Here is a 135,063-nt window from a genome sequence, read left to right as displayed (position 1 = left end):
TTAACAGGGCTTATTGAAAACCATGCCTGAACTCCAATTCATGAACTCCAATTAATAGGGACTCCTACTAGATCACTATAGTTCCAGTGAACTTGTCCAAAACACTTATGCCAACAGTACCATTTTAACAGTTTTTCAGTAACAGCTGTGTAAATTAAATATTGACAAAATGCTAATGGCCGATATTTAAATGTAGCCCAAACTACTGCAGATATTCAGTTGAGACATATTTTCTCTCCAATCAGGAAATAGTTCTCAACACCACTACAAAAAGCATGGCTGAGACCACCTCTCTCACCTTTCAGCACTGGTTGAAAGCATTTTTGTCCTATCTATGCAAGCAGTTAAAAGTGTTTTCAACACCAACTGAAGGAAGACTGAGGAGGGAAGAGGATATCAATTGCTGAAAACCATTATCAGGAATTGGTCATTTCCCTAATGTGGATGGCACCTATGAGTTTAAAACCACACTAGCTAACAAAAAATAACATGATAAACCTCAAAAAAAAAGAATTCTTGTTACTCAGTTCTTTAAAAATATACTTTAAGTTTTTTGGGGGGAAGGACCACGGATGGCTCTTCTATGACAGACTGTGTGTGGGTGGGATTATCCAACTCATGGGTCAATAGAGGAAGACCCAGTCATGACTTGAAGGTGAGTTCACCTGCACAGAAACACTTGCAGAATCAAAGACTGTAATTGGATAGCACTTACCATATTGCAGCTATGATCCTGCACAGAGCATACAGGTGTTACCATTATAACAAATATATTTCATAAGTGCATTGTTAATTCTCTGGAAACTACACTGAATTTATATTAAGCAAAATCCTCCTATTACAGACTGTCCTAATCTTTGCACTGGGTGGCCAGTGCGTTTCCCCCCTTTTCAAAAGCCCTGAACATACAAGGGATACAGCACCTTCCTTCTAATGATCTGTCTGTTTTCCGCTGGCTCTAATCTCCAACAGCCCATCACTATATGTTCCCCATCCCATCATCTGATGTGAGCTTCCGTGACAGAAGAGACAACAGTTGCATTTAATCATTTAATTCAATGAGTTATCTACCCAGCATGAGAGAGGTGTTAGAAAATAACATTTTATGAACAAACTATTACTTTAATGGTGCATGTGCACACACACAAACAGAATGAGGGCAGCACAGTCTAGTGGCTGAAGCACGGGCCTAGGAGTCAGGACGTCTATCCACAGCTCCAGCAGTAACTCACGCTGTGACCTAGGGCAAGTCACTTGAGCTGTGTCTACATTAGCACTTTTGTCAGAAAATCTTTTGTAGGTCAAGGGTGTGAAAAATAAACCTCCCTGACCAACATAAGTTTCACCGACAGAAGCACCAGTGTGGACCGAGCTGTCGGTGGGAGACACTCTCCCACAATCATAGTTATCGCCACCCGCTAGGGGTGGTTTAATTATCACAGCGGGATAGCTCTCTCCAGTCAGCACAGAACAGCTACAGGGTAGACCTTACAGCTGCAGGAGTACAGCTGTGCCACTGTAAGGTGCATAATGTAGACATAGCCTTAGGGTCTCAGTTTTCTTGTCTTTAAATTGAGGACAACAATAATTATTTACCTACTTAACACGGATGTTGAGTGAATGAACTAGTTAGGCTGTGAGAACTAGACCTAAATAGTTCTCGAGAAAGAGAGAGCATTATTATTAAAGGGGATCAATGAAGGAAAGAAAAATACAAGATCTAAGGAGAGGAGCAGACAGTAGTTTACATGGAGAGAAAAGCTCTGCGGACAGGTGGGAAAGAGAAAAATATGGTGAGAGGGTGAAATCTTGGGTAGACAAGTAGGAGCAGAATAGAAGATGTTGTGGGGGCAAGTGGAGGAACTAAGTGGGGGGAAGAGAAGAGACAGAAGTGGGGGCAGAAAGGAAAACATTGAGGGCACAAAGGAGTGAAGGGGGAAGAGGGTAAAAAGAAGAAAGTATGAGCAGGCAGAGAGGAAGGAGGAAGACAGCGAGGAAGGTACAGATTGGGGCACTGAATATAGAAAGGAAGATAGAGGGAGGCAGTGGTTAGGGTACAGAGGGGATAGTGGGTACAGAGAGGAAGGTGGGGGGCAGAGGGGAAGGTATGGAGGACAGTGGGTATAAAGAGGAGGATAGGGAAACAGAGAAGGGGGGCAGAGGGTCCAGATTAGGGAAGCAGTTACAGCAGGCAAGCTATTCGCGGGGGGAGTGATTACAGAGGGGAGGGTGGGGAGCAGAGTGCACACGTAGGGGCAGTGGATCGAGGGGAAGGTAGGGGCAGCAGCTACAAAGGGGAAGGTGGTGGGGGGCAGCGGGTCCAGGTGGGGGGGGCAGCGGGTCCAAAGGGGAAGGTGGGGGGGACGACGACACAGAGGGATCAGACAGCAGGAGACAACAGTGGGGAAGGGCGCGGAGGTGAAGGGCCCCGGCCCAAGCGCCTCGCGGCGCCCCCGCCGCCCACTCACCCGCTGGTAAAGAACCTGAGCTCCAGGCCGCCCCACTGCCCGCTCCGCCCGGCACCGACACGGACCCTCAGCGGCCTCGGCCCCCGCCCCGCCCCGCTCCTTCCGGGCCCAGCCGGCCGTGTCACACTCAGCGCGCTCCGCCCGGCGCCGGCTCCCTGAGCTCGGGGGCCGCCCCAGGACTGCGGCTCACTCGCTCCCCTTTCCTGGGAGCCGCGCGTACTGCGCGCTGCCTGCCCCCTCACTCCCCATCCCCAGGGCTAAGCGCTCCTGCCCTCAAGCGGGCTGCCTCCTTCCACTACAGGGAACTTATCCTACCCCACCCCGCCGCTTCTCCGGGCTGCCCCCAACTTGGATTCAGTGCAGGGGCTGCTTCCCAGCCAGCCCCCCGGGTTCCAACAGGCGGCCCCCCCAAAACAAATCCCCTAATACGGGGGCCGCACCCCCACACGTCACCCTCATCCCCCCTTTTCTGGGTTTGCCCCTCAGATCACCCCAGTCCAGTACAGAGGCAACCCACCCACCTCTCAGAGCGCAGGAGGGCATCCCACACCCCCAGCCACCAGCCCTGGAATTAGGGTTGCCAACACTGTCTTTCAAAAATAAGGGACTGTTTTCTTAGCCTCTCCGCCCCACCTCTCTTCCCCATATTATTATTTATTTAGTAATAAGCAAGACTCACCTACATTCACCAGGGGTATCTCTTGCTGCTTTTTGCAAGACTCAGCAACTCCCAAACCTGTACAGAGATGAAAAAATAAGGGACGGTTGGCAACCGTACCTGGGGCTGCCCCCCAAATCATCAAACCAAGTCTGGGTGCTAGCTTCAGAATCACTCCCTGCCCAGAACAGGGGGGTTTCCTAACTCACTCTCCCGCCTTTAGCACAGGGGGTAGTGTCCCAAATTCAGCCTCCTGCCTTTCTTCCTCCTCACCAGTTGGATCCCCAGTGCAAGAGCTGCAGCCAGGCCTTAAATCCACCCTCTGTTTTCTTTGCCATGGTTCCTTGTTGAAGAGGTGCTTAGAATTGCATTTTTTTATTTTTAAATTCTTTGCTTACAATACAAAGAAATAATGGCAGTGGGCTGCTTTCTTGATGTAAAGGCAATAAATACAAATTTCACAAGAAATGTAGCATTTATAGCACAAAAGAGGCTCTTGTGTTTAAAACACAAGGTTTGGAGTCTTGAGATATAGGTTATGCTCCTGACCCTGACATACACTCAGTGTGTAACTGTAGGCAAGTCACTTAAATTCTCTGTACCTTAATTTTACCATCTGTAAAACTGGAAAAACACATTCTTACCTCAGAGGGGTGGTGTGAAATTCATCTATTAATATTTTAAAGCACCCAGTTGTAAATACAAACTACTTTGGTAGTGCTCCAGGTGGGCTTAAGCTTGCAGGATCAAAGTCTATTGTGGTGGCCCACCTTGATTATCACTTCAAAAGGTTTTCTCTCCCTCCACCCGACTCTCCTGCTGGTAATAGCTCATCTGAGGAAGTGAGCTGTAGCTCACGAAAGCTTATGCTCTAATAAATTGGTTAGTCTCTAAGGTGCCACAAGTCCTCCTTTTCTTTTTGCGAATACAGACTAACACGGCTGCTACTCTGAAACCTGTCATCTTAAGTGATCACTCTCCTTACAATGTGTATGATAAACACCCATTTTTTCATGGTCTGTGGGTATAAAATCTCCTCACTGTATTTTCCACTTTATGCATCCGATGAAGTGAGCTGTAGCTCACAAAAGCTTATGCTCAAATAAATTGGTTAGTCTCTAAGGTGCCACAAGTACTCCTTTTCTTTTTGCAAATACAGACTAACGCGGCTGCTACTCTGAAAAAAGTGGCTAGTAATTTTATGTGTCTCGTTCCAAGTTGCTCAAGTTGAATCACTTTAAAGAGGTCTGATTTTCAGATGGTAAGTGCTCAGTACATCAAGGTGTATCAAAATGGGCTCCCAAAAATTGAGATCCCAAAATCACAAGTAACGTGATAAAGTCTTAATATAATTTATCAAAGTGTGAACTACGACCAAACCAAAAGCAATTGGCTTTAAAGCCCCAGCACGGTACATGATTCTGCTCAGCTTGCCTATATGTAGCCTCCATATATAGTGACATTGCACTTTATACCTGCTTCTGAGAGAAGTTTGAGTAAATTATCCTTGAAGTAGAGTCATGAGCCAAAAAAAATCACCTGCAACAGCATTCATTGAAACTACAACAACTTTTAAGTTTCATTCTTCCTTTTTGCACGTACATTGTGTCTCATTTAAAAACAAAGAAATGCTGAACAACCCAGAAATACTGTACTTCTTTCTAGCCTTCCACCGGTCCATAAATACCTTACAGTAAGAACTCTCAGGAATATGCAAGAAGCCATCAAATTAATGTACATAAGCAATACCAGAGTTTAAATGATTTCTCCCCTAAATTCTACAAACCTTCCCATCACAGTTATTGCAGAACAGTAAATAAAATTGCATATAAAGAGCAACTCCAACAACTATGCCCCACAAAAGATAAACAGGACTTAATCTATAACGGCTGCCAGGAGATAGCCTTACTGAAACATTGACTTCATTGCGTCCTCTGTAAGACCATATGGTACCTAAGGGTTAAATAAGCCCACATATATTCACAGCCCCACTGACCAAATCCATTTGATGAAAGACAGATTGGCATCATACAATATATGCAAAGTCCTGCTCCAGCTACACTTAGCAAAACTGTCTCACCACAATGCTTATATTCTGTTACTAGATGGCAAGGAAACTTTGAATTACTATACCTGTTATAAATACCCTTAAATAATCTGATTTGGGGAAGGATCTATAAATGAGATTTCCACCATATTCAACCAGCCTCTGCCAGTACAGAAGCTAGGAACTCAGTATGGTATCACACTATTGTCTCTGCTTTTTAACCTGGCACTAGGATGTCTGGCAGCCAAAATGAGGCCACACAAGAAAATTGCTAATGGTCATTTCAGATATAAAATATCCTCATACATAGAATACATTCTTTAACTCATGATAGATCCACATCATAAAATCTCCCCAAATATGTTGAGTTACAAAGTCAGTCATGTTACATCCACGGTGATGGCTGGATGAAAATAATGGAGTTTCACTATACTTCAGGCTTTCAGCCATAAAATCAATTACTGTCTTTTAACATGCACTGTTATGGTACTGGAAGGACCTTAATCCACCCACACTAATGGAATTGAGAAAGAAAGTATCCAAAAGGACCTAGCCAACATCCTAGTGATGGAACAGATGCTACAGAAGACAACATAAAAGCTGGCTATCTCACTTAGCAACCATTGCAAAATATCCTTGACAATTAAACAAACAATAAGGGTAATCCTCAGAAGCCTGGCTAATAACTGATAAAGGCACAGATCTTTTTCCAAATTCATAAAAATATATCCTTCATCTGAATAACTCTCTCGCTGTCTCTTCCTCTCCCATCACTGCTGCTAGGGCCTAACTAGCTACAATCACACCTTGCTGCACAATGAAAAAAATCTAATACAAGAAAATCCAGTGTGAATTGCTACATCTTTAGAGCCTGATCTGATTCCAATGTAATCAATGAAAAGACTCCCATTGATCTAAATTAGAAATGAATTGGACCCTTATACCACTATTTGGAGAATACCATCCCCTCGGTTATACAAAACATGTTGTTAACAATGAACAACCAATAAAAAAATTCTCAGTGCTGTTTTTTAGATTATACAGAAACTTTTTTTTCTGTTCAAATGAGGAATTTTTGAAATTCCACCTTTACTGTGTGAGGATTTGTTGGTGAAGGCACTTTAGTGATTTAAGCATTTGTATGGCTTTTTTGTTTTTAATGGCATAATCCAATAAGTAATGTGATGTGCATATTGTATAATCACATACTTGTCTTGCTTATATATGACTCTTTATAAATGTTAATCTCAGGTTTCCTATTAAAAAGTGAACTACTTGTTGGCTGCAATAAGAATACTGAAATCCTAAACTCCCTTCTTATTCAAGTTGGATAACTGATAGAGATGTGCGCCAAAGTATTCTGGTTGGGAGGAGTAGACTTTTAAGAGCCAGCATTACAGCATTTGAAGGCTGTTCAGTGACCTGTATGAAATGAGCTGCCAGTAAACAAACGTCTATCCCACAGAACAACCAACACAGTTCACCCTAGCCTCATGAGAGAGACTCAGTTAAGGCCTGAATCAGCCACAAAGACTATACCATATTCATTTACTAATTTCCATTCAGTCCTTTCAAACATTTATAAATTTATCACTGGAATATACTCCATTATGCAAATCTGAAAAGGAACAAGTTAGTAATTTGGTCATCTGAAGAGTAATTAGATGGTAGTAGAAAATACTAAAAATAAAAAGTATCTTTGTTTTGTAACTTGAGGCAGGATTGAAACAATAAGATAAGACAATCATATAAGAGGAAATTGATAAATTTGAATGAATTTGGACACCTTTTTTTAGAAAACGTGGTTGGAATAGAAGTAGCTCAAGCATTAAAAATATCATGAGTTAATAGTTTATCTTATATTTAAAATTGGATGAATATGAAATATTAAGCCAAATTCAGCCCTGGGGTACATGGGATTCTTTTGTTCATTTTTTTTGGTCCTTTGTTCATCTCTTTTTACATGTTGTTGCTTTAATCTTCTCCATTTGATGTTTTAATTTTTACTTTATTAATAAAGATTTTTGAAATATTGTCTAATTATCTTTTCAAATATTTAATTTTTTTAGTAATAAAGATTTGCATCAGAGTCCCATTGAAATTAACAGAGACTTGCAAGGAAGCATGGGGCCACCTGAATAAATCGTATTGCAAGAACAGGACCAGAGATACTTCTTTGAACTTTGACTATACAAACTTTTATTTTACATTGCTAATTTTGAATGTTATTGTTGGAGGTATGCAGTGTAATTGTAGCCCTATTGGTCCCAGGATATTAGAGAGACAAGGTGGGAGAGGTAATATCTTTTACTGGACCAACTTCTGTTGTTGAGAGAGACAAGGGGTATGTCTACACTACGGAATAAGGTCGAATTTATAGAAGTCGGTTTTTTAGAAATCGGTTTTATATATTCGAGTGTGTGTGTCCCCACAGAAAATGCTCTAAGTGCATTAAGTGCGTTAACTCGGCGGAGTGCTTCCACAGTACCGAGGCTAGAGTCGACTTCCGGAGCATTGCACTGTGGATAGCTATCCCACAGTTCCCGCAGTCTCCGCTGCCCATTGGAATTCTGGGTTGAAATCCCAATGCCTGATGGGGCTAAAACATTGTCGCGGGTGGTTCTGGGTACATATCGTCAGGCCCCCGTTCCCTCCCTCCCTCCGTGAAAGCAAGGGCAGACAATTGTTTCGCACCTTTTTTCCTGAGTTACCTGTGCAGACGCCATACCACGGCAAGCATGGAGCCCGCTCAGGTAACCGTCACCCTATGTCTCCTGGGTGCTGGCAGACGTGGTACGGCATTGCTACACAGTAGCAGCAACCCCTTGCCTTCTGGCAGCAGACGGTACAGTACGACTGGTAGCCGTCATCGTCATGTCCGAGGTGCTCCTGGTCACGTCGGCTGGGAGCGCCTGGACAGACATGGGCGCAGGGACTAAATTTGGAGTGACTTGACCAGGTCATTCTCTTTAGTCCTGCAGTCAGTCCTATTGAACCGTCTTATGGTGAGCAGGCAGGCGATACGGATTGCTAGCAGTCGTACTGTACCATCTTCTGCCGGGCAGGCAAGAGATGAGGATGGCTAGCAGTCGTACTGTACCATCTTCTGCCGAGCAGCCATGAGATGTGGATGGCATGCAGTCCTTCTGCACCGTCTGCTGCCAGCCAAAGATGTAAAAGATAGATGGAGTGGATCAAAACAAGAAATAGACCAGATTTGTTTTGTACTCATTTGCCTCCTCCCCTGTCTAGGGGACTCATTCCTCTAGGTCACACTGCAGTCACTCACAGAGAAGGTGCAGCGAGGTAAATCTAGCCATGTATCAATCAGAGGCCAGGCTAACCTCCTTGTTCCAATAAGAACAATAACTTAGGTGCACCATTTCTTATTGGAACCCTCCGTGAAGTCCTGCCTGAAATACTCCTTGATGTAAAGACACCCCCTTTGTTGATTTTAGCTCCCTGAAGCCAACCCTGTAAGCCGTGTCGTCAGTCGCCCCTCCCTCCATCAGAGCAACGGCAGACAATCATTCCGCGCCTTTTTTCTGTGCGGACGCCATACCAAGGCAAGCATGGAGGCCGCTCAGCTCACTTTGGCAATTAGGAGCACATTAAACACCACACGCATTATCCAGCAGTATATGCAGCACCAGAACCTGGCAAAGCGATACCGGGCGAGGAGGCGACGTCAGCGCGGTCACGTGAGTGATCAGGACATGGACACAAATTTCTCTAAAAGCATGGGCCCTGTCAATGCATGCATCATGGTGCTAATGGGGCAGGTTCATGCTGTGGAACGCCGATTCTGGGCTCGGGAAACAAGCACAGACTGGTGGGACCACATAGTGTTGCAGGTCTGGGATGATTCCCAGTGGCTGCGAAACTTTCGCATGCGTAAGGGCACTTTCATGGAACTTTGTAACTTGCTTTCCCCTGCCCTGAGGCACGTGAATACCAAGATGAGAGCAGCCCTCACAGTTGAGAAGCAAGTGGCGATAGCCCTGTGGAAGCTTGCAACGCCAGACAGCTACCGGTCAGTTGGGAATCAATTTGGAGTGGGCAAATCTACCGTGGGGGCTGCTGTGATGCAGGTAGCCCACGCAATCAAAGATCTGCTGATATCAAGGGTAGTGACCCTGGGAAATGTGCAGGTCATAGTGGATGGCTTTGCTGCAATGGGATTCCCTAACTGTGGTGGGGCCATAGACGGAACCCATATCCCTATCTTGGCACCGGAGCACCAAGCCGGCGAGTACATAAACCGCAAGGGGTACTTTTCAATAGTGCTGCAAGCTCTGGTGGATCACAAGAGACGTTTCACCAACATCAGCGTGGGATGGCCGGGAAAGGTACATGACGCTCGCATCTTCAGGAACTCTGGTCTGTTTCAAAAGCTGCAGGAAGGGACTTTATTCCCAGACCAGAAAATAACTGTTGGGGATGTTGAAATGCCTATATGTATCCTTGGGGACCCAGCCTACCCCTTAATGCCATGGCTCATGAAGCCGTACACAGGCAGCCTGGACAGTAGTCAGGAGCTGTTCAACTACAGGCTGAGCAAGTGCAGAATGGTGGTAGAATGTGCATTTAGATGTTTAAAGGTGAGCTGGCGCAGTTTACTGACTCGCTTAGACCTCAGCGAAACCAATATTCCCACTGTTATTACTGCTTGCTGTGTGCTCCACAATATCTGTGAGAGTAAGGGGGAGACGTTTATTGCAGGGTGGGAGGTTGAGGCAAATCGCCTGGCTGCTGGTTATGCGCAGCGAGACACCAAGGCGGTTAGAAGAGCACAGGAGGGCGCGGTACGCATCAGAGAAGCTTTGAAAACCAGTTTCATGACTGGCCAGGCTACGGTGTGAAAGTTCTGTTTGTTTCTCCTTGATGAAACCCCCCGCCCCTTGGTTCACTCTACTTCCCTGTAAGCTAACCACCCGCCCCTCCTCCCTTCAATCACCGCTTGCAGAGGCAATAAAGTCATTGTTGCTTCACATTCATGCATTCTTTATTCATTCATCACACAAATAGGGAGATGACTACCAAGGTAGCCCAGGAGGGGTGGTGGAGGAGGGAAGGAAAATGCCACACAGCACTTTAAGCACAGCACTTTAAAAGTTTACAACTTTAAAATTTATTGAATGACAGCCTTCTTTTTTTTGGGCAATCCTCTGTGGTGGAGTGGCTGGTTGGCCGGAGGCCCCCCCACCGCATTCTTGGGCGTCTGGGTGTGGAGGCTATGGAACTTGGGGAGGAGGGCGGTTGGTTACACAGGGGCTGTAGTGGCAGTCTGTGCTCCAGCTGCCTTTGCTGCAGCTCAACCATACACTGGAGCATACTGGTTTGGTCCTCCAGCAGCCTCAGCATTGAATCCTGCCTCCTCTCATCACACTGCCGCCACATTTGAGCTTCAGCCCTGTCTTCAGCCCGCCACTTACTCTCTTCAGCCCGCCACCTCTCCTCCTGGTCATTTTGTGCTTTCCTGCACTCTGACATTATTTGCCTCCACGCATTCGTCTGTGCTCTGTCAGTGTGGAAGGACAGCATGAGCTCGGAGAACATGTCATCGCGAGTGTGTTTTTTTTTCTTTCTAAGCTTCACTAGCCTCTGGGAAGGAGAAGATCCTGTGACCATTGAAACACATGCAGCTGGTGGAGAAAAAAAAAGGGACAGCGGTATTTAAAAAGACACATTTTGTAAAACAGTCGCTACACTCTTTCAGGGTAAACCTTGCTGTTAACATTACATACATAGCACATGTGCTTTCGTTACAAGGTCGCATTTTGCTTCCCCCCACCGCGTGGCTACCCCCTCAACCTTCCCCCCTCCCTGTGGCTAACAGCGGGGAACATTTCTGTTTAGCCACAGGCAAACAGCCCAGCAGGAACGGGCTCCTCTGAGTGTCCTCTGAAGAAAAGCACTCTATTTCAACCAGGTGACCATGAATTATATCTCACTCTCCTGAGGATAACACAGAGAGATAAAGAACGGATGTTGTTTGAATGCCAGCAAACATACACTGCAATGCTTTGTTCTACAATGATTCCCGAGTACGTGTTACTGGCCTGGAGTGGTAAAGTGTCCTACCATGAAGGACGCAATAAGGCTGCCCTCCCCAGAAACCTTTTGCAAAGGCTTTGGGAGTACATCTAGGAGAACCGCGAATGCCAGGGCAAAGTAATCCTTTCACATGCTTGCTTTTAAACCATGAATAGTATTTTAAAAGGTACACTCACCAGAGGTCCCTTCTCTGCCTGCTGGGTCCAGGAGGCAGCCTTGGGTGGGTTCGGGGGGTATTGGCTCCAGGTCCAGGGTGAGAAACAGTTCCTGGCTGTCGGGAAAACCGGTTTCTCCGCTTGCTTGCTGTGAGCTATCTACAACCTCATCATCATCATCATCTTCTTCGTCCCCAAAACCTGCTTCCGTATTGCCTTCATCTCCATTGAAGGAGTCAAACAACACGGCTGGGGTAGTGGTGGCTGAACCCCCTAAAATGGCATGCAGCTCATCATAGAAGCGGCATGTTTGGGGCTCTGACCCGGAGCGGCCGTTTGCCTCTCTGGTTTTCTGGTAGGCTTGCCTCAGCTCCTTCAGTTTCACGCGGCACTGCTTCGGGTCCCTGTTATGGCCTCTGTCCTTCATGCCCTGGGAGATTTTGACAAAGGTTTTGGCATTTCGAAAACTGGAACGGAGTTCTGATAGCATGGATTCCTCTCCCCAAATAGCGATCAGATCCCGTACCTCCCGTTCAGTCCATGCTGGAGCTCTTTTGCGATTCTGGGACTCCATCATGGTCACCTCTGTTGATGAGCTCTGCATGGTCACCTGCAGCTTGCCACGCTGGCCAAACAGGAAATGAGATTCAAAAGTTCGTGGTTCTTTTCCTGTCTACCTGGCCAGTGCATCTGAGTTGAGAGTGCTGTCCAGAGCGGTCACAATGGAGCACTCTGGGATAGCTCCCGGAGGCCAATACCGTCGAATTGTGTCCACAGTACTCCAAATTCAAGCCGGCAAGGCCGATTTAAGCGCTAATCCACTTGTCGGGGTGGAGTAAGGAAATCGATTTTAAGAGCCCTTTAAGTCGAAATAAAGGGCTTCATCGTGTGGACGGCTGCAGGTTTACATCGATTTAATGCTGCTAAATTCGACCTAAAGTCCTAGTGTAGACCAGGGCAAGCTTTCAAACCACACAGAATTCTTCTTCAGGTCTGTGAAAGGTACTCCAAGTGTCACAGCTAAATGCAAGGTGGAACAGATTGTTTAGCATAAGACATTAACACTGTTGGAGGTAAAATAAAGCACAAACAGTTATCTTAAGTTTGTATTTTAAATATATTTATATTTAAATATAGCACAACCTCATGCTATGCACAAAAGTGATGGAAAACACAGTGCTGGGAAGTGCTTAGGTACTACAGTGACTGAAATCACCCTAAGAAAGATAGATTTTGCATTTTTTGTATATTCCCAACCCAGATGATGCATTGGTCTGAAAGGAGTGAAAGATGAGGCACCAAGGTCCAGAGTAAATGGAAATGAAAGTTAAGCATGTGTGTAAATGCTTGCACGATCAGGACCTAAACTGGTATGCTGGATTTCTACAATCATCATTTCATCCTTTCACAGGTGCTTTAAAGAGTTGCTAATCTTTTAAGGAATTTTTTAAAAATATTCTCTTTATAACAATACTGTCAGTATTATTTCATATTTCCTTTTTTCACTATTTGTATTATTAGTAGGAAGAACATTTGGCTGAAAAGCTAGTATTTAGTGTTTCTAAAGTCCTCTGCTCCTGTTGCTTATTCCCACTGGGTTAATGACATTTCAGAGATTGTTCCCCTCCAGGCTAAAATTCTAAATTGTTTACTTTTATGTCAGGATGTTATGCCCATGCCCTAAACCCCAATCCGGCAAGGAACTCCATGCAGTTGGACCCCTGCTCCTGTTTGGAGACCTCTTGAGATCCACTTGCATGTTGCTCCTTGCAGGATCGGGACTCTGCTTTCTCAATAATCTTGCTCTCTCCCCCCACCCAGGATTCTAATAGGTAGGTGGTGGTGCTCTTCCTTCTGAGTTAGAATTGCTGCCATAGGTGTTGGAACTAGAGGTGCAGGGGGTGCTGCAGCGCCCCCTGGCTTGAAGGGGTTTCCATTATATACAAGGGTTTACAAGGGATAGCTCAGTGGTTTGAGCATTGGCCTGCTAAACCCAGGGTTGTGAGTTCAATCCTTGAGGGGGCCATTTAGGGATCTGGGGCAAAAATTAGAGATTGGTCCTGCTTTGAGCAGGGGGTTGGGCTAGATGACCTCCTGAGGTCCCTTCCAACCCTGAGATTCTATGATTCTATGATTGGTTCAATGGCTCTCAGCATCCCGACTATAAAAACTGTTCCAGCACCCCTGATTGCTGCACCAAAATTTATGACATTTATGTTGTGGGAATTTAAGTGGAATCTTTTTGCATGTAAAGCAGAAGTGGTCTTGTGATTCTTATAAACCCTGGGCCACTTTCCAAAAGAGAAGAAGTTCCTTTTGATGTCACTGGGAGTTTTGCCACTGACTTCAACCTGAACAGGATCACGCCCAAGGGAATTCTGCTGTCACGTTAGAGTCATTACATTCTGCATCCCTAATATTCCTTCCTCTTTCCCTCCATTCCCAGCCCCATTTCAGCTGGATGGATGCCCTCTTTTTCTCGCCTAAATTATTGTGCAGTAGGTCGTTTGCCTGGCTCCTGTGTTTGGGGATTTTCCCAGAAAAAATGATACTGTGTTGGTGCTCAAACAGGGGTGGACAGATATCATTATATTAATAAAAATAATGAGTCCTCGTTATTTTTGCTGATACAGACTAACCACTCTGAAACCTGTCATTATATTCATGTAAGCTATTGTTATTATGACATGAAATATATTGGTTTAGAAATGAAAAGCTACAATTAACTACTCAGTGGGAGACAAAATAAACCCAAACTCTAATACCAGGCTGGACCACTCCATGCCTTATTGGGATCCAGGAATCGCGCTACAGCTGTCCAAAGAACGACCAAGTCCCGCCAGACCGAACTCCCGCTTTGAAACCCCAACAACTCCAGACTCCGCCCCGTCGATGCTCTGGCCCCGCCCACTGCTGCAGAACGCTTGGTCCCGGAAATGCCACGTGTACGGAGTGCGCCTGCGCGGTGTAGCTGTCGGTCCCTTCCGGTGGGTGGTTCCCTCCCTCCGTCCTTCCCCCCCCGCCCCCAGGCTCGGCGCTGGGGCCGGGCGAACACAGGCAGAGTTGTGTCCGCTCCCGCCATGGCCCAGCCCGGGAGACCCCCCGCCGCCTCCGGACACAGCAGCCAGAACGGGGCCGGAGAGGAACGCTACAGCAACGGTGAGGCCAAGCCGCCGGGGACCGAGGGTCCGGCCGCTCCCTGCCTCGAGGCTGAGGGGAAGCTCGGCCGCTCCCAGGGGGAGGGCGAGGAGAAACCGTGCAATTCCCCGGGCCAGGGCAGGCCGGAGACCCGGGCCGGGGCTGGCGGCGCCTTGCGGGGAGCCCGGTCCTTAGCGGAGCCTCCGTGCCCGGCCCTTTGTCCGGGGATGCCCCAGCGAGCAGGCCCCCGGGCGGTGGGTGGGCGCCTGAGGCCCGGCGGGGCCAGTCACTGATCCTCCCCAGCTGCCTTCTCACCGGGCCACGGAGGGGTCGAGCAGCCGTGCTGGGGGGGATGGTCGGCCACAGGGGTCTCCAGTGGGCGAGGCCTGCGTTTTCCCGGGATAAAGTTTGCCCCTGAGGCCTCCGCGCTCCCCCACACTGGTCCCGTGGCGGGGCCGAGCGCGCTCAGCTCCCCTGTGCGGGCAGTCAGAGGGCCGGGGCTCGTGGGACGTCCGCTTGTGCTCAGTTTCAGGTCTGAGTGGCCGTGTGCGTGCCACGTAGGATGCGGGTCATCCTTTTGGATCCTTTATGATGTGCTCATCACTGCAGTATCGGAACACCCTTCCCAAACTGGGTGGGTGGGGAAGGGCACGAGCTGTGCCCCGCAGATACACCCAGTGACAGCTTTCGGTGGTTTCAGAGCTGCTACCGTGTTCGTCTGTATCCGCAAAAAGAAAAGGAGGACTTGTGGCACCTTAGAGACTAACCAATTTATTTGAGCATAAGCTTTTGTGAGCTACAGCTCACTTCATCGGATGCATGCTTTCTGTGGGAGACTAGTGCAAACCGGTTAAAAACAACAACAAACAAACCTATGGGGAAGGAACCTTCCTGTCTGTGAGGTTGTATGTGTGTGGATGGGCATTACTGAGAAAACATTTTCCAAGCACCTTCCCTTCTTGTGGAATTTTGAGCAAATCACATTCAAATTGGCTACTAGTTTCATCACTAGAATACACACGGGACGTTTGTTAACCTATTTTGCTTTATTCTAACAAGATTTAGCAACAAGCCATAAAAAGTGGCCAGATCTTGAGTTAAAAGATGTTTGGTAGCTACATTAAAGATTTCAGTATCTGATCGCAAACAGCTTTGCACATACCGTTTTTCTTTATGTCCATCAGTAAAGTTATAGAGGAAAATTTGTTGGACTTTTAAGAAGGGACTGGATTATTTTTAACACTAGTATCATGAAAGGACATAACCTGATCCCTATGCAGGGGATGGAGTTCTTACTCTCACAAACCCCAGTGCACATACAGTAGGTGGTCATGAGGCTTTGTTCTCGGGAAACATCAGGTAAAATGGCACAGATTGGGTACTACATGAGATGATGAGCAAATGATTTGAATTTGCCGTAATAGAATAGTATTTATATGAAAATCAGTCTGTGTTAGCCCATTATTTGGTAAATAAGTTGTTATCCTCTGCTCACATTATAATGAGAGAGAAGTTTTAATAACATGAATATGGTCCTCAGACTGCTACAGTATGCACATTGTTTTCCTTTTTTAGGAAAAAAGCCCTAATTTGTAAAATAAAGTTTTTGAGTGAGAGAGAGATTTATTTTATAGTATATCTGACCAATTATAGATTGCATTCAACTTTCTAAATTCAGAACTCATTCATAATCTGAGTGCCTGTGACCTTTTGTAATGTAGTGTACATGTGGCACTGTGGTTATCGCTTGAAGTGGGAGAATCCTGTAACTTTAGAGTAAAGCACATAATGTAATTTTTACTTTGCAGTTTATGCAAAAACAGTGTTATCCCATTCAATAAATTGTATTATCTGGGAGCTCTTTGGTTTTAATTTTTTGTAACCACTGATTTAGTTAATATTGTCTGGAGTAGGAATGGGCTGAAGTTATCAGAGATGTTTTAAGGAGAGAGTTGAAGGAGGATGCATGGCAGGCTAGTTGGGAGTGTCTGGCATAGGGAAAAGGAAATGAAAAGGAGAATTATGCAAGTTTTTTGTTTTTGTTGATGATGTCATCTTCAGATATGTCATGTTAAATGTAACACTTTGATCACTAGTCTTTTAAATGCAGGAAATCTGTTAAATTGTTGTGTAAGCACTGACAGTGTTCTCAGCACTCTTAAAAACATGCATGGAGAAGTAGTCCTGCCCCCAAAGACCTTGCATGTTGTGATGCATTAAAAATCAAGTGCAGACTGAGCAATAATATATCTTTTTTTAACATGTGGCTGTGTGACAATTTTTATAATGGCCAGAGTAGCTCCTAGATTTACAGTGGTAGTTGTATGTCGGAAGTAAGCCTTGTTTATGTTCATATAGGCTATTCCAGCTTTTCACTGCAACTTTTTGCTCATCACGTATTTAGCAGGTTACCTCCTGAGCATACATGTTCATATACAACCTTAAATTGTTACTAGCAGCACTGTGTTGTTCATCTGTCTAAGTTGCTGAGTGTTGTATATTGGGTTGCTTCAGTAATCATCCCCTCCAATACTTCAACAGCTGTAGCACTGAGCATTTGTTGACAGTAAAATGAAGTAGGCTCATAAAAGATGAAAACTCATCTGCTTTTGGTGATAAGCATATTAATAGTCCTGCATTTTAAATAAACAGACTAACTTGAGTATTTGTAATGTAAATACATGTGTTTGATTTCTTTAAATATCTTCTGCTAGAATCATATGATCTCATGCTATAATGTCATGATGTTTCAGAAACTTTTAAGTTTTGATCAGGGCTGCAGGAGCTCTGTGGTGAGGTGGTGAAATTCAGCTGCACCAATCCCTATGTCCATTTTAGATATTTGACTTTCATTACTATAGTAGCTAAGTGGAAGTACTGTTGTTCCTGTTTTTACAGATGGGAAACTGAGGCACAGAGTAAGTCACTTGCACAAAGTCACACAGGAAGTCTGGGAATTGAATTTGAGTCCCTCAAGTTCCAGACTAGCACCCTAACCACTGGAACAACCTGCATCACCTTAAATGCCTTGGCAACACTAATTTATTTTCCTGCTATGAAATACCCTTTATTCCCATCCTTTGTTAGATGTGTGTACTTTTTGTAGGTTATGTTTCATAATAGAGAATACTAATTGACATAACATTTGCTAATTTTCAACAATAATTACTCTTTTGGATGAATTTTATGCTGTTTTCTCTAGGTGCCTGCCTCTACTCCCTGGGCCTTGTTTTCTGTGACACTGGGGAGATGAGCCACCGACACCAAGGAAGGGAGAAGTTTTTAGCCAGTGTTAATGGCTTATCTCCCCAGCTCTCTTTTCCTTGACTGTGGTGCTCTTCAGGCATTGTAGCTCATCAGTCTGTGCTTCTGGTTGCAAGCTGGACTCCCATGGAAATAAGCAGAACATAAGCAGTGTAATCCAATTAGGTTTTTCTGGTGAAGAAAGCTGGAGAGGAAAAGGCAGATCCCGCCAGGGCAAAGAGATGAAAACTAAAATAAGTATCTGGCTGCAGCAAAATGGCAAATTCTGAGGCATCTTGTAAACAGGCCATGTTCCACAGCTATAGAATGGAGTCTGTAGGGCTCTGATCATGATGAATGGGGGCAGTTCATATCCCTTAAAGCTCTTATTTCAGATTTTCTACACACATGGGCAGAGTTTACTGTATTGGTTTACACTGGATGTGGGTGAACTTTTTCAGACAAATAGCATATTTGACCAAAAATGCAGTTTCAGTATTCATGAATTTGTGTCGAGTTCAGCAAATAGTTTTGAGCAAACTGAAAAAGTCAAAACTAAGTATTTTGACCTGAAATTTTTTGTTTAACTTTCAGGCATTTTGATGAAAGCTAAAGAAAGGAGGAGTAAAGTCACAAAATGACTGGAGGAGGTGGTGAATTTGTCTCCCTTATAGGCTTTAGCCCAGTGGTCTGGGTACTCAGCTGGTATGTGGGAGACCTGGGTTCAGTTCCCCCCTCTGTCTGCCTGCTATGGAGAAGGGTTTTGAACCGGAGTCTACTACATTGCAGAACAGTACATTGAAGAACTGTACCCTAGCCACGGGGATATTCTGGTGTGAAGTGCTTTCTCAGTCTTTTCCCTTGGTGCTGTTCCACTTTTATAAATAGTGATTGGATCAGGGACTGCAATTTGGGTCTCTCATCTCCCAGGTGAGTGCCCTAATTCCATGTTGGTAGAGTCACTCGTTCCCTGGCCCAATGATTATTTACAAATGAGAGAATCTCTTTTGTGCTTGCAAGTAAAGTTACTATATAAATATTTAAATTTTTAATATTGTTCATAAAACCTTACATTTGCTATATTTACAATATGTCAATATCTTTGGAGCCAGTCAGTTCAATGACAAAACAAGAATGTACGAAGCACAATCCAACTATGTATATTAAACACGTATCTCTTTGTAAGCAACTCTACTTTGATTGGTTAATTTAAAATAGCACACTGGCATTTACTTTTTTTCAGTGCAGAAGTATTGTTAAAACAGTCTCCAGAGATAAAATGTCTTTACATTTGTTTGTAGATGACAGTGAAAAATATCATCTTGAGGATTGTATTGCGAATTGGACTGGCAAAAGTAATATTGAGTTGTATTCTTCTGACACTATAATTTCCTTTTCATGGATTTTTAACCTCATCTTCATCTTCATCTCCTCTCCGCCCCCCCCCCATCCATTGACAAACTTCTCAACAGATTTATTTTTTATTTATTTTTTTCAAGCTGTTATCCTAATTATAATTTTCTCTTAAAATACAGTAGTACATTAAACAAAAAGAGTTCACTGTCATGTTTCTGGCTACTGTAGTATCAACAGAGTTAAGAAGATTTGGTGACAGCCGATTCTTGTCAGGGAATCTGAATACTGTATTTTTGTTTGAAAAGCAGGTGTTCAGTGATCCAGGAATGATTCTCATGCATCTGTTTTATATATATTATGTATTGTAAATGTTGATCTTATCACTGAAGTCATGGGAGAACTGAGGATATTTTAGTTACCTGTGTAGAATGAAGGGAAAGAAATTAGAGGTTCTCCTTCAGAGACAGAAGTGAGGACGCATTGAGCGAAATAATCGATATATTCCCTTCTTAAGATCTGTCTTGAAGACTGAAACAGTGAGATTTCAGTTAATGCAATTTGACCTAAACCGCTTGAAACATCTTTTTTGCAAACTTCAGAGATAACCAACATGACTGTTTCCTTATTTTTAATACAGTAGAACAGTTAAAATACTGTGTTAACTTTAAGGTTGCTACTGTGTATGCACATCAAGGAATGCTTGCTTAAAAACCTAAGCATTTAAAGCAAAGACCTCTTTTATAATCACTTAAATGGGCATGCAAAAATCGCATAACATTTTTAAAAACTTGAGGTGATGGAATGGGAAGTCATTCAGAAAGACACAGCTTCACTACGAATAGCCAAAAACAGTTCAAGAGAGAAGTTGTGACAGAAAAATAGTTGTAATGTCAACTGAGATACAATAGGCAGCATATTTAGATCACCCAAAAACGTTTCACTTAGAGATATATACCGCCTCCCTTCAGGGTGGGAATGTGTGTCCAGTGGATAACATACGATGTGTATAACTTACAACTGTGGTCTTCAATTCTAAGATCTTGAAAAAAAATTATTTTGATTCGGAATGAAAACTTGAAATTTCCTGTGGAAAGCAAATTCTGAAAGATTTAATTTCACAAAAATCAAACATTTATCAGCTGTCTGCCACTTGCAGCTTGGGGATCCTAGAAAGCCCTGGATTGAGTCCCAAGGCTACTTGAGCTTCCAGGTTCATCATTCCATGTCAGGGAGCCTGCAAACCTTGAGGTCCTTAGTTCTGGGACAGTCTGATGGTGGGGCTGTCCTGGAACAGTGAATCCTGGATGCCCAAGGCTCCTCAGCAGCGCGCCAGGCAAGCTGGCAGGAAACAAGGAGGGTTTACGGTGTGAACTTGCCTGTGTTTTTTGTGAAAGATTTGGTTTCTGTGAAACATTTTGCTTTTGACAAAATAGTATTTTCCAATAAAAACCTATTTTGTTAAAAAATTCTCCACCAGCTGTAGTCCCAACATTGTGAATATAAATAATGTAGTACTATTTTCCCTTATTGTATCTAGTTGTCATCTTTAAAATATGGAAAACTAATGGTGTCCTAAGAATGTAAATCATTCTCAAAATGGCTAATGGTTTCAAAAACTGCTTGCTTCTGAATATCTTCTCCAAATGAATTCAGTTTAGTTCAGCTATACCAGCCAGCAAAAATCTAAAAAGCAGATTAAATGCATAGGCTACTTTTTTTTTACTTCACTGAGCAAAATTTCTGAGAATTATTTGGTGGCAGAATTGACCTCTGTCCCATGATCCTGACAGAGATGCTTTTTAAAAAGTATTGAGAAAAATGTAGCTGCTAATTAAGTGTAAACAGCAGCTTTTAAAAAGCATTTTCACTCTTGGTAACTTCAGCATGTATACTCTGTTCACCAGCCTTCATGTGTGCACAACAGTTACTTGGGGAATCAATGCAAACGCATGCAGCCATGTTAGTATGATCAAACCAATATATGATACAATATATGATTTTCCCCTCAGACACATTTGGCTTAGCTGATTGTCACTTGGCTTTAAATGGGCAATAGAAAATAACTTTTTTATTAACTGGCTTCCAGAACTTGCATTTTCCAAAGTAAGTGCTACTGAGTAATGAGTAATATGGGGATGAGTTTTTCCTTTTTTCTAAAACTGACCACTAGAAGTTTTCATTGTCAAGCTTGTGGGAAATAGCAGTCATGGTTTATTACCTTAAGAACTATGCTGATATGTCCACTAACTTAACAGTAGGGTCAATCATCATGTTAAAAGGATCAGAGGGGTAGCCATGTTAGTCTGGATCTGTAAAAGCGGCAAAGAGTCCTGTGGCACCTTATAGACTAACAGACGTATGGGAGCATAAGCTTTCGTGGGATGCATCCGACGAAGTGGGTATTCACCCACGAAAGCTTATGTTCCAATACGTCTGTTAGTCTATAAGGTGCCACAGGACTCTTTGCCACATATTAAAAGGAATATTACTAAATTGTTTCAAACTCCAAGCATATTTTTTTCCCTATCTGCCATCTACATTTAATTGCCTCATTCTGGTTCACCAGGCAGTTGCATGCAAGAGCATCGCAGTTATGTTTGATTCGCTTTTATTGGACGTCTGGCTTCCGTATGTTCACATGCAAACATCATCCAGGGATAATGGCCCTTGTTCAAACCTGAAACTTTTAGAGAATATCAGGATTCTACTAGGTTTCAGAGTAGCAGCTGTGTTAGTCTGTATTCGCAAAAAGAAAAGGAGTACTTGTGGCACCTTAGAGACTAACAAATTTGGAAATACTAACAAATTTGTTAGTCTCTAAGGTGCCAAAAGTACTCCTTTTCTTTTTGAGGAGGTGCCACAAGTACTCCTTTTCTTTTTGAGGATTCTACTAGGTTGTCATAAAAATAATTAAAGGATTAGTGTATTAAGAGCACTTAATTATGAAGTTCATGTGTCTTATACTGCTCTCCTTATACCTGGCTTGTTACTAAAAGCACTTCATTACTAAGGGACTAGTGGTAAATTCCCAGGGGCCATAAATAAGTGATATATTGTTGGGAAGCTGGAAATTTCTTCTTGGGTGCACAGTATGCAACACTGACTCTTTGAAGGCTTTTTTTCTTGCAGGTCCTGTGGAAAACTCACTGATGCATTCATCACAAATGTTAGATGGCCAAGGATTCAGCTCTGCAGTTCCAGGATTATACTCGCATCAGATACCAACAAAGGTTCCTCTGCATCCATCTTCTGGACAATATAACTTTGGTTCTCAGAATGTTTCTCCATTAAGTAATCAGGGATCTGGGCAGACTCTTAGTAGACCACCTGTGGGACCTACTTCTATGGCACCTTTGCAACATACAAGTTCTGTTCCCCAAATGCTCCCTCCGTCACAAAACTCTGCTGCTATACCATCATCTTCTAATAGCTTCATTCCTGGAGCTCATCCCCCAGCACTTTCAAACTGGCAGTATAGTCAGACTCCTATGAGTCAGCCAACTGGGTCTCAAACAAACCATTTTGCTCATGTAGCAGGAACAGTATCAACCCAGCCATTATCATCAGGGAGCACAAATCCTGCAACAAGCTATCAGTATACTGTTTCCCCTGGAGGTCCTCCACTTCAAAACAGCTACATGAAACCAGGTAAGTGAGATAAGGTAAACATAAGGACTCTTGTATAATTCAGTCCAAACATATGCCACTCTACATCTGGTTGAAAAAATTGATTCTCACTTCAGCTGTTGTAGCTAAAAATAAAGATCTGATTCTGCAGTGACTCATAATGGTTGTGGAACTGCATTGTTGAACTAGATGCTCTGATGAAATGCAGTTTTGAGCTACTTAGAGAACTTCCATTCACTTCAAAGAAAGTTCCATGTAGGGGGCAGACTCTTAATTTTGTGTTTTGGAGAATGCTGCAACAGGCATTTGCTGGGAGTTGGCCTTTCTCACTCATTGTCATGTTTAAATTTATGTTTAATACTGCTTATGTAGGTCAAATGTTTACATGTCTTAATGCTTTCTAGGGGTTCCTTCTCACAGCTCTGAACCTAGCACTACTTCGTACCTCTCTGTGGTAGCTACCTGCCTTTTTAAAAAAGGAAGAGAAGGACTAGAAATATAGAGAACTGAGGGTTGGCAAAAATATATTATATTTGTGTGTGTGTGTGTAAACACATACACAGTACAGAGGTTGGGTGAGCATATATGGTACCTGTATGCCCTTTCATGCTCTTCTGAATGATGCCTATCTGAACATTTGTACACTTGGATCAAATCTTGGACTCTTGCGATTTTCTGTCAGTGGTGGGGGTGTGAGTGTGTGCAAGTTGAAGGTTTTTTAGGTTTTCTGTTAGTCATTTAATGCTGGCAGTTCTCAGCGTGGCCTTCCTCAGGAAGTTGCAACTTGAACTCTTTGAGCATAGTTTGTTGAGTCATACAACATTCATTCTGAAATACAGAAGGCTGGTATGTATGTGTGTTTGCAAGGAGAAGCTGGGAGAAAGCAGTGATGCTACAGTTCAGTTGCTTACTTCACTCTAGACAGGGATGATTTGTTCAGGAAAACACAGCCCAGGCACACAGACTTCATTGAGCACAGCACCGATATCAAAACATACATTAGCAAATAAATCTCACTAATGTTTCTCTTTTCCCTGGTAATATGCACCAGCCAGTCTCCATCCAGCCTTATCACTGGCTTCTGTTAGTGGTAAATGTTTAACATTTTTTGGTCACATTTTCTTAAATGCATGAATTTGTCAAGCTATAATAGTTTCTTCAGGTTTCAGAGTAACAGCCGTGTTAGTCTGTATTCGCAAAAAGAAAAGGAGTACTTGTGGCACCTTAGAGACTAACCAATTTATTTGAGCATGAGCTTTCGTGAGCTACAGCTCACTTCATCGGATGCATTCAGTGGAAAATACAGTGGGGAGATTTATATACACAGAGAACATGAAACCCTGGGTGTTACCATACACACTGTAACGAGAGTGATCCTGTATTCAGTTTCATGGAGTAAATAAAATGTATACACACAATTCTTCTATGTCCATCTTTTTGCCAGTTCTGTAATGTTTTACATAATAGAAACAATAACCACCAATAGTTTCAGAGTAACAGCTGTGTTAGTCTGTATTTGCAAAAAGAAAAGGAGTACTTGTGGCACCTTAGAGACTAACCAATTTATTTGAGCATAAGCTTTCGTGAGCTACAATTCACTTCATCGGACGCATACTGTGGAAAGTGTAGAAGATTCTTTTATACGCACAAAGCATGAAAAAATACCTCTCCCCACCCCACTCTCCTGCTGGCAATCTGCTATTGTGAACTGTAGCTCACGAAAGCTTATGCTCAAATAAATTGGTTAGTCTCTAAGGTGCCACAAGTACTCCTTTTCTTTTTGCGAATAGTTTCTTCAGCATCGTTCACTAAAGCAAGTCAAGTATCTGGAATAGTAGGCCTCAACATTTTATGGGAAGTAAGGAAACATGAATAGTGATATGCATATTGTTAAATGGAAAACTTAGTATACTTCTTGATAGAAAGCTTCCTTACTCTGAATTTCTAGTTTTCACTCCATCCCAAGTTGTTTGTCTCTAGAAAGTTTCTGAGAAGTGTGAAACGGGCTATAAAAGTGATAGAGCAGCACATTATTCGATGTATCACCTCTTTTTTGTGTGTGCCCTATGATATGCAGGTGACAATTTGCATAACACAGCTGATTTTAACCATTTTGGAAACACAGTACAGATGCAAACCACTTGTACAGTTTCAGTTCACTACAGTTTTATCATCCGGTTTCTACTATCCAATTCACATACAGCAGTTCCTTTTCTAAGTATTCTCCTACTGAGCACACATTCCTGTTAATGGGAGTCATGTGCTGTCCTTGTATAAAGTTTATTGCAAATCAAAGCAACTGGAATGCTAAAGCAAATATTTCCCTTGTGGATGACTTTTAAACCCATGTTGACTGATATGTCATTGTTAACTGTGCACATTAAAAGGAAACTAATTGCATAGTGGCTTTCAAATTGTGATCTGTGAGCCATTAATGTTCATGGAGATACCCCTTGTAGTCCATAGGTGGAGGGAAATTAAGTATCAAGGAGTAGATTGCTTGAAGAAAAGGCAGACCTTGTGAGACTGGTTTTTCAGAGTGGTCTACAGAATAAAAATGAAGAACTGTAATAGCCGGACTGTCATAGCCATGATGCAATAAAAATTCTTCCTGAATTAAATCAGTTGTAATTATTTGTAGAATTAGTGACATGTATTGTATTTAAAATTTAGATGGTATAACTTAGTGTGGTGGCCAGATGCTTCTTGTATTTAGTGGGAGCAAAGGTCTCTGCTAGTGTTGGTAATGTACCTTGCCCTAAAATATCTCTGTTGGCAAAGTCTCAGGTAAAGGAACAAAATGGAAATAATCATGATAAAGATCTACTTTTCTTTGATGTCACCACGGCAGATACACCTGGAGTATTGAATGTTGTTTCATAAGTAATCAAGCAGATAATTTTTTAAACAATCAGTTAAATTTGTGTAGTCTGGTCTGACAACTTACTAAATAATCAGTGTACTATAGAAGTACTTTTAATGTATTTTAATGTGTGGCCACATGCTGCCCATCCTGGTGAAGATCTGATGTACTGACAAAAGTTGGTGCTTGATCCTTGGAGAAGGTATTAACTATTCCAAATTTAGTTAATGACTGATAGTGCGCCTGATGCTTTTAGAGAAGGGTAGACCTACCACCTCTGAAATGGAAAAAGGTGTGCTCCTAGGATGACTCTTAAGTGTAAAGTAAAAAAGTAAAGTCAGGATGGCAATCAAATAAGTAATTGTCTTTAAATTATCCATGGATGTCCAGGAAGGGGAAAATCTTCCATTGGCTAAGGGAGGGATGAAGTTACAGAAAAACGGTGTGATCTTAGAACTTCTGTACATTTCTCTAACCTAGGAAGATAAAACACTTCATGTGAGCTTTTCAATATATAGATGCTAATACTCCTTTGTGTAGTATCCTTGACCTAGAGTATTTAGTTTCAAAACAAAAATCCCTTGCATTGCGTGAGTATACTTGGGTTGTGTCTCATTGCTGCAGCATTCTCAGTGTAAAATCTTTGTTGACCAGTAATTAAAAAAAAATCTAGAAAATACGTATTTCTAACAATGACTGCTTAGCATCAAATCATATAGGTGGCAGATGAACATCTTGTCAAGGGAAATCTGTGGTGTTTTTTTTAGTATGAATTTATACGATCATTAGATGCATAGTATTGACTTAGGCTGGCATTTTCAAAGGCAACTCTCGTGGTTAATGTGCTTTGAAAATCTTGCTGTAATGGTTATGAATCATCAAAACAGGTGGTGACATAGATCATGGAGCTGCAGAAGTCCCAGTACGTAAGGATGAGAAGAAAAACTGGCAAAGAGCTGTTAAACTTCATGTGCTTCTTTTGGGGTTTCTGTATCTTGTGCTGATGTTTCCAATGAATAAATAAGATCAATATTTAGATTGACCTGTATGTAAGTAACCATCTGTGACTCTTCAGTCGGTTTAAAGCTCTTGAAAATGAATTATCTCTGCAGGCTCTGTTCCTCCACCAGTGAATCGGCCGTTAGCTCCTGTTAGACCTCCTCTAGGACCTCCTCCAGCTGGAGGTCTACCTTTAGTGAGGCCATCGGCAACCCCAGTAGGACCGCCTAACAGCTCTTTACCCCAACCTCTGCTAAATTCAGCTACAAACCAAGAAGGTAAGGGATTGATCAGTTCTCTTTATTTGGTTTTTCCATATCAATATAGGTAATTGTAAATACAGAAATTAAACTCACTCAAGATGACTTAGTGAACAGAAACTTTTGGCTGCTGGAAAACTTTCCCATGATTTCACGGAAGTAACTGTGCTTCAGAACTCTTCCATTTTTTTTGATATCTGAATGTTTTCATCACCAGTACTTCCCAAATGACTCTGCTGGAGGATCTTTTTTCTTAAACTTCAAACATTTTTTTTTAACTTAGAGGTAGTTCAAATATGAAATGAAATGTTTCACAAATATTAGTTTGATACTATATTTTCAGAACAAATTTATTTCACGTGTGTTGAATTTGTGTTGCAATGTCTTTCTGAAAAAACTGTACTAATAATGCACTGATTGTATTGCATTGACGTAAGTTGAAAATTTGACATCAGTGTAGCATAGTTTCCTCACAGTTTCAAGATAAAACTGATGGGAGAAAGACAGTATATTATTTCCCATTGACAGAGGCAAACAAGACAAGTAAAAAACTGAGTGTTCAAAATAGATATTTGTGAGTGATACATGTGTGATGTTATGCCCTTGGTTTTTATATTCACTTTTGTACTTAGGAGGGATTTTTCTTTTCCCATTGTTTCAAAACTGTTTGGGAAATTTAAATCTCTTATCACCAATTCTGCAGCAACTACAGAGGGTTAAAATCTGTTACTCCTGCATAGAGTTCTTCCCTTTATACAGTAGGATCAAAATAGGAGTTAGCATCATTTGAATCATGGTATCGTTACTCCTGGAGTGGAACGGGGACTGCTATGTACAGGGTTGTCCCGTGGGGAAATTTTATAAAATGTGAGCTCTGCAATGCTGTGTCAGATTTAAGTGCTGTACATTATATTTAACTTTTGTAGTGAAACTTTTGAATCATACTTACTGTGTGCTTTCTTTACAGTATGTTAAGGTAGTTGGAGAGTGACACCTGCTTTTAATACCCTATGCAGTACCAGCTGTCCAGGACTATCAATAATCAAAGAAAAAATATGGCAGTCCTGAGATTTACTCCTATGGCTGCTGCACAAGTATGCCATTGTGTTTAAGCACCCATCACTGCTTTGTACCAAACCAGGGTGGATTTGATTTAAATCACTAGTCAGGAAGGCTCGATTTAATCATGGATTTCTACATAAAAGTGTGTTCTTCTTGGTTATAACCTTAATATATATTCTTCACAACTCAGAGATAGATGTCGGTTTCATTTTTAGAAGGCACACACTATACAGTTTTAAAGTGATTTATTTTGAAAACTTTCCAGATTAGTTTTACAGCTATATCAGAAAATGAATGATTGTTTGGTTAATTAATTTACCAAAGGTAATTGAAACAGATATTTATGAAGTCATTGGGAGGTGAACTATCTCCAGTTCAACAGGTTAATCATTAATATTTGGGAGATTTTCTTGCCATGCTGTATCAGGAGGAGAGCATCACCAGACAGACATTTAAATTGTTTTATTTAACTAAAACAACAACTTTGTGTATTCTGGATTTTTGTGTTCAACAGCAAACATAATATTTTAACAAAACAAGCGCATGAATTTTTGAATTTAGTTAAACATTCAAGTTTTTCTTTGTTGCCCTGTTTGCATTGTGCACTCATGACTGACTTACACACAGATAGAGGAACTTCATTAAAATATTCCCAAACTGGGTCTCTCTTATGGTCTGCTGCCATTATAGGTTTTTCCTTCTTGTGACAGAATGGTATGGTAGATCTCAAATCAATATAGGCTACACTTAAGACTTCTGGAATATGCTGCTCAAACAGTTTCACTTTTGTTTCTACTGCCTGTTCCTCCCTTCTCACATTTATCTCCAGACTTCTTCTCCTTGTCCAGATCTGTTCTGTCCCCAACAATCTTCTATTCATTGAACTTTTTAAAATTTTGCACTTTTAGAGAGAGGTAAGGGATTGACTCTGGGTACTCAAATTTGAGAGGGACAATAGGTTTGAAGTCTGTTATTTGTCACCTCTATATATTTACTTATTTAAAAACATTTTTGCTGTTAAGCATGTTATCTCTGGAGAGACAAATCCACAGTTTGAGAACTGCAAAACTAAGCATCTCTGATGGATCTTCTAGACTGAGCACTGAGTCCCATTGGGTAGATAGAAAGATTAACCTAAATAATCTATACAGAAGCCCCTGGAATCCCATAAAATTGGGTTCCTAATCCTGAACTACTGGAATTTATTTACAAAACTTTTCTTAAATATTACATGTTTAGATTCTCATACTATAGAATTAAGAACATAAGAATGGCCATACTGGGTCAGACCAAAGGTCCATCCAGTCCAGTATCCTGTCTACCGACAGTGGCTAATGCCAGGTGCCCCAGAGGGAGTGAACCTAACAGGTAATGATCTAGTGATCTCTCTCCTTCCATCCATCTCCACCCTCTGACAAACAGAGGCTAGGGACACCATTCCTTACCTATCCTGGCTAGTAGCCATTAATGGACTTAACCTCCATGAATTTATCCAGTTTTCTTTTTAACTCTGTTATCGTCCTAGCCTTCACAGCCTCCTCAGGCAAGGAGTTCCACAGGTTGACTGTGCACTGGGTGAAGAAGAACTTCCTTTTATTTGTTTTAAATCTGCTACCAATTAATTTCATGTGGTGGCCCCTAGTTCTTATATTATGGGCACAAGTAAACAACTTTTCCTTATTCACTTTCTCCACACCACTCATGATTTTATATACCTCTATCATTTCCCCCCTTAGTCTCCTATTTTCCAAGCTGAAAAGTCCTAGCCTCTTTAATCTCTCCTCATATGGACACATTCCAAACCCCGAATCATTTTAGTTGCCCTTTTCTGAACCTTTTCTAATGCCAGTATATCTTTTTTGAGATGAGGGGACCACATCTGTACGCAGTATTCAAGATGTGGGCATACCATGGATTTATATAAGGGCAATAAGATATTCTCCATCTTATTCTCTGTCCCTTTTTTAATGATTCTTAACATCCCGTTTGCTTTTTTGACTGCTGCTGCACACTGCATGGACATCTTCAGAGAACTATCCACAATGACTCTAAGATCTCTTTCCTGATTAGTTGTAACTAAATTAGCCCCCATCATATTATATGTATAGTTGGGGTTATTTTTTCCAATGTGCATTACTTTACATTTATCCACATTACATTTCATTTGCCATTTTGTTGCCCAATCACTTAGTTTTGTGAGATCTTTTTGAAGTTCTTCACAGTCTGCTTTGGTCTTAACTATCTTGAGCAGTTTAGTACCATCTGCAAACTTTGCCACCTCGCTGTTTACCCCTTCCTTCAGATCATTTATAAATAGGTTGAATAGGATTCGTCCTAGGACTGACCCTTGGGGAACACCAATAGTTACCCCTCTCCCTTCTGAAAATTTACCATTTATTCCTATCCTTTATTCCCTGTCTTTTAACCAGTTCTCAATCCATGAGAGGATCTTCCCTCTGATCCAATGACAACTTAATTTACATAAGAGCCTTTGGTGAGGGACCTTCTGGAAATCTAAGTACAGTATGTCCACTGGTTCCCCTTGTCCACATGTTTGTTGACCCCCTCAAAGAACTCTAATAGATTAGTAAGACGTGATCTCCCTTTACAGAAACCATGTTGACTTTTGCCCAACAATTTATGTTCTTCTAGGTGTCTGACAATTTTATTCTTTACTATTGTTTCGACTAATTTGCCCGGTACTGATGTTAGACTTACCAGTCTGTAATTGCCAGGATCACCTCTAGAGCCCTTCTTAAATATTGGTGTTACATTAGCTATCTTCCAGTCATTGGGTACAGTAGCTGATTTAAAGGACAGGTTACAAACCATAGTTAATAGTTCTGCAATTTCACATTTAAGTTCTTTCAGAACTCTTGGATGAATGCCATCTGGTCCCGGTGACTTGTTACTGTTAAGTTTCTTAATTCCAAAACCTCCTCTAGTGTCACTTCAATCTGTGACAATTCCTCAGATTTGTCGCTTTATAAATTAGAATTTATAATCCCTATTCCATGATGAGATATCTTTGAGGTATAATGTATCTTAATTAAAACTCTCTCTAGATGGGTTTTTTCCTCAAAGTATTTTATCAAAAAAATCCAGTTTAAATCATTGATTTTTATCCACCCTGTACCAAACCGCCTTGTAGTGTTTCACAGTTAGTGTTCATCTTAGACAGGGCCATATTGTAATTGGCACTGCCTTTTTTTTTTTTTTTGTTTAAATGTAGTAATGTGGGATATCAAGTCCAAAACTGTTCTTGGTTTCCCCCATGCAGTAAAATTGATAACTGCTTTGTCCTAGGGTAGCTGGGTGAAATTGTAGTATGGAGACCCATTTTAAAAGGAAACCTGCATGGACAATGAAGACGCTTTTTTTTTTATTTTTGAGCATATGAAATTTACTGAAACTTGCATTTGATTAGCAAACTGGTATTTTTTCCACATTTAAAACAAAGCCATGGAACATATTCTTTCTAGATAAGTTAGAATTTTAACAGACTATGAGGTGGCTTATTTACTTCTGGGTAACAAATTTCTCTAATTTGGGTCACCTTTTGGATATGCTGGGTATGTTTTTCCTTTTACTAACCCAAATAACCCCTTTATGTATTAATTGATGGTTCCCAGTAGCCCTTCATTAATAATTCCCTTCCTGTTTTTGCCACTTTACAATTCTTTTGGTTCTTTACCACAGTTTACTCTTGATTGGGTGTGTGACTTCCAGAAGCTGCTATTGATAGAATCAAACCTATTGATAGAATCCTGGAGCAGGATGTGTGCTCTTAAGAGAAGAGTGTTTGGTTTCTTATTCTTTTAGCAGATATAAGTAATCATTTATGGGTGGAATTTTCAAAAATACATAAGGAAATTGAGCATCTGAATCCCTGAGGCACTTTTGAAAATCACTCCCCAACATGTGCAACCAGGAGAGCAATTTGGCATCTTACTACCGTGCAAATCAAGTTGGACTTTTTGCAAAGCCTGTTATCTAGCCTAAATAAAAATTATGTCTGTGGTGAAGTAGTTCATTCAAATGATAAATAACTTTTTTGAAGGGTTGATAACATTTAATGTGCTCTGTGCAAGCAGAGTCAGCAGGGGGAGCACAAGTAAGCTGTATTCCTAGATCTCTATTTAATCACTGGTGCACAAGCAAAGTAAGCGCAAAATCATGCTAACCTCAAGCTTCATCCACAATGTAGGAACACTTTTTTTATAAATTGAAAAGGGATTATTAACACGTATGTTTTACAACAGGTATTGAATATAGAGGAAAAGTTTTTAAAAGTAACTATACCTAAGGCTACGATTTAGTCACAGGTATTGTTAGTAAAAGTCATGGACAGGTTACAGGCAGTAAACAAAAAATAATGGCCCGTGACCTGTCCATGACTTATACTAAAAATACCAGTGATTAAATCTTGGAGGAGCATGGAGGGGGGATGCTGGTGGGGGCGACACCCGGGGCTCATGGTTACTCCAGCCGGGGACAGGGCCGCAGACCTTAGTTGCTCTGGCCAACTGGGGACCGCTGCCGCAGACCATGGTTGCTCCGGCCAGCCGGGGACTGCTGCCCAGAGTCTCTTTCCATTAGGTGATCCTTTTTTGCTTCATGTTTTAGAATCGAGCATTAAGATTTTTACACTGAAATGTTCTTCAGCTTGTCACTATCCTATTAAATCAGTTGCTGATATTAAACTTCCGATGAGGAAAAGCAGCTCAATTTCTGAATTTAAGCCTTCATTTCTTAATGAGTTGTTCTTAGCAGGTGATGCAACAGCCGCTGCCAGTGATGGGTCTTTGGTCCAAAATAGTTATGATGCAATAGAAGGAGGAGGCTTCATGGGTAGGACATTCTTATTAAACACTTTTAATTTTGCGGAACTTAATTTTTAAAGTCTTTTCAGGTGGGAGGTGGTGGGGTGTTACTCTAACAAATGTATACTTTGCTCAGTGTAAGTTTATCTCAAGGAAATTGTAGTATTTGAAGCTTTGTTATAACATTTTATTATGCTTATCTGTGTAAGTGTTTTTAAACAAGAATCCAGCCAAAACCTTTCAGTAAGTGCCTGGCCAGAATGTGAACATAATAGCATGATATCAATGGAAGCGCTATTTTTTTGTGTATCAACCTAACTGCATTTCTTGGATAACTCATTTGGATATGTAAATCCTCTTTGTCCGCTCTAGCAACCACGTATCAGTCTCCTGCTCCCCAGAATCTTAAAATGGGTAGAAATGTTGGGTATTCTTATCCCACCTTACCACCTGGTTACCAGAATGCATCTTCACCTGGAGCACCAGGAATCCAGTCCTCACCCCTGCAATACCCAGCTGGACCACAACCATTTCCTCAGGTAAATCTTTCCTGTTGGTTTTCTATCTCATTAAAGCCTCAGTCCTGTAAACAGATCCATGCAGGCAGAACCCTGCGCTCATGTAGAGCTTTGTAAACGTCATTAGAGTTCATATAAGCACCAGGGTCTGCCTGTGCAGTTCAGCTTGCAGGATCAGGGCCTAAATCTGTGTATGTTGGTTAGATTTCCAGGGCTGGTCAGGGAGAAACTTTTTTCTACATCTTTTGAAACAATATCAGCTTACTGCTAATGTGTCCCAGTTCTCCTTACAAGATTGTCTCCCCAAATTCATCTGTACTGCTGCCAAAATAACTTTTTCCAGCCACTTGGACCATGTTTTTTAATTCCCACCCCACTGAATCCCTGTATGTATTGATTATCAAAATTGGTGCCCAGTGCTCTACATATTTCAAGTTTCTTCTCCAGACTTTCAAAGAAGAACGTAACTCCACTTCTGCCTCTTGCTCCAGCCAAGCTTTTGTTTTCTGCCCATTCTTTGCTTTGTCATCCTTGATCTCCCTGATGATCAGACTCCCAGTTAGCATGCAAAGCTTTTTCCTCCTCGCAAAAACTAACTATACATGTTTTAGTGTTCTAGTTATGACCATCACATGCCACTGTTTGTCCTGTAGTTTACATACATCATGAGCTTTTAGACTGTAAATATTTTGGGGCAGAAATTCTGCTTGGCTCACTTTACCTATTTTAGAATGCAGTACACAGATTTGTCCCCATTGGTCCAGATCCTCAAAGGTATTTAGGCATCAAACTCCCTTTGAAATCAGATTTATGCAGCAGATGCATACATGTGCAGATAAAATATTATTATTTGTGTGCCTGGATAATAGCATACACAAGTGTCCTGTTGATTGCCAAAAGAATTCAATAAACTAAGAAGTCTTAGAACAAGTGCATGGTGGTACATATCTTTGTCTATCATATCTATCATAATATATAAGCTGCTTGTTTCTTGATAGTTGACAAGATTAAGTTTGTTTTGTAACTAGTGCCCCAATATATTGCAACAGAACACCAAATAATACTTGAACTAGAAAATTCTGAAAGGGAAATAATCTGCTTGTTTTTTAAATTGATGCATCATCCAGATAAATTCAGTTAGTCTTAATTTTTTTTTTTTTAACTTAGCCTGCCTTGGGCACTAATCACATAACTGGGTCTATGGGTGGCCTGAGTCTGCAACCAGAAGGATTAAGATCTATCAACCTTCTTCAAGAAAGAAATATTCTTCCTACAACACCTTTGCAGGCTCCTGTCCCAAACTTGCATGAAGAAATCCAGAAGCTCAACTGTAATCCAGAGTAAGGTTTCCCATTCTCTATAATTTATCAAAAGAAATGGAAATAAGAACTATTCCTCAGATTTTAAAAAAAATCCTTAGGGTCTAAAAATCAGCATATAAAATTCTTACATTCCAGTAATTGTTTGGAAAGCAGTTTCATTTTTATTAAAATAATGAAAGATGAAAAGTGGCTTAATTTTTTTAATTAAAAAAAAAGTAAAGTACAGACCAGAGTGCAAACACTGCTCTTGACACATTCCAGGTATTAGCCATATAGATTCATTCTTGTCTTAAACCGTTTCTCATAATCTCTTTATAGTTTATATTTACATCAGCAAAATTGCTGGTGTTCAGTTGATCAGAGGAGAGTGAAATGCAAGTCCATAGCACGGGGTGGGCAAACTACTGCCTGCGGGGCACATCTGGCCCACGGGATCGTCCTGCTCGGCCCGTGAGTTCCTAGCTGGGGAGGCTCACCCCCGGCCCCTCCCCCGCTGTCCCCCCTCTCCTGCAGCCACATTGCTGCGGAGGCTGCGCGGCTTACGCCCACCCACCTCCCAGGCTTTCCAACAAGCCTGTCCTGCCACTCTCAATGGCATGGTAAGGAAGTGGGGGGAGGGCAGGAGGTCCCGGGGGGGCAGGAGGCAGTTGGATGGGGCAGAGGTTTTAGGGGCCAGGAGACAGAGAGCATCGGGAGTTGGAGGGGGGGGATCCTGGGGGAACAGTTCAGGATGGGGGTCCTGGAAGGGGGCTGTTAGGGGACAAGGAGCAGGGGAGGGATGGATGGGTCAGGGGTCCCAGGGGGACTGTCAGGCAGTGTGGATAGGGGTCGGGGAGAGTCAGGGGACACGGAGCAGGGGGGATTGGATTGGGTGTGCCGTCCGGGGGGGGGTTAGGGGGGCAGGTCCTGGGAGGGGGCGGTCAGGGGACAAGGAGCTGGCGGGGGGCAGGGGGGGGTTGGATGGGTCGGGGGTTCTGAGTGGGGCAGTCAGGGGCTAGGAAGTGGGAGCAGGCGGATAGGGGGTGGGGGGCCAGGCTGTTTGGGGAAGCACAACCTTCCCTGCCCGGCCTTCCATACCATTTTGCAACCTCGATGTGGCCCTCGGGCCAAAAAGTTTGTCCACCCCTGCCATAGCAGCTTTTATTGCTGTCAGTCAGTTACCTCTCTCCCTCTCAAGTGAGAAGGAAGGTTCATATATTCTCGCTAGAAAAATTCCTCTGGGAACATTGTAATGGCTTAGAAGTTTGTATGAAAGGATATTGTAGTTTATATAAGATAATATCAATTAATAAGTCATCTTCTAAACCCTGTTTTTTAGAACACTTTTGGTAGACGATAATCCTCCTTTTACCCTTGGTCTGTCAGAGACCTGAAAATAGGCTTGATGAGATTAGTTGGATAACTCCCATCAATGACCTCATCTCCTCTTATAAAACAAGATTCCTTGAGTGTAATCCTTTTTCCAGTATATAGATCTGGTTAATTATCTAACCAGCTGAAATTATTTCTCCACTCACCTCAACATATGTATCATATTTTGAGCTAGTCATGTCTAACTCCATCATATCCGTTAGACAAAGATCAGTGCTTTGAAGTACATAGGATCTTCAGTTCTAAGGCTAATGACTAGGCATTCTCCTGCTAGAATATGTAACTAAAGTGCTTTTCATGATGCTATCTACAGCAATATAAACACAATAAATACAAAACTGTGTTTAAGCCATCTGATAAAATGAGTCTGCAGTGTGCATCTCCAGAGTGGATTGTGATCCACCTTGTGGGAACGTGGGCAAAGGCCTGGTATTTTCAAGGCACTTGGATAGGTGTATTAGAATCCAAGAGTTACAACTGGCAAGAAACAAAAGTCAAAAACAGAATGGATTCTGGGCAGGTGTAGAAGTAGAAATGAAGTCATTTAAATAAGGCACAGGAGGAAAAAAAAAATCTTGACTGCAGAACCTTTCATTTTGAACTCTCTGTACCAGAGGTAACCAGTGAAGTTTTAAATAATGGAATAAATGGGAGGCTAAACAGAAGGCCAGCAGCGTAGTTTCTGCTATCATCTAATTGGGAATACCTTGGTAATATTATCAATTTACATATAATCAAAGATACCTTTTTGATGTGTGAGAAGTCTAACTTGGGGTTAAGTAACCTGTATGTAAGTTTTGTATTTGTTTGTAACAGAATGTGTTACAGGCCAATATATTTATTCCACTCAACCAAACGTGTACAAAATATGGTGACAATTTAGGAAAAGCAAGGTGCGTGTGATGGTTATGCCTTGGATTCAAACAGTTCACGTTGAAGTTGTTGTGAATTTGGTATAAAGCTGGAGAGGGTATTCTGTCAGGAAATAGTAATTCACTGCTATCAACTGTGAAAAGAAGATATAAGGATTCTATGTACTACTTAAATAATAATGTTGTTCTCTGAAAGCCTCTGAAAATAACCCTTTATCTTTCATGTAGGTTGTTCCGATGTACCCTGACTAACATTCCTCAAACTCAGGCCTTATTGAATAAAGCCAAACTTCCTTTGGGGCTCCTGCTTCATCCTTTCAAAGACTTATCGGTATGATGAAATATTCAAAGCTTTAAACACTGTAGTGTCATTTATACCTGTACTAGAGTTCAATAACTGATAACTAACTCTATAAGAGACAAATGTCTCAGCTAATCTTGGCCCAGGAAAAAACGTCCCATAGAAAACTGTTTAGTCCTCTTGCTTCTGCTCCATGAAAACCAGTGTCATCTTTTTAAATATCTGCCCCCACTATTACAGTCCCTAGCCTCATCTTAAATGATATTGGAAGCTCTGAGGTGCAGTACAGCACTCAATCTATAATGAAGCTAGTCAATATATTTTAATATTGGTATAGCTTGTGTGGTTTTATCTTGTCACCTAATCACTAGCTGCAGCCATTGATTTCTTCCTATACTCCAGTTCCCTGAGCACTAACTCTTAACTAAGTCAAAAACTGAGACTCGTGTGGCCCCGTTCATATGGGTCCCACAGCCTGTTACTTCCGCAGTTGACTTCAATTTCTAACATACCTATTTATGAAATGTCTGTTTCTGCAGTGCTGAGTTAGGGGACAGTGTTCTGTCTTTTTAAAATAAACTGAAAATACAAAATTAGACATGCTGATTGAGAGGTTTATCTTTTTTTGAAAAAGAAACATACACAGTTAAGTAGGTTAGAGCCTGAATTTAACCAACCTTTCTAACAGTTAAAGTTTTGGGGGCACATTGTGGATTAGGGGTATTTTCTTCTTCTATTCTGTTTCTTAAGTGGGTGTTGCATCTAGGCTGGCTAACCTCAGAGCACAGAGAAGATAGTATTACTATTGTACTATATGTCATAAGTATCTTGCTTTAGGGTTTTAAAGCAGAAGTTCCTCTTTTCCAGCAATTACCTGTGGTCACCTCCAGTACAATTGTGAGATGTCGTTCCTGCAGGACGTATATTAACCCTTTTGTCAGCTTTCTAGACCAAAGGAGATGGAAGTGCAACTTGTGTTATAGAGTGAATGATGGTAGGTTTTAAACCAATGAGCCCACTTAAACATTCGTGTCAACTTTTGAATTGAACTTCTATGTGCATTCCATCAATACGCTTTTATCCTGACATTTGAGGTCTGCTGCTATACGTCTGGTCCTTCCCAGATCAGGATTGTGTGATACAGGGAGTCTTCCACTATGGACCAAGATGTGATCACTAAAGAGCTTCACTGAGTTTGAAACAGTCTCCAAATGGGAAATATTATTGTACTGCCCTACTTAGTACCCCCTATATATTTCCTCTTACACAGTATCTCACTGCAGATACAGCATGGTTACTCAGACATGTCTGTGCTAAATCCTAGCGCAGTTAATATTCGTGTACTTTAGTGTGAATTGTAATAATACTATAATTTTCATTTTATGTAGTTCCCGAAGAATTCATGTACAATCCTGTGACAAGAGTATATGGAGAACCTCATAAAAGACCTGAAGTTCAAAATGCTACTATTGAGTTCATGGCTCCCTCTGAATACATGGTGAGGTTTTGGTTCCTCTTATTAAACTTTTATATATTGCTTTAATGTCTAGGGGCTTCAATCAGAAAAGACGGCTATTGTGCAAGTGCTCCACAGACTCCTAGTAAGGCAATCCCTGCCACAAAGAGCATATCTGAGAAATTTTGCAAGATGGACTTTTTCAAACAGTATTATGTAACTTTAACATCTGAGTTGTTGCAAATATCACTTTGTACTTTTATACAGGAAAATGTGTAGGTACTGCTCGGTCCCAAGGAAGAGCGCTAAGGTACTCCGCTGGGCTAGTGCATCTAAGCAGTTCTCACTCTCGTGGCTGTTTCCTGACTAGAAGTCTGCTGTCTCAGCAAAAGGGGGCCTCAGTTAGCTCAAATGGTAGAGGCCTGTGTTTCATTTTTTTAAATCCCAGGTTCAAATCTTTTTTTTTTTTTTTAAGCCCTCATGGTGTCTTCACGAAACCTCAGGGTTTCTTATACTAATGTACAGCAATATCAAGAAATATTAATATCAAGAAAAATTGTACACAATCATTGCTTGCACTTCTGTTTTTGGTAGATGAGTAAAAGTCATGTGATTGTGCCCACTAACAGTGCATCTGAGATTGATCAGTTTTGTCTTCTGCAGTTATAGCTTTGGGTGGCAGTGGTTCTGAACCTTTTCTGTATTGTGACCTTGAATTATGATAAGTTTTTGGACCCCACCCCTCTGATATAAAGAAACGGTTGTTGTCTCTCTCACAAACCCCAGATGTATTCAGGACCCCTAAAACCCCTGGCATAGGATGCCATGATCTAGTTTCTGTTAACATGTCTGGAGTGTTAAGGCAAAGAATCTTAAAGAATATATATAAAAAATTGTGGTTCCATCTTCTAAATGTTAATCTTTATTTCTGGTTCATATTAGCTCTTAATATTGTTGTAATGAAAAATATTGGAAAATTTCATCGTTATTGTGGCTTAAACTGTACTTAAGATGATATACTTGTACTAAAACCACTAGGTAATAGACCAAGAGTCCAGTTCTGCAACCTTTGCTCACCCGAGTAGTCCTATTGACTTCAGTGATTGTTTGGATAAAGGTTGCAGAATCTGCTCTTTAAGCAGTACCAGCTAAACTAAACTAATGGTGATGAAATGTATTCTGTCTGCACTTTTCTAAAGTAACTGATGTGTCATCTAGAGAGGAAAATACCAGTTCTGAGAACTTGGAGAAGACAGCGTGTTAAAGGGACAACATCAAATCAAATACATTGAAGTACAAATTAATTTGTTCAAAATAATACCTTAGGTTTTAAAAAATTAATACTTCAGAAAGCTAACATTGATATTTATATATTTTTTCCTTGCATTATCTCAGCTTGAATGATTTGTCACTTTTACTTCTGGATTACTATTGGGCTCTCGCACGCTATCAGGATGCTACACTGTTTGGGTTACAAATATTGCAGTGGAATGGTCAAAAAAAAGTCCCTTGGTAATTTTTCTAAATTACATGGGAATATTCTTGTTGACTCTGGATTTTGTAAAATCTTATTTTTACAAACATCAGTTTCAGGCCAAATTTGATCTGACAGTTTCACTTTAGCAAGGACTAGAATTTATCCCATTTGTTTTTCCTCCATATTTTCTACTGTACTATCATTGCTTATTTGTCCGCTATTACACAAATTAGAGATATTTCTGTTTCGGGGATGCGTTCTGAGTGATGCAATATAACCAATAAACTGAGACTGACCGTTTAAATCACTGGACTTTAAGAATCTCTTGGGTTTTTTTTAGTTACGTCCACCTCAACCTCCTGTGTATCTCTTTGTGTTTGACGTCTCCCACAATGCAATAGAAACAGGATACCTGAATACAGTCTGCAAGACCTTATTAGACAATCTTGACTTGTAAGTTTTGGTTCTCTTCTCAGAATTTAATCTTTTTTCCTTGTATTTCCAGTGTTTTCTTTGTGGAAATGTTTTTTGTGATCTGTGAAACTAGTTTAATGTTGTGTGAACAGGATTTTAATTCAGTCCATTTATGACAGAGAGGAAAATTTTCAAAGTACTGCATAGGAATTAGCCTTAAATTCGGTTCTTATCAATTGTAGATACAATGATAAAACCCCTAATTTTAAAATGTACCTGTCAGTCTGATTATACAACTTCTTGTTTTTGCTTTAATAATGCAAAAAAAAATGCATAAGAATATCATAGGTTTGCACTGAACAAAGATTTGGAACTATGGCTTTAGAAACAGTAATTCAGTGTGCACTCCTTGCAACAAATGCACATACATGTCTATAAAGCTTTTCAGGAGAGACAAGTTGGGTGAGGTAATATCTTTTATTGGACCAACTTCTGTTGGTGAGAGAGACAAGCTTTCAGGCTTACACAATGATCTTCCTCAGGTCTGGGAAGTGTGTCTATACATACACGCACACAAGGTAACAATTTATAGCTACTCCCACAATGAACTTGTGTAATACTTTACATCTTTTATGTCTGGTGGAATTCAGCATTAAAAAATTATGTGCACAGTATTTTATAATTCTGCATATTTTATTTGTCAGAATAACACAATATAATCACACCAGTTTCAATTATTTTTGGTGATTTATTTCAATATACCTGTCAGCAATACAGATGACCAAAAAGATTCAGGAAATGTTTTTTGACAAATAGATTCCTTACTAGGCATATTAATATAGAACTCTGAGTAATTCATTTAAACTACGATAGAGAACCCTATTTCCCACACCCCTCAGAAGCAGTGCAAAGGCTTGGGGGAGTCAGCGGTAGCAGAGGAGCTGAGGGAGAGGGAAATAAATTGCTGGGAAAGATCCTGGGTGTGAACTTGGATGGCTGTTGGGTATGGATGGGAAGGGTATGGAACAAGTTTTTTGCGGGGGCGGGGTGGGATTGTTAGGGAGTTTCCCCCATGCAGATGCCAGGTTGAATTTCCATAGGGGCCTACAACTCCATTCAAAAAATTGTAGGGGTCCACAAATGAAAAACGGTTGAAAACCATTGCTTTAGAGTAAGTCTTAACATAGGTAGTGTCAGTTTATTGCTGTAAAATAGCTCAAAGCCAAGCCATGAACAAATTTCAGTATTGCAGTTGTTCTAACTACTTGTTGGGGGAGGGAAGTGTAAGCATTAGCCTGAGAATGATGTAATGGATATTGCAGAAGCTGTATTTCCCAGCAGGAATAAAATGTCCCTCTACCTTATGTCATTGTAATAGCTCTGAGAGAACATACTTGCACTTGAACAGTGTAGGCTATCCAAAATCGACTTGCTAAACACTTTTTTGATTTTTAGGCTTCCTGGGAACACTAGAACAAAAATAGGCTTTATAACATTTGACAGCACAATCCATTTCTACAGTCTTCAGGAAGGTCTCTCTCAGCCTCAGATGCTAATAGTTTCAGATATTGAAGGTATGTAAGAATGACCTCGAAATTGAATTTTATAAAATGATACCTAATGATTTTGACATACTGTGTTCGCACACTCTAGAACTCTAAATACTAAGATGGGTGAACTAGAGTGCCTTGTATTAAATTAGGATATTGACATAATTAAGATTGCAGAAACTTTCTGAAATAAGGATAATTGATGAAACATGATAATACCAGCGTACAAAATTTAAAGGAATGGTGGTAGGTCACACTATTGGGGGAATGGCACTATATGTGAAAGAAAGAATAGTCAAATATAGTAAAAAATCTTAAATGAATTGAACTGTACCATAGAATCTCTAAAGATAGAAATTCCATGCTTGGACAATAAGCATATAGCAATAGTAATATACTACCGACCAGCTGAGCAGAATAGTGACAATGACTGTGAAATGCTCAGGGAGATTAGAGAGGCTTTGAAGCAGAAAATTCAATAATAATAATGGGGGATTTCAGCTGTCCTCATATTGACTAGGAACATTTCACTTCAGAAAGGAATGCAGAATTAAAAATTTGATACCATAAAAGACTGCTTCTTGGAACATCTTGTCCTGGAACTTAAAAGGGGAGAGGCAATTCTTGATTTAGTCCTAAGTGGAGTACAGGATCTGGGTTGAGAGGTGAATATACCTGGACCACTTGGTAATAACCATAATGTAATTAAATTTAACATCTTTCTAGGTGGGAAACATGTCAAAGAAATTCACCATGGTAGCATTTAACTTAAAAAAGGGGAACTACACAAACATGAGGAAGCTAGTTAAACAGAAATTAACACAAACAATCACAAGGGTGAAATGGATAGTTCTCTGAAAACATCAGCTTGATGTGTAGCAGCAGTCAAAAAAGCTAACAATGCGAGGAACCATTAGAAAAGGGATAGAAAATTAACTAAAAAAAAAAATGATAATGCCATTCTATAAATCCATGGTATGCCCACACCTTGAATACTGCATGCAGTTCTGGTCACTGTATCTCAGTAAAGATGTATTAGAATTGGAGAAGGCCAAGACGAATGATTAAGTGTGTTAGAACAGCTTCCACTGAGGAGAGATTAAAAAGGCTGGGTCTGTTCATCTTAGAAAAGAGATGACTAAGGGGGGAAATGGTAGAGGTCTATAAAATCATGAATGGTGTGGAGAAAGTGAATCGGGAAGTGTTTACTCCTTCACATAACACAAGAAGTAGGGGTCACCTAGTGAAATTAATAGGCAGCAGGTTTCAAATAAACAAAAGAAAGTACTACTTCACACAACGCACAGTCAGCTTGTGAAAGTTGTTGCCCTAGGGCATGCTGTGAAGGCCAAAAGTATAACTGCATTCAAAAAAAAATTAGATAAGTTCATGGAGGATAGGTTCATCAATGGCTATTAGCCAAGATGGTCAGAGAGGCCACCCCAAACTCTGTCTCCTTAAGTCTCTGAGGGTGCGTCTACACTGGAATAAAAGGGCTGTGGCTAGCCTGGGTCAGCTGACTTGGGCTGCAGAGCTAGAAGTTGCTATGTAGACATTTAAGCTCAGACTCGAGCTTGGGCTCTGGGATCCTAGCCTTCCCCCTCGCACTGGCGTAGACATACCCTGGCTGTTGCCAGCTGGTACTAGACAACTGGGAACGGATCAGTTGATTGCCCTGTACTGTCCTCTGTAAGAGACAGAATATTGAGCTAATATAGTTGTTCTTATGCTCAATATGCTGGGAATTCCCAGATCAGATCACTAATTCATCTAGCAGTGGCCAGCACCAGATGCTTCAAAGAGTAGTGAAATCTATTTAATGTATCTAGGGTCTCAGCTAAGGTCCATTAAAGTTAATTGTACAATTGTGACGTATAGTGGGCTGCTTTAGTGGCCTTCACAGGTGAGCTGTTCATGACCTGAAACATGAAGTCAACTTTCCTGGCATTCTAGTTTAACTCCTAAAATTATCTAAACTTTGTATTTCAATCCTATTTAAACTATTGATCTCAGTAGCTTCCTATAATTCCTAAGTGGCTACATGATGCTTAAGGTTTTTTTTTTTTTTTTACTCTTAGTTGTACTGCCGTTTAATTTAAAATGACCTTTCATTGCATAATGTTGGATAGGGTAAATATTACAAAAATGAGCACCTAATAGTTTTTCACAATACTTCTGTTTTACAGGCCATGTTCTTATTCTCTTTTACTCTTTTGCTTTTCATGCCAGATAATCATTATCTCAAATTGAAATGCAAGGGATTGCACGGGTATAACTGAGGGCAGAATAAGACCCAGACTGGTCTGAAAACTAGCTGAAATGTTTTCAGATAGCTTTAATCAGTTCATTTTTCTGCTCTTCCAGATGTGTTTATACCAATGCCAGAGAACTTATTAGTAAACTTAAATGAAAACAAAGAGGTAAGACCTGTCTTAAACTGTTTCGGTGACATTCAGGCAGTATGAAGTGCATTTGATAACTTGTACAGTACTTAATGAGATAATGTCAATTGAAATCACACTTGTCTGAATTTCTTGTCTACTTTTATTACAAAAATTACTGTAACTGAAATAAATGGAAATATTTTGTTTAGTTTTACTTTGTGCGTTTAACTGCGTTGTATGTAATTAGTGTTGCTGTTTCCCCTGTGTAGTCAGCCAGTTTCTCTGTGGAGACTCATCTTTCTTCAAAGCAAGCAAGCAAGCAGAGTATTGCCAAATCACTTTTAATTGGTTACATTTCACTGGTTACATTGGTGTCCTTTAAATATCTCAGGTCTCTTTATTTAAAGATAAGGGAATCCAATGCATGTCTCTTACTAGGTGAAGTAACTTAAGATTAATCGCAGTTAACTAATTTTATTAACTCATGCGATTAACTCAAAAAATTAATCTTAATTAATTGCAGTTTTAATCACATGGTTAAACTATAGAATACCAATTGAAATTTATTAAATATTTTTGGATATTTTTTTACATTTTCAAATATTGATTGCAATTACAACACAGTATACAAAGTTAGTGTTCACTTTATATTTTTTATTACTAATATTTGCACTGTAAAAATGATAAAAGAAATAGTATCTTTAATTCACCTCATACAAGTACTGTAGTGCAGTCTCTTTTTTGGGAAAGTGCAACTTACAAATGTAGAATTTTTTTTATTACATAACTGTTTTTTTTTTTGTGTGAGTGCAATGTAAAACTTTAGAGCCTACAAGCCCACTCAGTCCTACTTCTTGTTCAGCCAATCGCTAAGACAAATAAGTTTGCTTACCTTTATGGGGGATAATACTGCCCGCTTCTTATTTACGACACTAGAAAATGAGAACAGGCTTTCACGTGGCACTTTTGTAGACAGCATTGCAAGGCATTTAATGTGTCAGATATGTAAACATTTGTATGCCCCTTCATGCTTTGGCCACCATTCCAGAGGACATGATTTCATACTGATGATGCTCATTAAAAAAATACTGCGTTAATTAAATTTGTGACTGAACTCCATGGGGGATAATTGTATGTCTCCTGCTCCATTTTACCCGCATTCTGCCATATATTTCGTGTTATAGCAGTCTCAGATGATGCCCCAGCACATGTTGTTCGTTTTAAGAGCACTTTCATTGTAGGTTTGAGACAATGCAAAGAAGGTACCAATGTGAGATTTTTAAAGATAGCTACAGCACTCGATCCAAGGTTTAAGAACCTCCTTCCAAAATCTTAGAGAGGAGGTGTGGAGCATGCTTTCAGAAATCTTAAAAGAGCAACACTCCGATGCAGAAACTACAGAACCCAAACCACCAAAAAAGAAAATCAGCATTCTGCTGGTGGCATCTGACTCTGATGATGAAAATGAACATGTGTCGGTCCGCCCTGCTTTGGATTGTTGTTGAGCAGAACCAGTCATCAGCATGGATGCATGTCCTCTGGAATGGTGGTTGAAGCATGAAGGGAGTAAGAATCTTTAGCGCATCTGGCACGTAAATATCTTGTAATGCTGGCTACAATAATGCCATGTGAACGCCTGTTCTCATTTTCAGGTGACATTGTAACAAGAAGTGGGTAGCATTGTCTCCTGCAAATGTAAACAAACTTGTTTGTCTGAGCGATTGGCTGAACAAGAAGTAGACCTACATTTGTAAGTTCAACTTTCATGATAAAGTGATTGCATAACAGTTCTTGTATTAGGTGAATTGAAAAATACTATTTTTTATATTTTTTACAGTGCTGATATTTGTAATAAAAAATAAATATAGAGTGAGCACTGTACACTTCGTATTCTGTGTTATAATTGAAATCAATATATTTGAAAATGTAGAAAATATCCAAAAATATTTAAATAAATGGTCTTTTATTATTGTTTAACAGCACAATTAATTGCAATTTTTTTTAATCGCTTGAAAGCCCTACTTAAAATGTTGGCAAGCTTTGCCATATTGAGTTCCTAGTTTTTTGTGCTTGGGAACTTGTTTTATTAGATGCAATAGGTTATGGAATACTGTAGAATGTCACTCTAGATAAAACCTGAGAACTTGCACATGGACACTTGGGTTATGGTGGCAGTTCACATACCTCCAGTTAGTTTGGAGCAGATTTGGGACTTTCTTCCCAGTTATTTTTAGATGAGAGCAATACATCCACTGTGCTCAAAGAGGAGCACATGTGTATCAACACTTAATGTGTGTAGTACATGGCAGACTAGGAAAAAGTGAATTATTTAACTTGGAAAAGTTGCTCTGGTCATCTGAGGCAAAATGTTGAAAATAACTCTTAATTAGTTCCTACAGTTTTAGAAATGCTAAATTTCAAGTGAAAAAGTAGAGGTCAGATAAAAAGCCAGATATTAAGAGGCCTCAATGCTGGCTGGGTGCTGTAAAACAGCAAACTACCCTCACATCTTGTTTTAAGGTATTAAATGTTACTTTTTTGTGTATGTATTTAATTTATCTCTTTATTATGCGTGTAACATTGAATACTGCTGGTATTGTATAGCCTGGGCAACAGAGGAGAAATCTCTTTTGAAACTTTTTAATTCTGAGTACTTTTTTTTACTTTATACCAGCTAATTCAAGATTTACTGAGGACCTTGCCTCAGATGTTCACCAAATCCCTGGAAACACAGAGTGCTCTGGGACCTGCGCTGCAGGCCGCCTTCAAACTGATGTCTCCCACTGGTGGTCGAATTTCTGTCTTCCAGACACAGCTTCCATCTGTAGGAGTGGGATCGCTGAAATCCCGAGAAGAACCGAACCAAAGAGCATCTGCAAAGGTTACAAAACCACTCTTTAAACACAGATTATGAAAATTTACAATCCTGTTGAATGAGTTTATATAAATTTTGCATGGTTTGGATTATCTTAGTTTTATTATAGTTCTGTTGTGAGAGCTGACGTTCTTATGCTGTATTAATCAAACGTTACTAACAAGGAAACCTATAAACACAGAGTAATGCTCTGATTTTGAAAAATACTTAGCACTCAGAACAGCCATTAAAGTCAGAGTGAGAGATGCAGTGCTGAGCATCCCTGAAATTAGGTCATAGGAGCGTGTGCCTTTTGGAATTCCTCTCTTCTGTTTCCTTGTATTAACAGGACATACATCTTACACCATCCACTGACTTCTATAAGAAGTTAGCCTTGGACTGTTCAGGGCAGCAGGTTGCAGTTGACTTGTTCCTTCTTAGTGGGCAGTATTCTGACTTGGCTTCATTAGGTAAGTCGTCATAAGCTGCTGTTTAAGATTGTAGCTTCAGTGTTCTAATGAACACTGTGTAATGCTAAAAATTTTTTTTGCTCTTTCACTTAAGTATATTCTACCATTTTAATGTAATGGTTGGTATTGGTAACCATGCCCAAGAGGGTTACTTATGAGACTGCATGTTCCCCTATCCACTGTTTGACATTTCTATGGGTAGAGATTATGGTATTTCATTTTAGGAGTTTCCTTCTTACCTGAGGGTTGAGATTTTCTCATCTCTTGGAACATTGTCAGGACTTGTTCCCTAATATTACTAGACAAAAATCAAAGTTCTAGAAACGTTTAAACAAAGTCCTGTTTAACAAATAGAAATATGTTTAAACTATCTGGGTATCATCTCCTCATTTCCAGATTCTGAACGGCCTCACTAATATGGGCCGTGAGATGACTTCTTTAAAAAAATTAAAAATTGGTAGCTATATCCTTGTATGTCAAAGCAGTTCATAGCTCAGTATCTGATTGTGTCTGTTGGCAGCTCAAAGACAGAGTTCTGTTTACAAAACTTGACCCTTTTCCTCCTAGATCATGTCCTAAATTTTACAAAGAGGATTTCCCTTTGTTCTGGACTAAACATATGTCAGATACCATGGTGACAAGCACAGTATAAGAACCTGAATAGGGTGACTAGCAGGGGCTACTGACCCACAGAAAAAGTCAGTCGTGGGCTGTGCACAGGCTCGGGGCTTCCCATTGCAGTGGGGCGAGCTGTGGAGGCTTGGGGCTTCCCCTAGGCTCTGGGTTGAGGCCAGAAATGAGGGATTCAGGGTGCAGGAGGGGGATGAGGGCTCTGGGGTGGGGCTGGGGCCAAGGGGTTTGGTGTGCAGAAGGAGGTTCGGGGTATGGGCTCCAGGAGGGAGTTTGGGTGCAGGAGGGGGCTCAGGGCTGGGGCAGGAGGTTGGGGTCTGGAAGGGAGTTAGGGTGCAGGAGGGGATTCTGACCTAGGACAGAGGGTTTGGGGTGCGAGTTCTGGCTGGGCGGCACTTACCTCAGGTGGCTCCCGGTCGGCGTCACAGTGGAGCTAAGGCAGGCTCCCTGCCTGCCCTGGCTCCTCGCAGCTCCCAGAAGCGGCCGGCATGTCCCGCCCCAAGGTGGAGGGGCCAGGGGACTCTGCATGGTGTGCACTGCCCACGGGAGCTGTGGAGCTGGCTTTGGGATCAAGGCATTACATGGAGCTTCTCCGTTTGCCCCTGGTTCTAGGGGCCGCAGGGACATGCTGGTCACTTCTGGGAGCTGCACGGAACCGACTGGATTTTTAACAGCCTGGCAACCCTAGCTTCTCCCCGCAGCAGGGTGAGCCGGCGCTTGCAGCTCCAGCCCCACATATGGGTGCCAAGGCTTGGTGCTTCCGGCCCACAGCGCAGAGACTTGCCGCAGGCCACATGACATGAAGCAGCGGGCCGTAGGTTCCCCACTCCTGCTGGATAGGATGGGATTTCATGTTGAGATGACTTCCCCTTAATGCATAATGACATTGTTAGTGAGACATAATATTACAACTTCCTTCTTTAGCATGATAGTTTCCAAGAGGCTCTTCTCCCCTCGACTTGTAGGAGTATTTCAAAGGATTATTTTGTTTCTGGAATAAGGTGTGAGTAATCTGAAGGAATTTATTTTCATTCTTACCTCTCAGTGCATGATGGAGTAAACATCTTTATAGGAGACAGCTTCATTACTATTTTAATTACTTTCTTACCCCTGACGTATCCTCTGATTTCTGTTCCAGAGTGGTGTGGTACCATCTTTCCTTTAGACCAATTTTAAATTCATTTCACACTTTATAACCTTCATAATCAAGTGAATATGCAAGTTATTGGTCACATCTACACATTATATCTAGGCCTGTATCTGTGTAGAATAAGGTTATTAATGTTAAACTGTTCAGGTGTGCAAATAAAATTACAGGGAGAATTTAGGTTAATCTGAACTGATATTTGAAGACTGCAGCAACAGCTATTGGTTTGAACTCCACCAATGCACATTTTCTATTCTAGGCTGTATATCGAGGTATTCAGCAGGGAGTGTGTATTACTATCAATCTTACCATCAGCAACACAATCCTGTCCAGGTGGAGAAATTACAGAAAGAGCTGAAACGATACTTAACTAGAAAGATTGGCTTTGAGGCGGTCATGAGGATAAGATGCACCAAAGGTCTGAATAGAATCTTTTTTTGCACACTTTATTATTTAAAAATGTTTTATTGGTAATTTTGTTTTTATATAAGCCTGAATGAATAGTTGGCAAATATGTACATGGAAAATCAGGCATTGTGAATCCAACTGCACAGAAGAAAGCAGAATTAGTAGTAGTATAAAAGAGTGGATCAAGGTGCAGTGGTGTTCAGGATCAGTATGTACAGCTTGCCAAGGCTAGTAATAAGTGCTTCGTTACCATGTACTTCCACAGGCTACTCCAGCAAAAATAAGGAATTCACAATGTAATAGTCCTGCTACATGGTTTACTTTCAAACCTGTGTCCTGCCCTGTGGTCAAACTAGAAGCCTGATTTTTATTTTTTTTTTTTTAAATTTCATAAGCTGAGAGGATAAAGGGAACTTTTTACTCTCTGGCACCTCCATCTAAAAACTATAAAGAAGCAACAGAAAAGCATTCAAACAGTGCATTGTAACAAGGATCCTGTACCTTGGGAGTAATTGAATTCAACATCATATATTTGTAATAGCGCTGTTGATTAATCACAGTTAACTCGTGATTAACTTAAAAAAATTAATCGCGATTAATCAGTGTTAATCGGACTATTAAGCAATAGAATACCAATTGAAATTTATTAAATATTTTGGTTTTTCTTACATTTTCTAATATATTGATTTCAGTTACAAGACAGAATACAAAGTGTACAGTGCTCACTTTATATTTTTTATTACAAATATTTGCATGGTAAAAATGAACAAAAGGAATAGTATTTTTCAATTCACCTCATACAAATACTGCAGTGCGATCGATGTCTTTATCGTGAAAATGCAACTTAAAAATGTAGATTTTTATTGTTATTTTTTTGGTTACATAACTGGGTTTTTTTTGTAGTGCAATGTAAAACTTTAGAGCCTACAAGTCCACTCAGTCCTTCTTCTTGTTCAGCCAGTCGTTAAGGCAAACAAATTTGTTTCCATTTTACGGGAGATAATGCTGCTGACTTCTTACTTACAATGTCACCAGAAAGTGAGAACAGGCATTCGCATGGCACTTTTATAGATGGCACTGCAAGTGCATTCATAAAACATTCTTCAACCACCACATCCAAAAATATGTAAATAAATGGTTTTCTATTAATTGTGCTGTTTAAAAAAATTAATCACGATTATTGTTTATCACTTGACAGTCCTAATTTGTAACCTTTTTAGAACTAAACTACTGGTTCCCAAGGGTAGTGCTTATAAAGAAAGAGTACTTCACTGTGCTGTATATAGTATTTTCCCTTAAATGACTGATCCTATCATATATTCTGAACTAGAAATATCAGCACAATGTGACTTTCAGCCTCAAAGAGTCAAAGAAATTCGAAATGTTACTAATCTTTGAGCTGACTTGTATTCCGAGTGCTTGGTAACCATTGGTTTTAGTGCATGTTACAAATTAATATGCAACTTGAGATATTTACATTTACTAAAGGAACTGTGTTTTGAAAAGGGTTTGTCCATAATCTAGAAATCAGGGCAACTATGTAATCAGTTCATAGTTTACATTAAATGGCAAAAGTAACATTAATAAATAAGATTACATGGTTTTTCCTTTCGTAGGTCTTTCCATTCATACCTTCCATGGGAACTTCTTTGTGCGATCAACAGACTTGTTGTCTTTACCCAATGTAAACCCGGATGCAGGATATGCTGTACAAATGTCAGTAGAGGAAAGTCTCACTGACATGCCAGTTGTTTCTTTTCAGTCAGCACTACTGTACACATCCAGCAAAGGTAAGAAATGTAAACAGCATTGACTGGTAGAATGATACAATATGTTAGCTGCCAATGTGTGTAAATTCTTAAATTTATAATCTAGTTTGCTTGTAGTAAGTAAATAACTTCAACTGCATCTTCATATCCCCAATAAGAGAGGGTAGAGTACTAACACCTTAGCACGCTCATTCCTCCTTTCCTGTTAGTGATAGTAGTTATTCATTATTCAGCAGCTGCATTTTAGGGCCTTACAGATTTTCTGAAAAACTTGCTCTGATCTGAAATGGGCAATTTTAGCCCAGAAATAAATTGGCCAAAGAGGGTAAATTGGCTGCTTAACAGGTGTTCATTTAAAATAATTGTGTGACAAGTTAATGGTGCATTAAATCAGTTTTATAAGTTATTTATCTGAAATATAGACTAATTGCTTTTGGTAAGTTGAGCAAAAAAGATATTCTTAAATAAATTGACTTAAAAAAATTAGAGTTACTGCAAATTTTACTGTACAGACCTCATTTTTGGTAAATTTGTGATTTTTCTCCCCACTTCCCCCAAAACACAGCTTAGATAATGGTGTGGAAAATGCCATTTGGCGACTACACAGATTTATTTTCTCCCTATAGGTGAAAGAAGGATTCGAGTCCACACTATGTGTTTACCTGTTGTTACAACACTGAGTGATGTCTATCTGGGGGCTGATGTACAAGCTATTACAGGTTTATTAGCCAATATGGGTAAGCATGACGCTCTTTGATGTACAAGTGTAAAATATCTAAAACTTTTGAGGAATAATCCTTTGGGAAGCAAGATTACAAGGGAAGTATCCTACCTTCTGAATGGTTGAAGGCACTTTGCCATATGACTTACAGTGACTCTGGGTGTGAAGATATCAGTACAACTGTATGTTGTCATGTTGTTTGATATGGCTTTAGAATTCTGCACATCAGAAGTTAGAGCAGCAATTAGGACTCTGGGATTTTTTATTCTAGGCTGTACCATTAATGTTCCTATCCCTCTATGCCTCTTGGTGGCACAGTAAAGCTCCATTAATGTATGTTTGTAACCATCTTAAGATCCTGACATGAGGGGTTATAGAAGTACAAAATAATACGTGTCAGTAATTCCTAGAAAAGAAAATTAGCTGTTAAACTTCTCTCTCTCTCTCTCTCTCTCTGCTTTTTAGCTGTGGACCGGTCAGTTTCTGCTAGTTTGAGTGATGCTCGGGATGCCTTGGTGAATGCTGTAATCGATTCCCTGTCGGCTTACCGCTCTTCAGTCCTAAGCATTCAGCAACCTGGTCTGATGGCTCCCTATTCCCTACGACTCTTTCCACTTCATGTACTGGCTCTCTTAAAACAAGTAAGAATGAAAATAAAATCTTTCCAGAGGACATTATTTTTATATTCAGTATGTCAGTCTGAATGATGTATAGGTAAACATTTCTGTGAGATGATATTATCTATGAAGGGTTTTGGCAACATTTGAAGGGGGGTGATTTCTTCATTGGTTTGGATCCAGTTTAATTAAGACCAGCCATCTTGCCATATACTATCACAGTAATTGAGGTTGTTTGGCATTTAAGATAATAGCCTCTTCTGGTATAAATGGAACAGTTCTGGAACCAACTTCTTGTCTCATTTCTCCAGGCCCTGGATTTGGTGATTTTTTTTTTTCCTTTTCTTTCCAGTACCACTGCAAAGCAAGACTTGCTTGTTCACCTTGGTTTTCACTGGGGCCAACTGTAGTAGAAGATGGCTTGGGTGTCTATATCAGCCACCAACAAAGGGTTTTTTAAAAGTTATCATAAGATCTGAATATGACTGAAGTTACATATATATAGGCTGTGTTTGTGTACTGTATCTAGAGCTTATGTCAGATGCATTTATCATAAAGCTTGACATTTTTATGAACAATGTAGGGAGGTGGTATAGTTGTGGAGTGTGTCATGACAGAAAGAAGGGGCTTCTGTTCCATGTATAGAGCTGCAGCAGTGTAGGATCGGGAGTATGGTGAAGAATAGCACCAGGGAGGTGGAGCTAGAGGGCAAGAAGCTTGGGTGCCTGGGAGTGCATTGGTATTGAGGCAGAAGTGGGCAGCCAAGAGAGGAAGCAAAGGAAAGTGGGGGCAGGGAGTAATATGGGGAGACTTGCTGTGATTGTCTGATACCCCTGACTGCTAGCCTAGGGAACATGCAGCAATTGCTGTTCAGTGTGGCTTTGAGGAGCTTCACTCTGTGCTGCTGACAAGGCAAATCTATACACCAGTTTAATGTGGGGTGTAGGGAGAGAGCTAAGTGCTAGCCCACAAAGAACTGATCTTTGCTGGCTTTTCTAACAAAGGGGTTTGCAGCATTCCTGAGTCTTGTCTACGCTAGAAAACTGAACAATTTCTAAAAATGGCTTTCAGCTGTGGATCCCTCTGAACTAATATAGAAAACGGTTAGTCTTAGGATAGATGGTTTACTCTTTCAGAATGCAGCATGATCAAGACCTGGTGGAATCATCTCATTCACACTTTCTCAAATGATACTAAAAAACCCTTGTTAAGTCTATGCTATGGCTGTGTTTATGCTGGGGAGATTTGATCTCTTTAATATAGACAAAGTCAAACACTTGAATGGTTTTCAGTACTTGTTTGGGATGCGGTCCTGCTTCAGCAACAGTTGAGCTGCTTTGTGTCTGTAAGCCAATGGAGTGCATTTACCATTAAGTCAGAACACCTCTGACAGAGATGTGCATTAGAGCCAAAGGATTAAGCATAACAAGTCTTTGAATTGCGGTTTTAAAGTATCGTTATGTAGCTTCTTGAGACAAAGTAATAAGCATAATTTTATTAAAAATCCATCTTAATATGCCGTCATTCCAACTCCACTCTTCAGAAAGTTTTCTACAGACATAAGACTAACATATATTACAGTATGTTATGTCAGTGGTTCCAGAATCCAAAGATACACTGAGTGATTAGTCACAAAGTTGTTTGCATATAAGTAATATACAAAACTTGCTTTGACTACAGATACTCAGTTAAGAAATGCAGATAAATTAAGTGTGTGGGGGGGTCATTGTAGTAATCAAGACTTTATTATATTTTTAGATCAAAATATTTAAGGCTAAATTTCATGTGGGACTCAAAATATTTCTTAATGTAGGTAATCAAAAGCAGATGTAGGCAATATACCTATTCTTGTTTTATAAACATCTTGAATGTGTGATACTCTGCCTAGTGCTTTTCACTTGTTGACTTTGAATTAATAACAAATTAAAATATTTCAAATACTGGTTTTATTCACAGAAAGCATTCCAGACTGGGACAAATATCCGTTTAGATGAGCGTATTTTTACTATGTGTCAAGTGAAAAACCAGCCCCTAATTTACCTCATGCTTATGACCCATCCCAATCTGTACAGAGTTGACAATCTCACAGATGAGGTATGATTTCTTTTTACTTATTACACTGGTTCTGTGGTTGCTTGGTTCCAAAGACCTTTATTTGAAGTGAAGAATATGTATTGCATAGAAAACCCTTTAAATAAGAACTGTATTCTTCAAGGTATGTAGTCTGAGAGCTCACAGCCAGTCACAAAGTTTAAAGTTTTGAAGATACATCAAAGCAGCTTACCCATTATAGGCAAACTGATGAAACAATTCCTTGGCATTCGAATTAAGTCACATCACATGAATCATGCATGTGTGTGTGACTATTAAGGAATTATTATAAAGACTGCTGCACTAAATTGCCACTCCATGTAATCCAGACTTATTCTAAATCAAGTTTTGCAGCAATAACTTGGAAGCAATACATGCATGAATTATAAGTCATGAGATGAGGGGTAGTTCCAGTGTTGGATTGCATTTCAGACTAAGCTGAAGTGTGTAAAAGTTTACAAATACTGTAAACCGTACATACATATAAGATGTTGCTCCATTATTTTCCTGTTAGGGGTGGTATAGATGGGCTCTGGAGGGAACATGTGGCTAACACCCCACTCTAGACACAATGTGGATTGGATTCTATAGACAATCATTCTGAAAAATGTAGCTGGCATTCTAATTTGAAAATAGTCTATTACACTACAAAGCACATCCCATTAAAAGGGGATATGCTGCAGCAGGGATGATGTTTTTCATAGTGGTGTTCAACTTCTTTTTTAAAATAAGTCCTGTCATTAGTGCCATGAACCAGTATGTGTAGGAATTAGTGCAGGCAGACTAATTCTGTACATCCAGACTTCGAAGCCTGCAGATTTTTGAAGCTCACATAATTGTATGAAGTTTTCAGAAGAGAATCAATTTCATTAAGACAAAATAAAGACTGCTTTTTTTTATAATAAAGTATATGTTATATCTGAGTTTTAACAATGTAAAAGTCAGACTGCAACAGATGATGCACTTGGGGGCAAGAGGGTATAATTTGTCCTTAATTGTTTTTTACTAATAAAAATGTATTCCACTTGAATATTTCTCATTCCTGCTGCCTCTCTTATCTATATATCTAGAGGCACACTTACATGGTGGCAATTTTTCTCTTTAGGGAGCCCTCAACATCAATGATAAAACAATACCTCAGCCACCCATTCTCCAGCTGTCTGTGGAGAAGCTGAGTAGGGATGGTGCTTATCTTATGGATGCTGGCTCTGTAAGTTAAAATTTTATATGAACTTTTGGGTTTTTCTGAAGGCTACTGAGCACTTTAGATATACAGAAGAGTATAAGGGTGTATGTATTGCATAGATTAATGCTATTGTTATTGAACTGTCTTTTAGGTAATGTTTATCTGGATTGGAAAGAATTGTGGACAGAATTTTATCAGCCAAGTCCTTGGAGTTCCAAGTTGTGCATCAATACCACAGAATATGGTAAGTGCTTGCTTTGGCCTTAAATAGGACAAGTAACTTTTTAAATTATAATCTATCACCTGTATAAGCTCAAGAGCCTTTCAGAATTGTAGCTGATTGTAATTAATTACAGTTTCAGGAAAAGTTCACTTTCCCCATCATGAGACTCTCTTCCGTAGGTTCTCCACTTAAAATGATCTTAATCCAGCTCACTCACTATGAAACCGCAATAAGTAGAAGTTGATAACCATCAGTTAGATCCAGTAAAAGTCTGAGCAGATTGAGAATATTGGGACCAGGAAGGAGAGTGGGTTAGCTCACCAGCCCTCAATTGCTGGAAAATTCAAATCCTAGTTTAGTTCACAAGTGAAAATGAATCTGTTAATGTAGTCCCAGTTGTGACAGCCAAAAGCCACTATTCAGTTTGGCACAGTTGATAGTTTGTTCAAGGATGATCTGACACTGAAATTGCAGTGGTATGTGAAACAGCTTCATACTCACTGTGCCTACTTTATGCCTGATTATGATGCTTGACCCTTTTCATTAACACTAAATTAACTCTGTCTCCTAAAGACAGAGTATATTATATTATGTATTAATGATAACCTTTGTCTAATAGACGCATCTTCCAGACCTTGAAACAGCTGAATCTACCAGAACAATAGCTTTTATCTCTTGGCTGAGAGAGCAAAGGCCATTCTTCCCTATACTGTATATAATAACGTAAGTTCTTTTCGACAACTCTAATACACAAATATGCATAGTCATGCATGCATAGTCATGTTTGCCACTGTAGTGACACATTTTATACTGCAGTGCCCTCACACAAGATTTGTAGGAGTTGTGCCTACTGTGAATTGTAAATGCTTGAAAACCTGACGTGATTTTAACTTTGCTTGTTTTGTCATCTTTTAATTTGTGGAGGTTTGATGCTTTCTCAGGGCATCCAGAACTGTAAGTCACCTTGTTACCCTTCTGTCTCAGCAAGAGATTTATTGGTGCTATACTGTGTGACCGCTTCCTGCCACCCCTGTCTGCTAGATAGGCAAACAGACTCCTCAGGACTCTGCCAGTCCAGACTTTGCCTTGCAGGTTAACTCTTGGTGTACTTCAGTTCCTGAATCCCCTGGAAGAGAGTTCCTCTGCAGCATCCAGGCTTTGTCACTGTATGCCCACAGAAATACCAAGTCCGCTGTCTCCAAAGAGACAGAATACGCACCAGGCTGTTAGCTCAACTGAGGATGCACACCTTACTTTAATATAATAGTACTGAGATGAATTTATAATAAAACAAGACTAAGTGATACTAAGGAGAAATAATAGAAACAGAAAATGGTTACAAATAAACAAAAGAATAACCTGCTTCTAAAAGTCTACATATAACCATAACAGGCTTCAAGCTTTGTTCTCACCTACAATTGCTTTTCAGCATCACTAACCCACATAGTTGGGGATCCACCATTCATAGCTGCAAAGAGCACTGACCTCTTTGTTCCCTCAGTGATGGATAACAAGATGCCCTTTTGCTTTTCTTTATATTCCCCAATGTTAATTGTCTTTGTCTCAAGAATCAGGATGACTCCCTGGGCTTCAGTCTCTTCCTGCGTGCTAACACCATGCTCTTCCTCATCCTCCTGATAACTGGTGTTTACTGCAGATACAGATAAATTGTCCATTGTCTGTGGCATCCCCATGCTCAGTTTACATTATAGACAGACAAATCAATATTCTTCTTATAGACAGACAAATCAATATTCTTCTCTGAGTGATGGTCCCTATCTGTATTCCACATGTTGGGTGCTCATTTCAGGGAGGTCCAAAATACAGTTGAGGACCTCCCCTTTGATGAGCAAGTTGTTCCACAAAAAGATGGATGAATCCCTTCATGTACTGAAGGACTCTACAGGCACACTATGGTCCCTTGGTATATACACCCCAGCTCTGAAACACAAGCAGCAGAGACAACCATTCCGTCTGTAACCTTACCTGGCCTAATACCAATGCCAGCAGGATGTGCCACTTAGGTGGCACCTCTTGCAACAGACACACTTCCCTGCTTCCGCTACAACTAATTCTTTGACCCTTTCCCACCAGCACCCAAAACCTCAGTTTTGACTTGCATGTCGACCCCTAAACCTTCCCCGATGCCACCACAGTGCCTCGTATAGTGTATGGGGGCCATATTGCCCTATTTCCTCACAATTGGGACAGGATCACCATGGACAGTTGGATACTGGAGAACATCCACCATGGATACTCCATAGAATTCCTCTTGTTCCCACATCTTTGGTATCTCCAGCCTCCCTTCCTCCGCCCCTTGGACTTTTCTTGGGGATCCATCCCATCAATGCATTCTCCAAAAAGAAGAAGAAAATCTGCACATTGAAAGGGCCATAGAGCCTGTCCCACCTCAATGCAAGGGAAGAGGCTTCTACCTACCATACTGTCTTATCCTGAAGAAGGGTGCCGTGCACTGTCCGCATCTAGATCTTCAGATGATAAATACTTTTTCAGAAAGCCCAAATTCTGTACGGTAACGTTGGCATTGATTATTCCTTCCCTCTCCCAGGAAGCCTGGTTTACAGCTCACAACATGGACACTTACTTCGATGTAGACAGTTACCTGCCCCACTGCAAGTTTCTCCATTTTCGGGTAGTTCACCAACACTATCGGTTTCAGGTCCTCTCGTTTGGTATATTGACAGCGCCAGGAGTGTTCACAAAGGTCTTTGCTGTGGTAGCAGTCCAAATGCGCCGCCTCTGCTACTCAGTATACCCCCTACCTTAACAACTGGCTCCTCGTGGTGCTTATCGTGCCAGGAAGTAGCCGCCATGATCCTCACCCTTTGCATACTATTGGCATCTCTAGGTATTTGTGTCAACAAGGAAAAGTCAGTATTGATATCTATGCAGATTATACTTTCTCGGAGCACGTCTTGACTCCATTGCAGTGAGAGGTTTCCTTCTGGTGGACTGCTTTGCAACACTTATGTCCATCATTGTGGACCTGCATCATAGACCTCACACCATGGTCTGCCTGCCTCACTCTCACTCTCACTCTCTCTCTCTCTTCCCCCCCCCCCCCCCCTTTGGCCATGTGTTGCCTCCAAGTGTAGCTCCTCTCCATCTACAGAAGCAACACAGACCATATGTTGGCCAGAATCATAGTTCCCTGGACTGTGGTGGGCCAGTCCTCCCAAGGTCATCATCAGCACCCCGTTCGCCCCTTCCATACCACAGGTCACCATCACAACAGATGCCTCCCTCACGGGTTGGAAAGCCCACCTGGACCACCACATGGCCTATGGAGTGTGGATGCCACGGGAGGGCAGGATGTACATAAATGTGCTAGAGCTTCATGCAGTCTGTTCAGTGTGTAAGACCTTTCTCCTGCTAATTCAGCCCCTCCACATTCAACTTCTCTCAAACAACATCGCAGCAGTGGTGTACATCAACAAGCAGGGCGGCGCCAAGTCTTCCTCCCTCTGCCCTGAGTCCATCCGCCTTTGGAACTGGTGCATCAAAAACAACGTAATGCTTCAAGTCACATACTTCTTAGGCACCCAGAATTGCCTGGCCCACACGCTCAGCAGAACACTACTTCAGTCACGAGTGACAGCTACATAATGCCACGCTATAGAATGTCTTCGAGAGCTGGGGCACCCATCTGTGGAACCTGTTTGCCACTCTGAAGAACCAGAAGCTGCCCCTCTCTTGTTCCAGAGGAGCAATAGGGAAGAATTTGTGGGGCAACATTCTCCTCCTCCCCCTGGAAGAAGACTTTGTTACTCCTTTCCTCCCATTCCCCTCCTGCTGCAAGTACTATGCAAGATTCGTTGGGACAGAGCCACTGTGATGGTCATTCTGGCCCTGTCAATTCTGGTTTACAGACCTTCTCAGATTCTCCACCTGAACGCCGCTCCGCCTTCACACTCTCCTGGATCTACTCTCACAAGATCAGGGGAGAATCCAGCATCCCAATCCAAGCCCTCTTCACTTCACAGCCTGGTATTCAGATGAGGATCGAGGATAGACCAGGCATGCTCCCTGTTGGTGTGGCAAATCTTTATCCAGAGCGCCAGAGAGAATCCACCAAGGCATGCTACTGAGGAAAACGGAGATGGTTCACAGTATGGGCTCAATGTGACCATCACTCACTGAGTGTGGTATCTATACCAGGCAATGTAGACTACCTTCTTGCCCTCAAATGTCCGGCCTAGTCATCAACTCTACAGGGCTGCACCTGGCAGCAATCAGTGTCTTTCTCTACCCTTCCCCCCACTGCGAACTGCACATCAGTGTTTACGCATCCCACCACTGTCCACTTCATTAAGGGTTTACTCAACATTTTTCCACCAGTTCTGAAGCCCACACCACTATGGGACCTTAATCTCATCATCTCTGCCCTCCCAAAGCCACCCTTTGAACCACTGGCAACATGAAAAGGAGTACTTGTGGCACCTTAGAGACTAACCAATTTATTTGAGCATGAGCTTTCGTGAGCTACAGCTCACTTCATCGAGCTCACTGTAGCTCACGAAAGCTCATGCTCAAATAAATTGGTTAGTCTCTAAGGTGCCACAAGTACTCCTTTTCTTTTTGCGAATACAGACTAACACGGCTGTTACTCTGAAAACTGGCAACATGCTCACTCTCCCACCTTTTGATGAAAGTCATATTCGTGGTAGCCAGAACCTCAGCCAGGTAGGTCAGTGAACTAGGCGCCATGATGGCAGATCACCCACCCCCCCACACTATATACCACAAGAACAAGGTGTCTCTATGGCTCCACCCTAAACTCCTCCCAAAGGCACTGTCAGAATTCTACCTAAACCAGTGCATCCACCTATTTGTTTTCTGCCCCAAACCGCACACCTCCCCCACTAACAGGGTCCTACAATCCCTCCATGTCTGCTATGCACTGGTTTTCTATCTTCACAGTACTCAATCCTTTTGCACATTGCTGAACAGTCCAAGGGTCAAGCCCTCCTCTCCAAACCAATCTCCAAATGGGTCTCAGAGCATCTGTGAATGTTACAAACAATCTGGCGTACCCCTGCCTGATGGAGTCACAGCTCACTCTACATGAGCGCAACCTACCACATCAGCTTCACTGGCGGATGTGTCCTAGCAAGACCTAAGTTGTGCAGCCATCTGGCACTCTGTCCACACGTTCATAACGCAATGCACTATTGCACAAGCGGCAGTAGGCTAGGCTGTACTGCAGACCGTGCTAACATTGGCATCCTCACACCCACCTCTGCACTGCTCACTGCTGTCAAGTTACCCATGTGTTGAATACATATAGGGACCATCACTTAAAGAAGGAGAGGTTACTTGCCTGTAACTGAAGCTTCTTGAAGATATGTGGTCCCTATCTGTCTTCCAGTACCTGCCCTTTATCCCCTCTGCTTTGGACTACATTCCAAGACAGTAAGAGGGAGACTGGAGAGGCACTAAATATTATACCTTCGGCTGGGTAATGAGGGGATGCACCACACACGTGCTGGTCAGTGGACACTGCTAAGAAACACTTCAGGATTCAGGTGCATGGCACGCCTGTCTACTCACGTACAATACAGATAGGGACCACCCATCTCAAAGAACCTCCAGTTACAGGCAAGTAACTTCCTCTTCCTTTGTCTGGGACAACTTGTTTATCAAGTCTGCCCCCAAAACATTTTAGGATCATATTTCCAGCACACATGATGCTCTACACACCATCTGTACAAACATCACAGCGAGATTGACCACCATGTCACCAGCTCTCATTTGATACTACACATAACACTCTTTACATATAAATACTATGATGATAATGTATAAAGTGTCAGACTTGATGGGACTTTACAGAAGAGTTGGCCCTCTGCCAGTTGGTATTGAGGGGCTCTTACGTTATAAATGTAACCAGGTTGCCTGTGTTTAACATCAGACATTTTAGTGAATTAAATGTGAACGTTATCCAGCAATATTGTGTAATGAACGATTGTGAGGCCTACAGTACTGGCCGTTCATTTACACTTCACCACTTAAAGAGCTTTCAAAATAGTTAGTTCAGCCTATAACTTTAAAAATACAGTACTGTAGAGATTCGTGAATGTTTCATTTCACTCCGTCATTTTATTTCTATTTCCAAGGGATGAAAGTCCACTGAAATCAAGTTTCCTACAGAATATGATAGAAGACAGAACAGAATCTGCCTTATCATACTATGAGTTCCTCCTGCATATACAGCAGCAAGTGAATAAATGAACCACTGGGTTGTATGGCTCGCTTGCTTAGCGAAAATTTCTGCAGTAAAGAACACTTGTGCTTGTAATATCTTTTGTTAAGTTTGTGGCCTGGTGCAGTTGATGAGAAGTTCTCACTGTGATTTCAACAAAATAAAGCAAATAAAGGACCGCAACTGAGGATCATTTGTGCAACTACATAATATTGTACGTTTAAAAATCAAAATATATTTGAAGAGGTTGGGGATCTTTAATTTGCTGCAAATTATGCTTTTACTGTAAGCAGTTGCAGCATGAAGTACATTTGCAAAGGCATATTGAAGGAGTGAAATACATTTTGTAAAATGGAGTTTTGTTCAAAATGTATATTTCTGTAACTTTTAGTTTTGCGGGTTTTTTTGTTTTCTTTTCTTTTTTTTGCTGCTAGATTTAAAACCTCAATATGATTGAGTTGCAGGGAAATTATATTGTCTCTATGATACAGTATATCCACTGATTAAAGATTGAAAATTTATTTTAAAAAAGAGAGCTCTCTGGTACACTTAAAGTAGCAATTAAACAATTCATTGTGAAATGAACAAATTTTTGAAAAAAAAATTATGAAAATTTTAGGATGTAATGTTCTAGAAATGGTTATGTTGGATAGGTCTAAAGGTAGCTTAAACTGGCCTGGCTGGATTGAGATAGTCTGAAGTAATTTGTTAAAAAGCTTTCAAATGCATCAATGTTCTTGTACCTGAAAGGCAAAGTTGGCAAAGCATACTGTGTAAACTGAAAACTGTAATCAAGTGATCTGGCAGCAAAAATGGGCTAAGACTGACACTGAGCCTTGTGTTTGTAGTTAAAAATAATGAGTTTGGTCTTGTCTTGATAGTTCATTAAATGGCAGGAATGGGGAAAAGAAGGCAAAGCATAAAACCACCTGATCCTTTGTGTGTTACATTAGATAGATTTCTGCTCTAAATGTTAGGCCCATAACATGTTTTGTGAAATGAGGCTGTGGTAGCATTTCAACCTTAATTTATCAATATATTTTAGAGACAGTACTGAATATTTTGTTTGACATCTAAAACTGAATTCAAGCAGAAGTAATAATTTTGCTCTTGAAATAAATGGAAAAACATATTGGTAGGAAGTGTTTTATAGTTCAGTGAATATATTTAAAGTTCTCACAAATCTTTTTGATTGAAGCTTTATAACAAGCCTAATTCCAGGGCCATGTGTCCACACAATATACATGTTTTAATTTAACTGACAGACCTGCAAGTGCTACGAATGAAACATGGAAATTGGATTTACAGAAAGCTGGTATTCTTAAATGTAAGATGTGTAAAGTACATGAGAATTAAAGTATATCGGTTGGGGAGCAATCTGTCGATGACAGGCTGTTTCTCTTCATGTTGCTAGTTGATTGCTGCCCCTTATATGCCCGTGGAAAAAATGTTTTCTACTTTATTTTGCTTTTCGTTCATATTAATGCTCATACACTTACAGCAGACTTGCAAAAATCTCCCTGTTGGGGTCAAGTAACTTTTAATTGATGAGTAAAAGGTAGGAAAGTAGATATTGTGCCTAGGCTAGTAAACTTGTGAAGGTTTTGCAAAGCGGATTTAACAGGATCTGGTAGGATCATGGTTTCTGCAGCCATTCGTCTGCTTCTGCTCCAGTTACAGTATAATTGACTGAAAGGAGTTACCTCAATGCAGGGGAGAAGCAGCTGTTTCTTCATAGAAACATCTTGTGAAATTTGAGCACAAAAGAGCCACTATCATTCTGTGCTGATTTGTGATGTTTTCAAAAGAGCATTTTGGAACAGATTTACTTCTTCCAAAGGTGATTTAAACACCCTGCCTGCTGTGTCTACATGACTAGTGGAAATGTATTTCCCAAAAGTTTTTTTATAAGATTGTGCATTATTTTCAAAAAATATAGTAAGTATATAGGGGAAAATTGTTTTAAAATTTACTAAATTACTTTATTTCTAGCTTCACTCACATTTAGATCCTAAATTTTATTTCTTAAATGAGAATCAGTCATTCAGACAACCACAGTTTTATTAAGTGGTAACTCACTCTAGGCACATGATGATAAAATGTACTGACTAGGATGTTGGAAATTATCCATGCATCTCACAACAGACCCAAAGTCTTTGTTTTTTCTTACTATCACCACATACTTTGTCATTATATTTCATAAAGTTACATTTTTAAAGATAGTGTCTGTTTCAGAGAGAGCGTCATTTGCTTTATGTAAACCAGGATAACAGCTATGAATGTCAGTCTACATGCCAATATAGTAACTAACAACATTTCAAGTTAGGATCCCTAATATTTTTCTCTGTGAAACTTATGAACGAGCGAGCAAATGAACCCATCTGAAGTAGAATGCTTTTGGAATGTCCATATTGTATTTAAGAAATATTCTGCAATATTGAATGTGTAGTTTCAATTCCATGCAGTGGGGGACAAAACCTGCTGCTTCAATTCGTATGACTCTTACATCATTGCAGAACACACCAGTGTGTAAACTGCCTTTGCCACACTTCTCACTGTATATTACAAACGTCAAGAATAACTTGTTTGTTTTAAGATCTTAAACAGGGAAGGGTGGTCCTGGTTGTTCTATCTTAGTGTGACAACCCCACCACAGCACATGTACTCTATTTTTCTAGTTTCTGAGGTTTAACTATTTGTTTGATACATTAATGTTAATTCTGTCAACATCAGTACCATCCATTTTAATTTGTATACATTATCTTTTATAATTTAATATATTTGAGTCTCAGTCTAAACAGACTATTTTGCAATAACTAGAATAAGATTTACATTTCTTTTATTCAGAGTTAATTTCTTAACAATTTATAATCAAAGATGTAGAATGGCTGTTATATAAGGGACCATCAAATGTGATTTTAAGCTTTTGTTCACTATTATGGATGTAATCCTTATAAATTTAATTTTGTAAAGTAGTGTATAATATTGTAATATTAAATCCTTGTTTTCTGAAACTCAGACACAGATCTTCAGCATGAAGTTATAAATCTTGCCCCTTCTGAATCTGAGACAGGATTTACTTGTCCTCCTTTTTACAGTTTGTAATTTTCACTGTTTTATTCCTGTAAAAAGTCATTTGTAACACATGCAAATGCTTATTTTATCTGTGCTAATTTAAAAGATTTGGCTACTCAATAAAACTAATTGAAAGTGCTCACAGAAGTCCATCAGTCCTTTAATTAATAAACAGAAGTGGGATTCCATATTTGATCAATCACTGGGTGACATTTTTTTTCCATTGGTTGCATTAGTAACTTCAGTAACGGTAATTGCATTGCTAAAGGAAAAAATTGTAACTTGCTAAAATTGTCACTTTGTAAATGGTACAAAGATTGGGGGACTTCATATTTCAGGAGGAAAAAATGGAAGCATTTCTGCTATGTAACTGCAATTATTGGCAAAATTCCACTCTCTGTTACTGCACAGTATTTATAATAAACTTTAAACAAGGAAAAATCAGATATACTGGCTTTTGCACCCAGGCATTTGGGTGCTTTACTCTAAGAGAAAAATCTACAGTGACAGTCAAGTGTTTTTGGGACCTAATTAGTAGCTCCATCTCCAGTGTGCAGCATGATGGCAGAAAAACGTAAGTATTGACAAATGCAAAGGTAACATACATAGGAAGGGATAAATTGAACTACTCATACACACAGCTGAGTTCTTAATTACTTATAACCATTCTGAAAGAACAGTTGGTTGTCTTGGACAACTCAATTCACTGTGGATTGAGCAGCTGTTTCCACTTTTAGGATGTATAGAGAATAGGGTAGAAAGTAACACTGAAAATAAGCCATTATATAATCAATGGTATTCTCACCTGGAATGTTGTATTCAAATGTGGTCAGGTTATTGAGAAAAAAATAGCACAAATAGAACATACACAACTTTCTTGGGTAGTAGAGAAGAAGGTAAATGGGACACTACTGATCCTCCTGTCTCATCATACAAGAAAGGCAACTATGAAGGCAACAGATTTAAAAGTAACAAAAAGAAATAATTACAACTGACAAAGGAGTAGGAAAAAACGTTGCCTATATGGTGGTCTATTCCATAATCTACTACATCTTCCTCTGAAGCATCTGGTACTGGTCACTGTCTGAGAGATGATACTGGACTAAATAGATGGTTGATCTGGTACGGGAATTGCTATGTTCCAGAATGGTCAGGACCTGTATTTTATTCCTATCTGCTTCATTAAACCTTTAGCAGCACATGGATCTCTTTTAATATCAGACGAGGGCATTAGCTGAAGGAAAGAGTCTCATCTTCTTGAGCATTAACATGAGTTTAAAACAGTATTTCAGCTAGGTATTTACTAGAGATGGGACTGCACTGTGAAATTTAGATGTGAATTTTCCTAAAGTTCTGGGGAGTTGGGAGTGAGGTTTGCAACTCAGGCCCACCTCTAGTGAGTTAGCAGCATGAGTTTTCAGGCCCATCACCATGTGTATGTGTGTTACTTGTGTGAGTTTTAAACTAGGAAAAGAGTCCTGTGTAAATACTATGGTCAAGTTAGCACTCTTGCTTTGGGGTTAAAAGTAGGGTGGATTTTAAGCCCTTTCCTGGGACTTCATCATATTTAATGTTCCCACTGCTTTTTGGATACATGGGAAATTGCCACAGCCATAAGATACAGTCTTTCAAAGGAGATACTGAACATCTGTGGTGGAACTAAAGATCCCAGGGCACTTTGAGAAGAGCTGTAACTCTGCAATTTTTGTCAGCATTTTTCTCCTCTAAGTATTCAGCCTTTTGAGATTGTCTGTCTCTATGAACACCAGCAGTGCAGTGTCTGTATGCAAACTCACTCCCTTGCAATATACTTTGGGACATATATACTATTGGCTATACAATAGTTTACCAGACTAGATTTTACTACATATTTTAAAAGTTCATTTTGCCATCTGTCTAATGAACAGCACCTCATTCTCCTTTCCACGGGGGTACTTAGGGAAAAACTCATTTCTGAATATGAAGGTACAATGGGTAAGTACATTAATAGATAATTATCAATAGCCATAGCTGCTATTCATAGAAAACTTGACCCAAAAATAGGAATAGCAATGAGCTAATTGAGGCATTTCACTGGGCTAAATTTGTCTGGAACATGGGGCAGTAATTGGATTTCTGCAGAAAGTGTTTGATTAAACTTGACCTAATACTTTCAAATTAAATATTAGTATAGAGTTCCAGGAATGTTTAGTTGCTTTTACAGCTAGGGAGTTGTAGGCTGTAGAAACTACCATTGCACTCTAATGAATCTAGGCCAATATATAATATCCTTTGCTTTCTATGTTGGCATTAAAATTGCATGGAAGCAAAGTAACTTGTTATGAATTTGTGTTTGGCTCACTAAGAGAAATCAGCTGAGTACAATATCTTATATAGGGAATGGCAAAGCTTTATCAAGTCTTAAATACCTCATGGGTCTGTAAAGAGAACAGTGGTGTGTTGCTAACTGTAAATACAAACATCCAGGAGCAATGCTGTTCAGAACACTAAATTCTGCAGGTTTAGGATTTTGTACAATCAACATTTAATTTCCAGCAGCCCCCTTATTCTAACTCTGGATGTTTTTCTGGCCAGAAATACCTAAGATACTTATCAAGGTCATTTGCTTTAAGACTGCACGTAGCCTGCTGTGTTCTGAATATCTCTGCACAAGTATGTAGAAGACCGTTTTTCTTTGTGTGCCATCTTTACACTATTGCTATAAATAGATTTTCCTCTCTGAATGTGCATCCTAAAGTCAGATGTAAGATTCGCATAGTCATGTTTTAGTGGGCTGCAAATGTTTCTGCTGGGTGATGAAGTTAGAAATGAACCCTTTGGAGAACTATACTTCCTTATGAAGTCTCAACCACACAAGTTAAATTGAAATGTCTCAGATGCAAACTCTGGTAATGCAATACTTATTCATTTAAGTTTAATATTCCTTTAAAAATACATTGTTTGGAACACTGTAAAATAGTAGCTTACTTTTACTGCCAAAGGATCTAAAAGTGCTTCATGGGCTAAACAACTGATAATATATCCATGAAACAGCAGTTGTTCAACCATAGCCCTGAGCAAGAGTTTAGGGTAGTAAGTCAAAACAAATGCTTGTCCCAGCTGAATCTAGAGAAAATTAAACCAGGTGGAATTACCTAAATTGGTATTTTGCCATTTAGTACCTCTACTCCTACACAAAGGTCCCTGGGCTACAACCAGCCCTTTATGGTTGGATGCTGAGAATATAGTCAGAGGGGTATTAACAGAAGAAAGCTATTAGAGACTTTTTTCAGTCATTTTCCAGTCCCTGGGCAGTAATTATTCCACACCCTGAAGTACAGAGGCAAGCACACAGAGTGGCAGATTTGGGAAGGATTGACTGTTGATTTTGGTAACAATCTGAGGATTTCCCCTGTGCAAGTCAATTCTGTACTTGTCCTCATAGTGACAGTCACACGCTATTGCTGCCGGAGCCTCAACCATTAAGCATGGGGGTGAGTGTGTATGTGTGTGAGATCCTTTCTGTAGAGAACTGTTGGTGTTCAGATGAGAGCGCTACCCTGTGTCTGGTGAGGGGAAGCGGGGACCAGTCACCGCTAGCTGTGTGTGTGTGTGTGTGTGTGTGTGGAGGAGACCAGTCACCGCTAGCTCTGTGTGTGTGTGTGTGTGTGTGTGTGGAGGAGAGGCACTGAGCACAGCTAGGTGCCTTGTGTCTGATCGGGGGAGCGCTAGGGTTGCCACCTCTCGGGCCCACAAACTGGCCTGTCACGCTGACCTTAGCCCCTAGAGCAGGGGGTTCTCAAACTGGGGGTTGGGTCCCCACAGGGGGTTGTGAGGTGGTTATGTGAGGGGGGGGGGCGGGGGTCACGAGCTGCCAGCTTCCACCCTAAACCCCGCTTTGCCTCCAGCATTTCTAATGGTGTTACATATGTTAAAAAGTGTCGATCGTTTCTGAGGGGGGTCGCACTCAGAGCTTTGCGATGTGAAAGGGGTCACCAGTACCAAAGTTTGAGAATCACGGCCCTGGAGCCACGGGCAGCGTGGGCTGAGCCCCCGGGCGGGGCAGACACCTCAGCCGCGCGACAACCCTGGGAGCCCCTGGACAGGCGCCAACGCCAGGCAGCTCTGACTTCACCCTCTTGCTGGCCGCGCCGCGCCGCGCCAGGCGAAGCGCTGGAGCAGGCCCGGCGCGCGCTCGGGCGGTTGGACCGGCGAGCCGGGCGCAAGGGGCCTGTCTTCCCCCTGCCGGCGGGTGGGGGGCGTTCGCGGTGCCTGCGCCTCTGCTGTGCTCCGCGGCAGGCAGGTGGCTGCTCTGACTCTAACCACCGCGGGCCCGCCCCTCAGCGGCGTGGTGCACCCAGGCAGCGTCACCGCTCCCTCCCGCTCCATCGATGGGGAGAGCTGCTGTGACACGCCTCCCCTCACGCTCTTTCTGTGTGTGGTCATCGCGAGGCCGGGGCCGCCATCTTTACTGTGGGCATCAGGTCAGGAAAGGCGCGCAGTTGGCGAGGCCGACCGACGGGGTGTCGCTCCCAGTTCCTTTGGCCTCTGCCCTCATCCAAGATGGCACTTCTTGCTTCAGCAGTTGGAGGCGGTTCTAGCATGGCGGCGGGGGTTACGCCTGCGCACTGGGCCTGAGGGAGGTGGAGAGGCCAGGCAGGCCTCATTGTTTTGTGAGGGGGCGGAGACGCTTGTGCTGTGTCTGCTGCGGATGGAGCCGGAGGCGCTGGCCGTGGTGGATGGTGGCGGGGCCAGGTCGGCTCCTGGCCCCATGGGGGCCCCCGCAGTGCTCTCCGTGTCGCAGCGCCGGGCCGAGCTCCGGCGGAGGAAGCTGCTGATGAATTCGGAGGAGAGGATCAACCGAATCATGGGCTTCCACCGGCCGGGCGGGGTGAAGGGTAAGAGGCGGGGAGGCATTGGGGGGCGAAGGTGAGGCCGGGTGTCGCTCAGCCCTCGCCCGACGGGAGGCCAGCGGTCAGGGGCTGTGGCCTCCATGAAGACCTCGAGGAAGGGGCTGGGGGCAGGCAAGAGGAAGAGGTTGCTGGCGGGACCCCCCCCCCGCCATCGAAGGGGGCCAGGCTGGGGGCTGGAGATTGCTGGGGATACTCCTGCCATTTAAAAGGGGGCAGGGGAGATAGGGCCAGCATAGGTTGGAGGCTGTGGCTGGCCCCATAGCTTTGGGGGTATATGACACCCCCGCTCGTCTCCTCCCCAGGCTGGAGCAGCGGCTATGCTTTTGTTACCTTGCTTCTAGGCAAGGCGAGAGGCTCAGGGCACAAACAGCGATGGCATCTTCCTCCTCTCCGGGAGCAGGGAAACACTCTTCCCCACCAAGATGGGTGGGGGCATGACTGTGCTTTCGGTGGTGGGGCTTTTCTATGGCAGTTACGTCCTCACTCCTCTTCTGCTCATGCTGCTACGTGATACTAGCAAACTCTCACCCATAAATACTGCGGAGATTGCAGGAGTCCACTTCGCTGTGCAGAAACACATCTCGGCGCAGCATACAAATGCGTGTGTGATTTCCCTCAGTGGATGAGGGGTGGTATCTGGAGGTCTTTTCACTGACCTCGGCATTGTCTGCCCTCAGTAAAATAGTTCAGGTGACTTCTGCACACTCCATCTTACTGTGTTATTGAGATTTGTTGCTTGTGGCCATATTCTTTTCTTCCATGTTTCATATATTTGGAATCATATTAAACTTCTTTTCAGGGCCCTTTAGTGTATTAGGGTTATTATTATATGTAAAAAGTACCATAGATCTAAATAGCTCTGTAGACACATAAAACAAGGTGTGTGTGTGTGTGTCCCCTCCTCCTGCCCCCTAAAAAATAATTTACAGTTGAAGGGTCTGATCCTGCAAAAACTCTATGCACAGAATTGCCATGGACTTTAATGGAATTTTCTGCTTGTACTAGGAGTAGGTAGGATTGTGTCCTGTTGTGTTGATTGGGGGTTTCTCGGGCCCAACAAAGGAATGCTAATAAATCTCTTCTTCACTGTTCACACTTAATCTGTTTAATGTTGTGTTTGGGGTTTTGTGTGAAATTATCACTGGCTTACTCCCATTATGTTATACCAATAAAATAAAAACCAGCAGGATCTTATGAAAGGGGAAAAGGCAAAATGCCACATTTATTGTGAATACAGAAAGAATCATAGTAAGCAGGTTTCAGAGTATTCGCAAAAAGAAAAGGAGTACTTGTGGCACCTTAGAGACTAACCAATTTATTTGAGCATAAGCTTTCGTGAGCTACAGCTCACTTTCCTTTTCATAGTAAGCAGTTAGTTATAGCTATAACATTCCATTCAGTTTTATATTTATTCACACACACATACACACCCACACACACAGGTTCTGCAAGGTTGTTATCACAGTTACCAGCCTTAGAGTTGCTCATGCCAAGCCACTGGCCAGGTGGCCTGGACATGAGGAGGGAGCAGGGCCTTGTCAGATGCTCATCTGATGCTCCTGGAAGTTGGTTTGCAGAATCAGACCCCAAAGTTCTCACTTTCTAGAGTCCATTTTTATAGGAATTTCTTCCTATGCCAGTCTATGGGAATTGCTTCATCATGCTGTTGCTGAATCAATCAGCAGGTAGCACATTCCTGACGGCTCCAAGATGTTATCTTGTTCTTTGGTTCTCCCATCCTTGAGGCTGTTGGGTGGATTCCAGTCTGCCCTCTGGGGGTCCTCTGATTATTTCCACTTCTTCAGCCGATGGACACTGGATTCTTAGGCTGGCACCTCCCTGATCATTCAGTTATTATCCACACCAAGCATCCATCCACATACATCCTCTATCTCTATTTTAATCACAGTTATTAACAAAGCGAGATGAATACAACAAAAGGTCAGGGAGTCTCTGGGTGCTGTTTCTGTTAGAGTATTGCTTTGAGTCTCTCTCTGTGTGAGGAGTAGTTGTTACAAAGAATTGCTTTGAGAACAGACTCTTAGAAATGCTAACACAATTAGCAGCTTGCAAGTTTCACACACAGAGGGAGAGAAACAGTACCAAAAACCAAGAGACCTTTTAATTAGTAATACCCTGGAATTTAAAGTATGGGGAATCAAACTCATTTGTGATTTTTAATACAGAACTTCTTTAATATGGTCCAACAATAATAGCCACCATCTCAATCTTTTAAATATTTTATTAGACATAGAAAAACAAAAACAGTTAAAGCGTTTGAAATGTAAAGTTGTAAGTAAGGCTTTCATGTTAACAATATTCTTTATTCCCTCTGCCTTTATAAGGGGTAACCCTTGCTTGACAGTTTTGCAGATGGCATTAAAGAAGGTAGCAGATGTTGTACAGACAATTGAAGAATGCTGCCCAAGTGTCAGCACAGGCAGAGAGTCACAGTTTATGATCAGATCAGAACCCTGGAGTCCTTTCTCCCAGTTTCCAGCTCTCATAACTAGACATGCTACCATTTTTCTCCAATATGTTATTTCTCCACAAATTTGTTCTCATTTTGATGACTCTCATAGTTGTATGGAAGGTATTAAACATTTCTTTCCAACTTTTCTGTGTTACAGTTGTTTTATTTCATCTTTAAATTTAACTAAAACAATGTCTGGAAATATTTAAAGCACTTTTAACTTGATCTGAGCTAGCTCCTATAGTAATTCATCAACAATGAGTGAAGTCACAAAATTTTCTGGAAAAATAGATTACATATGACCAATTGCATATTTGTAGTGGAATTTTGGAAGAGACTAAAAGACTAGTAAAGAGTGAGCTTTCAGATTTTAATATGCAAGAGTGGCCATAAACAATGAGTCAGTTTGTTTTGATTATGAAAAATACTTCTCTTAAAGGTTTGTTTTTCCTGGTTTAATACCCATGACTGGAATATTCTTTTATTGCATTTTCTCTTTCCCCACCAGTTGAAAGGTCATTGTCCTCATTTAGCACTCTGCAGCTCTGCAATTGAACTACATCTTGGCTTGTTTCCTTCCATACCTTCTAGGTTGCATATGGCCCTTAATGCTCCTTCTGTCTGCTTCGCTTACTCTGAATTCTATGCCTTTTTTACACTGCTCTCTTTGCTTGAAATAACCTCTTGCTTCCTGTGTTCCAGATGTCATTCTTCAAATCCCTCCTCAAACCCAGTGCTTTTACTTGGTTTTTCATTGCTGAGTAACTGTGACTCTGCCTGTGCTGACACTTGGGCTGCATTCTTCAATTGTCTGTACATTTGCTACAGTTTTTATAAAAAGAAAAGGAGTACTTGTGGCACCTTAGAGACTAACCAATTTATTTGAGCATAAACTTTCGTGAGCTACAGCTCACTTCATCGGATGCATACTATGGAAAGTGTAGAAGGTCTTTTTATACACACAAAGCACGAAAAAATGGGTGATAGCTTTAGATAAGCTATTACCAGCAGGAGAGTGGAGTGGGGGGAGAGAGAACCTTTTGTAGTGGTAAACACCCATTTTTTCATGCTTTGTGTGTATAAAAAAGATCATCTACGCTTTCCACAGTATGCATCCGATGAAGTGAGCTGTCGCTCACGAGAGCTTATGCTCAAATAAATTGGTTAGTCTCTAAGGTGCCACAAGTACTCCTTTTCTTTTTGCTAATACAGACTAACACGGCTGTTACTCTGAGACCAGTTTTTATAAACTCTTTATTGCTGGGTTTTAATGTGTATTTTTTGTTTTAGAAAGTGTCATATGAACCCATGGAAGTCAGTATGGTGGTAGAGGGGAGTCATTGAGCTTCTTAGAGCCCATTGCAAGTGTATATATAAAAAAATAAAAATATGGATCTGATGAAGTCACTGTCAAGATAACAGATTTTTGTCTTGATGCTGAAGTTGGCTTCATGCTGTGCTCTTTATTGTTCTCCACAAGGAGACATGGTGTAATGGTCTGAGCATAGAAGCAAGAGTCAGGAACGCCTGAATTCTAGTCCTAGCTCTAACACAGAGGTCTCCTGTTGTTTAGGACAAGTCACTTAACAACAGCCTCAGTTTCTCTGTCTGTAAAATGGGACTGCTGATAGTCGCTCATTTACTTCTCAGGGGGTTTAGGAAGATTAGTTAATTACTGTTTATAAAATGCAGTGAAGAAAAGCTTTAACATGTTTATCAATTGTAAAGCTGTGGTTTCACAGAAGTGATTTAATACATCAACCTGATGCCCAAAATCCAGCAGTCTGAGAGGCTGATCTAAATATTCAGTGGGAATTACATGCTTCATGTTTTGTTTCTCCTCTTCAGGTGATGAAAGTCACACAGATTCAAAACTTCAACATGAGCAAGATAAATCGAACTCCCTCCCTGTTCCTGCAGTTTCAAAGCGAATTGTGCTTGGTGATTCTGTCTGTAATTTGGCAGGAACATCTGACCACACAAGTGGCATTATAGAGCTCAAGGGAGATAAAAAGGACTTGTTCAGTAAAACTCCCGAGCTTGGTAATGATGGTACCAGTGAGCTCCGGCATCGTAGCAGAGGGGATCTGGCATCAGAAGCTTCACAGAGAACACCTCGACATGGATTAGATCAATACTTATCAAGATTTGATGAAGCTATGAAGCTAAGAAACCATCTGATGAATGAGAAGCCTAGTCAAGAGAATGGGAATGCAGTGGAGGAATTTGATTCTTTTCGCATTTTCAGATTGGTGGGATGTGCGCTTCTTGCCGTAGGAGTTAGGGCTTTTGTGTGCAAGTACTTGGTGAGTTAAGAAAAATATTTGTTGCTGCAAATCCCACATTAGTTCTCTTCTAGAGGTAACATGAAATTCATCATGGCCCTTGTCTGTAGATAGCGAGTAGATGAGTAGGGAACTTTTTCTCTTGGGCCAATCTTATATAAGCCATGAGCAGTCATTACGTTCTTGAGGCAGGCAGTCATCTCAGAACCTGCACTGTCTGGGTAATGCAGCCACTAAGTAGCAGTTGAGAGAAGTGTAAAATATAACCTCATCTCCTATGGACTAAGAACATTAGCACCAGAATGCTTCATCTGCCTGTGTTTTCAGCTGGAATCTCATCTAGAAGTATGTAGCTAGCACAAAGTACCATCTTCTGAGTAATTAGGTTGACTTTAGACAGCACTGATGTTGTAACTATGGCAGCAGTCTTTGGTATTCTGTAAGGCCTCCTATGTCTATCTCCTTTCAGGGTCAGGGCCTAAGGGAATTATGCAGATATTCCTCCTTAGTGGTTAAATTTATCTATTTAGGTCACCAGTGTTCATGAAAATGGTTATTTTCTATGAATGATTTTGCAGTGTAGTGACTGAAATTTTATTACACATAAATGGCATTTTCCTTGAAAGAATAAGGTAACGTGATTCCTCAATTATCCTTGTTTGTCTAACTAATTTTCATGTTTTCTCTTCAATCTTCACAGTCAATATTTGCTCCATTTCTTACTCTACAACTTGCATATATGGGACTGTCCAAATATTTTCCAAAGGTAAGATCAGTACACAGAAAAGATTAATTTAAAATATTTTTAATTTAAACTTTTGTGAGAATGGTTTAGAATGGGCCCAGCTAGTACAGAATGTACTTTACAAACAGGATTAAGTGACTAATTGATGTATCTATATGGCCCCCTTTCATTTTAAGGTTGTGAAATGAAAGACACCTATTATTGTGGATTAATGCACTAGCCTTTAAATTGTCAGGACCTTCATTCAAATCCTGTTAAACCCTCTAGTGAAAATGAGTTTTATTGTCTTGTTCTTGTGCCTAGTGAACATTTAGTCATAGCACCATTGGAAGTATCTGATCAAGAGAGAACGTTAGTTCTTCTTTTGTGTTATGAAGCATTTACCTTTCATCCATGCAGTACTTATCTGCGGTCACTGTTGTGTGGTTTCATCCACAGATGATGTGCATGAGATGTTTGAGCTAACAGAATTCTTCCCCTCAGTGTGAACTGAACCTTAGTCCTTCATTTTCAAGGTCACTGAATTCACTTACTAATAACTGTTTAAATGTAGGGCAAAAGTCAAGGTGGAAGACTTTGAAATGTGAGGATTTATTTACATGCCTAACTTCCTGTTCATCAATAGGAAACTGTATCCCTTGCTTTATATATCTATACTGGTTAATTACAATGAAGTGACTGCTTAGCTGATGTCTTTGTCAGCCTATATGGTAAAGGAAGATCGATTAATACTTGATCCATAGTTTAAAATTCTAAAGTTCCTTTTCAAAGGAATAGTAGATTAACTAACTATAGACCATAGGAATAAATGAGTGGTTGGGCTTTCCTAGGTAGGTATATAATTGAAAACAGTGAACTTTCAAGAAGTCATTCTAAACTTATCTGCAGAAAACACCAGACAATGTACTAAGGGGATCCATCCTGGATTAGACCACCTGGACTCGATCACCCATTAGATTTGTTTAGCTCTAGTTTCCGTTATTCTAAATTCAGTTATTTAGCTGTAGTATTTTAGGATGTGACTTTTTTGAATTTGAAAATAATATGTTTGCTGGCAACATTTATCCTTCATTGTATATGTTGCAATGATACAGTACTTTAAACCACAGGCCTGTCTGTCCATCTCTGGGCTAACAAGGTGGAAAGTACAGCTTTCCTGGCACGTTTTGAGAGGAGATGGACAAACTCCTTTCCCTCATTTTAAATATATTATAATGATTAATCTTGTGTGAGCTAATTGCTTAGTAAATAATGACTAATATTTGCTTACCCAGGTCATTCCGCTATCAGTGTCCGTTTTTCTCGTTTTGTAAAAACACTGGGATACCTTGAGTATAAGACTCTGTATTTAAATGTTCATAAATGGCTTGTCGCACCTTAGAGACTAACCAATTTATTTGAGCATAAGCTTGGTTAGTCTCTAAGGTGCCACAAGTACTCCTTTTCTTTTTGCGAATACAGACTAACACGGCTGTTACTCTGAAACCTGTCATAAATGGCTTGATTTACCTATACTGTAAAATAGTAAGTTGCAATACTAAACTGTAATAGATCACAACATTTTGAAATTTTACACAACTTAATGTTGCTGTCCCAAAAATGAATTTCAGTATAAAATGCCAAACAGACATCTGTTCTAGATTTTAGGACCCTTGACAAATAACTTAAACCACAACTTGTAACACAGTGAATAGCCAATTCACCCATCAGAAGAACAGCAGTCACAAAACATTCCCACCTCAGCTCCTACAAAAACCTTAACCTTACGGTCTCAGCCTTTTTCTGTTGCCCATTCTAAGAGATGGAATTGTCAAGGCCTCCTAATGGTCAACAGATTCAAACTATTTCAGACAACTGAGAAGGGAGTGAATTTGAAGGTCATCATGGCCCTTCTTGAGAGAGCTCTGCAGCAGTTCCATCAGCAGAAAACTGATGGAGCACCAGTGTGATCACCTGTGCTGATGATATCTGAAGCAGTATTGCATGGAGAGAGAAGTGCAATGCCATTTGTGGCTTATTAGGTCAAAACCAACATCCTGAACTTGACCCAGAAACCAGCCTGATAGGCAGTGTATGTGTGTTCATGGAGGGAGAAGCTGCTTAGCAAGTAAGCTGCTGCATTCTATACTAGTTGTTTCCAAATGCATTTAAGATGTAGCCCTAAATAGAGCACAGTGTCATAATCTATTTTAGAGATGATAAAGCCATTGATTAGAGTAGCAGGGTTGCATCAAGAGATGGTTACACTCTCCTAACCAGAAAAAGATGGAAAAAAGCAGTTTTGATCATCACTGTTAGAATTATCCAGAAGCAACTGTTAATATAACAAGACTACAGATTGCACGCTTGTGTGACAACCAGTGGGGACAAACAATCTGATTAGTCTTCGTTATAGTTCCTGGCTTCTTGCCCCAGCTGGTCATTACCTCAGTTTTTATACCCTTGAGCTTTAACTTGCTTGCTCTCCTCATGCCCCAGTCTCAATCAGACACAAAAAGATGCTTGATTGCACTATGGATTGGATGAAGTGAAAATACAAAGTGGGTATTGTCAGGATACTTTATATATATAAAAAAAAAATCACTCCATATCTCCTTGCTAGCTGTCCTTACAATCTATGCATAGTGGAAACCTGCGGCATCCCACATGAGATCATCCTCAGGGCAGAAAAGCACCCTCCCAAAACTGCTCACTGGGATCTCTGAGATAAAAGAATAAAACAATTATGTAGCAGTCCCAGCTATTCTTGCTGGAGTCCACATGTGGGGTCAGGTTTTAAACTAAATAATTTTTCGGCATTAGAAGAGGATCGAGATCTCAGATTTTCAGAACGGTGTGATCAAATTGATCTTAACTCAGGAATACAAGTGAAGACAGTCCCAGCCCTGAAGAGTTTACAGTTCAAAATAAGCATGACACAGCAAGTGAGCTTCCACTCTTCCCTTGTCAGTCTTTGGGAGATGTAATACCCATGGTCTGTAGAAGGATGAGAGAAGATTGTACCCTCCGTAGCAGTCAGTACATTGTAGCATTTACTGCTAAAGCTGATTCTTGCTGTCTGGACTTGCTGCCACAGGATTAGCGCACAGTGGCAGTTTGAGAATAGAAAACAGTTGGATGACGTGAAATGAAAAGATAAATGAAAGCCTCCAGGCTTAGAGCAGATCTGCACCAGAAACTTTTGCTGGTAAAGTAATGTCAGTTAGGGATATAATATCTTTAATATTTTTATAATGGCAAAAGTCCTAGTGTAGATGCAGCTATACTGGCAAAAAAGTGCTTTTGCCAGTGTAGCTTATATAGGGAACTGTTATAAGCTATACCAGTAAAAGCACTTTTTTTTCACTAAAAGCTATGTCTGTGCTAGGAGGGTTTGCCAGCATAGCTAAACTAACTCAGACTTCCCTATTTTCCACGGTGGTTTGGGAGACTATTAGAGCCATCTCAGCATGAATCTGCTGCAAGGACAATAAGAGAGAAATGTTCAGAATCCTAGAGCACAATTGCAGAGAATGGATACAAGACTTCATGGGGGATAAAATGTATATTGTCTATACTGACCATTCAAGCAAATAAACATGCTAAAAATATTCAAGTATTGGCTTAAAGGTAGGCGTGTTGCTTTAAGAAGAACTGGATTGTGACAGATTAAATAATTTAGTAATCACTGTTTTTGTTTTTTGATGTTTAGAGTGAAAAGAAGATGAAAACTACGGTATTAACTGCTGCTCTTTTACTGTCAGGAATCCCTGCAGAAGTGATTAGTCGCTCCATGGATACCTATAGCAAAATGGGAGACATTTTCACAGATCTCTGTGTTTATTTCTTTACTTTTATCTTCTGCCATGAACTGCTTGTTTTTTTTGGTTCTGAAGTGCTGTGATAGCTGTAGAACTCGATACAGTAGTTACACAAAAGTTTTCCGTTCTGTATTCCTATAATATCGCTGGGTATGCCACACAGGTTTATACCTTATTAATTCTTACCTATTCAAATGCTTGAAAGCGGTTAAATCCACTCCTCTATGAATGGAAGAACAGGGTCCCAGGTCTGGGGTTGTATTAGTACAGTTTATTCAATTTCTAATGTGGAGATTAGGGTGTAAGTGTCAATGATCTATATCATTTGCTGTTTAGTTAGATATTCTTTTAACTGTACCACAAGCATCACTTACTTTGTGTCACTTTCTTGTTGACTCGGTAGTGTGAGGACACAACAGAACTGGTGTGCTCTCAACAGAACTATTTATACATTGTGACAGGACTTACCTAAAGAATGCTCTCTGTGTATTACTTCTGCTTTTTAAAATTTAAATAAAATAAAATGTACCCATACATTCTGTTGTTCAAACTCTGAATGTTGAACAAAAATAGCCTCAGCCCACAAGCCTGCTACAGTTTGGTGATGCACCACCTCATTGTCTTGCTCTCAGTTGAAGTCCTCATCCTCTCTGTGCATAAGTTATTTGTTATAGCCAGGACTGATTTCAAGTGAGGAAACCGGAGCAAAACAACTAAGCAAAAAAATCCTGTTGTCCTACAAATGTCATTCTTAAAGAAGTAAGAAGACATAGTTAGAAACTATGCTAATCTCATAACGTTTCCCTGAGCATTTGGCAGCTCTCTAATCCTAGTAGTTATCCTAACCTTAGTTTTACCCATGCTTTCATCTTGACCCCGGTTTACTGTTCTCTCTGGAGGGTTCACTTTATATAGTGAAAGCAGCACTCAAGAAGCCTGAGTCTAAAGCAGTTGCTTCATATTTATTAAAAATGTTTGTGCTGTTTTGGTCAACCATTAGTTAAGCAGGGGACTACATATTTTGACTATGTATATCTTTTCTGTATTTCTCTACCTGTGTTTATTACTAAAGACATTTGCATGTAAACAGAATCTTAATTGCATGCGAGTTCTGCTCCGCTGCTTAATACTGCTACTGCTCAACAGCCTAACAGAACCTTTGGCTGGCATTCAGCAGAGCTGTCTATATGTTGACTGACTTGCTTATTCCTTTGTTCTATGTGTTGGTTTGAAGTCCCTCCAAATAAATCACAGTAGCCAGGCTTATTTAGATCTGAAGTACTGAAACAGGCAGTGGAAAAACATTTTCTTATCGCCACGTTGTTTTGAGTTTATTTCCACATGTAGATCAATGTGTTGAGGGGGAAAGTGGTATCTGTTAGTAAAACCAGACAGGAGGGATTTAGGAGGCTGCCAAGGCAGATAAATCCTGTTCTCTCTTTAGGGGGAAGTGAGCTAGCTGTAGTTCTTCTTTCAATCCCACAGAAATGTGACGCATTGAGAGGAAGGAATGGGCTATCTGAAGTGTTATCCCAGCTAGCCACCCCTTCACATTGGCCATCGTCAATGATTTCTGCTGCATCTGAACTTGGTGTTACCTCCACCATGTAGCTTGTCTTTTTACTATTGAAGCTACAAGGTGAAATAGGCCAATATCAGTTTTTCAATTTGGAGAGGATCAATAATTTTATTGGTGCTTGTCTAAAGTGATAGTTTTGCTTCTTAACCAAAAAAAAAATAAAAATCTGACTATAGTTGCTAAAGTAAACAAGACTGTGCTTTCTGCCTAATCTTTCTCAACTAAAATTATCTGCATTATAATTTTAATTCTGCATTTCTCAGCCAATTGTTAGACCTATGTCTGTGGAATGAAAAAGAATCGTGTGTTCTGATTCTACACTACATTCAGTTCTTTTGCACTACCATTGTTTTTGTTGACCAGCCAATTGTATACATTTAGGGCTAGATGGTAAACTATTCTGATTTAGATCTGATAGCACAAATGCAGTTTGCAGTGATAGTGTAGCTGTGTTGATCCCAGGATGTTAGAGAGAGACAAAGTGGGTGAGGTAATAACTTTTACTGGACCAACTTCTGTTGGTGAAAGAGACAAGCTTTCAAGCTACACAGAGCCTCTTTCACCAACAGAAGCTGGTCCAGTTAAAGATATTACCTCATCCACCTTGTCTCAGCACAAATATAGACATGTTAAAAGGTTCAGTCAACAGATTCAGATAGGAGCTTTTCAAACCATGGTTGAAACGTAAATAATGAGTCTGCTCAAAAAAGATATGTGACCTAACTTTCAGGATTATATCGCACATAAACGAGTATTGCAGAAATGCAATATATTAGTCCTATGGAGGGTCTAAAAACTCTAAATTTCTCATTATTCCCGACTAATATTTCAGCTTTTAAGAATGGTTTAATTGTAATTAGTTAAGCCTAGAAAAACATCTTGACATACAGATATTTTTTCTGCACTCTACTCCTTTTGCATTCCTATAACTGGGAAATGACTAAGCCAGATTTTTTTATAGGTGGCAGAAGAAATATTGCTCTGAGGTTTAACATGGAAGTTTTGACTCTGAAAAGAATACTTTTGTCAGACGTATAATGCTGCTGAAGATAGGGTGTGCATATAACCCTCCTCTCTGCTGTAATGAATGAATGAAGTATAGGGCTGATAAGGCAAATGTTCATAAAGTTGAATTCATCCTTGACCAAGCAATGAAAGAATTTCATCTCTGTGATCTCATTTTCTCTGTTCATGTACAATATTCTGTTTAATTATTTCTACACTGGTTGTTTTCTACTAAATTTATTAAAGTTATGCTTGTTACCACCTTCTCTTATGGTTTGACTGTGCTTGGGAAGCCAACCTTTTTTATTAATAGAGATCTCATGCTTTGTTAATGTTCTGGACAAGTTGCCAGTTCCACAGGGAACATCAAAAAAGGGCTACATTTCACTGTCCTGTATTAGTAAACGGTTTGATCTGAGCACAGGACTAAGAGCTGGAAATTCCTTAGTTGTAATCCCAGCTCAGATGCTGACTCACTCTGTTGCTTTCAATGAGTATTTGAACCCCTGCCTCAGTGTTGTTTTATTTTCCCCTTTCTACAAAGCTGTACTTGTTCAGGTATCCAAATGACATTAAGTCCTCAGAAGATAGTAACTACTTGCCTGTGTAACACTTTGAAGGGGGGAAGTTCATGGTTACTTACGGGGTATTGTAAATTAATAATATATTACGTTTGTAAAGCTCTGTAAAGATTAAAAGAACTATATAAATGCTAAGTATTGTTTGGGGTTAATTACTGTACATAAACTGCATATGTGTTAAAATTACAGCACATGAAGTTAGCACACTGATTACTGAATAAACCTCAAAATTGGTGGTCATATGCATATACATTTATTTTTTTTCAGTTGGAATTCAGATTTAGGTAATCAATCTCAATAGATGTTTGGGTACTCTGAGGTGACCATACCGGATCCCAATATTATGGTTTTTTTTAAAGAATTTCTGAAGTTATGAATATTCCCTTTGGTAATTGATATCATACACTTGTTACGTGTGATGATTGTCTTTGTTTGTACCAGGTATATCACATTTAGGATTAGGTTCATATTTTCTTCTGTAAAATGGATTTGTCTTCAGTCATTTAAAATGACTGTTTTAATACATAAATCAAAATTCTAATCTGTATTCTCTACAGTCTTACTGTAAATGTACAGGACTGACAACGTGTCTTGTTTTGGTCTTCATAAAGTAGTTATTTCCATAGTAAGTCTTGGTTTTTATAACTTTACTAGTAAAATTAGCATCTACCTAAGACAAAAATGGTCAGTTTTCAGGTGTAGTTTTCATTTGACTGATTAATTTTTGTTTTTAGTTGCAAGACCATTAAAAATAAGTTTGATATTTTGTAAATTTTAAATAAAAATACTCCTTAATCTGGACTGGTAATTTTTACCTGGAGCAAATGTTTCTGGTTTCAGACAGTCGGACCCGTTAGCCAAGATGTAGTTATAGATGGAAGTCATAATTAGGTCACTTTTGTCAATCCAAGGGAAACCTGTATTCTGAGGTCTGTATTTATCCCGTCTAGATTTAAATATTCTGAAAAATGAGGCTTCCATCACCTTTGAGGTGATATTTTTGCAGGCTAATTGAATTGACTATGATTTTTCATCCTGATATGCCGCCTCAGATTTAATTTTACTGCATTTTTTTTTAATTACACCCATTGGACCATTCTAAATAAGAGCCCTTCCTTTGGGGGGTTTACACCCTTCATTTATTTTTATGTAGGTGTGGCTTCCCTTCCCAAACTACACTCCTATACCCGAAGAAAACCTGCCAAAAATCCTAACAAAGGATACAACATAGTAAAAAATTAAGGCTGTTGATTAATTGCAGTTAACTCATGCGATTAACTCAAAAAAATTAATCGCAATTTAGCACCCTGTTTAAACAATAGAATACCAATTGAAATTTATTAAATATTTTTGGATGTTTTTCAATATTTTCAAATATGTTGATTTCATTTGCAACAGAATACAAACTGTACAGTGCTCACTTTATATTTTTTTATTAGAGATTTGCACTGTAAAAACAATAAAGAGAAATAGTATTTTCACTTCACCTCATAAAAGTACTGTAAAGCAATCTCTTTACCATGAAAGTGCAACTTACAAATGTAGTTTTTTCGTTACTTAACTGCACTCAAACAAAACAATGTAAAACTTTAGAGCCTACATGTTGTTACCAGATTTACCCATTACTTTGGGGTACGCTCATTCATGAGGGTTACTCTTCTGGGTTTTTTTTTCTGTAATTCTATTAATGTACTGCTTGTGTCACCTGTGTTTTCATAGGGAGCTGCTCTACTCCTTTTTACAAGTCCTCTCCCAATGCAGCTATCCTGCTGTACCTAGGTTCCCTAGGGTTCGGTTCCTCCAGCCCCAGAACCAGATGAACACACACACACGTTAACAGAGCAAGTCTGAGTGGACCGCATCAATCAGCACTTTCAAGCTGCCACACTTATATGGCCCTGGACTCAGTCGTCTGGGTCGAGCAGCACTTCTTAGCTGCCACCCTCGTATGTCACAGGTTCAGCACGTCCCTATCCCCACTTTCATGTTGAAATTGTACTGGTGAGCAAATCCCACTGTATTTTGGGCACTCCAGGGATCTTTTAGCTTAGGTAAGAAGTATTGCTGCAGAATAAATGGGGAAGCTAAAAACACAAAGGGTGTTCAAATGTGGTTATTTTTGCACGCTAAGGAGGCTGGTAGCCACAGGATCTAAGATTAGGTGTGAACACCAACTGTGATGTACTCCCCAGTGCTCTTGAACATTAAAACCTCTGGGTTTAGAGGGGGATAGCCAGTCTTGAAAGGGGGAAAATGAATCAAAGATTGTGACCCCCCCATTTTAATTTGGATTCCTCCCCACCCTGATTCCACCAATGGGAGCACAGGTGTGGCGCAGCACCTCCCATTTTAATCACCACCAGGGTTAGCCCTGCTAGAAGCAGCTGTAGCTCAGGGAAGCTCATGCTCAAATAAATTGGTTAGTCTCTAAGGTGCCACAAGTCCTCCTTTTCTTAATGAGAAACTTGACCCAAGAGGCTAGTGCAGACCTAGGGTGACCAGATAGAAAGTGTGAAAAATCGGGACGGGGGTCATAGATGCCTATATAAGAAAAATTCCCAAATATTGGTACTGCCCCTATAAAATTGGGACATCTGGTCACCCTATGTAGACCAGACCCAACCCAAGCCCTCCAACTCCTAGCAGCCTCCATAAAGGACCTTGCCTGGGACTCTGGGCTGGGCCGAGGTTTGATTGCCGTGGCAGGGATGCTGATGAGTGCAGCACGGTGTGAGAGAAAGCGCGCGCCCTTTCCCCAAAGAGTGCACTCCTTGCACTGCCTCAGGCCGCACTGCCCGTCTCCAGCCGCCAGGGCGCGCTGTATCCCGGGGACGCGTGGGGCGGGCAGCTTCCCGCTGCCGGTCCCGCTCCTTCCTCTCGTTGGTCACCGCGCTACGGGCTCGTAATGGCGGCAGCTGCGTAGGGGTTCCCGGATCTAGCTGAATCCCAGAGACCGCCGCCGCCGCTGCTCCGCGCGCCCGGAGCAGCCATGGGCCGAGAGTCCAGGTGAGGAGGCGGGAGCGGCTCTGCCACTGTCCCAGCGGGGTGGCTCCAGCCCGGCCACGGGAACAAAGGGCCGCGGCGGGACCGAGCTGAGGGGAGGCTCGCCGAGGAGCTGGGGCCGGGGCCTGAAGGAGCCGGGGAGCGGGCTCCCTCCGCGTGCTAGGCGGTGGGGGGGGTCCCAGGGCTGGAGGGAGGAGCCGGCCGTTGTCGAGGCTGTGGGGGAGCGTCCAGGGAGCCGCCGCCCCCAGAGGGGTTGCCTCGTACGGGGTGTTGTCTCCAGAAGATCCGCGTGCGGCCTGAGCGGGGTGTCCGCGGCTCTGAGGCCCGAGCGGTGGCGTCACCTCGGCCCGCCGCGGGGGTGGGAGGGGGAGCGGCGAGCTCGCGGCGAGGTCTCGTGCCCCCAGGTCTTGAAGAGAGAGTGGCTCTGATCGCCGGTCCACATGGCTCTGATGCTGCCTGCCCCCCGCAAGGATGTTCCCCAATCTCCGGCCAGTTAATGACCCCCCGCACTCCCTCCCCCCCCAGTTTCTCCCGAGAAAAACCATGGGGATGGATTGGCTTCAAGCCCTCAGGGCAAGCGCAGGGGTAGAAAGTGGTGGTGGTTCTCGTCTGCAGCCCAGCGGAGCAGATTGCGTGTACCAAAATGATGGACGGCACTGTGGGGGATTCAGTCCCGTAAACGTGTTAAATGAGAGTGGTTTGTGCTGGGTTTTAACGTCCGTGAAGTGCATCGTCTCGTTGAGCGTTGAGACGCTAGTGGAGACGAGGCATTGCCGTTTTTCTCTTGATGTAGCTGGTGAAGGACAGCTCGTGGGGGGGGGGGCGATATAGGATTGACATTGTGAGTAACTATATCGAGACAAAAACTATTTGTGTGGTGCCTCTAATGGGACTTTACACAGAGGTAGGCTATCCTGATGTCATGAGTGCACCTGTTTTTTCAATGAAGACAAACCCACACTCCACGGAATGCAGTGGTGCCATCAGAGAAGGGTCAGAACGGCAGGCATGTCAAAACTGACCTAACTCAAGCCATACCCATGAATGATATTGGGAGATTATACCTCTGAGTTGAGCAGTGTACACAGAGGGTGGGCTGCACTGGATGCTTCTGGACTCTTTGCTTTGTCCTTTTTTCATCAGATTAGTTGTTTCAGTAGCTTCCTCCAGAACCATGTGGCTCCCATTGCTGCTTCTACCATACTTGGTTGTGCTGTGAGCTATCAGATTTCTTTAATAATACTTTACTTGTGAGAGAGAGAGATAGATAGATAGATATTACTCTTTTGCAGGTGCCAGAACTGAGGTTCTCAAGGGAACGCAACAAATCTATGGGATTAAATTCTAAAACCCCATCTATACTAGGAGTGCTATATTGGCATACCGTACTCGCAGAGTGTTTTGCTGGTGTAGTATACTTATATCGGTAAAGCGCTGTTACTAGTGTGAGCTTTCATGCTTGTTGTAATTCTCCCCCCCTCCACCCCCAAGCAAAACAAGTAAAAGCACAGATTTGCCAGTATAGTTGTGTCTACACTAAGTATTTTGCTGACACAGCTGTGTTGCTTCGGGATGATACCTCTGTGCTGGCAGAAGCCTATAGTGTAGACCAGGGGTCGGCAACCTTTTAGAAGTGGTGTGCCGAGTCTTCATTTATTCACTTTAATTTAAGGTTTCGCGTGCCAATAATACATTTCAACGTTTTTTAGAAGGTGTCTCTCTATAAGTCTATATATTATATAACTAACCATTGTCATATGTAAAAAAGGTTTTCAAAATGTTTAAGAAGCTTCATTTAAAATTTAAATTAAAATGGTGATCTTACACCACTGGCCCACTCAGCCCGCTGCCGGCCTGGGGTTCCATTTACCTAGGCCGGCAGTGGGCTGAGTGGGGCCGGGGCAAGGGGCCGGCGGCCGGGGCAAGGGGCCGGCGGCCGGCTGAACAGCTCAGCCCGCTGCTGCTCAGCCCGCTGCCGGTCTGGGGTTCTGTCCGCCTGCTCCTGCCAGCCAGGATCCTGGCTGCTGCCCCCACTCAGCCCGCTGCCGGTCTGGTGTCCCGGCTCTGTCCACATAGAGTAGGTACCTCTCCCTGGTTCTAGCCATTCTCTTTCTGCACCTAGATGAGGTTGGGAGTGTGCTGAGAACAGGGCTGCGGGTGAAGGAGCAGGCTGGGGGTTGGGGTGCAGGGTGTGGCCAGGAGCTAGAATGAGGGAGGGGGCTTGGGGTTGGGGCAGGAGGTTTGGGTGTGGAGCTCTTACCTGGGCAGCTCCCATTTGGTGCGAGGGGTGCAGGTGGGAATGTGGGGTGTGTGTGCAGGAGCTCCTGTTTGGTGCTCAAGGTGGGGATGTGCAAGAGTCAGGGCATGGGTTGGGGGGGGGAAGGCTGGGAGTATGTGGGGGGGTGCAGGAGTCGGGGCAGAGGGCTGGGAGTGTGTGTGGGGAGGTGCAGGGTTCAGGGCTGGGGTGTGGGGGGGTTCAGGGCAGAGGGCTGGGGGTGTGGGCTGGGGTCGTGAGGGTGCTCCCAGCCCCCAGTCCTGAGCAGCTCACGGCAGGGGGCTGGAGGGGACATGCTGATTCCACCCTCTTCCCCAAGGTCCCTGGAGCAGAGAGCATGCTGCGGCTCCGCTTTTGCTTTTCCCTCTCCCCCTCCATAGCAAGGGCCCCTTAGCAAGGGCCCTCAGCTGATTGGCCGCAGGGAGAGAGAGAAGGAGGGGCAGGAACCTAGCACACTGTGGGAAGAGGCAGGGGAAGGGGGAAGCTTGCCTGCCCCGCAAGGAGAGAGCGGTCGGCGGAGAAGAGCGGGCAGGATTTTTAATGGCACAGCAGTGTGCCATTAAAAATTGGCTTGTGTGCTGTCTTTGGCACGCGTGCCATAGGGTCCTGACCCCTGGTGTAGACATAGCGTAGGTCTCATGACTCCTTGGCTTGGTTTACTCTTGAAAGGTATATTGGCATAGTTCTGAGATGTGAAAAAACCACACCCCTGACCGACGTAGCTATGCCTACATAACCCTCAGTGTAGACGCAGCTATGGTGACAGACTGTGGCCTCACATTAGCCGCAGCTAATGTTATTTGAGGGGGTGTCTTACGCTGACAGAAAAACCTCTACTGTTGATGTAGGCTGCGTTGGCACAGCCCTGGCGACATAGCTATACTGGTACTGTATAGTCTCCATGGTGGAGACATACCCCTATTTCCCTGATAGCTGAGTGTTAATCTATGTGTCCTGAGAAACTTCCAACTCAGTTATGAGATGCTGTGTATGTAAATTATCCCTGCTATTTCAGGTCTTCATTTTTTTGTCTTGAATTGTTGTCCAATGTAATATGGTGTTTACACATTGTTATGTTTCACTCAGAGGTATCTGCATTTCTGTGATGGATGCAATGATTCCTGTGTCTGTTAAAGGTGTAAGTTTATAAAGTTTGAGCATTTTTGAATCCTAAGATAAAAGATGCTTGTCATGGACTCCTCAGCTTATTACAGTTTGTATCCTTTGTTGATAGTGCTGCCAACTTGAAACATGCTCTGTGGCCACATATGATTTTATAAGAGAAGCGCTTACTGGCCCAGCCAAGATCCAAGCCCCATTGCAAATTGCACAAATGCTGGAGGGACAGTCTTTTTCCCAGAGAGCTTACAGTCTAAATAGACAGAACTGACCAAAAGGTTGGAGGCGAATACAGAGGCACAGAGAGGTGAAGAAGTGATTTGCTCAGGGTCACACAGCATGTTAGTAACAGAGCTGGGAAGAAAATCTAAATCTCCTGACTCCAGTCCACTGCCCTTTTCATTACACCAAACAGGCTCATGCTTGCACACAATTTTTTGAACGGAGTTTTATAGTATCTCTTTGGAACTGAGATATAAACTGAGGCAGATTGCCCTAGTGTTATAAAATATGAGACATATTTACATGCAGTTTTAACCTTTTTCCTGAATATAAAAATTGATGGATTACTAAATAGTAAACTCCTCTTGGGATTCTGATGCTATCACAAAGAGCTGTGCTCTCGTGGTGTGACCTCACTAGGACTTTTTCAATGATATATAGCAAAGTAATCCAGCAAACTTCAGTATCTCAGTAGGTGCATATGTGTGTGTACTAGTTCAGTTATACAAGACCAGGAAAGACTTTTTTGTAATCTTAAAAAAAAAGACCTGGTCTTTCCTTTTTATGGTTTCTGTTCTAAATGTGATTAAAGTACCTTTAAACTGCAAAGTGTTCTTCTATACATCTTGATTCTTTTATTGTGAATTTGCAACTACACAGACATTATCGGAAGCGCTCCACATCACGTGGACGTTCCGGTAGCCGCTCTAGAAGTCGATCTCCGGCTGACAAAAGAGCAAAACGTGGAGAAGACAGACGTTCTAGAAGTAGAGATCGAGAACGCAGGCGTGAGAGGTCACGCAGTAGGGACAAGAGGAGATCTCGGTCAAGGGACAGGAAGCGCCTGAGGTATGAGTCGTAAAATCTCAGGAAATGTATGTGTTCTTGGAAAATAAGACTTGACTTGAGTCAGTCTGAGCTATCTTATTATGAATATCTGATGTTCCTCTCTGTACGATTGGTGTTGGTATCTGCCTTTTGTAATAGGTTTTACTTAGGTAAAGTAGTACATAGTATACTTGATTTCAATTATTGGCTTGTGACAAGCTGCTGTAATTTGGATTTGGTAACCCTGTCCATAGCCTTAATGGATCTTGGCTTCCTTTTGCAGATTTTTGCTGAAGATTGTTTTTTCCCATGTTAACAGACCAATTTATGTTAATGTTTCCCCCCAAACCAAAATGTCTCAGTTTTCATATACTCTTATATTTTAAAATAATGGCCATAAGTGCAGAATACTAAATAAGCCAATTCTGCTTCTGTGGCAGACGTTCAAGAAGTAGAGAGAGGGAACGGAGCAGAGAGAGAAGAAGATCACGCAGTCGAGAGAGGAAACGGTCCAGAAGCAGAAGTAGACGGTCCCGGTCCACCAGTCCTGGCAAGAGCAAGAAAACAGAAAACAGGTACTCTCATTCACAGCTGTGATTACTATGTTAGTAACTAGACATGGGAAGATTTATAGATTATAGTCTCTTCCTATATGGAGATTGGATATAGTTGCCAGATAGATTTATCAGATATTAAATTGGTTTTCCAGTATTTCTGTAAATCTTTTTTTCAGGAATAAAAATATTCCTCACCATGTTCCTTGGCATAATAAGGCTTTTTCCCAGGAGAACTTTTGTGTGAGTGTGTATACACATTTGGAAAATAACATTGGTTTTCTCACCCAAGTAGCTGACTGCAACTAGGGATGTAAAAGTTTAACCGATAAGCTTGATGCTTATCGGTTTCGTTTAACAATTAAACTCTGCTGCCGCCCAGTGGCCAGGTGGGACCCCGGGTGCCAGTGGGGCCCCAAACGTGGGGGTACTGCAGAACCCCCCACATCCTTAGTTCCCCAGCTAAACATTTAACCTTTTAACCAGTAGAATTTTAATAGGTTAAATGGTTACTTTTTGTACATGCTATTTACATCCCTAAGTGCAACCCCTTTTTTATGCTACATGCCTTGTCATCATCACCCTCTGCACTTGTGAAAATGCACAGAATGTCTCTTTAGCATCTTAGGCTATTTATGCCTGTTCCTGGATCATCATTTGCAAGATGATTAACTTTCACCATTGCAGAATTTTGCTCAAATTCAAAATGCCCAGATTGGGAGCTAGATCAAACATTAGGTTAATCTTTCAGCTCTAGAAACAGAAGTTCACGCTCATATTCTCCCTGCTGGACATTTGTCCCTTTTTGTTTTTGTAAAGCTCTCCATCCCTGTAGGAGAATAAAACAAGCTTTCTGGAAAATCTGAATAGATTTGGTAAAAAGGCTTGTGTGTTTGGTAAAAAGGCTTATCTTTAGATGTTGATCTTAGTTTGTTTCAACTAGATCATTGTAACATGTACTTGACATATGGGGGCAGGGTAGGCAGGGACTCAGTGCATCATTTGGAAATCATGCACAAAAGTGACTTTAGTAAGTGAAAAGTCAGCTTACTGTCATCCAGCAATTTAAAGCGGTTTATAACTACTAATTAGGTCTCATAAAACCCGCTGAGTTGTAATATAGTAATAGTAAATTTAGGTTCAAAGAGTTTAAGTGATTTGGCAGAGGACACCCTATAAGTTCACGGCAGAGCCAGCAATACAACCCACAGTGCTGGAGAGCACCACTTCCCAGATGGAGGCACTTGGCATGGGGCAAACACTTGTTACAAGAAGGTCTGCTGCCTACACAGGTTTTGGGGGACATTAATATATTAAAATTATTTAAATAAATCTTGTGATAAGAACAATGGATGACACTATCACTCAATTTTCTAAGAGGCATTACGTGATTTAGCCACAGTATTTTCAACAAAAAACTCTTCAACAAGAGTTACATTTTCAAAACGCCGCATGAGTGTCAGCTGTGCTAGAGGTCACCTTTAACACATCCTTTCCACAGAGGTGTGACACAAAACATGAAGTAACTATGATTTAAATATATTAGGGTCAGTGTGAATTTTTTTTTTTTGGTAGGTGTCACTACCTTAACTTTAAATTTATGTGTATTCAGGTCTTTTCTTGTATTACTGAAATAGAACTATTCCTCCAGTGAAATGCATGAGAGTTCCTAATATGTAAAACAGCATTTATAGAACTTAAAATATTATTTTTTTCCTTCCTTATACTCTTCTGTCTGCCTGTATCCATCTGTTGTCTCGTCTTACACTTAGTTCCTGTCGCAAAGAGCTGACAATCTATCTTTGTTCTGTGTTAGTACAGCACCTTGCACAATGGGGTCCTGGTCCATGACTAGAGCTCCTAGGTACTACGCTAATGTAAATAATAATAAATAAAATATAGGATATGTTGCTACTTAGATCTAGAAAAGAGCTTTTAAGCAATGGGAACAAACCATAAGGTTTAGGCAGTGCATATGCACTCACTGAATATTATCCTTCTTCTAAAAGCCAGAGATGTGCATGGCTTTCCTGACTTATTGCCTCCAGGCCTTAATATCATATTAAATACATATGAGGAGTTTTTAGAACAACACAAGTTGCATTGATCTGGGCTACGTCGCAAATAGCGAAACAAACAAAGCCATTCAGTATGTGGTGTTTGCTGTTGAACGCAGGCTCACAGAAATCAAGAACAAAGGGTACTGTTTTAAACAACATTTTGTATGGTTACTCTTCCTCAAAATTGCTTGTTGTGTTCAAGATCAAAACCACTTATCTGAGATGATAAGAATGCTGCATTTTCTAAATATTACTACTATAATGGAGGATATTAAATAAAGCTACATACTCAAATACAAGTCAAGTACATGTTACAATGATTTCTTTAATATTCATGCTAATAGATAAAGTGCATAGTATAACACTTCAAAGAAATCCATGAAATATGCTTATACCATGCCATCGCTTTGTATTTGTGGTGTTTGCTGAATGCTGTCAGCATGCTCAGCGTTGTAGAGAACATGGAGTAGACAGGGACCCTACCTGTATGAGTTTATGATCAAATAAGATGACTAATAACTAGACTTAACAAAAAGGTGCAGTTTGAGGTCCCTTTAATGTTGAATTTAGAAATGTGTAAAATCTTACTTCAGGTCAAGTGATTTCTAAATACATTTTAAACTGAATTTTCAATTATAATCATAACCAGACAATGAAGTTGCACAGTTTAAAGAAAAGCAGTACTGTATAGGTAAACTGTACCATTAACGTGTATATAGAATAAGGAGGTTGATGACTATCCCGGGGCCTTAATCAAAACATCACAAAATTGTATTCAGAGAAGTTGGAATGACATAACATCTTGTAAAATAAACATATGGTTTGCATTAAAATAGCCCTGTGGGCTATGAAAAAAGCTTAATACTTTTTTTTTTTTTTTAGCTAAAAAGTGAATTTTAAATGTATTATCATGGGTTAGCCACACGTTTAATAAAAAATAGATGCATCTAACCTAGAGGGGGTAGGAATAGTAAAATCTGTAATAAATGTAAATGGGTTTTGGATCAAGTTATGTAGGTAGCCTTTCCTGACGGGAGGTGTCCTTATGTTTTTCAGCCAGTAGTGAAATCCTCCAGGGGCACTCAGACTTACAAGGGAAGGTGCTAGATCCCTGTGGTATTAGAAGTGCAAAAGACAGTAATTTCTGAGTATCTCTGTTCCAATAGCTATCTTCAAGGTGGTGTAAAATAAACTCTGGAACCATGAGAGTATCCATTCTAAGTATTTCTGGAAATGAAGTCTGCAACTTCCTCCCATAAAGAAATGAGAACAACAGAACTAGAGCATATGAATCAATGTGTCCTAACAGATTTTTGCATCTCTGTTATTTCTAGGAAGTATGTCCATGAAATGAAGAGATTCTCTGGGAAGTAAATATAGTCTGCAAGATATTTAAAAAAATCTGTGAATTACATTTTCTTTCAGCACACACATATCTTTCCCAAGAAAAGCTGGAACAGTCTGTTTAGCATGCAGATGCAGTACATACGTTTTTGATCTTATCTTTCAGATCAAGGTCTAAAGAAAAGACGGAAGGTGTGGAAGTTTCCAAAGAAAAGAAAAAAGAGAAAGAAGACAAAGAAGAAGAAAAGGATAAAGATGTTAGTGTATGTATACTGACCAATGAGAGAAGATTATATCAGAAGATTGTATTTTAAACATTAGCTGTTACAAATGATAAATTTATTTTAGAACTTTAGATATAGTTTACTGTATTTTTAAAAAATCACCTTAGATAATCCCTTTTTTAGGTCTGGACCTCATAGAGCATAGACTTCTGTTACAATGGGTATGCTTCTACCACTTGACAGAAGAAACATTCTTCCCTTAATGCAGGACTTCTTAGCCTGTAGAATACAAACTTCAGGCAGATTGTGCAGGGTCACTTGTGTCACATCCCACTGATTGCTGGTTGTGGAGGGTTAGATGAGTTTAGAAATGCCTACAATCTTACTTCAGGTCAAGTGCTTTCTAAATACATTTTTATGTAGAAAATATCCTTTGGTCACTAGAACCTAGCAGGAGTCAGGGGGAAGAAAGGGAAGGAGCAGTTTGCTTCCTCTGTTTTTGCCTCTGCTTCATCCAGTTCTAGAGCAGCACTCCAACACACAAGCCTTTCTTCATGTGCCAGTATATTTATGTATGCATCTGTAATTTTCACTCCATGCATCTGAAGAAGTGGGGTTTTTACCCATGAAAGCTTATGCTCAAATAAATCTGTTAGTCTTTAAGGTGCCCCCCGACTCTTTGTGCTTTTTGTGGATACAGACTAACATGGCTACGCCCTGATACTTGACTCCAATACACAGACAATGCTTGGCTCTGGGGCAGGGGAATCTGTGCTTCATGACAAACCCTCCAGTCTAGCAGGAGTCAGCAACAGGCCAGCAAACCAGCATCCTCACCAAATCCAGTCAACTATGCATGCACCTTCAACCAGAACTCCTGCCTAGGACTCATTGGTTATAATCCACTCATAGCTTGTTGCTCTGACACAAATAATTTGGGGAAATAGCGAGTTGCAAGGTGGCTTTTCAGGGTCTCGCACCAAAAAATGGTTGAGAATCATTGCTGTTGTATACTTTCCCTATGAGGGTGAGGAAAGTTTGACGTGTTTAGGAGTATTTGTTTAGAAATGTAGATCCCTAGGACCAAGTTCTGGCATTGGATGAAAGGCAGATAACTGCATTTCACTTTATTTTAGTCACCTCGCTCATGCAAGTATAGTAGTTTGTGTCACTATAGAGTGAACCTGAGATATATTAAGTTAAACTTGTATTGCAGTGTGTTTTATATTGTGCAATCCTCAGACAAAACTCCCATAGATTTGAAAGAGGAGTTTGTATAAAGAAGTGCAGAGTCAGGCCAATAATTCATAACTTTTTAGTTTGGTTGTTTGTTCTCATAGAACTTTGATCAGAACAAACTTGAGGAGGAAATGAGAAAACGAAAAGAGAGAGTGGAGAAATGGAGGGAAGAACAGCGCAAGAAGGCTATGGAAAACATAGGAGAACTGAAAAAAGAAATTGAAGAGATGAAACAAGGGAAAAAATGGAGCTTAGAAGATGATGATGGTATTTCCTTAATATTTTTATATAACAATTAACAGATAATTGCTTCATTTTGTAGTTATAAACCCAGCTTTTAATTACCATATTTGATTTTAAAACTTCAGTTATTTTTCAATGAAATGTAAAATGATGAAATCTAGACTTCTTCATGGTCCCAAACAGCTGGTGGGGTATTAGGAGAAAGAGAGGACAAATGATAGAGCAATAATGTTGTGCAGTTATTCAGGTCAGTTATGGGGACATAATGGTAGTTTATCAACATATGTTAACACTCTTTTCTTCTCCCTCTTACTTCATTCCCAGTTTTTAAAAAATTCTCACCTAGGCTTTGGACGTTTTTGTGGACCCAGTGCTTTTCTGGGAACCCGTAACTGCTATTTTGAACCCACTAAAATCCTAGCTAAATTGCCCATTTATTGATGACCTCTCTCAATACAGCCAGTTCCTCACAACCCTTGTGGAGAATCTCCATCCTGACATCTCCCCAAGAGAGGAGGAGTCTTTTAAAATGACCACTCCTGGCATTAGAGGAGCTCCTGCAGGCTGCGGGAGCATGCTGGCTCCCCTGGCGTCTCCAGACTGAGTGTCTTCTTTCAGGGAACATTCCGCTTCCAAGGGGAAGGGAAAGTGCCCATGTGGTATCAATGGGGAAGGGTGGCCTTTGATTCCATGGTTTCTCTGACTGGTGACTAAACCCTTAGACAACATAAGAAGATTCCCATCCCTTCTGCTCCAAGATACTCTTCTTCCCCCGTGGCTGGCTCTACCCCTGTAGAGAGGGTGTACTTCTATTCTCATGATGTTCTTCACCTTTGTTCTGTAAGTTTACAGTAGTGTCGTCCCCTCCACCCCCATTTGTATGCGCTTTATAAACATTTTTCAGGGTTCTGTACAACTGCATTGTACGAAATGCAGGAAAAAATAAGGATTTTGGAGTTCATAAGCGCAAATGTTTTTCATTTAAACAAAAATATTTCTCTGTCCTACTAGATGACGAGGAGGAGACTGCAGAAGGGGAAAAAGAAGCAGAGGAGATTGAAGATGAAGAATTAGATCCACTGGATGCTTATATGGAAGAAGTTAAAGAAGAGGTCAAGAAGTTTAATATGAGAAGTGTGAAAGGTGGAGGTGGGAGTGAAAAGGTAAAAAATTAAGCTTGTCTTTATCTATTTTAAGTAGTGTTAGCATTTTAATATAGGAAAAATGATATTGAAGAACACATTTTAAGAGGGAAATGATGCAAACAGACAAGAGGTTAACTACATGTAATGCCTACCTGTCCATAACCTTTTATCTCCCCAAATCAGCTGTTTGATATTAACCCTGAGGAAATCTCATCTCAGGAAGTGGGAGCAAAGCCACTCAGGAGTATACAGAATTTGTACATTCTGCGTAGTGCGTTTCCATGCTCTCTGTGGTAGTATAATGGTTTTCCTTAACTGTTTTATTAGAAATCTGGGCCGACTGTTACCAAAGTAGTAACCGTGGTGACAACCAAAAAGGCAGCTGCGGAATCAGAAAAGAAGAAAGGGGAGCTCATGGAGAATGACCAAGATGCAATGGAGGTAACTGAAAAGTCTTAGGTGTTTATTGTGGAAATGGGCTGTTCGTTTTTTTTGCAAAAAGAGGCCATGATTCAGCAAAGTACTAAAGCGCACAAGTAGCCCTGTTGGCTTCAGTGGTACTACTTACATGCTAAATGTTTGGCATTTGCTTATGTATGTTGTTGAATCATGGCCAAAATAGAGCTGACACAGATTAATTTAAAAAACACCGCAGCTCGCATGGTTTTGTGTAAGGACAACATGGTATTAATGAAAGCTAAATTAATGGATCAAGTTGTTTAGGTTGATAACGTCTTGATATAATTGAGTTGATGTGTGGATGTCTAAACTTGGTGCACATACAATTTATATACAGTTATTGAAATTATGTATTCAGTCATGGCAGTTTTGCATGTGAATGACCAGTTGAACATCTAAGTGGTCATTTATGTATGTAGCTACTGAGCCCACATATTCAGTCACAATAGTTACATGTCCATTTGCATATGTTTAATTATAAAAAATCTGGGTCTTACGTTTATAGTTAAATTATCTTCACACTTTTAAAGTGCCTTTAATTTGAGGATCTCAAAATACTTCACAAACATTAATGAGTTAAGTATCTCTGCTCCCAGGGAGGTAGATATTTTCCTTTTACAAATTGAGAAACAGGAGCCAAAGAGGTTTGATTTTTTGCCCAAAGTCACACAGCAAGTGTGGCAAAGACAGGAATACAATGCCTGTCTTCTGACTCCCAGTCGTGTGCTTCTATTAGGTAGCACTCCAAACTCAACTAATAAACTTGTCTTACACTGGCTGTATGAAATAAATATGCAATGTTGATACTCTGCAGGGGGGCTTGCATAGCCTCCCTGCACAATTATTGGGTCCAAGCTTATCAGAGCAATTCGTCCTGTGTCCAAACTACTCACATAACACTCGAGAAAAGGGATATCAAGCGATTATCATATAAGGTGCTGTGGTTTTTAGGCCTTAAATAGGTTTTAAATCTCTCCGCTCTGCACTGGCAATTGAATAGGCTGGATAAGTTCCATTGCATGAGAATCTTCTTTTTTTCCTGAATCACTGTTGACTAGTTCTAGATGGCAAGTGCTCTCCAGATGTCAGTTAAGATTGGTGAAAACAATGTGGGAGCTGGAGAAAAGGTGGGGAGTGGTGAGAGGGGAAGTTCCCAAAAGAATGAATGTATGTAAAACTAGGGAGATCCTTGAAGCTTAAAGTAATTCTCCCTCTCATAGATGGTTTTGGTGCAGTATAGGAAGAGATAAATGTCCCCACTCAATAATGTTCCATTACTATGTCAGTGAAAAATCAAACCTTTTGAAGAGGGTTTTTGTCACTGAATATATTTTTGATTTATTATCTGTACAGTATTCGTCAGAAGAGGAGGAAGTTGATCTTCAGACTGCCCTGACAGGCTATCAGACCAAACAGAGGAAGTTGTTGGAACCAGTGGATCATGGAAAGATAGAATATGAGCCCTTCAGGAAAAACTTCTATGTTGAAGTTCCAGAGTTGGCTAAAATGACCCTAGATGGTAATGGCAAATAAAAATTAATTTTGTAGGGTAGTTTTAATGGAAGATAATGTCTGTCAAATTTAGATATGCATGACACCAGTGAGTTCTTTAGGTCTTATCCTTTGGACATAAAGCCAAAATTCTGTGGACCATCGAAAAGGGATGTACATATAATTTGAGTCATTGACATAAAGCAGCAACCCTATTAGTTACAGAGGGGAATTGAAGCGTGCAAGGGAATTTTCTTGGTGCAACTTGACAGGCTGGAGGTGGGGGAGGGAGATTGAATCACCCCATCAGTGAGTATTATTGATGTACTGTTACTTTCCATTTAGTTATACTTGTGACCTGCTCACTGAAAGTTTTTCACTACACTTTCTACATACTCAGCATCTGTGTCTGTAGCTAGCTAAAATCTGTTGCATCATGTTCAGAGACAGTACATTTCAAGTAGACTTTGAATCAGAAAGCAGAGAAACACTTGAAGTTTGATTGATTGTGTATTAATCCATAGTGTGTTTTTTCAGAGGTAAATGTATACAGGCTGGAAATGGAGGGAATTGTAGTCAAGGGAAAAGGCTGCCCGAAGCCAATCAAAACCTGGGTACAGTGTGGTATTTCCATGAAGATTCTTAGTTCACTTAAGAAGTAAGTGAACAGTTTATGAACCGAAATATCAGTTGTTTCCATTGTGTCCTTGTGGTGTTATACTGTGGAGTGTTCAGGCCAGGTACTTATTTGTTTTACATATTCTCATTGTATGGTACTATGTATACCAACTATCTAGATTAAGGTGTTCACTCAGGATTGCTCTTCTGGGCAATTATAAACTATTCTTCCCCACTAATTACATAACACACATTTCTCCACTCTGTATTTGTTGTGCTGTATTTTTGCATGGAACTAAAGCTACCACTCAAGTAGAATATGTAAATCTTTTCATCAGGATTATGTCCAATTTATGAGAAATCCTTTTTTGCTCCTGACAGTACTTGTTTTTCTTTCTTTGAGACATGGCTATGAAAAGCCCACTCCCATCCAAACTCAGGCTATACCAGCAATTATGAGTGGACGTGACTTGATTGGCATTGCTAAAACAGGAAGTGGAAAGACCATTGCATTTCTGTTGCCTATGTTCAGACACATCATGGATCAGAGGTCATTAGAAGAAGGAGAAGGTCCAATAGGTACAAATCTTTGTTTTCAGATATTGACAGATTAAAAAAAAAAAGGGGGGGGGGATAAATTTCAAAGTCTTGGATACCATAATTTAAACATCTGTGTTGATTTTGATTTTTCTAGTGAACTGTGTTTAAATGCACTAGTTGTGGCTAGGATATATCGTGATGATAGAACTCTGTGCGTGATATAAATTCCCTCTATCAGTGTGTAACTTTGGGGCTGATCTCCCCTTGCCAGAAGGTAGAATGAGCTCTGGGATGATGCCACAGAACCTACCACAAACATTTCTTCTGGCACAGCTCTGTTTTTAAGCTCTGATTCGGCAAATAGATTAATTGTACATCTGTTTCATGTACATTGAGGGATTTTTTTTGCTTACTATATCTCTTTATATAGAACTACTTGTTAGGAAGAATGAAAGGGAAGTTTGCACCCTTTGATTTTTTCATTGGAAATTGGCACAGGGCTGATGCGTGATTTTAACAGTCAGTGTAAGTCCTCTTACTCATTTTAAGACCTGAAGTACAGAATTCTCAATTTGTTTTGTCAGATATTTCTTTATATGCTTCTATAAGATTTGCAGAGGGGCCTTCAGTTCCTCTCTTGGCATGTTGGAGGAACATGTATTTCATGACTGTACGTCAACCCTGAGAGGCTTTTTTCTTAAAGTGAGCACTGAAGGTTCTGCCAACACAATGAGTCTCAAAAATGTATTTTGCTGTATGGTTTGTACTTGGGAACATTTGCATTTCCACTCAACTACACATTTCCATATACTTGAAAGGAGGAATTTATCATTTATTCTACTTTCAGGGTGGTGTTGGAACTATGGTCAAGTTTATTTTTTAGTTCCAGGGCAGCCTCAGCTACTGTAGATCTCTTGAAATAATGTTCTTTAAATGAACAGATAATAATTTATACAGTACAGTTTTGTTAGTCTAAAAGAGATGGTTTAAACTTCACCATAAAGGTTCGATTTTTGCCATGTAAAGGATCAGCGTCTCCTAAATTTTTTGTGGTTACTGTTTTAATATCTTTGTTTTTTAGCTGTCATCATGACCCCGACTCGAGAGTTGGCTTTACAAATTACCAAGGAATGTAAGAAGTTCTCAAAGACACTTGGGTTTAGAGTTGTCTGTGTCTATGGAGGAACAGGAATCAGTGAACAGGTACACTTAAAGCATATTTTGTTTATCAGAAATCACAGAACATCCGTCATTTACCAGCTTTGCTCGGTGGGTGTTTTCCCATAAATCCAATATTAGTTCTGAACTCTCATTTTTGCTTTTCTCTATGTGTTGGAGATTTGGTAGCAATTAGGTTTCTTTTAAAAGCCTGCTTTTGACTTCCCCTCACTACCACCTTTGCACGTGCACGCAAGCATATGTTGCCAGAAGTCAGTCAATCTGTTTGAAGTTTCTCATGTATGGCCCATATGTCTGACAATATTTTTTTTAATATAGTTTGGTGGTAATTAAGCAAAGCTTTTGTGGGATATGATAGTTTGAAATAAGGATTTCCTGTTTCCAAAAAGTTTAACTTTTTTGATATCTCCTATCTCAAAAAAGAAGGCCGAGGAACTCTTTTAGTTTGAAACCTGTCTTTTAGTTTGATTTGTCTTTAACGAGTAATGCTTTTTGACTATTTTCATAAAGCTTGATGGATTAACTTTGAAGTTATGCAGTGTTTATTAACCAATGGAAACGACAGAATTTATAAATTCCATAACCATATGTGATAGAACTTAATATATTCACAGCTGTAGAGATATTTTAAGATCCCTACAGGAATTGCCATAATATGTAGGGTTTGTTATAATATACAGACGAACGCTAAGTTATGTAGGAATCCTAGCCCTTTCGTGTGCTCTGCTCCAGATTGTAGCAACTCCAGGTCTTCATAAAGCATTGTTTTTTAAAAAGTAATTTCCAAACACTAAGGAAATTGCCAAACAAAATCTTGAAATAAATAATCAGTATTCTACCAATGTTGTTGTAATTTATAGTTAAACATGAATGGTTAATCACAGTGAATGAAAAAAAATTACATAAATCATTCAATCCATAAAAACTTCAAATGGTTTGTTAAATTTAATTTATTGTTTTTAAAATCAGATTGCTGAACTAAAAAGAGGTGCTGAAATTATTGTTTGCACACCTGGACGTATGATTGATATGTTAGCAGCTAATAATGGTGAGTAGAAACTTCATTCCTTTAGAGAGATTTTTATATATTTATTTTGTAATTCTAATTAACAAATTCAGGAAATCATGTTGTTTTTTTATAAAATGTCTTCTGGTTTTTATTTACATCTCTTGAAGCTGTGATATCTGTTTGTGGCATTTCAGAAAGTACAGCAATGAAAATGGCTCTCTTCAATTATTAGCTTCATTTTTGAAGGACAGGCATTGTAACATGCTTGAAGAATTTCTAAGAGTTTATATGTGCAGTCAGTTTATAACTCTGTACTCCAGATTTCTGGTACTCTTAGGTGGTTTAGGGCTTGTCTACATGGCAAGTTACTTTGCAGCAAGCTAGATTGTGAATCTACACCTCACCAACTTGCTGTGCCGTAATGTCCCATGCGGCACTGCTGTCGCTCACTGAAAATCCTAAAGGCTTTCTATGCTTTCAAGTACCAGTGAGTCAAGCTGCTCTCATTTTCGGTGTGCTGTAGCAGTACTCATAGGGAATGTTACTGTTCAGCAAGCTGGTGTGCTGTGGATTCACAACCGAGCTTGCTGCGGATTAACTTGCCATGTAGACAAGCCTGTAGATAAAGAAAGGCTTATTTATGTAATGCTTGCTTATTTGACTTTCCATTGCCCAATAACTGATCTTCAGCATTAGCACAATTTAACAGCAGTTCACTTTTGCATAAAAGAGACGTAGCTGTACAGAAGACTTTGCCTTTATCTGTTGCTAAAAACCAAAAATTGTTACCTGAATGACCTTCTATTTAAAATGTTGAAAAAATTAAAACTAGTGTCTTCCCAGATCAAATACCTGGGTAGGTTAAAATGAGATACTGCAGCTTTAAGAGGCTTTGGTTTACTGTAATCATTGCATGCTTGTTAGACAACGTTTGATTATTAAAATATTCCACATCAAACCACTAATAAACTGTTGACATTATTTAACTTCTGTGGAAAAAGTTCCTTCAAGACTTATAGAACTGGGCTTCCAAGACTTAAACCGTCAAAGGTAGGTACATTAATGCTGTTCCCAAATAATTTTGCAGAGTTATTATTTGGGGATGCAAATATTAACATGTTAAATATGTAGATTTTTAAGAAATATTTTTTATCTCTATTATTGCTTGAAATCCAATGTATTCTTCTGTCAACATCTTTTAAAGATAATGTTATTTAATTCACCTTTTTTTTTTTTTTCTCCACCTCTCAGTGTTTTTATATTCACTCTTTAAGGGGTGCCTTTTTCTGCTGCTTGGGAAGGCTAGTAACTTGTTTATCCATGACCATTTCAAAATGAGATATTTGTACAGATGTACAACTTTTTGCTTGCTTTGATTTCACTTGTACCAAAGACTGGGGTTCTTGTTACTTTTTATCTTGGCGGGTTTAATAGACAGGTTTTAATATGCATATGTTTGTTAGTAAAATGTTGGTTACACTTTATTATTCTATTAGCAATTAATTACTACTATCCTCAAATCATTATTTCTAAATCCAATGAGGCATTGCAGAGTATAATATAGAGGGAAATTTTGTGAGGCTTCATCAGTTAGAACTGGAACTTTGCCTTCCACACATGCGCTGTAATCTCTAATATGTTTTTTCCTAGGTGGCGCTGTCAGATAATGGCTGATGTGGCTCGTTGTTTCATCTCAGTCTTAGTTTTATGATGTGTTTTGGCGAGGGCTGTTTTCTGAATTTTACAGGTTCTTCTGGCCCTATGATGGTACGCACAAGAAGAGTTTGACAAAATAAAGGGCCTTGTGCATCCTTACACATTTGCCAGAATGTATATGTCGTTAGAACAAGAAATTTAAAACACATATGCTGAATTCCTTAAAACAAAAAAACCCACCCTAATTTACTTTGTTTGTTAGAAGCTAGTCAGAATACTTAACATTTTACGTAAAATTACTCCTGAGGGGAAAGAGAGTTCTGTATGATATTGATTCCTCTTTTTTTCTCTCTCCTTTTTCACAGGTCGGGTGACAAACCTTCGCAGAGTTACATATGTTGTACTGGATGAAGCAGACCGAATGTTTGACATGGGTTTTGAACCTCAGGTAATGAATGGCAGAGTGGATTTTAAGTTTTGACTGTAGTGGTGAAGGAGAGATGGCAATGGAAGTGACTTTAGGACATACTAGGCTTCAGCACATTGTTCTTTCTTAAAGGATTTGGCTGGGCACAGGTAAAGAGGGGGAGAACTAATTCGATTAAACCTACATATTATCAATGCTGTCATATGATGAGACTACCAGCCCCTGGTCAGCAAGGCGTGCTGGTTTTGGGTGACAGTTTGTAAGCTGACTGAGTTTTTGCTTTGATCATGGTTAGGGCTCCGTGTCTGTCACAGAGGTTGCAGAAGTCATGGATTCCATGACTTTCATCAACCTCCATGATTTCTGTAGTGGCCGGTGTGGATGACTCCAGGGCTGCCAAAGCAGATGGCTCTGGAGCCAGCTGCTTAGGCGTGCCCAGAAACAGTCACACCGGCTGCTGCTGGAGCAGCCCTGGGGCCAGCTGTGCTGGCTGCTTCTCTGGCAGCTAGCTCCGGACAGCTGGCCCCGGGGACTGCCTGAGCAGCGGCCAGTGCAGCTGGCCCAGGGACCGCCTGAGCAGTGGTCTTGGGGGTGGCCGGAGCAGCCGGTGTTTGTTGGCCTCTGGCAGACGGTACTGCTGCTGGCCCCGCCCCCTACCTGTGAACAGCGCCTGCCTCCCCTTCCCCAAGATTCAGTCAAGGGTATTTTTAGTAAAAGTCATGGACAGGTCACAGGCTGTGAATTTTTGTTTGTTGCCTGTGACCTGTCCATGACTTTTACTTAAAATACCCATGACTAAATCATAGCCTTAATCATGGCATACTTTAGGGTTACCCAGTAACCTCTTGTCTATGTCAGAAAGCATGTGTGGTTTTCCCCCAATAAATATATTTCTATATATTTGTTGATTTAGAGACCTGGAATGGGCTGTTGAACCCCTCTGGAGCCCCATAGCTGGCTGGGGATTGTTCCCTCAGAGCAGGCATTTTGTAAGGCTGTTGCCCGCTGCCTTAGAGGCTCCATTATCTCCTTGTATAAGCCCTGGAAATGACTGTATAGCAATACAGTGAATCTCGGTGGTGAGGCCCCCATTCACAGGCAGCTTGAGGCTTCTAGGTTATGCCAAGGGACATTTATTCCTCCAGAGTTGGGAAGGCCACCACCCTTGTTCCCCTGGACTGTGAGGCTTGTGTTGTGCCTCAAAGCAGCACTACAACATCCCACCCTTTTCCTTTTCTGTAGTGGTTCTACTGCGTCCAGCAATTTCTGCTGCTTTTCCAGTGAGCATACACAGACTCCAGAAGATAAAACTTGCAAAATTATATTTATATTCCGTGCAAAGCCATTATTCCTTAGTTTTTAAACTGACAGGCAAGCGTGAAGTCTTGTGAAGTCCATTCCGTCTTGTGTAGAACACTTTTTGGTATTAATTGTAATTTTACTCTTCAACCAGGTCATGCGCATTGTAGACAACATCAGACCTGATCGTCAGACAGTCATGTTCTCTGCCACCTTCCCCAGAGCTATGGAGGCATTAGCTCGCCGAATTCTGAATAAGCCAATTGAGGTACAAGTTGGGGGCAGGAGTGTTGTCTGTTCTGATGTGGAACAAGAAGTGGTGAGTGTTGCATGGCTGCATCTTTTTTATCTTTTTGTTTCATTAGTGATAAGACATTTCTGATAAGACATTCATATTTAATACTGAATGCAAAATCATATATTAAAGGCTATTTTACTTCTGGATATTTTTATGGGCTTAAACCATTAAAAATACCTTCTAATACTTTCACTCAATGAAGTAGTAAATAATTTGTTAACAATGATCTGAGACACTGACTTGAAAAACTAATCGGTTTTACTTGACTTACCTTGTAATTGATTGGAAAGGACAGCATATTATTGATAAAATTATGTCAGTAAATAAGATTATTTTCCCCCTTGCATGTATGCCCAAGGGATACAACTTGTTTGTTTGGTGTAATGAGTTGTGGGAGATACAGAAGGTTTCCAGAAATGTTTGCTACTACTTAAAAGAAAACGGCACCTATTTTGGCTAGCTCAGCAGCATGAAAGTTCTCACGAGGCAAGCAGTCCTCCCGTGGGTAAAACGTTAAATGTATATGGTCAGTTACAGTTAAGAAGTGGCATTTCTGAGCTGCCATCCTAGTTAATGTGACATTAGATTATATGGAAGTTCAGAAATGACAACTGTAATGAAGAATGTTTTTTAAAAGTATATGTTCCACAGTTTGTTCATTGTACAAGTGCTTCTTACCTTGTGAATTTTTAGACTGTTGGTCTTAGCAGGTGGTGCAGTTGTTTCTTTAAATTTTCAAACATCCTGCTGATCTGGTAATATCTTATGGTTTGTCAGTTAAATCCTAGTATAATGGTATTTTTCTTCAAACAAAGGTATTGCTTAAAGGGGTTTAAAAGGAATTGCTACGTTAAAGTGTGTTTTTTATTTGTGGCCTTTCTTGTTTTTATGCTTTCAAAAGTTTATAATGGAATGCTTAAATCAAATGTTTATTATCCTGCCCTATCTCTGATGGCCACATTCTCTGAATGTGAAAACAATTGCCTTGCCAAATAATTGCAGCCCAAATCAATGGATAAGTATGAAGTTATATTTGTAGTCAGTTTGGCTTGCCAAATAGTCGCTTTGCTGCGCTACTCGGTGGTGTCTTCTTTCATGTGCCATTTTTCATTAGAACATTACCGTTTCTGTAGCAATGTATAAGGTATATTAGTGAGTACTAATGCAGTTACATGGCAAAAAGCTTGGTGAATGCAGAGTTCAAATTGCCTAGTGATAGAACGTCAAACTCAGCACAATTGAAACCTCTGAAAACCAGGAAATAGAGTTAAGGTAAATGCCCACTTAGCCTTAGCTCTGCACCCCTGGAGGTAGCAATAGCCACTGGAAATTGTCAGCATGCCCTTCAGCTGCAATCCCTGCATTATGTGTAGCTGTATTGAATAGTGGAGGAAAAAACTGGGGCAGCTTGTGTGCTATCAGAAGAAAGAGGTGCATGTGTACCTTGAGGTTTCAGTCTACATCATTGCAATATGAAATTGTGTAGGTTGTGCCAGTAACCAGGCCCTGGGGTCTTCTTGTTGTGGGTATTGTCAACAGGGAGATGGGATAGGAGAGCAGTCTGTGGATTTAATGATTAGGTAGGGGAAAGTATAGGTTTAGGTGGTATCTTGTGTGCAAGTGTGAAGGAGTTGCAAAAGAGTCTGAAGTTGCTGTTAAATTTTACAAATGTAGTAGTCTGTCGGTGGAATAGACTCCGTGTAAGGGACGTGCAGTTTGTACCTGTCCATTACGGGGGGTGGGGTGGGGCGGGGAGAGTGTGTGTTGTGGGGCATTCCTCAGAGAGCAGAGTTAAGGCTGAGTGGGTGTGACCGGGGTCCCTGTGGGGGCCAGCTGTGGGCACTCAATTAGAGTGAACTGCAAAGAATGGGGCAGATAAATCCCCAAAAGCTGGTGGATATTCCAGTACTTAGCTTTACCAAGCTAGCATAAAACAGCTTCTTTATTATCTTACTGGTTACTCAGAAGTCCAAACAACACAGTTCCCTTAAAGTGATCCAGCCTCAGGCCTCCATCCAGGTACCTAGGTCAAATATGATGATTCCTGAAAATCTTATTTCATCATGTAAAAGAAAAGGTTCTACCAATCCCAAAGGATCGGACACATTACCTGCCAGGTTATTGAATATTCCAGATCTTACCCAAATACACACTACAGCCAATTCTTATTAATTAAACTAAAATTTATTAAAAAATGAGAGAATGGTTAAAAGATCAATATGCATACAGACATGAGTTCAGTTAATTGAGGTTTAGATTCATAGCAGTTGGTGAGCTTTGTAGTTGCAAAGAGTTCCTTCAGAATTCAGTTAATAGGTTATAGTCCAATGTCCAAATATCATATTCCGGGTGCACCAGCATAACTGGGAAGACAGAATCAGGACCCAAGGATTTTTTTATACAATTTCATGTCCTCTTTGACAAGTTGGGAGTTTCTCCAGGAACAAAAGGTAATTAAGATGACTTTGAAGGTGGTCCATCACCAGTACTTAGCTATAGAATTAACATAAGGCAATTTGCTTGTTCCTCCACCATTCACAGTATATTTCAAAGAGAGGTGAATACCAAGATGTCCCGTTTTTACAATTTATTTAAATGCTAGGATGTTCTTTTGATCTCTGAATTATCATAATACAGCATAGATAGGGACTGTTGATTACACTGTGTACCCTACTCAGACATATGTAAAAACACAAGCATTATCTCCCCACATGTCTTTTGAGGGCTATTTTATTTTGCAGGATGTTTAACCCTTTCTGGCCATGCGTCAGAGGGTGTTTACTGTAACTCTATATTTCCTGGTTTGAGTTTGCTGACTTAGCTTGTGCCCTGCCAGAATATCTATCACCAGACAACCGTAACTCTCCATTAATGAAGCATTTTGCCATTTAATTTCTAGGTTTTTTTTAAACCGAAAGAAAAATGTTTGTTGGTAGGAGTTAATGGTCAGTTAGTCCTCACCTACGTTTGCAGTTGATATGCTGCTGTGAGTAGGTAATATTCTTACCCCATGTCTACACTAGCACTTATGTTGGCAAAACTTTTGTCGCTCAGGGGTGTGGAAAAAAAAAAACAATAAAAAAAACCCTTGAGTGACATAAATTTGCCGGAATAAGTCCTCATGTGCACAGCATTGTGTCATCGGGAGACGCTCTCCTGGTGACATAGCTGCCACCACTCATTTTGCTTGTTTTGTTATGTCAATGGGAGAGCTTTCTCCTGTTGGCATAACTCAACTACATGAGCAGTCTTACAGTGGTACAGCTATGCCACTGTAAACTTGTGTCGATGTGACCTTAGGATGTGTCTTCATTGTAGACAATAACTACAGCGATGGGAGAACCCTTCCTATAGTTAATCCACTTTCCTGAGAGGTGATAGCTAGATTGACAGTATTTTTCCATCAATCTAGTGCTACCCGTACCAGAGGTTAGGTTGGCATAGCTACGTCTCACAGAGGAGTGGAGTTTTCACACCATTGAGATGTAGCTATGCTGATGTAAGTTTTCAGTGACCATCCCCTACCTTTTATACAGTGCTGTTCATCAGTAGATCTCAAAGAACTTTACATCATTTTCCCCTTTTACAGATGGAAAACTGAGTCACAGAGAGGTGAAGTGACTCCCCAAGGTCACCCAGCAGGCAGAGCTAGGGAAAGCCCCCATCCAGTGGTCTTTCCACTAGGACACATGATTGTTACGTGATTCCTAAGTGCTCCTCCCGTACATTTTGTTATAAGGAAATGGGGATAATGGTGGTGCTGTGAAATGTTTCAATGTGTAATTTTTTTGTTTAACAGGTCAGGTAAGAGAGAAATTTCATCCACGGGTTATGTCCAAAAACCTTGACTGTTCTATTACTGGCATGTCTTTATTTCCGTCTTCACCACCTACCACACCATTCCCCACAATGTCTAGCTCCCCACCAACAGTTCCAGCTCCCCTTCCCCTACTCATCCCTTTAGAAATCATAAACATGTAAGAAGTTGCTCCTTTCTGTCTCCTGCCCTGTGTTGCTGTGTACACACATCACAGCCAGCAGTTTAATGAAGGGCTGCACACTACCTTGGTTATGTAGCCTGAGCTTCACACTTAGGTGAGCCCCTCACTCCTACTACCCACCACCAGCTGGGACTCCTGACCCTGCTTCAGCTAGGCTTCCCCAGCCATGCCCCACGCTGTTCGGCTATAAACAAACACATGTGCACCTCCCCTCCCCTTTGCGGATAGTAATGTCACTAGTTTCTTTACTAGGTTTTGACCAGCTTAGCTCACTGTCCGCTTTAATACTCCCACTTCTCTCTGTAGATGCAACACAAAGAAAATCCAGCTTCTGTTCACAGTATTCGTATAATCAAAGCCCAATAAAAGGAGTTAAGAGTTTGTAATGCCCATAATCCAGTGGAAAGTGCAACGTCTCTTTGTTTGTTCTGTTTGCTTTTCAGATCGTGATAGAAGAAGAGAACAAGTTCTTGAAGTTACTTGAGCTTCTGGGACATTATCAAGAGAAAGGATCAGTCATCATATTTGTCGATAAACAGGAACATGCTGACGGGTTGCTGAAAGATTTAATGAGAGCCTCTTATCCCTGCATGTCACTTCATGGAGGTAGTATGCAATCTTAAGGGTTTACATTATTTTAAACTAGAATAATAGGATTGGGTAATTTTAAAGAAATGTTTTAATTTTTTCCATACAATACCATTATAGACCTTGGAATATTTTCTCCCTCGCCACTGTGGTCTTTCATTTGAGAGACCTATATTTTTCTCTGTTTGAATGAAACTGAAATTGACATGGTGTTTTTAACCTATAAAATGCCATAACATGGCAAAATCTCTCTTTATGCAGCAGGATTATGAACTGGTCTGGCAGTAACACATCTCTGAGAACAGTAGTAGTTCATTGCTATTGCAGACCAGTAGGGGGAGTATGAAATGGGTTTTTGTAGAGTCCACAAAACTGTTGGCTGTTAGGTTTCCATCACCTACTTTCTTAAATTACTACTGCATGGCAGAGAAATCAATCTAGAACACAGAGTGGAGCATAAATAATTTTGCTCAAGCTACTCTAGTGCAGAAACGAAATGGTTTATTGTTCTGGAGTTAATTGAATTTTGTGTTAGGTTTTGGCATTTTAAATAATTGGTGAAAGTTCCCTGATCCTGTGTAAAGATGCTTTTTATTATTCTGAATCAAAAGAAAATAAATGCATGAAATTAAATCACACAGAGTTTAAAAATGAACTATTTTGTGTGGCTCCTTGCAGGTATTGATCAATATGACAGAGACAGCATAATTAATGATTTTAAGAACGGAGTATGCAAACTTCTTGTGGCCACATCTGTAGCAGCACGAGGCCTGGATGTAAAGCAACTAATGCTGGTAGTCAATTACAGCTGTCCCAACCATTATGAAGATTATGTGCACAGAGCAGGCCGAACTGGACGAGCTGGCAACAAAGTATGTACATGTAATTATTTGTTCTTCTTAACTGTGTTTAGAACCCTGCCCTGTTTGTTTAATATAGTTATCCAAAACAGGGATTGGGAGAAGAGAATGTTTCTTTGGTATTCGATGAGAAGGTATCCTAGGGCCAGGCACTACAGTAATACAAATATTAATAAATAATGAACGCTGTGAGGTTTTTAGAGACATCAAGAGTAAGGCAGTGGTCTAAATTTTAAAACTCAGCTTCCTGTTCTGAACCAAATTTGTGTGGCACTTAGGAAATGCTTACTGGAGTAAGGCTTCCCCATGAATTTGGCTCTGTTGCTGAACATTTGATACTGCTCATGCTTGGAAATGTGCGTGAGTGACGTCGGAAGATTTCATGTTCCAAACTTACAACCATGACCAGACTTAAATAAAAAGCTTTAGATTTCATTGTGAATGGTTGAATTATTGTATCACTTTACATGCTAAGCACACGAGTTAATTCTAGGGCTGTCAAGCAATTAATCGTACGATTAAAAAATCGTGATTAAACAATAATAGAATACCATTTATTTAAATATTTTTTGATGTTTTCTGCGTTTTCAAATATATTGATTTCAATAACACAGAATACAAGGTGTACAGTGCTCCCTTTATATTTTTGATTACAAGTATTTGCACCATAAATAAACAAAAGAAATAGTATTTTTCAATTCACCTAATACAAGTACTGTAGTGCAATCTCTTTATCATGAAAGTTGAACTTACAAATGTAGAATTATGTACAAAAAAAACTGCACTCAACAATAAAACACTGTACAATTTTAGCGCCTGTAAGTCCACTCAGTCCTACTTCTTGTTCAGCCAATCGCTCAGACAGACAAGTTTGTTTACATTTGCAGGAGATAATGCTGCCCGCTTCTTGTTTACAGTGTCACCTGAAAGTGAGAACAGGCGTTCGCATGGCACTGTTATAGCTGGAATCACAAAATATTTACGTGCCAGATGCACTAAAGTTTCATATGTTCCTTCATGCTTCAACCACCATTCCAGAGGACATGCGTCCATGCTGCTGATGAGTTCTTCTCGATAACAAAACAAAGCACTATGGACCAACGCATGTTCATTTTCATTATCTGAGTCAGATGTCCCCAGCAGAAGGTTGATTTTTTTGGTGGTTTGGATTCTGTAGTTTCTGCATCAGTGTTGCTCTTTTAAGACTTCTGAAAGCATGCTCCACACCTCATCCCTCTCATATTTTGGAAGGCACTTCAGATTCTTTATCCTTGGGTTGAGTGCTGTAGCTATCTTTAGAAATCTCATATTGGTACCTTCTTTGTATTTTGTCAAGTCTGCAGTGAAAGTGTTCTTAAAATGAACATGTGCTGGGGCATCATCTGAGACTGCTATAACAGGAAATATATGGCTGAATGCGGGTAAAACAGAGCAGGGGACATGCAGTTCTCCTTCAAGGAGTTCAGTCACAAATTTAATTAACGCATTTATTTTTTAAACGAGCGTCATCAGCATGGAAGCATCCTCTGGAATGGTGGCCAAAGTATGAAGGGGCATACAAATGTTTAGCATATCTGGCACGTAAATACCTTGCAATGATGGCTACAAAAATGCCATGCAAATGACTTTTCACTTTCTGGTGACGTTGTAAATAAGAAGAGGGCAGCATTATCTCCTGTAAATGTAAGCAAACTTGTTTGTCTTAGTGATTGGCTGAGCAAGAAATAGGACTTAGTGGACTTGTAGGACATTGTTTTGTTTTTGAGTACAGTTAGGGAACAAAAAAACCTATATTTGTAAGTTGCACTTTCATCACAAAGAGATTGCACTACAGTACTTGTAGGAGGTGAATTGAAAAATACTGTTGTATCATTTTCACAGTACAAATATTTATAAGATCCACTTTTGTTTTAATTACAGAATAGAATATATGTGAAAATATAGGGAAAAAAATCCAAAATATTAATACATTTCAATTGATATTCTATTTAACAGTGTAATTAAAACTGCGATTAATCGCATTTAATTTTTTTAATCACGTGAGTTAACCACAATTGATCAACAGCCCTAGTTAGCTCATATTCCTCTTTAAAAGGAAGTTCATATTAAAATATCCAGTTTTACTTTTATGTAGTTTAACAGCACTACCTGTGCTGCAATGCTTCAGTAGAAAAAGAGGTCATGGGTCTTAATGGATTATTAATACTGATTAAATTCACGTTGTTTATTAAAATTCAATAGGGATTTGCATTCACTTTCATTACTGAAGATCAAGCACGGTATGCTGGTGATATAATTAAGGCTTTGGAATTGTCAGGGAAACCAATTCCTGCGGAGCTGGAGAAGCTCTGGAGTGACTTCAAAGATCAACAGAAGGCTGTAAGTAACCTTTTTCTTCCTTCATGTGTTTGTGGTTTTGCTACTTTGCACATAACTCTACACACCTAAGTAATCGCACTAACTTCATTGGGGCTACTCATGTGAGGTCAAAAAGGTGTTAAATGTTTGCAGGATTGGAGTCTGAAGTGTTTTCAAGACTCTTCTTGTGAATTTGATGTTATAACGATGTGTATGTGAGCTGTCTTGAGACCTTATTTTTTCAGAAATCCTATAAAAGACAACAACGGTGCTGTAGTATTTATATTTTATTTATATTGGTCACACCATCACACTATTTGAGCACATGGTTCAAAAATTGAATATAATGTGTTTCTTGTCTGCCAAAGAGAAAATTCTGTTATCTCAGGGAATATTTCAGTTTATACAATTATATTACTCAAAAGATTTGTTTACATCTACTTAGTTGATATAAAATAGCTGTTAAACTTTTCATTGTAAAATAGTTGTTTCAAGGTTTGAAAAGCCTGATAAATGTCCTAATTTTGTCTTGATTTTTTTTTTCATTTAACATCATTATCAGTTAGATAAATAGTCTATATTCACAATTGTTCTGGAAGTGTCTTTTAAAACTTTTAGTGTTTGAAGTGACTTTTTAAAATAAACATTCCTGTTTATAGGAGGGGAAAATTATTAAAAAGAGCAGTGGATTCTCTGGCAAAGGATTCAAGTTTGATGAAACAGAACACGCTTTGGCTAATGAGCGAAAGAAACTACAAAAAGCTGCTCTTGGCCTGCAGGATTCAGATGATGAGGATACTGCTCTTGATGTAAGCATTAAGGGGGGGAAAAAGTGTTTTGTTTTTTGGTTTGTTTGTTTTTTTTTAAGGGATTTCACTGTATTCACTAAAATAACCCATACAGGTACAACTGTAATAAATTGCAGAATGCATGGATTTCTGCTATTCCACACACCCCTCTAACTTACTAGATACCTCTTGTGTGTAAATCTGTATGTAATGTATGAGTGCATAGACCTCATAAGGAGTTAAAAATCTGCCATTTGTCACTTACTGGTATTTTATAAATAAGATAAATATGGCTATTATTCCATTCAAAAGGGCACAAGCAGTTTTTCACCTTTGCAAAGTTAATCATCTTGCACAAAATAAAATAGTCACACTCATTCACAATAGTCTTGTAGTATAGTGATGGAAAGAAATATATAGCAGCTTTTCCCATTTCTAAATCCATATTAGGTACCTTTCCTTAATATTTGCTACCTTTTCCATGATCTGGAAAATTACTCTGACTACTGGTACAAAGGCTGTAGAAGAACTGCTGGAAATCCTCCCTCACAAACCAGCTCTGTAGCCTTCACAATGTGAACGCTGCCCTCCTCTGTCTCCCGCAGCTGAAGGGTGAGATTTGTGTACAGAACTTGGTGCATCAGTTTGCACTTAAATGGCACTTCCTATGTGAGAATCTCAAAGTGCTTAACCTTAATTAGTGTGAAACTGATGGACTCAGTATAAATCCCTTGTTAAAGGTAGAAAGTAAATCTGTGGCATGGCCAGAAATAGACATCCAGTCTCCTGATGCCCAGTCTGTTTCCTGACCAAAAGATCATCCTTCCTCACTGTAGCACTGTAGTTTTGTGCAGGCTCTGTCAACGTTTGTTGTTGCAAGATTCAAAATTTATTTTTTGAAAAATAAAGCAAATGTACACGGATGTTTTCTTACCATATGTGGACAAGAATTGCATAATGCTGAATGTACTGATATCCTTGTTCTATTCTTTAGATTGATGAACAAATTGAGAGCATGTTCAATTCAAAAAAAAGAGTGAAAGACATGGCAGCACCGGGAACATCTAATGTTCCTACACCAACAGCTGGTAATGCAGAAAAACTGGAAATTGCCAAAAGACTAGCTTTAAGAATTAATGCTCAGAAGAATCTTGGAGCAGAGGCACAAGTATTGGTCCCTTTTCACTTTAAGGTCACCCTCTCTACCAAGCAACAATTTTTTACTAAATGTTTAATAGAATGTATTTTTGTTTTACAGCCATGTTAACGTATTGTTCTATTTAGCTTTCTTATTCGGTACTTAATGGTAAATCATATGAGTCTTTTGACTATCTGTTTTGTAACCCTTTTGATGTGACAAAATGCATTAGCACAAAAACTGGAACCCCTGATCTGCTTTGACACAAAGGGTTAATTATAGCTAATTTTACCAGTAGTGACTAACGGATTTGTTAAATTATAATTACAAAATATCTGTCTGCTGAAGTATGTAATATACAATACGTTTTCTCATGGTTGTAGAACTCTGTAATTTAATTTAAAATGTATATGAACTTTAGTAGCATTTTGCAGAAGATGGGTTGTTAGTTTTTGAAGTTTCCACCTTTGGAATCAACATAGTCACCATGAACCTTTGATTCTTAGGGGGGGGAACTAAAGAGGAAGAGGAAATTTTAATCCAAATCTAACTTCCTAGTTAACAGCAGTCAACTCACTCCTGTTATAAAGCATTAATAATGTTCATCTGAAAGTTTAAGCTTTTTAGAATATATTGCTGTGAAAGTTATTATGTATAAGATAGCTTCTTGTTTAGTGTTGGGGGATTTCAATTCACAATGTATAATGTCTTGGATGAACTAAAGTAGTGGCTCTCGACCAGGGGTACACCTACTCCTGGGGGTACGCAGAGGTCTTCCCGGGGTTACATCAGCTCATCTAGATATTTGTCTAGTTTTACAACAGGCTACATAAAAACACTAGTGAAGTCAGTACAAACTAAAATTTCATACAGAAAATGACTTGTTTATACTGCTCTATAAACTATACACTGAAATGTAAGTGCAATATTTATATTCCAATTGATTTATGTTATAATTATATGGTAAAAACGAGAAAGCAAGCAGGTTTTCAGTAAGTGTGCTGTGGCATTTTTTTTATTTCTGTGTCTGATTTTGGTAAGCAAGTAGTTTTTAAGTGAAGTGAACTTGTGGGTATGCAAGACAAATCAGACTCCTGAAAGGGGTACAATCGCCTGGAAAGGTTGAGACCCACTGAACTAAAGAACAGAGTATATTGTCAAAGCAGTCCTTGTGCACTGCCGAGTTTTGATTTCTATCACAGGAAGGAGCGTATGCTCCTTTTCCTAGCTTGGTAATTGGACTAGAAGTGTATGGGATGACGTAAAATTACGTTTTGTTTTGCTGACGGCAGTCTGGAATGTCCATAGCATTTAGAGTAGAAAATGTAGCAAGGCTTTTTTTTTTTTTTTTTTTTTCTTTTTTGGGCGGGATTGGGAAGAGTGTTGAAGCTGCCGACATGGGCATTTATTATGTGTAGAAATGTAATGAAACTCTGGTGCTGAAAAGGCCAGGTTTTTATGGTGCTGCCTCTGGGTACCTTGTAATGAATGTAGACTTGTTTTATTACAGGATGTGATGCAGCAGGCTACAAATGCTATCTTGAGAGGAGGCACAATTCAGGCTCCTACTGTATCTGCCAAAACTATTGCAGAGCAACTGGCTGAAAAGATAAATGCCAAGCTCAATTATGTGCCCATAGAAAAACAAGAGGAAGAAAAACAGGAGGGAGGACAAAGTGAATCATTTAAGAGATACGAGGAGGAATTAGAGATCAATGACTTCCCACAGGCAAGCATCATTTTTTTCTTTAATCATATTTTAATTCCAGTCACTTAACACAGTGCTTTACTGCAGACTCTTTGTACAAGTTTTTAATGTGTTTGTTCCAACAGAGAGGTTTTGTCTGTGTCTCAGATCTTTATCAGCTGTATCCAATAAAGCTCCGTGACATTAGCTCAGCTGTGTAATCTGCACCATGTAAGAGATGCATAATCTTTCAGACACATTCTAAGACTGTTCCTTACCACATGAAAATGTGAAGCTCTGCCCTTGATCCAGTCAGCATCTAAATCTTATTGAATTTTCCTATGTAATATTGAAAAGATCTGGCCTTTCTTCTTTGGCCACACTACCACAATTCTGGTCCAGACCCATATGTCTTGATTATTACATCTCTTCTTAAACTAAGATTATTAGGGGAGATTTTCAGGGGCATAAAAAGTAGTTAGGCACCTAACTCAGTCAATGGGAATTAAGTGCATAACTGCCATTTATGCTTCTAAAAAATCTCCACTGTCAGCCTTTTGGAACAGGGACTATCTTTTGCTCTCTGTCTATACGTTGTCTAACACAATGGGGCCCTGACCAGTCATTGGACCTCTTGGTGCTATTCTAATACCAATAAGAGTAATCACCTGACTAGTAAAATTAGTGAGAGAGATGCGAGTTTGCTCTTTCCTGCCTGCTCTTCGTAATGCAAGTACAGTGTAAATGTTTAGTATAATTCCATGAGTTTTCTCAATGGGACTCAAATTGCATGCACATAACCACAGTATGGGCTATATCCTAGCCCTGAGTTTGTTCTTCATATGCCCCTACCTTTGTACACTAGATCATAGTAGGTGATACACAAGATAGCAGTTTGCCTCATTCTTGAAAAGAATTTGTAACAGTGTGTCTTAGCAGTTATTTCTGTTGAAATCTCAGTGTCCAAGTGAATGAAGTACTCTTTTTCACACTTCAGTCTTCAAGCTTCTAAACTTCCCACAGAGTGAAATGGAAACACTGGCAAGCTCTTTCCAGTGGTCCCGTACATCCATCATTCTCTTTCCTCCACCTTTCTTCTTCTTCTTTCCCTGAAGTAAGGGGTAGCAGTGCTAATGTATTTTATGGCATACGTTTGTTTGGACGTGGGTGCTCATTTTTTAAAAGAACTGATTAAAACCCATTTGCCCTGGAACACATTTCTGTTTAAATAGCTCTCACCATATAATTTTGTTGATACATTTTCTGTCTAGAATGTCAGCTAACCCTCTGGTTCCTCTTTTATAAAATGTCTTTCTCGCTGCTCCTCTTCCTATACCTTTTTCTTGTGCAGACTGCTAGGTGGAAGGTTACCTCCAAGGAAGCTCTGCAGAGAATCAGTGAATATTCTGAAGCTGCCATTACAATCAGAGGAACGTATTTCCCTCCAGGCAAAGAACCCAAGGAAGGAGAACGAAAAATTTACTTGGCTATAGAGAGTAAGTACGACAGATATTTAAATTTAAAAAAATGTCCCCAGTACAGTGTGAAACTAGACATGAGAATCCTTGTGGTAATAACCATAATCATTATTGTAGTAACCTTTGGGTCCTCACTCCAGACCATTGTTGGTTATGGAAATGTGGGCACCCAGGGAAGCCACTCATTTGTCTCGATAGTTTTTGCCACTTGGATCATGGTGATGTGAAGACCTCTCGGGACCAACATCCTACCCAGACTAAAGGTGCTTGCTTACATGGTGGCTGTATATGAAAATATTCAAAAAAAGAATAACAAGAAGAATATACTTGGTGCTAAAAAATGAGAGGAAACTGAGCGACCTTATTTGAGTTGCCATGGAAAAGAGACAAAATGGTGCTGTTATCCAGCAGCACTGGGCAGGGATCATACCTGTTCAAATCTATTGTGTGCAACCTATGGCCCAATTAATCTTACGTTTACTCTGGCATGCTCTATTGCTGATGTGAGTTTGTCTGCAAAGTAACCTGTTGTTTTAGGTGTTTGTGGGTAGTGTGAAATGTGACTCGAAATTTTAAGTATGTCCTTTGTTTAAAAAAACAAACCAGCCCTGGTAATAAACACTAGTCGAGAGTTCAACTGCAAACTATTAAAATGTGTTTGGCAACCTATACGGTGCTACTAGAAGTAACTTGCAGTTTTACTCTTTCGGCGTTGTGTGTGGAAAAGATTCTAATATTTTGTTTCTTCCTGTTCTGTCTCCAGGTGCCAATGAACTGGCTGTGCAGAAAGCAAAGGCAGAAATCACTAGGCTTATAAAAGAAGAACTTATCAGACTGGTAAGTGAAATACAGTATACTGTATTTCAGAAGAATGTGCTTGGCTTTTTAAAGCTTTACAAGTACATGTTTCAGAAAGTTTATACCAATGCTAGAGCATAAATCTTTATTAATATCTGGGACAGGAAGCTGCAGATCTAAAATATGCTGTACTGGTGAACAGCAAAGAAAATACATTTCTCTGTTCCGTGGGTCAACCCAGGCTCATAGGTATTCTATGCAGACAAAAGACATCAACAGAATTTTGTGACATCACTTTAAGGGCTAGTTCTTACCTCACAAAACAGTTCATTTCCTGGCTTTAGCTCCATTAGGCAGAGCTGGGCATGTAACAGATTGGTTTTTAACTTTTCTTGTTTTTAGTTGTTTGTACTGTGTTGAGGTTAGTTGCTCCATGCAGCACGCCAGGAGCAGTAGTCTTCTGTATTTAGAGTTATCTTGCTCCTCGTTTGCAAATCAAGGATTGGGAGACTGGAATTCTGAATTCTTCAGAAGCACAGGCCTTGGCTTTTTGTGGAGCAACCTACAATAATATTGCGTTAGACTCAGGCAGAACTGCTGGTAGCAGACACTTCTCAACCCAGCTGCTCGTGGGTTCCATTGCTCTTGTGCCTTTATTGATCTAGCTTTGCTCTACTTTTAAAATTGCTGAACTCTACATAAAAATTCCTTCCAACTGTCAAAGAAAGGGTTATTGCGGAGCAATTCTAATAATGAATGATTCAGCTGTTCACTTGTCTGTTTTCAACTAGTGCTGTGATTGACTTATTTTTCCTCTTTAATTGCAGCAAAACTCATACCAACCAACCAACAAAGGAAGATACAAAGTTCTGTAAATATTTGGAGTAACCTGTCTGCCAGCGGCTGGTGTCTGACACTTCGTGGCTTCTGTTGTCTTTGGTGTTCACACTGCTTATTGTAAATTAAGATATTTTTATTTTTTCCTTGCTGACATTTTAACACAAAATTGATATTTGCTGAGACAGCTCATTCTCTTCACTAAGGTTAGCAGTCTTAAAGCAGACCAGCTTTGTCAGGGCATGATGTAATTGCAAAGTATAGTTTATATAGTTTTTTCACTGAAAAACTACTGAATAAAACAGATTTTAATTTTCCTGACATTCTGATATAATGTAAATTAAATTATTTTGGCTTTGCTTTGGAATTTGTTAGGGTGTACTTAAAACTTCACATTTTAGGGGTAGTTCACACCTTTTAAGTTTATTGTGGAGTAGTAAAACAGCCAATATAAGAGCAGAATTTTCCTCTCTAATCTGTAGCATCTCTGTGACCTATTCCATATGCATTCCCTCTGCAAAACCCCCACTGATGTCAGTGAGAGCCCTGTGCTGATCAGAGTTTAGAATTTTGTCCTAGAACAATTAGGGTGTAGTTTTACAGATATCCCTCCCCTCCCCCCCATCCTTTTTTACTTCCTACTTTGCCTTTATCATTTGGGGAATAGAATAGTTAAATCTTTGGGTTTCTTGTAAAATGAGACATTTTGTAGTATAAAAATGGCTTTCAGATTTTCTCTAAATGTCAGCATTTTAGGATTTGATTTTGTTCCCATTCTTCAACCTTGAGTAAATAAAATAAATAAATCTCAGCAAAAGAGAGAAACCACTTTTGTAATCAAGCATAAAGTTTGACACATTTTTATAGTGTTATATATACATTTAATGTGATTCTTTCAGGATGACTGTTGTTATACTATTAGAGAATGGCTTTCGACAAAAAATTAGCTTTGTAGGTCGGCTCCACAAACGACCCTTATTGCAGTGGTGGAACATGAAAGCTTCCTGGGAGTCAACTTTTTTGAACCCACTTCTCCCTCATCCCCAGAAGTCATTAATGTTTCACATTGTTACTGTCAAGATTTAATTTTTTTAACCTCTTGTCTTATCTGTAACCAAAGTGACAGATTGTTGAGTCATTCTAGCAGCTGAAAAAGCTTTCAAGAAGATGAAAACTTACAAGGCTTTTTGTAGAAAGCTTTCCTGACCTGACATCGTGGAGGAAAAATATATACTTTTAAAATAGCTATGTGTATGTACTGCTTTAACCCTAGTGAAGAACAAATCAAATGCTTGCATCATGGTTATAAATTCATTTTTTCCAAAAATCAAATATTTTGAAGTCCACTCCAGTTCTGAGATACTAATACATTTGTAGATGTAGAAAAAGAGAAAACCGGCCATATCCACTAAGCACTATACATTTACTCTGCCAGGAACAACCTTAATACGATACCTAAGAAAGTTTAAAAAAAAACAAAAAAAAAAACACCTGAATGGAGCCAGAAGTAGCACATATAAGAAAATCTTCTCAAAGTTAAAACAAAACCTCAGATATTTTCAAAATCAGATTCCCTTTAAATGTTTCGGGCTTCGTAGTTAGGATTATTTATTATGTAAGATGTTTCACACAGTTTGTGCTGACTTGTCTAACTTTTTGACAGTGCTGTAAATTGCAATGTCCCCCAGAGTTGTGGTGGGTTTTGATATGTTTGGTGTAGAGCACTTTCAGGTTCAGGCATTCTGACTTTTTTTTTTAAACGTCTTTGGTTTGAAATGTTCGTGATGATATCTACTGAGCAAAGCTCTGATAGACATACTTCTGAGATTTCCAGCTCAACGCTGTTGGATTTTCAGCGAGGTTGGACAATGTACAATCTTCCAAGGTTTTTTAAATGCAATGTCAATATTCATATTTTTTTTAATTCCTCTAAATAAAAATAATGTCCATGTGTTTTTTCTGAAATGCTCTTTCCGATGATGGTTTTTGCCCTGTTTGCTGTGCCTCTGCACTTGTTTCTATTGCAGCTCTGTGCTCACTAATTGTAGCTGCTCCTTTAAGTGTAGGGGAACACGTTCACTATCATTACATTAGAATCTTTGTTAGGAATGGAATGAAAAGCAGCAGACAGACACCAGATAGTAAAACTGCTGCAAGAGAAACATCACTTAAGGTGCTTGGGTACTTGGGATGGGGAGGGCCAGCAATCTGCAAGAGAGGAAAAAAATGAGACAAACTCTTAACAGAAATAAATAAGGCAAAAAAGAGAGAAATTGAGATGAAGGGGAAAAAGCTATCGTGGTAACAAGGCGAAGAATAAGAATATGGAGGAAAACAATGAACTAAAATTGTTGCATTAAATCTTTCTTCCTAATTGTTTTTGTGCTCATGGAAGTGGACCCAGCTCTCTGATAACCATAACATGTCTGCTGCTTCCTTGGGGGATGCACCCCCTTTCAGATGCTGGAAGAGAACTTGAACTGTATCTTAAAAAAAAAAAAAGCAATATAATAGATAACAGAGCAATGTACCCTTTTTGCTCTGTTATCTAACACACTTTCCAAAGAGAGTGTGTTCCCAACTCCCTATATTTTCCTTATAGTTTTGGTGTTTGAGTAAGCAAAACATCCTCCAGCGATTGTATTTTGGGCAGAAATAGAAAAAAAGTGATGCTGGATCATAAACTTTTTTTTAAACGTTTCGCTGTAATCATATTTTGTCAGCAGCTAATAGCCCGGGGTTCCTCTTCTTGTGGCATCTCTTGTCCTGACTAGTGGTAGATCCAGGCTGCCTTATATACTTACCAGCTTATTCCACAGTGTGTGCAGTGCCCCTCCTGATCATGACTAACCCCTAATTCTGAGGGCTAGATTGTGACTTTATGGGCATCTCTACACTACAAAATTAAGTCAAGTTAAATTGATGTACAGCCACTACAGGTGTTTCACGTCCACACTATACTCCTGTTGACTATGTGCATCCTCACCAGGAGTGCTTCCGGGGCACAGATAGTTCAAGCCCCAGGGCTGACAGCCAACAGGCGATGTAAATAATGATGCCCTAACTACATCTACCTAAGTAACTCCACCTCCACAAGAGGCATAGCATTCTATGTAGTGACATAGAATCATAGAATATCAGGGCTGGAAGGGACCTCAGGAGGTCATCTAGTCCAACCCCCTGCTCAAAGCAGGACTGATCCCCAATTTTTGCCCCAGATCCCTAAATGGCCCTCTCAAGGATTGAGCTCACAACCCTGGGTTTAGCAGGCCAATGCTCAAACCACTGAGCTATCCCTCCCCCGGCAACTTACATTGGTGGGAGCTACATTTAGTGTGGATGCTTAAAGTTAGATCAGTGTTAGCTGCCTTACATCAACCTAACTCTAGTGTAGACCAGGCCTAAGTACCTATGCAATGGAGTGAGGGGAGAACAAGCACATACTTTTTATACCTGTATGTTGGCTACATATACCTTGGGTTGCTGGGCCCACAGGAGTAAGCACTTACTCCCTGCACCTCCTCCCCAGCAGCTAAGTGGAAAATTGTCAGAGCCTTGGCTCTGCTGGCTGGCCAGCACAATGGGACTTGCATAGTGGAAGTCACAATTTGCTGCTGGTTTTGGCTAGAACCAAATTCTTGCTCTTCAATCCTGAATAGGGAGGAATTGTGTATCAGCTGGATGTTGGAGTAACAAGGGATTATTTAGGGCAGTTAAGTTTATGTACTCCTTGCTCACAACTGTGCCTTTTGTTATTTATATTATAGTAGCGCCTAGGAGCCCTAGTCTGAGACCAGGACTCCATTGTACTAGGTGCTGTGCAAACACAAGCAAAAGGGTGGTTCCAAGTCACAGTCTAGGCCTAATTCTTTTACTTTGTCAGAAACCCTGACTGGGTTTGTGCACGTAAGAATTCACATTAGTGGCCTTTTCAGAATACATCAGAATGGGTGTCTGAATATAAGAATAATAAAGGGTCCAATGACTGGATTAGAGGCAGTTAATTACATGATCTGAATCTGTTCCTGAAGTGGTATGAGCACAAGAGCTACCCCTCTGCTTTGCTTTCCAGTTGTGTACTGGGGTTTGTACCTTCATGAGCACAGCAGTGCAATAGAAATGTGAAAATGGTGACTCTGATGCCCAGAATTATGCAATGTAACTTGCAGTATTTATAAATTGCACAGTCCCTTCCCCAGAGATCTAATTGCACTCAAAGGGGGTGGGGGAGCTTGGGAAGGGATTCAAAGGAGGGGTGAAATGGTCAGATTGATGGGCTAAGAAGATGCTTTTTGCATGTGCTTTGTATGGAGGTGGACAATGTGAGTGTTGGGAAGAAGCTGCAGATATTAAGATGGGAGACAGTAAAAATCAGCACAAGTGTTGTGCTTTGCTTTCTGGAGAAATATTTTGATTTTATATTGGTAAGGGTCTTTCTGGTGGATGATTCAAGGAGGCATCCTGGCAGTCTGTGGCCTAAAGATTATGGCAGCTGGCCTGGGACAAAATACATTGCATATGTTTAATAATTAATGTTAGAGTAATCAAAAAGTGCAGCAGTTTTAATCTTTAAATTAAAAAATCTTGCAGTGGCCACAAGAGTGATTTTTGTGTTTCACCACTCCAGTGAGTAGCATTTTTTTGTTGTTTTAGTTTTTTTTTAAACCATTAATATCTGCTGCCCCATGACACTACAAAGCTTCAAAAGTACAAAATATGTTTTCTAGAAACCTAAGAGTATCTGTCTCTACTCAGATATATAGTTTAGCTTGTCATGTGGAAGTAAAATCTGTGCTTATGCACCTAAGTGGAAATTGAAGAAAAGAGGCTTATTTCCCAGCCCTTCCTTTCGTATAATTTGTGACTAAGGGACTTGGGAAGAAGGGCTTGTGGTTAAGCCAATGGACTCAGAGGCTCTGGGTTCAATTCCTGGCATTGCTACAGACTGGAAGATAGGTCCATCAATGGCTATTAGCCAGGTTGGGAAGGGATGGTGTCCCTAGCCTCTGTTTGCCAGAAGCTAGGAATGGGCGACAGGGATGGCTCACTTGATTACCTGTTCTGTTAATTCCCTCTGGGGCACCTGGAATTGGCCACTGTTGGAAGACTGGATACTGGGCTAGATGGACTTTTGGTCTGATCCAGTATGGCCGTTCTTATGTATGACCCAGAGTCAATTAATAATCTCTGCCACCGTTTCTTATCTGTAAAACAGATACCACCACCCTACTTCTCATGGAGGTTATAAGAATAAATTCATTGTGAGACACTCTGATACTATGATGGTGTGAGCCATAAAAGTATCAGTGTAGCAAACTGTACAGAACTGATTGTGCTATTGCCACACACATAACAGCTACTTTCAGTGAAGGCCAAAAGTAAAACTCCTCCATTATTTTTCTGATTCCCCCAATCTCCTAGAAAAATCATTTTGTTAGTCAGTATCTGTTTTCCATCTCAAACAGCCCTAACCAGTAGCTTAACTTCCTGCCCTGGATATCTAATCTTCAGTCCATGTAAACAGCAGCCATGTTTTTTATCACAGAAGCACCTGAATTTCAATTGAGGTGAAGTGATTCCCATGCTCATCATTTTCAAATACTCAGCTTCTGAGTTGAAATGTTCTGTGTTCTTATATAGCATCTGAGTGCCATGCTCTGCCTGAGGCACAGGAGGAGGGTTGTTTGTTTTTTTTTTAGCAGAAAGTTCATCTGGGTGTATTAAATAAAAAAGAGTCCTCCAAATCCCTGCACATTCATGTTGGCATAGAGCTACCACAGGGCTGCTCCAAATATGGATGAAGTTTAAAACCTAGCATGCCAATGGTCCCTGCCTGAGGGCTAGTGCCTTTGATTTAAGATAATTTAACAGAGAAATGACTCTTTAGAAAATCACATACAGAGCATGTTCAGTAGAAAACATTTAAACACAATTGTGCTGCACATGTGTGTGGCTGCTGGAGTGCACAATTGTTGGTCAATGAACTAGCTCCAGAATTTCTGCAGAAAAGCAACATGAAGGTTGCACGGGGAGAATCCCAAAAGATGGGAAATGTAAATGTGGGCATGCTTCATCGCGAACATTCGTTGAGTAGATGCAGCCGTGTATTCCATGTGGGTGTGCATGCCCTGCGCATCGGAGGCAGAGCTTTGCCTAGCGGTACTTGTAGGGGTGGCACTCATTGCCTGCAGCCATAGCCACTCCCCTGGCTGTATAAAGGTGGCACCTCCCTGGCTACTTCAATCACTTCTCACTGCCCGTGGCTTGAGTCAAAGCTCTCTGTGAAGTTTTCACCTCACACTTTTACACTCAGTTTTCTGATAACTTTTTTTTTATACGGTGGTAATAGTAGTACCTTAGTGTTAGTTTAGTTAGTAGAGTAGTTGGCTCCACTGTGTGATGTCCTCATGAGGGTTCAAGCATTGTCCCTCATGCAGGGCAGCTATCTGCAATAGTGGCCCCCATATGAGGTGCTTGTTGTGTCTCGGCAAGGGACACATTAAAGAGCAGTGCTCCATCTGCAAGTGATTCACTAAGAGCAGTCGGGTGACAAGAGACTTGAGGCATCACCTTCTGGAGCAGGCCATGAGGCCCATTTTGGCAGAGGCCCTTGTCTGACTGGTTCTGGCATGGATTATCAGATGAGTCCAGCACTGACGACATTGGCACCCGTGCTGACCATTGTGACAGCATATGAGGTGGCTTCAGACCTTCTTTGCCTCTCAGTCCCAGGCTCTCTACTGGTTCAGGAGGTCTCTAGTGCTATGGCTTCTAACAGCTTGTCCTCTGTTATGCCTCTGGCACCTTCTGACTGTGTGTCAGAGCCGTCAGATCCATTGGTAACACAGCTCACACCACTTAGGCTGCAGGCTATGGAGTTTATGCTGGGCCTGGCACTGAAGGCCCCCTCAACGCTGGTGCATCCTTCAGCACCATTGTCTTGGCAGCAGATCCCACCATAAAGTTTGGTACCATCCTTGTTGCCAATGTCTGGCTCTCCCATTGTCACCACTGAACCTCTGTGATTCCTCAAGATTCAGGTTGAGGTCATCCTCCTCATCGGATGGGCACCAGAGAGAACCCTTGGATCACTATTGGTACTGAGACTGGCATCTGTCCTGCAGTTGAGAAAGAAGCTCTTGGCCTGGTGCCTACTGGCCATCGATGCCTTATCCGTATGTCCAGTGGCCTACCTGGAATCCCTGGGACACTCCTCAGTCCCTGAGGTCCCACTCCTTCACCTGTTCCAGAGCGAGATCACTGGTCCCAATGGTGGCTCCTGCTCCTATACTACTGCAAGTGACCACTGAGTCAATTCCCCTGGGACTTATGGGGCTCTTCTGACTGGATCTGTGGGACAAGAAAAGGATCTACTGTTGGCACAGTACACCACCTCCTTGTCCTCCCTGGACTCTACCATGCTGGAATCTTCCTCTCCCTTGGTGCCTGAGGACTTTAAAGATATATCAGGATCTCCTGAGGTGTGTGGCCACTGTCTTGGATATCCAGGCTGAATTCTTCCAGGAGAATACACATAATGCTTGATATTCTCTAACCATCAGCTCCAGGAGATTAGCCCCCTGATAAATGAGGCTGTCCTGGAGCCAGAAAAGGCCCTCCGGAATATCCCTGCTTCATTGCCCTCTATGGTGAAATGTTCAGAGAAACAGTACTTCATTCCCATGCAAAGATCTGACACTTTCTACTCCCACCCATCCCCTAACTTCCTTGTGGTGACTGCAGGAAATGACAGGACTCAGCAGAGAAGGTATAAATCCACACCAAAATACTGAGAGTCCAAGATAATGCACTTGATGGGGAGAAACAGTTATACTTCCTCTTCCTTGCAGATGTGCATCATGAACCAGCAGGCACTGCTCTCAGAATATGAATTTGTTAATTGGGTGGCGATGTGTAAGTTCGCATACAGGTTACAAGAACCCTCCAGGTAAGGGTCTAAGGCATTCATTTCAGAAGTCTATGTGGCAGCCAAGACCTCCTTGCAGGCAGCTCTACACATGTTGAATGCCTCAGCCAGGATTATGTCATCAGCTGTAGTCATGAGGAGGCCGTATGGCTGCAGAATTTTGGCATTGTGCCTGATATGCAGCTGACCAATGAGGACATACCATTCAATGGCTGGATTTTGTTTTCAGAAAAGACTGATGAAAACTTGCCCTCGTCTAAAGACTCCTGAGAAACTTTGCATGTTTTGGAAGTATAATCTCCCACCACAAAGAGAAGTCATCATAATGGTCAGCAGCCACACTGCTTGCAGTGGTGTGGGGTTTTTTTGTTTTGTTTTGGTTTTGGACAATCCCCCCTTTCTGTGCAGCAGCGGGACTACTTCAGAAAGAGTCACAGATCACAAAGGAGAAGGTCCTCTGGTTCTGGGTTTAACTAGGTACTGCCCTGCCCCCGGCACCTAGGAAGCGCTCATTTTGACTTGTGTGTTCAGGACAGTGATCCAATGGTAACCTCTCCTCCTTGGTCCTCCCTGATTGGAGACATGCTGACCTGCTTTAATAGTGAGTGGGACTCAATTTCAACAAACAACTGGGTCCTAAGCATGGTCAGATCGGATTATGTCATACAGTTCCACTCCCTCCCCCATCCCCGGTCCCTCTTCAGGGACCCTTCTCACGAGACACTGCTCCTCGAGCAGGTTCAGTCTTTACTGGCTCTGGGGACTGTAGAGGAGGTCTCCCTGCTGCATTTGCGGCTGGGGTTCTACTCCTGGTATTTCCTGGTCCCCAAGCTCAATGGAGGGATGAGACCTATTACTGAGTCTGCGATCTCAACAAATACATCAGATATGTGAGATTCCATATGGGCACCCTAGCAACTATTCTCTCTACCTTGAATCAAAATGACTGGTTTGCTGCTCTGGATCTGCAGGATGCATATTTCCATGTAACAATCCTCCCAAGTCACAAAGGCTCCTCAGGTTTGTCTTGGCTGGCCAGAACTGCCAGTACACCATACTGCCTTTCAGCCTGTCTTCTACTCCCTGGGTTTTTATTAAGTATGTGACTCTGGTAACTTCATACCTCAGACAGAAGGGAACTCATATCTTCTTGTATCTGGATGATTGATTACTGAGTGGCAAGTCCAGAGAAGAAGTCCTCTCTCGTGTTCACCTCACACTATGCCTGCTTGAGTATCTAGGTGTCAACCAAAACAGCAGGAAGTCAGCATTGGTTCCAATGTAAAGAATCGAGTTCATTGGGTCCCGGATAGACTCTACAAGTTCAAGAGCATTTCTACCCACTGAGTAATTCCAGGAGATCCACCACCTACAGTCTCTACACTCTCTACACTCAACCACAGACTGAGTATGCCTGAGGTTGCTAAGCCATATGACCACGTATACACAAGTAATTTAATATGGGAGGCTGCGACTCTGTCCTCTTCAGCTATGGCTGAATTTAGTCTATTGTTCAAATCAATATCCTTTGGACATGCTAGTCTGACTGCCTCCACTGATTCTGGGCTCCTTATGGTGGTGGGCAATTCAGGACGGTGTGTGCCATGTAATCCCTTTCACATGGCCTCTGCCAACCAGGACTATAGTCACTGATGCCTCCTTAATAGGGACTTGGGGAGCACATCTGGATTCGCTGAAAGTTCAAGGCCTATGGTCAGAACAAGAAGTTTCTCTGCATATCAGTGTTCTTGGAGTTTCATGCCATCTACAATGACTGACAGAGCTTTCAGGATCACATCAGGGGCTCAAAGGTTCTCATACTCACTGACAATACCACCACAACGTATTACGTGAACACGATTGGGGAGCCCATGCCAATGTGCTGTGTCAGGAAGTGATCAGGCTCTGGCAGTTTTGCATCAGGGAAAACATTATCCCTATGGCCAATCACTTGCCTAGGATCCACAATCATCTGGCAGATCATCTCAGCAGGAAATTCTCCCTGACTCACGAGTGGTCTCTGAAGCCCAGCATCCTGCAGTCCATATTTGCAGTTTGGAGCATTCTGATGGTCAGCCTGTTTGTCACGAGAGACAACAAGAAATGCCAGCTGTTCTGCTACAAAGAGGGTCTCCGTCTGGACTCCTTGACCGATGCTTTTCACCTGAGGCAGGAATCAGCACTCTTGTATGCCTTTCCTCCAATTCCAACCATCCTGCAGGTCATTCTCAAGCTGAAATTGGACCATGCCAGGCTCATTCTTATTGCTTAAGTGTGACTGAGACAATGTTGGTTCTCCGACCTCCTCACATTATTGGTTCGGCCTCCCATATCTCTTCCTCTTCATCCTGATCTCCTGATTCAGCATCATGGTCAGGTTCTGCATCCAGTGCTCAGCGCGCTGTATCTCACAACATTGATGCTGCGTGGTTAGATGAAGAGGAGAAACAATGTTTGGAGACAGTCTGGCAGGTCTTGCTTAACAGTAGGAAGTCCTCCACCAGGGCAGCCTAATCGGCTAAGTGGAGGAGATTCTCAGTATTGTCGTTAGGGGAGTTCAACGTTTTTGTCGTCAGGGGAGTTCAACTGGCTTTTATCGAGAACATCTTGGAGTACGTGTTACACTTTCAGTCTTCTGGTCTTGCACTTTAGTTCACTCAGTGTCCATATGGAGGCAATTCTGGCACTTCATCACCTATTCATGAGTTGTGTTGTCAAACTCTGTGGCAGTGAGGTTCTTGAGAAGAGTCATTCGTCTTCATGCACCAGTTAAAGAGCTAGTTCCTTTGTGGGACCTTAATACCATTTAAGTGGCTCTTATGGAACCTCTTTTCAAGCCTCTGGTGACTTCTTTCCTCCCTCTGTGTCAGAAAACTGCCTTCCTTGTAATGATAACATCTGCTAGCAGAGTGTGCGAGTTGCAGGTGGAGCCTCCTTCCATGCAATTTTCCAAAGACAATGCGACCCTGCGACTAAAACCTAAGTTTTTATCTAAAGTGGTTTCCCAGTTTCACTTGAACCAGGTTCTTCTCTAAGCCACATTCAACCCCAGAGGAGCAGCATCTTTACATGCTGGATGCCAGGAAATGTCTAGCTTTTTATCTGGATAGATGTAAACCTTTCTGTTCCCCACCTCATCTGTTTACTTCATAAGCAGATCAAATGAACAGAAGAACATATGGGTCAGACCAGTTTGCCCACCCTTGAACTATGCTTACATTAAAGTGGGGGGCATGCCCCTCCCCCCCCACATCTACAAAGGTTCAGGTGCCCTTGGTTCCCTTCCTGTGTTATGGCGAACTAGGTAATTTAATACACTACTCTTTATGCTGTAAAATGTGTATCCAGAATTATAATGGATGTGCAACTTGGCCCAGTTAGGGGTATAGTTAGAACATTAACTGTTCAGTGTCATGAGTGCTTGAGATTTTAATTGTACAGCTTTGATTGTACTGTCATTTTCAATATGTATATAGCTGGTAACTGAATAAATGCTTGTGACGGTTGCAGACAATGTATCTGTAGCTTTAGGAACAATTTCTCACATGAATTGCCCAATTAGCTTTAGACACAAAAACTATATTTTATATTGGCTAAAAGTTTGCAATTGTCATAGCCCAAGAAGATGAAATTAAATGGTAATGCCTGGATCCGGGACCTTGCTGGGATAATATGAAAAGATGGCATAGCTCTCTGCAAGGATGCAGCTCAAGGCTATGACCCTGCAAACCTATGTTCTTAGCTTTAAGCGTATGAGTAGTCCCAGTGACTTCACTAGGACTACTCATGCTTAAAGTTAAGCACATGTGTACATGCAGGATGGGGACCTAAATGGGAACCTACATATCTGGTTGTTTGTGCAGATAATAAACTATCCATGGATGGTGCTGTGCACCTCTATGCTTAAAGGTCTTCCCAAACCAGCATGGCTCACTTTTAAATAAAACAGTAAAACTGAGGTTTTTAGAGTGTGAAATGGTATGATGCCAGTTCACCTCCCGATCTCCCACTTGCGCCAAAGCTCGACTGCTGTTTCTTAGAGCAGTGTCCTGTCCATTTGGTTTAGCTGATCATAAAATGAGCCTGAGTGCACGCATGCAGTCTGTTCCAGTCACATGATTGAAGAGGAATGCACTTCCCTTTTGATTATTTTTCTTGACCCAGATCTCTTCCAAATATGGTATCAGCTTAAACGAGTTTGTGATCTTAAGCTCAGGCTTTTGCAGAAGAAATTCTGGCTTCCAGAGCAGAGGGGGAAAAACCTTCTGCCTAGAGCTCTTTCCAAAAACACAAAGACTAAAGAGACACACTTAGACTCAAATTTGGCCCCGAAATGCACATTTTGTAAAAATAAGTGTTAGATTTGTTTGTATTATTTTCTTTTTAGTTCCAGTAGAAACTATTGTTTTTAAACAAAGGGCCATTGCCCTGCAGCGATTGCAACCCAAACATTGCTTCACTGAGAATTCTCATCAGAAACAGGCTTAATTGCGGGATGAACCACACCTGCCTTGAATCAGGTTATCCCAGGATAAGAAGGCAGCGGGAAGCTAGGGGACCTCCTGCAGTGAGGGAACAGCAGTGTGAAGGTACAAAGAAAGAGGGTTTTGGGCAGCACAGTTCCTCAGGAAGGCGGAGCGATGCCCAGCTTAAGGCTGAGTGGAAGACTGTTTTTAAATAAAAAGCTGCTCTAAGAAGGGCTGTGATTGAAAGAGACTGTGCCATTTCCCTGGTGAAGGGAAAAATAGGGGCAGGGCATAGCACAGGCACTCCTGGCCATGAGGGGGGTACTTGGGAGGCAGCTGATTCTCTTACAGCCAGCATAAATGGAGGGAAAATACATTTAGATTTTAAAAAATGTTTAGTTCTGATTATCTCAGGAATTATTGGTAACATAATACAGAAGGGTGTATAATTTTTATGTCGATAGTGTTTCTTAAATAAGACTATCACAGGCATTAAAGAAGGACAAATGCAAAGTACTGCACTTAAGAAGGAACAATCAGGTTCACACATACAAAATGGAAAATGACTGCCCAGGAAGGAGTACTGCAGAAAGGGATCTGGTGGTCATAGTGGATCACAAGCTAAATATGAGTCAACAGTGCAATGCTGTTGCAAAAAAAGCCAACATCATTCTGGGATGTATTAGCAGGAGTATTGCAAGCAAGACACGAGAAGTAATTCTTCTGCTCTACTCTGCACTGATTAGGCCTCAACTGGAGGCTGGTGTCCAGTTCTGGGCACCACATTTCAGGAAAGATGTGGACAAATTGGAGAAAGTCCAGAGAACAGCAACAAAAATGATTAAAGGTCTATAAAACATGACCTATGAGGGAAAATTGAAAAAAATATGGGTTTGTTTAGTCTGGAAAAGAGAAGACCGAGAGGGGACATACGTTTTCAAGTATATAAAAAGTTGTTACAAGGAGGAGGGAGAAAAATTGTTCTTCTTAACCACTGAGGATACGACAAGAAGCAATGGGCTTAAATTGCAGCAAGGGTAGTTTAGGTTGGGCATTAGGAAAAAATTCGTAACTGTCAGAGTGGTTAAGCACTGAAATAAATTGCCAGGGAGGTTGTGGAATCTCCATCATTGGGGATTTTTAAGAGCGGGTTGGACAAACACCTGTCAGGGATGGTTTAGATAATACCTAGTCCTGCCTTGAGAGCAGGGGACTGGACTAGACGACCTCTCAAGGTCCCTTCCAGTTCTACGATTCTAGTTAGGTCACCACTACTCTGTGACCCTGTTTCCATAACAGTAGATGCAGGTGCACACTTGTTCTGAACCCTGAGCCAGGAAGCTGATATTATTTTTACCTTTAAATGGAACATTAGCCCTGGCTGCATGTGGGTGTTAGCATCTGCCCAGTGCATTTCTAGAAATGAAGGGTTTTATGAATTTACTATTAAACAGACATGAATACACAGCTGGAATGGTCCAAGAATGAGATCCCAGGCAAGTGTAGCTGCAGCACAAATGTACCCACACCCTACTTTTAAGAGTACATGCAACATCCCTTCCTCTTCCTTCTCTGCCACATGTGGTCCCAACTCCTGTGTAAAGAGAGAATGTTGCAAAGCTATTTCGGAATGTGTGTGTGGGAGGAAAATATAAGGAATACATTTTCCCCAAACCCTCCTCTTACAAATTGAAATGCCCTGCCATGTCC

At 40.8% G+C, this 135,063-nt stretch overlaps 4 protein-coding genes across 11 annotated transcripts in view; 3 read left to right on the top strand and 1 right to left on the bottom strand.

Moving 5' to 3' along the window:
- Positions 1-2,578, bottom strand: part of SAR1B (secretion associated Ras related GTPase 1B) — a 22,865-nt gene extending 20,287 nt beyond the window's left edge. For both annotated transcript variants that reach the window (XM_073355544.1, XM_073355545.1), the window contains exon 1: positions 2,469-2,578. The gene's annotated coding sequence lies outside the window, so the exon portion shown is untranslated. The remainder of the gene's footprint in view (positions 1-2,468) is intronic.
- An 11,809-nt stretch (positions 2,579-14,387) lies between these two features.
- Positions 14,388-65,973, top strand: SEC24A (SEC24 homolog A, COPII coat complex component). 6 transcript variants are annotated; one of them, XM_073355538.1, is made up of 23 exons: positions 14,389-14,544; positions 22,252-22,770; positions 26,725-26,889; positions 32,707-32,784; positions 33,129-33,295; positions 34,442-34,614; positions 37,068-37,170; positions 38,008-38,134; positions 38,529-38,638; positions 40,414-40,526; positions 41,943-42,061; positions 44,402-44,457; positions 47,096-47,302; positions 47,625-47,745; positions 49,782-49,940; positions 51,547-51,720; positions 52,326-52,436; positions 52,886-53,061; positions 54,994-55,131; positions 56,234-56,338; positions 56,466-56,558; positions 57,157-57,260; positions 62,675-65,973. In XM_073355538.1, the coding sequence occupies exons 1-23, from the start codon at positions 14,466-14,468 to the stop codon at positions 62,787-62,789; spliced, it is 3,312 nt and encodes a 1,103-aa protein (XP_073211639.1). In that variant the 5' UTR covers positions 14,389-14,465; the 3' UTR covers positions 62,790-65,973. The 6 variants fall into 6 exon arrangements, with proteins under 6 accessions (XP_073211644.1, XP_073211639.1, XP_073211643.1 ...); XM_073355542.1 differs by having other exon boundaries at positions 32,704-32,784; positions 47,231-47,302; XM_073355537.1 differs by having other exon boundaries at positions 32,704-32,784.
- A 4,403-nt stretch (positions 65,974-70,376) lies between these two features.
- CAMLG (calcium modulating ligand) lies at positions 70,377-82,880 on the top strand. Its single transcript, XM_073355536.1, has 4 exons — positions 70,377-70,712; positions 75,049-75,506; positions 76,186-76,251; positions 79,922-82,880. Exons 1-4 carry the CDS (start codon positions 70,526-70,528, stop codon positions 80,111-80,113), a joined length of 903 nt encoding a protein of 300 aa, XP_073211637.1. The 5' UTR covers positions 70,377-70,525; the 3' UTR covers positions 80,114-82,880.
- A 3,170-nt stretch (positions 82,881-86,050) lies between these two features.
- Positions 86,051-122,925, top strand: DDX46 (DEAD-box helicase 46). 2 transcript variants are annotated; one of them, XM_073355535.1, is made up of 23 exons: positions 86,051-86,201; positions 90,475-90,663; positions 91,083-91,217; positions 94,767-94,863; positions 96,165-96,330; positions 97,318-97,469; positions 97,779-97,892; positions 99,264-99,429; positions 99,939-100,059; positions 100,423-100,598; positions 101,641-101,762; positions 102,708-102,786; positions 104,769-104,851; positions 106,284-106,448; positions 110,872-111,034; positions 111,695-111,888; positions 114,118-114,255; positions 114,894-115,043; positions 116,017-116,190; positions 117,671-117,889; positions 119,199-119,343; positions 120,089-120,162; positions 120,951-122,925. In XM_073355535.1, exons 1-23 carry the CDS (start codon positions 86,185-86,187, stop codon positions 120,996-120,998), a joined length of 3,087 nt encoding a protein of 1,028 aa, XP_073211636.1. In that variant the 5' UTR covers positions 86,051-86,184; the 3' UTR covers positions 120,999-122,925. The 2 variants fall into 2 exon arrangements, with proteins under 2 accessions (XP_073211636.1, XP_073211635.1); XM_073355534.1 differs by having other exon boundaries at positions 116,017-116,214.
- Positions 122,926-135,063: the final 12,138 nt, after the last annotated feature.

This window comes from Lepidochelys kempii, chromosome 8 (assembly GCF_965140265.1).
Source record: "Lepidochelys kempii isolate rLepKem1 chromosome 8, rLepKem1.hap2, whole genome shotgun sequence".
Taxonomy (NCBI): domain Eukaryota; kingdom Metazoa; phylum Chordata; order Testudines; family Cheloniidae; genus Lepidochelys; species Lepidochelys kempii.
Note: the sequence above shows the minus strand (reverse complement) of the source record. Positions and strands in the feature narration are given on the sequence as shown.

Excerpts from the sequence above, each read along its gene's own strand:
- SEC24A (XM_073355537.1), top strand. The coding sequence starts at position 14,466 with ATGGCCCAGCCCGGGAGACCCCCCGCCGCCTCCGGACACAGCAGCCAG. Across the intron at positions 38,135-38,528 it reads GTGTTATAGAGTGAATGATG|TTCCCGAAGAATTCATGTAC; the intron begins GTAGGTTTTAAA and ends CATTTTATGTAG. Across the intron at positions 44,458-47,095 it reads ACTTAAATGAAAACAAAGAG|CTAATTCAAGATTTACTGAG; the intron begins GTAAGACCTGTC and ends ACTTTATACCAG.
- DDX46 (XM_073355534.1), top strand. Across the intron at positions 101,763-102,707 it reads GAACAGGAATCAGTGAACAG|ATTGCTGAACTAAAAAGAGG; the intron begins GTACACTTAAAG and ends TTTTAAAATCAG. Across the intron at positions 116,215-117,670 it reads TGGTCCCTTTTCACTTTAAG|GATGTGATGCAGCAGGCTAC; the intron begins GTCACCCTCTCT and ends GTTTTATTACAG.
- CAMLG (XM_073355536.1), top strand. The coding sequence starts at position 70,526 with ATGGAGCCGGAGGCGCTGGCCGTGGTGGATGGTGGCGGGGCCAGGTCG. Across the intron at positions 70,713-75,048 it reads CCGGCCGGGCGGGGTGAAGG|GTGATGAAAGTCACACAGAT; the intron begins GTAAGAGGCGGG and ends TCTCCTCTTCAG. Across the intron at positions 76,252-79,921 it reads TGTCCAAATATTTTCCAAAG|AGTGAAAAGAAGATGAAAAC; the intron begins GTAAGATCAGTA and ends TTTGATGTTTAG.